We start from the raw sequence: 127,333 nt of genomic DNA, 5'->3' as shown, positions 1-127,333 counted from the left end.
TAAGTCAACCCAGACTTCCCTCTCCCCAGCAATGTCTTCCAGCTCCTCCTAAAGACAAAATACATAGCTGGCTGTGGAGGCAGTCTTAGCTGGGCAGCCTCCAGCCAGAGCATCCCATGCTCCTTGTAGCGGTCGAGGTTGTGAGCAAAAGTCAGTAAAGAGGTTGGAGTTTAGGCCCACCAGACCCTGAAGTCCAAAACGAGACCATGGCAAGCTCTTAACTACCTTTCTACAGCTTTATAGTCCCAAATACAAGTTTCCCATTAAGTTAATACAAATTATATTATGTTAATGTTAAATGACTAAAGTTTGTTAAAAATAACCTATAATTGAATCACCTTTTGCCAAGCAACGGTAGCCTCTATGAGGCTCTCAATATTTTCCACAGCTGTGGTATTATGGGGTAACGGGGCGGCTCAGTCTGTAGGGACTTGGGTTGGGAATTAGAGGGTCGCCGGTTCAAGTCCCGGCACAGACCAAGTCTGGAAATTGGTCTGGTTGCTAGAGAGGTGCCAGTCCACTTCCTGAGCACTGCCGAGGTGCCCTTGAGCAAGGCACTGAACCCCAAGAAACTGCTCTGGAGTGCTTGCTGTGGGCAGCCCCCTCACTCTGAGACCTCTCCATTAGTGCATGTCCATAGGATCCTGTGCATATGTGTGTATTTCAGCCTGTGTTTGTGTAGCATGTTAATTAAACAGAGTGTAAAACTGAATTTCCCCTCACAGGATTAATAAAGGTTCCTGATGTTGTGCAAGCTCGGGGATTGTACTGTTTGAAAGGGCATGGCTTAATTATAGGAGGCGGGGCTTGCTTCCAAGTCACCAGGAGCCAAAAGGAGGAGAAAACTGAATTAACTCTGATGAATGTCTCCTATCCTCCAGATGCTGAACCTGAATTTATGACTCAACATTGGACGTAATAATGACAAATGGAAAGGGCATAATTATTGTAGGAGGGGACTTTAACCTGATCCTTGATCCAAATAGGGATTTGACATCTGATACTCATAGAGCACAAAAAACAGCCACAATTCTGAGGAGAGCATGTGTAGAAATAGGACTAAAAGATGTGTGGAGAACATTACACCGTACAACTAAAGATTACACTTATTATTCAGGTAGACATCACACTTACAGTAGATTAGATTATTTCTTCATGTTTAAAAAATATATTTCACGTGTTAGTCAGTGTGATATTGGTGCGATAACCCTATCGGACCATGCAACTGTTACCTTAAAGGTTCGACTAAATTCTAAAAAGGGGAAATATTTATGAAAAATGAACAACTCTCTGCTGCAGGACCCTAAATTTTGTGAGAAAATGACGGATTGTATCAGTAATTACTTTGAACTAAATGATACGGGTGAAGTAAATGAAATTACTCTTTGGGAAGGAGCAAGAGGTCAAATAATAGCATATGTATCTGCAAAAAAAAAAAAAAAAAGAACAAAGAACAAAGCAAAAAGGAGCTTGAATTGAAAATAAAACTTCTTGAGAAAAAACATAAATTTGAGGTTACCGATGCCACAACTACAGAGTTAAAAAACGAACATGCAGAACTAGATAAACTGAGAATGGAAGAAATGGAGAAATCACTCCTATTCACAAAACAGAAATACTATGATGTTGGACCAAACTCAGCGAAAGTTCTGGCATATAAACTGAAGAAGTACATGAATAAATCACACATCTATCAATAAAGTATATCTATCTATCTATCTATCTATCTATCTATCTATATTACAAAATTAAAGGGTGACGAATAAAATATTATAACTGACAAAGAGGAAATAGCTGAGACATTTACTAAATTTTACGAGGACCTGTACGATGAACCAGGAAAAATAGAGACAGCCACAATGGACAGCTACTTCAGAAAACTCAAGCTGAGACAAGTCTCCTCTCAGATAAATGCATCCCTTATCAGGGCAATAACAATAGATGAAATAACTAGACAAATAAAACACCAGGGGATGATGGATACACAAACGAGTTTTACCAAGAATTCAGAGTGTTATTGGCACCAATCCTCCTTCGGGTGTATAATTATGCATTGGACGTAGGTATCTGGGCACCAACCTGGAACTCATCAGTAATTGTTGTGATTCCCAAAGAAGGCAAAGACCAAGTGTTCATCTTATAGGCCAATATCTCTGCTAAATACAGACCAAAAAATACTGTCATCAATAATAGCTGAGAGACTCAAAGATATAATGCCAACCATAATAGATCAGGACCAATGTGGCTTTGTCTCCAGCAGACACTTGGCTGGTAATATTAGGGGTACTTTAAATATAATTGACCATTCTTATAAAGGGAAAACCGATTTACTCTTGCTAACAATTGATGCAGAAAAAGCATTTGATAGAGTCTTTTGGCCGTATATATTTAATGCAGCAAAGGCTTTTGGTTTTCACCCTAAATTTATCCAGTGGTTACAAATAATGAACAAGAATCCTGTATCACGAGTAAAGGTCAATGGCACACAATCAAGATCTCTGAAAATACATAAAGGAACCAGACAGGGAGACCCATTGTCATCGGAAATGAGGAACATAAACTGGCAATGTTTGCTGATGACATCATCATGTATTTAACATCACCTGAAACCTCACTGCCAGCTTTAAAGGAAACAATAAAGGAATATAGTAACATTTCTGGATATAAAATAAATGAAGCCAAATGTGAATCAATAACTATTGGCAATGAGTTAGATAGATAGATAGATAGATAGATAGATAGATAGATAGATAGATACTTTATTGATCCCGAGGGAAATTCAAAGGGAAATTCAAAGCAGTTATCACAGACTGCTAAGAATAACTTTAACTTAAAATGGAATCAGACTAAAATAAAGGACGTAGGAATATTTATCCATAAGGATTTAGAAAAAATGTATGAATTCAACTATCAACCTTTAGAAGAAAAAATAAAAAAAGACCTAAATTGATGGAAAGCTATAACAGACTCCATCTTCGGTAGAATAGACACGATTAAAATGATGGTCCTTCCCCAGTTTCTCTTCCTGTTTCAGACCTCCCCCATTCCAATCCCCATAGCATCATTTAAGCGATGGAATGGATTATTAACACATTTTATTTGGAACAATAAAAGGAAAAGAATAAGGTTCAATAAATTAACAAAAGCCAAAGAATTTGGAGGCCTTGCCTTTCCTAATTTCCAGAATTACTTTAATTCAACACAAATAAATACAGTATTGACATGGTCAAGTGTAAGAGGTGCAAAATGGTTATTGATAGAACAACACTCAATACCAATATCTATTAAAACCTTGCCATATATAGACAAAAACGATTTTTCACATATTAGAGGGTTAAATAGATGGGTAGATAACATGTTCAACAGATGGAAAAACACATGTAAAACTCAAAAGGTAGATAAAGACCTGCTTGCTTTCAGAGATATGGCATGGGATCCTACATTTGAACCAAACAGAACTGATAACATCCTGCAACTATGGGCTTCAAAAGGACTGAAAACTTTTTCACAAATGCTAGCTAACAATACTATAATCCTATTTGAGACCTTAGTCTCAGAGTACAATTTAGCACAAAGTGGATTCTTTAAATATTTACAGATAAGAAACTATCTTTTAAAATGGCTAAAAAATGTAACTATTTCTGAGAGGCACCCGCTTATATGTTTCTTGTATGAAAATCACGATAAAGTAATAAAAAACTCACTGTCAAAAATATACAAAAGACTTGAGACTAACAGGTGTGACAAAAATAGCATTCAGCAAAGATGGTCCTCTGAGATAGGAGTTGAATTGAGTGAGGAAGAATGGAACCAAGTATGCAGAGAAATTCATAAAACGAGAAACTCTAAATATTGGAAAGAATTTGCCTGGAAATTGTATTCAAGATTTTTCATTACTCCAGACATGCATTAAAAAATGTACACATCGTGAAATCTGACTGCTGGAGAAGTGGTGAGACAAAGGCAAACAATGCACATGTTTTCTTCTTCTGCTCAGTTTTAAAATCATTTTGGCATTCTATCATCAAGACCATTGTCGCCATATTTGATATTAAAACCCAGCTTAACCCTGTGTATGTTATTTTAGGGAAGTCACCCCCAGAACTAACACAGGAACCAGACCGGTACCGTTACAGAATACTCAGAACAGCAGCTATGAAACAAATAACTCAGTGTTGGTTAAAGCCTATCTGCCCATCAGTGCAAAAATGGAAACTATGCAAGAAATGTCAGAAATTGAGAGAATAACTTATAGGGTTAGGAATAAAGAGATATAGTACAGAATACACTGGTCCAAGTGGGCCAAATGGGAGGCTATTATTTAATTCATTCATTCATTTATGAATAACCATTAATGTAAAATATACTGAATGAAGTGGATAAATTAATAAACAACAATTAAAAAACATGATATAGACAGATCTTGGTTATGTGCAAACACACATACAATCTTAGATGTAAATATCTGCAGGAGATGACGCACACTTGTTTTTTTTGTTGTTTATTTATCTATTCATTTTTTCTTTAGTTAGTCCTTTTCTACTTCTTTTTTTTAAACTTCTTTTTTTTTTTTTAATTTTTTGTACAGTATGCTTGGCCTGACTATGTGCTTGTGAGGAGGAGGCACGGGACTCGCACTGGATGCTGCCTCTGTTGTATTTTGGGTTTGCATGCTGTGTGTATGTTTCTGTGTGTTGTTTCCTTTTCACCACAGGGTGTTAAAAATATAAAAAAAGATGTTGCAGATATGTGTGGGTGCAGTGATTGGAAACGTTAATGTATTGCAATAAAAGTATTTTAAAAAAGAAAGTGGGTAGTAATAGAATCAAAGTGGTCCGAAACATGCTCCTAAACCCTTTCTGGAAGAGGATTTGGGAGGGTTCAGGGTATGACAGGTACAGCAACCCACCTTGTAAGAAGGCAATAAGAAAGTTCAAAGTCTGGTCATGATCACTTTTCCTCATTTTAATTCAGAACATGCAAAACGAACAAACATTTCCCCTGTTAAAAACCTTTTTTCCTTTCACCTGACAGTGACACGCCTGCCACATTGCCAAGTGCTTGGCAAGGTGCCCACTGCCCCTTGGTGTTTACAGAGATAAACAAATACAAAACCAAATGCAAAATAACAAATAACAAGAGAAAGAAAAAAGCTCCCACAAAGCGTGTATTTACTTTTGTCATAAAACACACTCTAGAAAATAAATGGTAAATATTTCTTTATTTGATAATGATGACATTGTATCAGAAATAATAAAGAGAAGACTATAACTGAGTCTCTTAAAACTTAAGATAATGTTAAGCAAAACGTATATAAATCCCATTAAATCTATTTCAGCAACAATACTACATCAGTATATTAAAAGAGAAACTGCAGCAGAAGCTTTAAGTGGGGTTAAGTTATTTACAAGTTCATCTTTTTTATTTATTCTTTTACAGATAAAGAAAAAAGATGGGTTATGCAGTAAATCTACCTGCAATGCAATCCTTCTCATATCATCAATATATGCAATTAATTACGTAGCCTGTAATGAATTAGATAAAAAAAGATTATGGATTGACAGCACTTATTCTTGGTTGTACAGTGAAATTAATAAACTGAGTTCAAATCTCATCCTGCTGCAATTGAGACTTTTGATTAGGTAGATCTGTTTCTTTAAATGCATAAAAAATGAGATATCAAAATGATGAAAGCAGAAGATTAATTTATCTGGTGAGTCGATGTTATTCTCGAAGTTATTGTTGCTGAGTGGAGTCTGACAGAAGCAGAAGGTTCTCCAATATCATCATAGTACACAGAGCCTTCATCTTCATCATCAAGCACCTGTGAAAATACAAAAACATTTGAGTTTAAATGGAGGTAAGAAAATCCCTGTTTCCACCAAGCGGCCAGGTTTGGTGCGGCTTGGTACCGTAAACCATGATCTTGCTCGCATTTACACAGCTAACCCTACACATAAAGACAGGGTTGGTAAGTTTTGAAAACTAGCATGATATTGAAAGTAGCATTCCCTCAGTGTGCTGTCTGCACCCACCCCCTCCCCTCTGTGCTCCCTCAAAAGCCACGCCCCCTCACTTACATGCACAAGCGCCAATGGTCCAGAAGCGGACCTTACTTACTTACTTAATTACTGCTCTTGCACAGGAAGTAATGATTCTTTCCACCAATCATCGGACTGCAGTGTATCTAGCTTCAACCATTTGGGTTGGATCGGTACGTTTGGCACCCCAAGAGAAGGGTACCAAAAAAGTAGGACGATACAGATCAGTTATTTTGGTACTATTCCCAACTTTTGACAGTGGAAACGCCAATAAATGTGTGGCGTGCCAAACTGAACCGGCCGCTTGGTGGAAACGGGGCTAAATGTTACTTTTTTATTTGAACACATCAGTTCACATCAGGTTTCATTTCTAGCTCACAGTGTTGTCATAAGGTGGTCTCCGGGTCCCTGAAAATAAACAACAAAGAAACATTTCAGCTCTAAGTGTTCAGTTGGTTGTTATCAGTCTAAATAAAAGTTGATCTTGGAGTTTGGTCTGAGTTTTTCTCACCTCGAGTTCTGAAGAGAAGAACAGTGATCACAGTCATCAGGATGAGTTCAGCCACATGCAGAACCAACATCATGAAGTCCAGAGCAGAAGAAACTGTACAATCTGATGAACAACAGGTACATAAGGTCTGTAAATTATCTGTAAAATAAAATGTTTTGGCCATGCTGGTGAGGTCGACCACTTGAGTCTTATTCAGTAGATATGAGTGTACTCTAATAATCAATGTGTTTGGCTCTTGAAAATAGCATGATTTTGGTTTAAATTTAATTAAGTAGCAGTTTTTGGTTAATGAGATTGTACTAATTGTACAGAATCTGCAGTACAATACAAAATAGTGTCATCTGCATAGAAATGGGCGTGACAACCGTTCAAAGAAGAAGCAATGTCATTAATATAAACAGTGAAAAGCATGGGACCCAAGACTAAACCTTGTGGCACACCGCTATCAATGAACAAAAAATTCAGATTCAGCGTGAACTGACAACATACTGACGAATAAGTAATCCTAAACCAGGTACAACAATAGATGATCAACAGAAAAAGGTAAGTGTGTTTCCTGTCCCACCTCATGTGAAATCAATTCTTAAATACGCATGAAACGGAAATGGGTTGGGTTTGAGGCGTAGTCTATGTTCCTGAACCAAGTTTCAAAGACTATATTCAATTGCCTCTCTCGCTTTTAATCCTAAACCAAGCTGCTGCTATGCGGACTATAGTCTCTGTACCTTGGGCGCACAACATAACCACTAGGCTATCAGCTCCCCTGCCAGCCTTTGTTTTAGTATGCATTTTTGTGTTGGAGAATGAGCATTCCTGTAAAAGTATCTAAAAGTTGTTTTTTTCTACATTCATTTATTAAAGAGGCATTTGAGTAAAACCAGACATATACAAATGTTGACTCACCAACTGGATGTTCTGTTGGAGATGTTCCTTCTGGTACGCTTTCTGCAGGGTCTAAAAACAGATGAACACAACTCAACAAAATGTGTCAGCACAACACCCTTTGTCGTCATGTGATCATTAAAACTTCATCTCCTTGAAATGAATACATGTTGACTGGTTTGTTAAGTTGCACGATGGAGATATTGTGGAAGAGGGACAACAAGACTCAAATGATCTTCATCACCCATTCATTGGAACATTTCATAAAGGTACAAGACATTTAGGCCTAGTCTACAGGTTAGCAGGGTATATTTTTAAACAGAGGTGAAAAGAAAATGTGTCCACATGAAGTCGTTATGTTACAGCTGTCATGAGCACGCTCAGTCAACAACGTGTCCTTGACAAGCAAAAATGTTCTATCCCATCTGCGATGACACCTACGCTTTCAAAAATACCCGCCTACATGTGGACTAGGCCTTAGACCTGAAAACATCTTGATATATAACTGCTCACCTTTAACAAAGACACGAATTACAGCCGGAGTTGTTTGTATTTCTGTCGTCGTGAGCTGTTCACAGTAAAACCAACCAGCACCCTTCACTATGATCGGCTTTATAACCAGAGAACAATCCTCTGTAAGACTCAGTCTGCCTGATTTCACTACATCCAGCTGGATATAACGTTCCCATGATGGATGACGATAGTTCCAGGCAGTATTGTGACAGTTATTCTGGTCGCATTTCATGTTTATACAAGGCAGACGGACTTCATCTCCTTCTCTGACACCAAGGTGGAAGACGTTCACTTCAGCTTCTGCTGTCGAGAAAAAGAAGAAAATTAAACCGAAATGTTGATCGTAAATGTGAAGTTAACTTTGTGTCATAGGTTTCAAAAACTTTACTAAACTTATTGTTTTATTTTTTTTTTTAAAAGAGATTGAACAAAAACTTTCAAAAGCTTTAAAAGTCAGTAGTCATTTCTTTGCCATGCAGCTTCTTTTTCTGTTGATTTAATATCAGCATTCTTACCTGTAAACTGAAGCAGCCATATGAGAAATAAAGACATTTGTTTCCTTTTGAGGTCTACCATTGTGTTTCTCCGTGCTCTCTCTTGCTCTCACGCTCCAAACTGTCATCTCTACACCTCCTTTTATAGAGAGACGCTGCGTCCACTTCCTGTGGTTACTATGATGTCCCTTTATTGAGGGCATATTGCTTTCACATGAGAAAATAAAATCTGCTTTGTTTTATCTGAATTATCAAGATCCCGGGTTCCTCACAGTCCCAACAAAAGCTCACAGTTATAACACTTTAAGTGGCAAACATTCAGAGTTTATCAGTTAATATTTTGGTTTGGGCTTTGACACCTGGGGAGATACTCGTGTCTTTATGATACATAGATGGCATTATTGTATTATTACTGGCTGTCAACTTTGCACATGCTGCTCCGATCCGTCAAACTCAGCGTAACAATCCCAATGCATTGTGCTACTGCCTCTCCATAGGAAATAAATAGAAAGCGTTGAGACACTACCCGTCATCGGATCCAGTGGAGCCGTGAGGTAAGGAGTGCAACTGAGACGTCGATGTTGTGCAGAGAAATGCAAACAGCTCGTAATTCGTACTTCTCTGATAATAATGTTGTTAATTCACATGAATGCAATACAGAAATCTGAAGTTTTGAGATTTAACTTCTGATAATTGTTTATTTTTATATTTCATAGTGAAAACAGTGTACACAGCTTTTATCAGACTTTTACAATGTTTAACAGTTGCCCTAAACAGATGATCAGTGAGATGAGATGCATCCACCTCAGAGATCACAGCAGACCCACAAAGAGCCTGCAAATCTTGTCCCTGATTACGGAGCAAATTCATGTTTTAATCTCATGGAGTGACATGGAAACTGAAGTATGTTTGAAAGTTCATGTCACCAACCCGATGGTGCATTTTTCACCGTGATGTTTGCAACATCCTGGGAAGAACAAAAAACAAAACTTGGAAGTTAAAACAGTGAGAATTGTGATCCAGGTTGAAGTTTGCAAACCTGCGACATGGTGTCTTTAGAGGTCGTTTATTAAGACTACAGAGAGGATCTTTGACAGTAAACATGAACAAACGTGCGAATAGGCAAACGCCTTGACCACCACAATTTTGAGGTCTGTTGATTTTCAGTTCTGCTTTTTCTGAGAACTGAACAGGAAGTATTTCACTCAAAGTGCGGTTTAAACAGCAGAGCTCTGTCGAAAACCAAAGTTAACCGCTTGAAGTTTTTAGGTCAGTGAGCTCATTGCAAACAAACATTTGAATGTTGCTTAGCACCCGGACAGAACAACCACCAACAACGTACCATTTCATTAATGCACCCTCTAAATAACATGAACATACATGACAATGATTTGAGACTTTAGACCTGTTTTTGTTAGTCTTTAGGGCAGTTGCTTTCTGCGACCTTAAAGGTCACATATTAAGCAAAATCCACTTCACCATGTTTCTCTAACTCTAACATGTGTCTCTAGTCTGTCTACAGACCCCTCAATTATGAGAAAAGTCCATCCTCTCCATCTTTTTCCTGCTCCACTTTTCAGAAAATGTGTGCTCAAACAGGCCGTTTGGAGATTTTCCCTTCATGACATCACAAAGGGCAGTAACCCCTCCCCCAGGTGGGTGACACTCCCACAGCTAGGTGTTTGTTCTGCCCTCTGAGTCTGCCTTCTCACCGTAAACAATAGGACATGGAGCGAGAAAGCCCTTCCAGAGAGGGGGCGTGGTCAGACACAGCTCATTTACATATTTAAAGGTACAGACACAGAAACAGCCTGTTCTGAGCAGGGCTGAAATAGAGGGGTTTATAGACATGATCAAATACAGGATCAGAGTGGATTTAGAACAAGAAACTTCACACACATGTTTTGGGGAGCTCTGAGACTTACTTAAACTGATTGATGAGGAGGAGAATATGTGACCTTTAAGGTAATGCCTGACAAAAGACCAACAAGCCCATGGGCGCTAACAGGGGTGCAAGTTCATCTGAACACAAGGTTGTTGCTGGGACTGCAAACGGCAACTGCAAATGAAACTTGCCCTGCACCCAGAGACACTTTGCAATTGTTTAAATTATGACCCAGAACGTTTTTACAAAAGGCACAAAAGGCACAAAAGCACAATGCAGCTGTTTAAAATCTTTGACCACTGATATTAAACATCACAAGTCAATGGTGTAGCTGATGATCTGCTCTGGTCAAACTCCCGCAGAAGGTCTGACGTTTTCATAGTTCTCTGTATCAACATCATGATCGTCATCCACCTGTGAGAAAACTGCACAACACAATGAATCGAGAAGTTGAAAAACAGTGGGACAGACGATGACTCAACACGCAGAAAACGCAGGTTGTTCAAAATCAGTTGTTCTGTGAATGATCTCACCTTTAGTTCTTGTCCATACGTTGACCGTCACAACAGTTATCATGAGGGCTGACAAACCCACCGACACAACGATCAGCCTCCACCGGGCTGAAAAGAGAACGAAGACATGAATACTTGGGTCCAGATTTCTTGTGCTTAGTATAGTATTATACATTTTACATACAGTTAAGGACAGTGTGCATTTTCTATGTTTTCCTTGAGAGATCCGGGGTAGGGATGTATGTGGGGTTGCCACAGGGTAGGGGGAAGGTTTGGAAGTTTGATTGATCCTGATGTTTGCACATATGCACTTTTATACATGTATGTGCTCTAGGGGGGTGGTTGGAGGTAAAGGGGAAAACAGTTGTAATATATGATGTAATTTCTTTGTAAATTTCTAAATAAAAAATTGATCACAAAAAAGAACAGGGCAAAGCATGTCAATATTGCTTCTCTCTCACCGGCCAATCAAAATGAAGAGGGGGTGGGACTTACAACATCAGCTTTATCAGTAACAATGGCGGGGGAGACACTAGTCTGACTCGTCTTTTTGAGGTTACAATTTCAGGTGTAGAGCTTTCTGCTGATGCCAGGACATCACTCCTTTAAATTGTTTTCATGTTTACTTGTAAATTTAAGCAAATATAGATTACGAGCAGAGACAAGCCCCATCACCTGCCTGGTCCTTATACAAGCAGAGACACCCACCACCAGCCCCATTCCCTAGCTGGGCCTCACAACCACCTCCACTTCCCTCTCATCAATATTACCCTTTTCCCTCATACCATCAGTACACTAAGCCACCATTCACCAGTGGAGACACTTGAAGACCAGACCAGGAGCGTGTAGCAAGAGGGGAGCTACCAAAACAGCAGCAATGCAAAGAAGGACTACCACTGTGAGTGTAAACTATGTGGTCGGTCGAAAAAGAAAAAGCACTGGTCATACCCACCTGAAGAGAAAGTGGTACTGTCCAGCATCTGGACAGAACATCACAGAATGGAAAGAAGCTCTCCAAAATAAATAAGTTATATATATTGTTACAGTGTGCAGTTTGAGTTGTTTTGAAAATTTGATACATAGATTGTTGCACATTTTTAAGTGCTGTATTTCTGTACTTTGAAAAAGCACAATAATTTACTGTGGACAAATCTCAGTGTGTGCTTTGTTTGTTTGTTTTCAGTATGTTTGTCAAGCCCACCAAAGATCTTTTTATAAGATGCATGAAGAAAGGTGTAAATTAATTTTTTTAATTTAAAAGACTATTTTGTGTTGATAATTGTTTTATTGCCATAAAAGTAGATAGGACGTCTCATCTTTTCTCTTCTCCTTGTTGTCTTTTTCTAGATACAACATGAGACTCAGAAATGTTTTGATGTCAGAAAGATTTGTAGTGAATTGTCCTGATTTTGTTATATTGTCTACATAATATGTCCTGTTTTGCTCTTTGTTTAATCTCTTAAGGTGAGGTTTTGAGATAAGCCCTCATGGGTTTCTACCTCACTTGCACATGTGTTTTATTTTCCTGTTAGACTCTTCTTTCAAAAAGAAGAAAATATACCAGCGTGTACCTGAGTACTCGTTTAAGTAATGTGAGTACTCAGGTATTTAGATGACTGTAAATGCCTAACACTAGGCATTACCTGCTGTAAAGGTGTTTTCCGTAGTTCTTTTAAATCCAGCTGTTGGTGTTGTTGTTGAATTATTTGGTGTCGTTCTCACTTCATCACCTGAAACAAGACGAACGCAATTCATTCAGTGTCAAATCTATCAACTTCAAATGATTACAAAAAATACATTTTAATTATTTACAACATTTTGAGGTTACTTTAAGCAGCTCATATGTCGACCGTATATAAATATGGACAGTGTTTCTCCGTGCCCCTTCCCTTTTACCAAAGTGAAGCCAAAATCATCCCGCTATGGACGCTGACATAAAACAAGTGTGACGTCATTTTGAACCAAGACAAGCGCAGAAGGGAGCTGGCTGTAAAACGAAACAAACACTCACATTTACAGAAAGTTCAATGGCTGTCTTTTTAGTTTTCATTACGTTTTCTCTTCTAATCTGATAATCCAGTTTCTGATCTTTTTAGCATCGAGTACATTATTTAATATAAACTTCTTAAAATAGTGAACAATCGGACATACATACTATCACAACAGAATCTGATCTAAAGACAAATGTACTTGACGTGTGTTTTAACTTATAGTTTGACCCATGTCCCATCTGTTAACATGGAGGAGGCGGGGCTTATGGCCCTTTACTTCAGCCAGTCAGTAAGCCGGGAGCCATTGGAGGTTTAAATAAATCCTTTTTTGTTTTCTGCAATTGGGTTTCAGGACTTTAGTTTATTCAGCGTGACGGCCTTGGCTTCACTGCTAGGCGACAGTTGTTCTGTCCATCTTCATAAACAGACTACTACTCCTTCATTGAGAGCATTATTACTTTTTCTATAACCTGCTGGTTCCACTCCACCACCCTCCAGAAGAGAAACCGCCTGCAGAGCACGGTCACAGTCTGCTCTGAGCTCATTGGACTACCTGTAAGGACTTTGACATCGATCTATGAGCAACAGACAATCAGGCTAGCAGGTCAGATTATGCAGGACCCCTCACACGCTCTCTTCCCAGCGTTTGAGTGGCTCCCCTCAGGACGCCGACTTCGCTGTCCCTGCTGCAGGACACAGAGGAGAAGAGCAACCTTTGTTCCCAGGGCTGTCCAGCTCTTCAGCTCCTACCCCCCCCCCCCCCCCAACAGACACCAACACCTCTCACCCAATGCAGACTCTCAGCTGTGAACTTCCTTTATATTGACATGCACCTTACATGCACTACATCACTTTATTCTATCCATTTTATATCAGTATTCATCCAGTTCTGGTTACTTCATTCCTGTTGTATCTTATCCATCATTGCACTACAGTCACTTTATTTATCTCATTTTTACCTTTACAGTTATATTGTATATATTAGTTCTGTTGTTCCATTATTCACCATGCACCTTAATAACTTATCATTTAGTATTTAGCCTACTTGCACATAGCTCTGTATATATATATTTATTTCTCGTTTACGGCACATAGTTCTGTTTACATCTGATAGTCCGATCACTGTCCACTCATATCTACTCTTTTATATTTTGTATTTTTAAGTTCAGTTTAAGCTTTAAGTTGTATTTACATTGACACTTTATATTTAGGTTAAAATGTTTTGTTTACTTGCACTGTTGTTAATTTACTGCTCTGTATGCCTTTGAATTGCCCCCCGGGGACAAATAAAGTTTTTTTGAATTGAATTGAGACTATGAGCTGCTGAACATTTTCTTACCTGAGGGCTGAAGTCTGAAGGGAAACAGCTGCACTTTGTAACCGTCAGTCACTTCACAATGCAGCGACTCATATCTTGATTTGTACATGTAATGATTAGTCTCTAGTGTGACAAGAGCAGAGCAGGGTAACTGGAAGAGTGTCATAACTTCCATGTATTTGTTCACAGCGATACCCTGATACAGCCAGTTCACTTTGGGCCAACATTGTTCAGACGTCAACACAGAGCAGTGTAATGACGCAGAATCCGTTTTCCTCTCAGTCACTGCCGAGGAAAGAGACAACATTACAGTTTAACTTCTTTTAAAATTATATTTGTTTGTTTCTACCTTTAAAAAATGTCAATACTCACTGGTAACAACAGACAGAGAAACCAGAGCACCCGGAGGTTGTCTGACTTCTGATACCAAACGGTGACAGACGTAATGACCGACATCCTCCCATGTGACCTCCTTTATGAGCAGAGAACAGTCCCCTGTAATGCTCAGTCTGTCCGATTCAGCGTTTTCACCACGCGTGATTGTCAAACCGTTGAAGTCCCATGAAGTTCTGTCACATTCCTGCTGACCGTCGATCGCGTTGTCACAAGGCAGAGCGACCTCGCCTCCATCTCTGACGGTGACGAAGACGGTTTGATTGCCACCCGCTGCAAGGAAATGAAGTTTGGATTCAAGGATAACAAATAGCATGTCCATAGATCTCAATGAGGCAGCTCATGCTCAGCTCAACCCGTACAAAGGCATCAGTTTAAAATGGACTGATTAGAGCGCTTCATAATATTTAACGCTCGCCTAAAGAGCTCAACAGTGACTGCCCACTTTTTCACTTTTCCCTTGACATTTGACAAAATCCTTATTTTAAGAGATTTACGCGTGGAACCATGGCAACCGAACCCGATACTCGTGATTATAGTTCATTTAATTCGGCACCGAAACGGCATCCAGAAACGGAGAAAAAGGCAAAGGTACAAGACTGTGTACATCATTTTCATACCCTTCCCACAATCCATTGCTAAAGATATTTTTCTTTTTAAAAGTAACTTTCAAAATGTTTGTACTGTTAATGAAAGTGTTGTTTGTGTTAATTTGTATTTACCTCCTTGCCCATTTATGCTGACGTGCTTATCTTAAAACTGTGACCTCCAAAAGTTGACAAAAAGTTGTTTAAAACATACTCTGTGATTTTATAAATGTGACGTGTGAAATCTGACCTGCCAGCTGAAGCAGCGCTGGAAGAAATACAGAAAATGGAATCCATTTCGGCTCAGTCATCGTAACTCGTTCCTCTCTTCTTCTGTTCTCACGCTCGGCACTGTCTGAGTCTAACTTCTTGAAGCTGCTGTTTTTGAAAAGAGAGATGCTGCTGCGTCTGCTTCCTGTGGTTAGTGTGCCATCACCTCCTCAAACGCACGACCTCATTCCATAACTCAGGGCGGCGATGTAGTTTGAATGTCATAAAGACACGAACGCTGTCAAAACTCTATTTTCATTTCCTCTCCACAGAGACCTGAAACTGCTGATCAACAATGGTGTTAAATAGTCGGCCTGGCCTGTGGCCATGATTTGTGTTTGTGATTGTTTTTCACTCCTGAGAAGAAGAAGAAGAAGGATATATATGTCCATAGAAGTATATATATGTCTATAGAAGAAGAAAAAGAAGTATATATATGTCCATAGAAGAAGAAGTATATGTCCATAGAAGAAGTATATATATGTCCATAGAAGAAGTATATGTCCATAGAAGAAGTATATATATATGTTCATAGAAGAAGAAGAATATATATGTCCATAGAAGAAGTATATATATGTCCATAGAAGAAGAAGAAGAAGAGAGGAAGTTTTATAAAAGTTGGATTGGATAAAAGTTAACATTTCTTGCACCTTGGTGTCTTGTTGTGGTTTTTACCAGATATTCAAAGGAATGTTTGACAGATACACGTGAACAGACACGTGAACAGACATGAACAGACACATGAACAGACACGTGAACAGACATGAACAGACACGTGAACAGACATGAACAGACACATGAACAGACACGTGAACAGACATGAACAGACACGTGAACACAGACGTGAACAGACATCAACAGACATGAACAGACACGTGAACAGACATGAACAGACATGAACAGACACGTGAACAGACATGAACAGACACGTGAACAGACATGAACAGACACATGAACAGACACGTGAACAGACACGTGAACAGACACATGAACAGACACGTGAACAGACGTGAACAGACATGAACAGACATGAACAGACACGTGAACAGACATGAACAGACACGTGAACAGACATGAACAGACACGTGAACAGACACGTGAACAGACGTGAACAGACACGTGAACAGACACGTGAACAGACAGGTGAACAGACACGTGAACAGACGTGAACAGACACGTGAGCAGACACGTCAACAGACGTGAACAGACACGTGAACAGACACGTGAACAGATGTGAACAGACGTGAACAGACACGTGAACAGACATGAACAGACACATGAACAGACACGTGAACAGACACGTGAACAGACACATGAACAGATGTGAACAGACGTGAACAGACACGTGAACAGACATGAACAGACACGTGAACACACACGTGAACAGACGTGAACAGACACGTGAACAGACGTGAACAGACACGTGAACAGACACGTGAACAGACAGGTGAACAGACACGTGAACAGACACGTGAACAGACGTGAACAGACACGTGAACACACGTGAACAGACACGTGAACAGATGTGAACAGACACGTGAACAGACACGTGAACAGACACGTGAACAGATACGTGAACAGACACGTGAACAGACACGTGAACAGACGTGAACAGATACGTGAACAGACACGTGAACAGACACGTGAACAGACGTGAACAGACACGTGAACAGACACGTGAACAGACATGAACAGACACGTGAACAGACACGTGAACAGACAAGAACAGACACGTGAACAGACAGGTGAACAGACACGTGAACAGACACGTGAACAGACGTGAACAGACACGTGAACAGACACGTGAACAGACGTGAACAGACACGTGAACAGACACGTGAACAGACACGTGAACAGACGTGAACAGACACGTGAACAGACATGAACAGACAGGTGAACAGACACGTGAACAGACGTGAACAGACACGTGAACAGACGTGAACAGACACGTGAACAGACATGAACAGACACATGAACAGACATGAACAGACACGTGAACAGACATGAACAGACATGAACAGACACGTGAACAGACATGAACAGACACATGAACAGACATGAACAGACACGTGAACAGACACGTGAACAGACATGAACAGACAGGTGAACAGACAGGTGAACAGACAGGTGAACAGACACGTGAACAGACGTGAACAGACACGTGAACAGACGTGAACAGACACGTGAACAGACACGTGAACAGACACGTGAACAGACACGTGAACAGACATGAACAGACACGTGAACAGACAGGTGAACAGACACGTGAACAGACGTGTGAACAGACACGTGAACAGACGTGAACAGACACGTGAGCAGACACGTCAACAGACGTGAACAGACACGTGAACAGACACGTGAACAGACACGTGAACAGACACGTGAACAGATGTGAACAGACGTGAACAGACACGTGAACAGACATGAACAGACACGTGAACAGACACGTGAACAGACGTGAACAGACACGTGAACAGACGTGAACAGACACGTGAACAGACATGAACAGACACGTGAACAGACATGAACAGACACGTGAACAGACACGTGAACAGACATGAACAGACACGTGAACAGACATGAACAGACATGAACAGACACGTGAACAGACATGAACAGACACGTGAACAGACATGAACAGACACGTGAACAGACACGTGAACAGACGTGAACAGACACGTGAACAGACACGTGAACAGACGTGAACAGACACGTGAACAGACAGGTGAACAGACACGTGAACAGACGTGAACAGACACGTGAGCAGACACGTGAACAGACACGTGAACAGATGTGAACAGACGTGAACAGACACGTGAACAGACATGAACAGACACGTGAACAGACACGTGAACAGACACGTGAACAGACACGTGAACACACGTGAACAGACACGTGAACAGACACGTGAACAGACACGTGAACAGACACGTGAACAGACGTGAACAGACACGTGAACAGACACGTGAACAGACATGAACAGACATGAACAGACACGTGAACAGACATGAACAGACACGTGAACAGACATGAACAGACACGTGAACAGACACGTGAACAGACGTGAACAGACACGTGAACAGACACGTGAACAGACAGGTGAACAGACAGGTGAACAGACACGTGAACAGACACGTGAACAGACACGTGAACACACGTGAACAGACACGTGAACAGACATGTGAACAGACACGTGAACAGACATGAACAGACACGTGAACAGATACGTGAACAGACACGTGAACAGACACGTGAACAGACGTGAACAGACACGTGAACAGACACGTGAACACACGTGAACAGACACGTGAACAGACACGTGAACAGACATGAACAGACACGTGAACAGACACGTGAACAGACAAGAACAGACACGTGAACAGACACGTGAACAGACACGTGAACAGACACGTGAACAGACAGGTGAACAGACGTGAACAGACACGTGAACAGACACGTGAACAGACGTGAACAGACACGTGAACAGACACGTGAACAGACATGAACAGACAGGTGAACAGACACGTGAACAGACGTGAACAGACACGTGAACAGACGTGAACAGACACGAACAGACACATGAACAGACATGAACAGACACGTGAACAGACATGAACAGACATGAACAGACACGTGAACAGACATGAACAGACACGTGAACAGACATGAACAGACACATGAACAGACATGAACAGACACGTGAACAGACATGAACAGACATGAACAGACACGTGAACAGACATGAACAGACACATGAACAGACATGAACAGACACGTGAACAGACATGAACAGACACGTGAACAGACACGTGAACAGACGTGAGCAGACACGTGAACAGACACGTGAACAGACAGGTGAACAGACAGGTGAACAGACACGTGAACAGACACGTGAACAGACACGTGAACACACGTGAACAGACACGTGAACAGACATGTGAACAGACACGTGAACAGACATGAACAGAGACGTGAACAGACATGAACAGACGTGAACAGACATGAACAGACACGTGAACAGACATGAACAGACATGAACAGACACGTCAACAGACATATGAACAGACATATGAACAGACACGTGAACAGACATGAACAGACACGTGAACAGACATATGAACAGTCAGACTTCTTGCCACCACAATTGGTCTGAGATCTGTTTGTTTTTTTTCCATGTAGGCCTCTTCTGAGAACTGCAGGGGAGGCTGAAACCTTTTGAAGTTTTTAAGTCACTGAAACCTCGCTGAGCGTCCCGACTGAACTGTCCGGACAAACAGCATCAAACATTCAGACTACCTTACTGCAGGTGTGCTGATGTTGTTTTCAAAGATACGGGTGTAATTTAAAATACACATTCTGTTCTTTACTGTTAAACTAGACTGTGTCCAGAGAACGCAGGTCGCTAACTTTGTAAACATCGCTTGAGTCAATGTAAGTCGATGTAATGTAAGTGTACTCGTTTGACCCCTAACATGAAGAAACAAGTGAAGAGTGAAACTCCCTGCTGACCAGAAGTGGTCTGAAACATGTTGGTTATTGTGTGTGTGTGTGTGTGCTTTTTCTGAGAACTGAAGAGGAAAGTATTGAGGTGAGAATGTCGGTACACACAGATATCAAAGGAACCACTCAAAGTTTTTTAGGTCAGTGCGACCAGCTGCAAAAAAAACACTGAAACATCACAAACCACCCTCACTGAACTGTGGTTTATCTACCAGGACCAAGAACAAGCAGGTCTGCCTCTGTTGTTTTCAAAGGTTATAGTTGGACTCAAAGAGAAACGACACCGAGTAGACTACAGATGTTCTTCACAGTTAATATCAGTTTTGACTAAAGTGACATTAAAATTCAGAGTGGTCGACGAGTCTGAAGGTAAGAAAACACTCATTAAACAGAATTTCTTTGAACACACTTTATCGAAGTCAATGAGAAGTATATCTTTTTCAATCATAGTCCTTGTGACTTCTTTATTGGCTCGTACCTCAAGTTTTTACTGAACTCGGTAAATCAGAAAACTTAAGGGTCAGAGTTCTTCCCTCTCTTCAACAGTTTAGGAATTTGATTTCTAGCCACTTTGTTTCAAATGGAACTGCTTTTAATGGATCACAGTGGTTTTTGTAACCGATTCAGATTTTTGTTCAGAATCGGTGTTTGTTGTTTTTTGCTAGTTTTATTGTTCCGGCATTGGAAATGAGGAAAACCTCAGTGTCCTCAAATAAAGGTTTCAATAGAAATGAATCTGTGTTCTCTTTTCAGCCTGAGGTGAATCACTGTGTCTGCAATGTCTAATTGGTTTTGCCGAGTCTTGAGTGTGTCTAATGTTAGCAGAGCTAGCATGGCCAGCTGTTGGTCCTCCTTGCAGGTCCTCACACAGCCTACATACAGGACAACTTTGTCTGCATGTTTTAGATCAAAACGGTGCCAAACCGTCCTGCTCCTGCCACTGTGCTGGTTTACAGCTGAAGTTGGAGAACAAGCTAATGGCTCTGCTCTCACCGTGCGAGTGTGTGCAGTCGTACAATCAACATTTCAAACATGACAGGAAATCATCTGAGCAGTTGGGAGCAGCTGATCCAGCCTTGACCGGCCCTAGTGCCTAACTTTTAAATCAGTGTAGGGACTGAACAATCTGGATCAGAATCGATCTGAGTTCGCTGAGTGTGTCCGCGTCTCGACTGGAGCTACAGCTCTGACATCTGCACCGTTACAGCTGCGACTCAACATTTAACCAGCAGCTTATCATCAGAAATGATTCACCCACTGGTAGTTTTGATGCCACCTACAGCGAGAGTGATGACGTTTAATTTTCTAATTGCACTTTCACAACAAAATAAGGACTATTTTAAGAAGATATACTTTATGTAAGTTAATTAAATGAGTATTCTTTTTTTAAACAGAAAGAGGAAACTAACATCAAGCTGCTGCAGCTTCAAAGTTAACAAATTAAATCAGGATTTAATAATCTGGCCAAAGCGTCAAGAAAAAAGTTAAATTCAGCTTTATAGTTTAAATCCAGCAAACAGGAAAAAGACTGCTCTGACTGCTCCTCCTGTTGTTGAACTGAGTCGTCTGATAGAGACAGAAGTGTTGGTCAGTCCTGAACAGGTGATCTGACGTTCTCATAGTTCACTTTTTCCTCTTCATCAGCATCATCCACCTGTGAATACACATCACAGTGAAACTTCCCAAAACCACTTTTACCGATTGTTAAGATGTCCACTGTCCCACATTTAGCAAGGCAACATAAAAAGTCTTTGCTCTTACTTAGCAAATGTATGTTTGTGTATAGATATCGAAACATTTATAACACTCAACAAGACTCAGGCACTGAAATGCACCGTGAGCAGTATCTTCAGGTAAACGTCTCAAACATTGGTCACCATGCCTTCATCCGTCTGAGCTTTTTTACCTGAAAAATGAAGGAAGGAATCGACTTAAACTCCCACAGACTAAATGCATGTTTAAGGTAACTTCTTGTTCATGTTCTCACCTTTGATTCTGGTCCATACGTGCACCAAAAAATCAGTGATTATGAGAGCTGACAAACTCACAGACCAGAACATCCTCCACCAGGCTGCACAAACAGTTAAATATTTCAGCTGTAGATTTCTGTTGTTAAATACACATAGACATGCATCACAGGGGTACTGATTGATAAGTGGCTGATAAGGGCAAACAATCGACAAAGGCCAAGATGATTTACATTCGGAAAAACGTGCAGCAAATTTAGAAACAATTGCAAACTCGAAAACACATGCAAAAATACCAAAAACATTTGCAACTAAGGAAACGTTCTGCAAATGAAAAAAAGAGAAGAAACGACTGCATTAACCAAGCGGAAACCTCCATTGTAAAGAAATGAAGCCAATGCAGAAGTATTTAAAGACTGCAGTTCCTCGAGTGTCCACTAGAGTCTGGCTGCAGAAGCCCTGGAGGTCTGAAACACACCCAATCCACAGAAAATACAGACTGCTCAACATCCACATTGTAGTGAATTTCCGGAACCATGAAGCCGCTGAGAGGCTAATATCTAGTCTGACGCCAATACAGTGAGCCAGAAGCAATAGGTGAACCAGCTCACCCTCTCTCTTCCACCGAGAACAAAAGGTGAACAGGTGAAATCTAAACAACATCTCCTCAGAGAGCGGGAGAGAGAGAGAGGGAGGGAGAGAGAGTGAGAGACAGAGAGAGACAGAGAGAGAGAGGGAGAGAGAGAGAGAGAGAGCGAGACTGAGAGAGACAGAGAGAGACAGAGAGAGAGAGAGAGAGAGAGGGAGAGAGAGACAGAGCGAGAGAGAGAAACGAGAGAGAGAGATTTTGATTTTTGCAAAACACTTTATTTACATAATTTTAGTTTTCACAGTTCAACTGTTCAACAAAGTGCTAATGCATTACAATCCGAGTATGTTTAAAAAAAAATAATTTATCTGATAAAAACTTGTGCAAAAACTAATTCTTCATTAACAACTGAACAAATTATGTCATTAAAACACCAGCGCTGTTTAAAAGCGTCCAAGTCTCCAATGTGTTTATAAAATCTAAAATCTAGCCAGTCTTGCTCTAATGTTTACCAGCCTCACTGCCTTGGCCTCCTGCCCCTCTCTGTTCTCCACTCTGTCTTTTTCTGCTAATGTAAATGGCCATTTTTGCCTCACCTGAAAGGTAGTTAAGGAGCTGCCACTTATCTTTTTGTTCTTTTTTGTAGGCAGCTCCCATAATAAAACCCCTCTCAGTAAAAACCAATGTTAAAAGAGAGAAGAAGATTGTGAGCCTCTTGCACTCTATAAAAACATTCAGTCTCTAGAAGGCAACAAAAAGGACAGGTGTTAAGAACAGCAGGGTTAAGAACAGAAATAAAAGCATTGGAGGCAATAGCACCATGTAAAATCCTCCACTGGAGGTCGGCAGTCCGTTTTTTGAGGGGAGGTTTATATAAAATCCTCCACTGTGGGCCGGCTCCATTTGCTCCCAGCCTGTTTGACCACACAGTGGGGGGGCGGTTGCACAGTCCGGCCTTGTGGATCGCCTTCACACAGTTCATGTACCAGGTTTTTTTGTCAGCTTTGTTTATTGTCAGCTTTTCTGGGTGTGCTATAGCCAGCAGGGGGCCGGTGAGCTCCCCCAGGCCCGGGCTCAGGAAGACTTCAGGGAAGGGGTCTGCAGGGTCCGGTCTGGCCTTTCTTTTACCATAGTCCATGAGGAGGCTCCTCTCTTTCCCAGAAAGCTTCTGGCGCCATAGCTCTAGGAGCCTCCCCGCCACCCGGACAGAGTGCAGGCCCAGAAGAGAGCCCAGGGCCCGGGCATCACGCAGCGCCGGCCCCACTGCATCCACCAGCTGCTGCAGGCACAGGGTCTTGGTTTTGAGCAGCGCCACCGTCAGGCCGGGGGTGACGCTGCTGCTGATGTCCAGCTTGGCCCTGTGAATCAATGGCTCTCTCAACAACCAGTACAGAGAGTCAGACTTTGGGCACCTTTTACAGTTAAAAAGGGCCCAAGACTTAAAAACACCCTGATAAAACGGAGGCAGCCCACTTAATTTTAAAAGTTTAGAATCAATTAAAAACAGAGCCGCATCCAGCCCCAGGAAATCTGCACGTCTGAGAATGCAGCTGGCCACATCTCTCCACACTAGATCAGCCGGACCTGTCAGATATTTTTGTAAGAACTGTAGTCTGAAGGTGGCTGTCCGGCTGGCCAGGTGGACGAGGCCCTGTCCCCCCTCCTCCCTGGTTAAAAACAGCACCCCTTGTGGCACCCAGTGTAGACCGTCCCAAAAAAAATCTACCATTTTCTTTTGTAGCTGGGCTAGCAAGCCTGAAGGGGGGTCTACACAGGTTAAACGGTGCCACAGTTGGGATGCTACAAGGTTGTTTAAAACCAATACTCTACCTTTAAAAGACATTTGAGGGAGCAGCCATTTCCACTTGGAAAGTTTCCCCTCAATTTTTTCTGTGACAGTCTCCCAGTTCTTCTGGACTATGTGTTCTTTCCCGAGGAAGACCCCCAGGTACCTAAAGCCATCTGTTCTCCAGGCCAAGCTCTGGGGAAGAACTGGGAGACCGTCACGCCACTCACCGACAGCGAGGGCTTCACTTTTTATCCAATTCACCCTCGCTGCCGATGTTACGCTAAAACATTTTATAATGTTGGTTAAAATATCTGCATCCCTCTGGTCTTTAATAAAAACAACAATGTCGTCGGCATAAGCACTTAAGACAATGTTGCTATTAAAACCAGGTAAAACCAAGCCCTGTAAGTGGTAGCGTATGTTGTTAAGGAGGGGTTCCAGGGAGAGTGTGTAAAGCATGCCGGACAGAGCACAGCCCTGCCTGACGCCTCTACACACCCTGAAAGGAGCACACAGACCGCCGTTAAACTTCAGCACACTCTCAACCCCACTGTACAACACTTTGATCTTGGCTATGAACCCAGCGCTGAACCCAAACTTCTCCATAACTTTCCAGAGGAAGTTGTGTTCAACGCGGTCAAATGCCTTTTCCTGGTCTAGAGAAATCAGACCAGTGTTACAGCCCGATGAGCTGGAGACGTCCAAAACATCACGAATGAGGTGGACATTGTCCACCATGGACCTGCCGGGCACACAGTAGGTCTGGTCCCGGTGGATGACCTGCTCCATAGCCTTCCCCAGCCTGGAGGCAAAGAGTTTGGACAGAAGCTTGTAATCCACACACAGCAAAGACACAGGGCGCCAGTTTTTGATGTCCTGCAGGTTACCTTTTTTCGGGAGCAAGGTGATTACGGCTCTCCTGCAGGACATGGGCATTGAGCCAGAGGCCAGACTTTCATTAAAAACATCTAAAAGATCTTTTGCAAAGATGTCCCAGAAGGCTTTGTAAAATTCCACACTCAGGCCGTCTATGCCGGGAGCCCGCCGCCCTTGCATGCCCTGCAGAGCGGCCTTCAGTTCCTGCATCTGTAACGGCCCGTTGAGCTGTGAGTTTGTCTCCTCAGAGACCTGAGGCAGTCCATGACAGAACTCCTCCATCAGAGCTTCCTCCTCCTCATACTCACTTGAATAGAGTGCTGAGTAAAAACTCACAGCTCGCCTTCTTATCTGGCATGGCTCTGTTAATGTTTGCCCTGTGTCTGCTAAAAGTGAGTGGATTACCCTCCTCTGCCCACTCCTCTTCTCCAGGCCGAAGAAGAAACTAGAGGAAGCATCCATCTCCGTGATGGCTTGAAACCGGGACCTGACCAGTGCACCCTGTACTTTAACATCCAACAGGTCGGCTAAAGCTAGCTTTTTGACTTTGAGGATTTCAATATATCCTCGATTTGCTGTGGACTCGCTCAATCTTTCTAGTTCCACTATATCAGTGTCCAGGTCTTTCATAGATCTGGTGATGTCTCTGGTGACATTAGAGGGTGTGCTGTTGACATAAAAGTTTAATCTCAGTCTTACCATGGTCCCACCACTGCCTAAGACTGTTAAACTCACCCTTCCTCTGTCTAAAAACATCCCAGAAATAAATAAGAACCTCTTTAAAATGTTTATCAAATGTTAAGACTGAATTAAAATGCCAATAAGCACTTTTAGGTAAAATGTTTTGAATAAAAACATTACACAAAAGTAAAGAATGGTCAGTAAAACCAGCAGGAACAATACTGCACATTTTAAAAATATTAAAATGATGCTTAAAACAATAAATACGGTCGAGTCTAGCTGAGGAGATCCTACTCTCTCTGAGGTGGGACCATGTGTACTGTCGGCAGTCTGCATGCATCCTTCTCCACACGTCCACCAGGCCATGAGAATAGACCAGCTGCCTCAGAACATGTTGGGAAACTGGATGCGGCTCTGCATGGTTGCGATCTAAAGATGCATTTTCTGTACAGTTAAAATCCCCACCCAAGAATAAAAAATCCTCCGAGGCACAGCCATTTAAAACACGGTTAACTTTTTGTAAAAACAGCTTCCTCTCTGCACCGATTGTTGGAGCATACACATTGATAAAAACTGCAGTAAAAAGGTCGAACCGTGCTTTAATTAAAAGCAACCTCCCCTCGATAAAATGCTCGACCTCCAGTGAAACCGGAGTGAAAGACTTGGAGAGGAGAAAGCCAACTCCTCCACTAAGAGAAGTGTTGTGACTTAAAATGACTTCCCCCTCCCACTCTCTCCTCCAGTCTGCCTCATTGGTGCTATCACTATGTGTCTCCTGGAAATAAAAAACATCAATATGTTTCATTTTGGCCGTTTCATATATAGCTGCTCTTTTTTTTGACTCTCTGGCTCCATTTATATTCAAACTTCCCACTCTAAAATTATCCATAAGTGAGAAATTAAGAACAAAAATAAAAATCAATAAATTAATTAAAACACACATTGGAGCTCTTCCCGTCATCATTGTTCAGTTGTTTTCTAACTTTACACACAAGTTTTTTTAATCTAAAAACCTCCTTGTTAGTGATGCCAGACTCCTCCTTTTGGCTCATGTGGAGTCTGGCCGAGGTATAAAACAAACTTAAAACTGGGAAATGCTCTTCAATTTTAACACCTTTAGCATTTTTTGTTTTTGCTAAAAACGACTTAATCATTTCTGCAGAGTAAAGTTTTTTCTGTTGACTGTTACTTATTTTAAATCCAGATATATCACTGCTATCAGAGACACAGTCATCACTTTCACTTTCCTCTGTCTGTCCCTGTCCCCCTACTGTCTGTCTGTCCTCCTCCTCCTCCACTTTGCTATTCTTTGCCTCATACTTTGTGCCTCTAGTTTTCCTTCTGCGTTTAGAAGCAGATTTGACCCTCACTGCCTCCTCTTCCTCCTCCTCCATCTCAGCCTCTTCCACCTGTTCCCCCCATGTAAGTTTACTGTTCCCCCCACCTGCCTCCTCTGCCTGTGTTTCATCTTCCTCCTCTGACACACCCTCCTGCACTTCACTGACCCCACTTGCTTTATTTATCTGCACTTCACTCACGCTTTTTCCAGCTGTTTCTTCCCCCTTTTCTTCACCCACCTCACTTTCCACCACATCACCCAAAACCTCTCCTTCACTTCCCTGATTGTTTTCACCCACACCGTGCACATCATTCATACTCACCACCCCGTGCTCCAGGTCAGACACAGCAGCGGCGAGGCGCGGCGCGCTCCGCGGTGCCGCTATCGGCCGCTCAGATGCCGCGGTCCGGGCCGCAGCGGATGAAATCTCCGCCGCGGCCTCAGGCCGCGGGCCAGGGGCCTCCCGCCGCTCCGCTGCAACCGGCGGAGCAGCGGAAAGCCCCGCCACAGGGCCGAGCGTCACCCCACGGCCAGGCGGAGCCGGATCCCCTTGTCTCGGACAGGCCTTCACGGTGTGTCCCTCCTCACCACAACCAAAACATTTCATAGCCGATGAGGTGGCAAATATCACGTAGTCATAATCATCTACTTTAACATGGAAGCGGAGGTTGAGGTCCGCATCCCGATTGTTAAGTATCATAAACAGTTGTCTACGGTGAGACACCACGTGTTTCAGCAGCTGAGCTCTACATCCAGACAGAATCTTTTTTATGGGGGACACCACCTTCCCATGTCTGGAGAGCTCTCTGCTAAGAAACTCGTCGGTTATGAACGGAGGGACATTGGACAGGATGACTCTGGTGGAAGGCTGTGTCAGTGGAGTCACCTGTACAAACATTTGGTTCACCGTGATGCCTGTCTCAACGACTCGGTTCACCTTCTCCACCTGATCCAGGAAGATGACCACGGCGCTGTTCATCCGAGCGGCCGACCTCACGCTGCTGTGCCCGACCTTCTCCCCCACCGCAAGCCCAATCTCCTCCACGCTGCACGGAAAGCTGCCATTAATTTTAATGCCATGCTTTCGCGTGAGGTGGCCGAAGGTGACTCCATTTACCATGACGTCTGAAGACGCCGACCGGAGAGACACCGGCAGGAGAGAAACAGAAAAACACAAACACAAACACACACTAACTATTAACTTAAAGTGAACCTACAACCAATAAACTACATTAAATTAAATCAAATTACCAAAGAAAAAAACCATCAAACACACTCACTCAGCGTCTCACTCCGCACCACTCACTCCCAGCATGAGAGAGGGAGAGACAGAGAGAGAGAGAGAGAGAGAGAGAGCGAGAGACAGAGAGAGAGAGAGAGAGCGAGAGACAGAGAGAGAGAGAGCGAGAGAACATTTTGAGGTTCCCACGGATTCTTACAAGTGACTAAATCGAGGTTCTGGCTGTGCCTGTTGCTCTTGGTTTTTTAAGGTCAAATATTACGCAATATGTTTACCTATATGTTTCCCAAGCCTGTCCACAACCCCCCCCATTATGAAATAAAGTCCATCCTCTCCGTCTTCTGCCTGCTCCACTTTTCACAAAATGTGTGCTCAAACAGTCTGTTTGGAGATTTTTTCCCTTCATGACATCACAAAGGGCACTAGCCCCTCCCCCAGGTGGGTGACACTCCCACAGCTAGGTGTTTTCTCACCTGTGTGCTCTCATTGGCTGGAGGAAGCACACCAGCTTGCCGCCCACAAATGTTCCATGACACTGTCACCACCACTAATGTATGGAGCCCCATTAGTGATGATTGGCCACCTTACTTTAGCATAAGTTGTTGTTTTTGTTTTTTTTAAGGTTTTTTTTATTTTGGCGCTCAACAGGAAGTGAAAGAATCTTTATTTCAATATATTTTCACTAATAATTCCTCACAAAAAGGTCCACTGTATGTCAGCTCCTGGAGAATCTCTGTGCCAAGAATCTCCAGAGAGCTGCAGAGCTTCACTTAACATTCCCCGTGAAGAGCAGAGCTGTCAGACAGAGTAACCATAACAACCGCGCACACTAAACAAACAGAGCTGAAGGGCGACACTGGTGACTGCAGGGGAGGAGACATTGCTAGGATTTAAGATTCATCACTTTTCCAAAATACTCAACCCTGCTGTGACACATAACTCCAGACGGAAATACAGTCTGCGTGTGTAAATGTAACTTCCTCATAGTTGTGGGTCTATTCAATTTAAGGAAGTCCATTAAAGGTGATGTCAACTCTCCATCACTGCGTTCATGTAGATTTGTCAATAATACAAATATTTTAAAGAGAAAAACACATATTCCTCTTTAAAAAAACAAATGTAAAAATTGTCTTCATCTTTTAGAGTTTTTTAGTTTGAGACTTTAATATTGTTTAAATTTCACATAAGGACCCCCCCCCCCCCCCCCAAACGCCACTGAAAGGCTAAAAGTCATACTTAAACCAGTTCCCTTGAAATATGTCCAAAATTGATGCGTTTTTGCAAATCTGGCAGCCCGCTCTGGAGTATCTTGGGCCTGTTGTCTCTAATACAAAACATCTCCTGAGTGTGAATTATAGTTAATGACCTTTCTGTAAAGTGGACCATTTCCTGTTACTGGCTGTGTAATGTGTTAATCTGAGCTGTTGTTTTTTTGTTTGTACTGGTCTGGTCATGTTACTGTGGCTTATATGTGTGAGTTTTATTGTTTTATAATATACTGTAAGAAAATTCAGTAAACATTATGTAAAAAAACAATATTTAACAAAACCAATTTGCATATTAAGTCATTAAAAAAAACATAAAACAAGAGAGCTGATCAAAATATTGTAGCAATACAACCCTCTAAATTGCAGCTAGGAAATACTTACTTTGCAATAAAAATATTGCAAAGTGATAATAAGCCAACATTATAAAGTAAAACTGGATAAATATCACAGATATAAGTGGATGACGTCACCGTGTGGGCGGGGTTATGTAAAGTAGGGAGAAGGAGCGGAGAGAGAGAGAGAGAGAGAGAGGGCGTGAGCCGTCAGTCTCTCCCATCATCACCACCATCCTCTGAGGTGTGTCTGCACCGCTGGAGCCGCAGTCACACACACACACACACACACACACACTCTTTCTCCCTCTCACACACATTCACGGACACACACACACTCAGTCTGAGAGCCCGTGGACCGACTGAAACGACCCCCGTTCTCTTTGTTCGGCCCGAAAAATGGCGTCAAAATGTCCAAAATGCGACAAGACGGTGTATTTCGGTAAGTGGCTGTTCTCTGAGTGTGTGACTGCTGTGTTTTTCATTTATGCCATTTTTTTTTTCTCCATTCTTCACGTTTGTTTTTTCCACCGTGAATTTTAAAACATGTGTGGGCCATAATTCTCAGAGGGGATTTGAGGATAAACGGGATTAGATTTTTAACACACAGTGCAGACACAAAGGTCATATGATCTGAGATGACGTGTCGGCTGCCCATTCATAAAACACGGGGGTTATTTTTGTAGAAACAAATTATAAACATCCTTAATTGTGTTTTTAATTGAACTGCATCCTAAAACTCCTCCAGCAGCATTTCAAATATTGTACAGAGAGGCTCATCTGGTGACTCATAACTCTTATTTAAATCACTGTCTGATTACAAGAAGGCTGGATAACATTCATATGGGGATAATATTAGTTTACTGAAGCCCTCCACAGCCACATGTTGAAAAGTAGTTCTTTAATTTGACACTGTTACACAAAGTCTGCTTTACATCTTTTAACTGTTTCAGATCTCAAGTTGGAAAATACTTTGCTGAAATCATTTAGAAGTGGTGCAATAAAGAGACGCCTACTGTGTGACACTTTGCAACATTAAGTATGCAGAATAAAACAGTGAAACATTTTGCAATAAAGCAGTCCTGCTCTTTATTTTACCTCGTCAGTATGCATAACATCCGACTCAATTGTGGTCGTTGATTTAAAGCTGTCGCACGGTTTAAAATGTGTTGATCCACTCATATTGTCATGAAAAAGCTTATCACCGTCATCAGCCTTAAAAAAGACAAACAAGGCAGTCAGTAAAAAAAACAGATTGACTGTAATGGGAATGTTAGTGTGATGTCAGAATCAGGGGCGTGTCAAGACCATTCTGACTGCGGTGGCCAAACTCATGCACTGATGTGTGTGTGTGTGTGTGTGTGTGTGGGGAGAGCAACATCAGCAACATTTAAATTGTCTAAGCTTAATTCTGTACGACTCAAACAGACGATGTTTGTCCAGAGCAAGAGGCAACCTCTGGTGTTGACAAATGCAAAATCCTGCAGTTCCTCAAGTGTCCACTAGAGGCTGGCTGCAGAAGCACAGGAAGCCACATACACACCCATTAAAAAAAAACCTGTTTTTACAGCAGAGATTAACATGTTTACAGAAATAGATCTGATTAGCTCATGTCTCGATCGGCACACACTGTACGGGGGGGTGATTTTTTTTTATTTATATCTCATCCGTTTTGATTTGATGAAGGATAAGAGTTATTCACAGTAAGGCGCATAGCTGACCTGATTGACAGGTGGGCGCGGTGTAACGGTTTGTCAGGAGGTTTAAAACAAGCCTCAGCTCCAGCTCTCAGCCTGTCGTGAGGTTGTCTTAAAGTTAGACTGAGCAGATGCTGTTGTCGATGCTAATATGCTAACTTTAATTAATTTTTTCTCTTCCTTTTGGTCACTTCCTGTCAGCACCTGTGTGTCCTGATCGGACTGAAAGCTGTTTGTTTGCACTTCCTGACGTTGTTTCCTCCTCTCTAGATCCTTCCTTTTGCTGCACTTACGCTCTGATGTTCATCGCTTTGGATCAAAACGTCTTGTAAATGAATTGCGTGTCATCTCAATCGGCCGCATTCTTCTGCACACAACAGAAAACAATAATCACCATTAGCTGTTAATTTGACAGCTCAGACGCTTAACAATCACGACATGGCAGTGTGGATCATAATGAGCTCGTTTCTTGTGCATATTTTCCATTAATCTTGTGAAATTTGTGCAACATTTGGATAGAAAACTGGCTTTTGTTGTCACTGCATGCAGTGAAAAAAACAGTATCTCCGGGGTGCCAGTGGTCTGTTAGTTTGCGCCCCGTGTGCAGAGGCTGCGGGGTCCTTTGGGGTCCGGCCTGTGGCTTCTTTCCTGCATGTTGTTCCCCACTCTCTCGCTCTCTCTCTCTCTCTCCAAGATTCCTGTCTCTATCCACTGAGCCCCAAAAAGAAACCTCTTAAAGGAACAGTAAATCATCTGATCTAACCCGAAAATATTAAGACAATATTATCCAAGAAAATGTCAGAAAAGAGTCGTTATGCAGATTTCCCACCAGAGACAAAACATCCTGATGTAATAACCCTCACACTGTAATTAGGCTGAGTGCTCTGAAACTCCCTCGGCTATGTTAATTATTTCCAACTCTTATTTGATCCCAAATGAATGTTTCAGTCTTCCCAGTCTCAAACTGGTAACCACTCTGTTTAAGCACACAGCTCATACTGGGCTATAAATGGTTCTCTTATCTCTGGAGAAGATAACAGGCAGAGACATTAAGAGTTTGAAGCCGTCTTATCTGACAGCCAATGACAAAGCCCCGTCCTATCACATTCACTCGTTTGCATCCGCTTCCTGTCTCCATGACAAAGTAAGGAGTTGCTCACCTTTCCGCCTCTTTTCATTCCACAGCTTCACCACATGGCACGGTGAATTATTGATTGATTGCACATGCATCACGGGGGATCGATTTTTCTTCTTTTTGTTCTCTCCCCTTCATCTCTCTCTGGGGAAAACCCCGCCCTGCAGGTTCAACCGAACATGCTCGTTTTCTCTTTAATGCTCGAGACGCTGCAGAAAATAAACTTGTTTCCTGTAGCAGTGTGAGAGCGTGGTTTAGTGTCATTTTGCATTTTAAGCTCAGAAGTCTATTTTGGGGGATTTTGAGCTACAAAAAATGTCGGTATCAATTGAGGTGTTTTTTTCACTAGCGACACAAGATTATCGTCAGCATTTCACACAAAGTGTCAAAAAGAAACAGGAAGCAACCTGAATTCCTCTTTCTGATCTTAGAATTAAACACTCAAATATGTCTGAATAGATTCCTATATGTCTTTCAGAAGACATCAGTAGACCTCTGTTCATTCAGTCTGTGTCCTGACAGAGTACCAAGGTGCCTTTCTGTCACATATCAGAGTGACAGGCTGTCAGCTGAGCGCCATGTTGCTTAATAAGGGCGTCACTTTATCTGCTGGGGTATTCTGGGAGGAGGACAAACAGATAACTGACTGATGGTGGACGTATTATCTCTCCCTCTGTCCATCTCGCTCTGCTGCAGACGTCAGACTCCAACAGCTGAGCAGCTTCAGCGAAGGCGTCTGTCGACACTGAGATAGAATAAACGTGCAGTAATAATAATAACTTTATTTCTATAGCACCTTTTAAAAACACAGGTTTACAAAGTGCTTTGACAAACAGCAAAAACAAGAACAAACTAAACCAAACACAGAAGAACAGAAACAAAAACAAGAACAAACTAAACCAAACACAGAAGAACATAAACAACAGCAAGAACATAACAAATGTAAAATACTAAAAATAATTAAATACAATTCAACAGAAAAGAACGATACCCAACAGACATATAGAACCCGACCATCACAAGAACCATCACAAGAACCATCATAAGAACCATCACAAGAACCATTATAAGAACCATCATAAGAACCATCACAAGAACCATTATAAGAACCATCACAAGAACCATCACAAGAACCATTATAAGAACCATCACAAGAACCATCACAAGAACCATTATAAGAACCATCATAAGAACCATCACAAGAACCATCACAAGAACCATTATAAGAACCATCACAAGAACCATTACAAGAACCATCACAAGAACCATCACAAGAACCATCACAAGAACCATTATAAGAACCATCACAAGAACCATTATAAGAACCATCACAAGAACCATCACAAGAACCATTATAAGAACCATCATAAGAACCATCATAAGAACCATCACAAGAACCATCACAAGAACCATTATAAGAACCATCATAAGAACCATCACAAGAACCATTATAAGAACCATCACAAGAACCATCATAAGAACCATTATAAGAACCATCATAAGAACCCAGGCAACACAAGAACCATCATAAGAACCATCCTAAGAACCATCATAAGAACCATCATAAGAACCATCACAAGAACCATTACAAGAACCATCATAAGAACCATTATAAGAACCATCATAAGAACCATCATAAGAACCATCACAAGAACCATCACAAGAACCATTATAAGAACCATCATAAGAACCATCACAAGAACCATCACAAGAACCATCACAAGAACCATTATAAGAACCATCATAAGAACCATCATAAGAACCATCACAAGAACCATTATAAGAACCATCACAAGAACCATTATAAGAACCATTATAAGAACCATCATAAGAACCCAGGCAACACAAGAACCATCATAAGAACCATCCTAAGAACCATCATAAGAACCATCATAAGAACCATCACAAGAACCATTACAAGAACCATCATAAGAACCATCACAAGAACCATTATAAGAACCATCACAAGAACCATCACAAGAACCATTATAAGAACCATCATAAGAACCCAGGCAACACAAGAACCATCATAAGAACCATCCTAAGAACCATCACAAGAACCATTACAAGAACCATCATAAGAACCATCACAAGAACCATCACAAGAACCATCATAAGAACCCAGGCAACACAAGAACCATCATAAGAACCATCACAAGAACCATCATAAGAACCATCATAAGAACCATCACAAGAACCATCACAAGAACCATCATAAGAACCCAGGCAACACAAGAACCATCATAAGAACCATTACAAGAACCATCATAAGAACCCAGGAAACACAAGAACCATCATAAGAACCATTACAAGAACCATCACAAGAACCATCATAAGAACCCAGGCAACACAAGAACCATCATAAGAACCATTACAAGAACCATCACAAGAACCATCACAAGAACCATCATAAGAACCCAGGCAACACAAGAACCATCATAAGAACCATTACAAGAACCATCATAAGAACCATCACAAGAACCATCATAAGAACCCAGGCAACACAAGAACCATCATAAGAACCATTACAAGAACCATCATAAGAACCATCACAAGAACCATCACAAGAACCATCATAAGAACCCAGGCAACACAAGAACCATCATAAGAACCATTACAAGAACCATCACAAGAACCATCACAAGAACCATCATAAGAACCCAGGCAACACAAGAACCATCATAAGAACCATTACAAGAACCATCATAAGAACCATCACAAGAACCATCATAAGAACCCAGGCAACACAAGAACCATCATAAGAACCATCACAAGAACCATCATAAGAACCATCATAAGAACCATCACAAGAACCATCATAAGAACCATCATAAGAACCATCATAAGAACCCAGGCAACACAAGAACCATCATAAGAACCATCATAAGAACCATCATAAGAACCCAACAACACGAGCTGAGACCAAGAGGACCAAAGATTTAAAAAGATGTAAGAAACTAAAAGAGCTAAAAGCAAATAAAAAGAGAACAGCAATAAGAAGGTAAGAGCAGGAAAAGAAATAGAAACAAGTGAAGAAATTATCAAAAACAAAACAATAATATTAATAAAAAATAAAAAGTATATATAAATATAAAACATAAATAAACAAAGTAAATAAGATTAAAAAAAATACCAAGTTAAAACACAAGAGGCGTTAAGATAAGAGCATAAATAAAAGGACAGTAAGAAGTAAAAGAAGATATAAATCGTATAACCAGTAAGAAAAGAGTAGTTAAAAATGTTGAGGCCTTTAGTTTTATTTTGAGGTTTTTTTTTCTGAAGAGAGGTTAAGTACAGTGCAGGGAATCTTATTTTTGTTATATAATTTGTATATATTCTCTTCTCTTCCTAAAATTCCTGCATTATTATCATTGATGAATAAATGTTGAATTATGTCAAAGGTAGCTGAAAGAAAGAAGAGGCCTATGTGATAAGATTTGATTGTGTTCAGATCACTTCTGGGTTTTGTGTGCACTCAGGGCAGTAAGTGAAATACATAGAGATGTAACGATTCTCTCAGGATTTATTTTTACAAAGTGAGACTGAAGACAACTGATGAGTGAGAAAGATTCCTTTAGGGGCTGCAGACCCGCTTGTCAGTGTGGTTTGGCCTTTTAGGGCGCGGTCACACTGACCATTCCTACCGTGCTGTACTCAAGTACGATTGGCCCCCCGCTGCGCCATTCCCACGCTGGCCGGCACGGCCCACAGTCACACTGGCAAGGACTAACCGTGTCTAAAAGCACGATTACCTCTTGTGCACGCTAATCATGTTTAATGTTTTTTTTCTCTCAACAAGTGGAGGTGATTAGAGCTTCTTGCTGCATCATGTTGGTTGTGCTATTTGTGTAGTTTTCTGTCTTCTTGTAATATCCGCACACAGTTTTTGTCTCGTCTGTTATCTTCCCACCTCTTTTATTTTCTGTCTCGGGAAAGCCAAAATGTTTTCACACCTCAGATTTAAAAGACGGTGGTGCCCCATCCTCGATTTCTAAATCTTGCTCTACAGCTGCTGACACTCACCAGATTACTGAGATTCATTTTTCAGTGAATCTTGACAACTTTGAATCGATTTATCACGATTTTACAATTAATCTTTACATCCCTATCAGGCAGTATTTGTAGAAATACTCATTTGTATGTGTAAGTGTCCTAACCACAGACGCGGCGCTGTTTTCCTCTCTGTCGCTCGTGTAGACGGACGAGGAGCGAGGAAGGATGAGGCTCTTACACGACACAGACACTTGCTTTTCTCAAAAACATTTCTATCAGCTCACCGTGATCGGTTTATAGACGAGCCTCTGAGTGCTGTGGTTTGAGTCGCACCACACTTCAGTTAAAGTCCACCTTCAATAGAAAAGCACTAGATGATATACTGTCAGCAGTTTAAAGAGCAGAGAATGAAATATTTAGCAGATGCAGGGTGGGCACCAAGCGTCTGATCATGAACGATGTGATGTGATGTATAACGCTGATGTTCTGTTAGGACACGGTGTAAGAGTTGAAATATTGAATTGTACCACAAAGAACAAAGCTGATGAGTGAACTTTATGCTCAGATTTTATTTAAAGGCTTTATAAGTGATTTTTTGATCCAGCAGATGTCGCCCTTGAGCACCAGCATGAAACCAAAACAACTCGCGCTGCATTGTTGTGTTAGCATGCTAATGCTAGCGATCTTTATTATGCTGGTATCTTTACACTGCATGTAAATTTACCTGAAATGAGCGTGATCTAGAAACACAGTTAAGCAGTGAGTACAGAATGTTATTCTTCTTTTATACTCGAGGGGAGGAGTCAGCCGGCTAGGGTTGCCACCTTCCAAGTAGAAAAATAAAGGAAACCCCTCAGCGGGGTGCAACTCAGCAGGGGCCTGACCACCACTGGCCCGACGGTGGGGCACCAGTTGTGGTGAATCAGGATTTAAAACGTGGTTTTACTGAAGTAATAAGAGTCATACTTAAAGTTTTAAGTGCTTTATTAACAATAGTAATTTACAAAAACTCAAAACTTCAGTGTAAAGACAGATACAGTCATGTATGCACAATGAAATGCAGCTAACAGGACTTCAGCAGATGATTACTACTAGCTAGGCCTATTTAATTTACAACTTAACTTAAACTTCAAATAAAGTTATTAACTTAACATTAATTCATTAACAGTATTATTGAAGTGCTTTTGACACTGCTGTAACATAGAGGGGAGGAGGACAGATTTTTAATTAAATAAACTGTAAGAATTTAATAGTATTTTTATTCATTTCTTCTGTCCTTCTGTCTGTTGTTTTTGTTGTTTTCTAATGATGAATGATACTATTAATATGGGTTTGAACTATTTTCTTATTGTATTAATTAAGTGCCTACTGTCAATATATTGATGTTGTATTGATGATATCTCACCCAGGACAAACTGTGAATACAGATTTAGCTGAAATAAATGTCATCTTTTTGTTTTATGTAGGCCTACTGAAAATGTTCACACTATCCAAACTATACTGGAATAACCGATCTATAAACATGGGAGAAAATATATGAAGTAGGCCTACAATAGTTTCCTTTACATCATATTCATTTTCACTGACACTGTCAAGCCAGACATTACTTTCTACTCACGTCTGTATTTCTGCATCCGTTTACGTTTCTATGGTGCACGGTGCGGGAATCAGAGACACCTGCAGACATGTTTCCTTCTGACTCCTATGACTTTCTCTCACCCAATCACTGACGAGCTCTCATTGCTCATGCCAAAAAAGAACCAAACAAACCAGCGGACGCTCTGAATGATGCTGAGTTCGAGGCATCTTGACTGCGTCCCGTACTGATTCAAAACGGGACGCAATATCAAAGTGTAAAATACAAGACGATTCTGTATTTTAGGGGACGGGTGGCAACCCTACAGCCGGCAGTCCCGACGATGTAAACAAAGTGAAGATAGGACTCTGAAAACTCTGAAAACATCACAGACAGTGGGACTCAGGTGTTACACCCATTGTAGACAGTCATGACTCACAGAGTTATTTTCAGAGGATATACTTGATTTCTAGAAGGGGTAAACTTCCCTCTAAAATACCATAAAGACAGGCATGAATCTCTGTATGCTCACACCATGCAGGTGGATATACAGCCCTCACTCCTCTCTCTTCTTCTCCTGCAGCGGAGAAGGTGTCCTCTTTAGGGAAAGACTGGCACAAGTTCTGTCTGAAGTGCGAGCGCTGCAGCAAGACGCTGAATCCAGGAGGCCACGCTGAGGTAAGAGAAAAAGTTACAGAAGGAGGAACTACTTGAAGTTTATCTTACATTTTAAAGCTCCTGTGAGGAACTTTTAGGTTGTTTCTATTTTTTGGCGCCCCCCTGTGGACAAAGCAGGACGATCGCTCTCTTTGCTGATCTTGTCCCGTACATGTGTAAGTAGTAGCAGTAGCTCATCCACTTCATTTTAAACGTCTTATGTGCAACTCACAATGAATTCTTCACTTAAAGGGCGGGGTCGTCACATTCAAATTCTTTATTTACCCACTAGGGGGACATATGTTTTGAGGCTGGAGCGCACAGAAGACAAGAAACACAAGGACTACGTCCTGGTGAAACAATAAACCGAGGCATGAGAATTCATTTCAGTCTGTTTCATTAACCAGCTAAAAACTCCTCACAGCAGCTTTAAAATAAAACTTTTAACCCTTTATGAATGACGATAATTCAACTTTTTTATAATTAACAGCGTTTGTTTGATGTAATAATCATGAAACATCATGGGAATGTCTTTTTTTATTGTATTAATCGTACTTTAAACGCTTTTTTTTTTACATGATCATAATGGACAGGAAGGGTGAATAATGGTTTGTTATTGTTCAGTGAAACCTCGACAGTGATACCGCTTTGTGTTTCCTCTAATAAAGGGAACTATGCCTCAAGAGGAAGTACTTGTGGTTTCTTTGTGGTTCAGTGTGAGCAGTCATATCGCTGACTTTCTAACCGAAGAGGAAGTGCTCAGAACAGTCAGACCGCAGAGAAACCTACTTCCTGTTGAGGTAGAGGTAGAATATTCTGAATTGTGAAATGATAAATGGACTCGAGCTTGTTTATTTCTTTTCTAGTCTTCTGACTACTCAAAGTGCTTTTTACACCGCTGGTCACACCTACACATTCACACACTGATGGTAGAGGCTGATATGTAAAGAGACTATCAGTATCAGCAAGTCCCATTCATAATAATAATCAGAATCAGAAATACTTTATTAATCCCTGAGGGAAATTCCTGTGTATTCATGTGTAATTCGTGTGTGTGTGTGTGTGTGTGTGTGTATATATATATATACACACACACACACACACACTAGACTTTTGTAGGGCTTTTCTAAATACTCAAATAATAACAACAAAACAAAACAAAACTAAGAAGTCATGTAAAAGTAGGAGGATGAGAGTTGTAGGTTGATGCTGAAGAGGTTTTCAGGGATTCATTTCCTGGAGGAAGTGAGTGAGGGGGGGTCTCTTATGGTTTTTGGGAGGGAGTTCCAGAGGGTGGGAGCGGTCAATGGAGAAGGCCCTGTCACCTCCCCAGGACTGATGGTTTGTCCTGCAGGGTGGAGGGACAGGAGGTTTGTGTGAGCAGACCTGAGATTGTGGGTGGGAGTGTGCCCACCCTCATGTGTACATATGGGTAAAGCAACATGGGGTTAAGAGTCTTGCTCAAGGACACATGAGATGTGGCTGCAGGAGCTGGGGATTGACCCCCGACCTTGTGGTTGAGAGACGACGACTCTACCGTCTGAGCCACTGAGTCGGGGTCACAGCTGTGTTATTGTATCATTTTGAAGCCCATGACCGGATACAATACAATATGAAACGATAAGACTCGAGATGAGACTGAGACGAGAGATATTCAGCAATCAGAGCCCAAATTGTTGATCGTTGTTGATGTATAAATTAAAGAGATCTTTATGGTCAACCCTCAGCAGTGTAAGAGGAAAGAACAAATGTATAAATATTTATCTGAAAACCATCTGTAAGAAAAACTCTACTTAACATCATATAAAAACACTTTAGTCAGCTTTCATACCATCAACTCTTTAGCTAATAAATAAATGACAGTCCAGATTACAGACTAAGTTAGTTGTGAAGAAAGCCGGTCTAAACTGAAAGTCTGAGAGACTCTGATGCAGTATAACTAGTGTCAACACGTTTGGACTCAACAGAGTCTTGGTTTCTATACTGCATCAGAGTCTCTCGGACTTTCAGTTTAGACGGCCATTTCTTCACAACTAACTTTGTCTGTAATCAGGACAGTCGTTTAAGTATTAGCTGGTTGACTTCTGTCCCCTGTTCTTGAAGAGCGTCTGATTCCTCTTTATTTGTTGACCCAGTGCAGCACTCGCTTCAACCATCAACTCTTTGTTTTATCACCTCAGCTGGGGTCAGCATCGGGACGTTACCTCCTAGTTTAAACACAGTAAGAGGCTGGAAAAGCCACAGAAGAAAAAAAAAAACCCGTCTCCCTCGGTGTAAACAATGAGATGATAAGTTATTAAGCTGCTACAGTGCCTGGTACTGAACTCAACGTGACCACAAGGATCACAAAAAGACTTTAAAGTCCTCGTGAACCTCTGGCCCTAATGAGCCGTGCTGAGTTCACTTTCTGTGGGACAAAGGAAAGCACACTCGAGCGGTGATGCATTCACTTACTGAGGAAGTGCAGTACATCTGAGTGACAGCTCAGAGGCTAAAATGAGATGATTGTTCTTAACGCTCCTCTGGTGGATGTAATGAATCAAGACATTTTATTTAGCAGACATGTTTATAGAGGGGAGGATGTCGCTTCGCTTTTGATCTGAACACATAGATAAGTTGCTTATGAAACTTATAATGCAGCACAGGGAACAGTCAATCATGACTGGAGGTTTTTTTTATTATTTTAAAGATTTATTTTTGGGGCTTTTTGGGCCTTTAATGGAGAGATAGTGGATAGAGCTGGAAATCAGAGAGAGAGAGAGAGTAGCAGTGGCGATTCTAGGGGTCTGTTGCTAATATTCCGGGCCCCTCTCACTGGCGCTCAGCAGAGCAATGAGAATGAGCGCTGTCAGATGGGGCCCCCTTAGGGAGGCTTTGCTACTGTCCTTGCAAAATTTGCACATTTTGGGTTGCTGCTTTGGTCCAAAGTTTTTCAGCCCAAGCAGTTGCCTGCCTTGGCTGTTGACAAGCAGCGCCCCTGTAGAGTAGGGCTTGACATGCGGGAAAGGAGCCACAGGTCGGATTTGAACCCAGGCCGCCCGCCGCCCGACTACAGCCTCCATAAATGGGGCGCGCGCACTAACCAATGGCGCCCGGCTGGTGGTTTTTAACCACTCACTGCTGGCTACACAAGAATGCCCATTGTTCCCAGAGGCACATATCTTTGCCTGTCTCCAGCCAATCGGTGCATGACACAGAGCTGTCACTTTAGAGAGAACCCACAGTGCTGCAGATTTAACCCTTTAAAATGTGTTGTTCATTAGAGATACCATCCAGCAACATGGAACAAGGAAAATAAGACAGAGCAGATTGTCTTAACAGCGTCTCTGAATAAGTCCTGGTTTGTAGTTTTTTTAAGGCATAATAAGAACCCGGATCGACTTTCTACTTTAAATGTGTTGAACTAAACCTGTCTACCCTCACTAAGTGACGCTTCTGTTTACTTCTCCTCGTTTATTCTGCAGCATGACGGGAAGCCTTTCTGCCACAAGCCCTGCTACGCCGCCCTCTTTGGACCAAAAGGTGCTCTTTCCTCTTCTATAAAAGATAGACTTTCTTTTACCAGCTCTGTTTTTGTTATTCTCTAGTTTGTGCATGATGCAACGTTTGGCTCTGATTTAGGCGTGAACATCGGCGGAGCTGGCTCCTACGTGTACGACAATCCTGCCAACGAAGCCCCTGCTGCCGTTTCAATGGAAACCAACGCCAAACCACAGGAGGAGAGAAAAGCCCCCGCACGGGGACCTGTGAAGGGTGAGGGATATGTGGAGAGAAAAAGAGAGATTCTGTGAGAAAAACATCCTGTCTGGTGGGATGTGGAGGTTTGAGGTTGAGTTCAGCGAATGGTTGTTGAACAGACGATAACGATAGGGAAGATATGGGAAAAAAAAAAAACACAAAGAAGACGATAAAGACGAGGAAAAACATCAGACCCTTAAAGAAAACGAAGAAGAAGAAAATAGCTTTGAGTTAGTTAAGAGAAAGATGTTAAAATCAAAGTACAAAACTGCAACATTTGTGTGCTTAAAGGTGTAATATGTCGAATTTTTACACTAAAATGTATTTTATGCAGTTTACATATTTATATATTTATTGTTGAGTACTTACATTACCTCAAATATTTCCAAAAGTTACCAAAGCCAGAAAAAGAATCTTTATTTTTATAGTCGTAACGGGACGTGTCTTTGGAGGCGGCTGCCATGACAGATACGACATATTCATGGTTGCCATGGAAACGACGGATGTTAGGCCAAAGACCGCTACATAAGTGAGCAGTAACTGCGACTGAAAGTTGCCGCACTGTCGCTGTATGTGCTGCTGTGATAAAAACGTCATTTAAATTATACTTGGAAACATCGTCTGTAAACATATTCTCTTCCTCAGGTCGGTTTAACCCGGTCGTCATGACTACGGTCAACTCTGAGTTCATTTTCATAGGGGGAGGGGGGGAGGAGTAGCAGAGAGAATCACTCACATGAGTCCTCGCCAGCCTCGACATCATCTTTCCTAATTGTTATGATTGAGAGCCCCCTGGTGGCAGGATGTTCATACTGCGTGTTTAAGGATTAAATCAGGGAGATCGAAATGGAAAAAGGGTGAAAAGAAGAGAAGAAAAACAAGATGCACACTAAATTTCTAAAAGTTGTCTCAAATCACTTACTAGCATGTTGCCACCAACTTTTTTAATTTCACAATTTTCATATGAACTCATATACTCTAGCAAATTACTCTACAATAAAACGTTTATATTTTACAATCATGACAGAAAATAAAACAAACGTTGACAATAAAAGTTCAAATTTCACAACAACTACAACACACAAATAAAATCTTACAAATCAATGAATATGAATAAATACAAAGTAAAAGAAGGTAAAACAGAGGGATACAAATAGAGAGACTTCTTTTATTGTGCAGAAATGTGAAAACACAAGTGCAAGTGCTGGACAATAAAGAATGTTTGTGAAATAATCAGACATACCCAAAGCAGTTATATGAAGAAGCAAATTACAAAAGACAAAACAACAACAACAACAAAGAAACAGCCCTAACTCTGGCTCTAAAATTACTCTGAATAAAAAGCCAGACTAAAAATCTAAATACCTGATTTGATATAAAGTTGAATAAACCCACAGAAGTGAATACTTTAAAAGCCATGGTGGAGTAGTGCAAGTGAGCTATTTGTGAATGCAGGAGTTAACACCTTACAAGCTTTATTGAGGAACCTTATGTACAGATTTATCGGTCGCTTGAATGACTCAAAGAATGTAATTATAATGCTGCTGTCGAACCCAAGTCATAGTGCAGTACGCTACCAGTCGTACCTTTGGAGACGTTGGAATAAGAGCCTTTTATAAGAGGCGGGAATGCTTTTATTCTAATGTATATGTGTGTTGTCTATTTTTTGTATTGTATGTCTTTTAAAATGGACCTTGAGTCTAATAATAAAAGTTGAAGATGATGATGATGATGATGATGATGATGATGATGATGATGACTTAATCTACTCAAATGTTGTTTTTTTCAGCTGCGAGCTTCTCGTCTTTCTCCGGAGGACCAAACATCTGCCCTCGCTGCAACAAGACGGTTTATTTCGGTACGTAAATTGCTGTCTTCATATCTGAGTGTGTGTATATACCATACGACTGTTGGAATGTGTGTTTCGAGGTGACTGGTTGTCACGGTAACTATCTCCACGGTTTGGTTTTGTCATGCAGCTGAGAAGGTGTCGTCTCTGGGGAAGAACTGGCACCGGCCCTGTCTGCGCTGCGAGCGCTGCAGTAAGACTCTGGCTCCTGGCAGCCACGCAGAGGTGACGGGTCGGGGGGGGGGGGGGACACGACCACGATTCAGACACACAGTGTTTCACTTTTCTTTTCTTTTTTTTTACAATATTAAATAACGAGATCTGATGTTTGTGTTGCAGCATGATGGACAGCCGTACTGCCACAAACCGTGCTACGCTGTTCTGTTTGGACCTAAAGGTAAGAGGAAGGAAATCAGACTTTCAGCGACCCTTTCCTTTCTTCCTTCTATCTTGCAGCTCAGGGGACAAAACGGGCCGGTGCTGCACGGATACAACAGGTTTTTGAAGTAACAGGAGCCATTTAGAATTACGTCATTTAGCGGCCCAGTTCCTTGCGGACTGTACTCGAGTACGCATGGATCTTGCCTGAGAACACCTCTTCAAGGAGCTCAAAAAAACTGCAGTTCCTCTGGTGTCCACTTGAGGCTTCAAAAGCAGAGAATCTCAATCAAGTCCCATATTTAAATGTTTATTTTGGCAGCAGTAATAAACATGTTTACAGATCTCAAGAGCTCATTTTTTAATACGTTTAAAACAGTACGGGAGTGAATTTTGTATGACACATTTATTTTGATCGTATTAAGGCTAAGATATTTGCATAATTAGGGGTGTGGCTTAGCGTACTGAATGTCTGTTCGGAGGCTAACGGCCTGCTTCAGCTCCACCTCTTTGCCCTTTCATAGATTGATCAAAAGTTAGGTGCAGATACAGGAGCATCTTCAATAAGGTGACCGCCATCGTTTGGCTTCAGAAATCCACGGGTGACGTCACTGACACTACGTCCATGTTTTATACAGTCTATTGCACCGTATAAAGGAAGGAGCTGAAGGTGCTTTTCACAGAGAATGCAAACATCTGCACGGTTGTGTATGAATTAGTTGAATGGAGGAATGTTGTTCAGTCCAGTGTTGTGCTCTCCTCCAGGTGTAAACACTGGAGGTGTCGGCAGCTACATCTACGACGATCCTGAAGCCGAGGCGCAGCAGTGAACTCAGACGAAGCTCCGCCTCCGGGACCCTCGATGTCTCTCTGATTTGCCTTCCTCAGTCGCTCGATATGTACTGCACTCACAGGGATGGAAACCTAGATGTTCTGTTGTATTTGTATATTGTTTATATATCTATTTTTTGTACCAAAACAAACCTTAAACATGTCCTCTCGAGTGAGCTTTGGATTTGCCTTTAGGTACTTTTGGTTCTCTTTGCCAAATAATGATCAGCGTATTACGTAGTGAATTAACACGCCTGAGATTTTTTCACTTGTTATTAAAACTTTTTCAGACTTTTGTGCACTTAAAAAGATGTACTGTGTGTAAACCAAACGTCCCACCAGTTAACCGTCAGTGTTATTTAAACAGGTTTATCCTGCTTGTTAACGGGGGGAGGCGGTGTAGACGTAGATAATGTATACCTGTACCGCACACAAACGTGCATTTTACTGAATGTTTGACGCTGATTTTTAGTCTGTTGTGAATAAAAACTGCACATCAGATTTTCTAACGTAAAAACTTTGTGTTCATTGTCTCCGGGAAATAATAAGTTACAGCTTAGTTTAGCTTTCTTTTTCCTTTATTTTATCTGATGAAGATAAGATAATCCTTTATTTATCCCACAACGGGGAAATTTACACTGTTACAGCAGAAAAGAGCAAAGACTGCAAACAAAAAGTGAACACAGTACAATTTAAATTTAAACTTTTTTCATTTTTTTTACAAACGATAAAAATAAAAAGTAAATAAAATAAATAACTTTGACAACGGGTTGGAATTGCCAAAGGCCACATCTTCAAAAGTCTGAACAATCAAAGCGGGAAAACAATTCAGTGAAGAAGCTGGAAGCATTTAATATTTGCTATTATTCAATTAAAACTGAAAAAAACCAAAACGTTTTCTATTAAAGACAACGCTGTAGAAACTGCAAAGTATTTTAAAACAATATGTTTTCCATTTCTTAAATTAAAAGTGTTATGGTCTCTGATGTTCGTCGCTTTGGATAAAAAGTGTCTGCTAAATGAATTGTAGAATTGTAGGTCATAATGAAGACTGTTGAAGTGAGCAGACGCATTAAACTCAGTAATGCTGAGCCAGATTTGACCTTACAGGTGACTCAAAAATCCTGCATGCCATCCCCCGCTCTCTCTCTCTCTCTTTCCCAAATTTCTCACACTATCCACTGTCCTTTATCTCAAAAAAAGCATAAAAATCACCCTCACAAAAAACCTTAAAAAAATAAAACAAACGTGTGCTTTGAAGCTTCTTATGTATGAAGTCAGATTTTCGGCAAACAGAGTATTTATTATTAATTTTATTATTTTTTTCTGTCAAATTGTATGTTTTATATCTGCAGTATATCTGAAGCAAAGATGGTTCAGTCCAGTTTCCAATGACGTGACCTTTAAAATTATATATATATATATATATATATATATATATATATATATATATATATATATATATATATATATATATATATACTGATATATACTATAAAGTTACAACCTTGTTTAAAAGAATTATCATAAAATCTGCTGCTACTGCAAACTAAGTTGAACACATATTACCCTGCATCACAGCGTTAGTCCATTAAGCATCCATTATTTTGTGGCTTTATTCACTGTATAATACTTCCTGTAACAAAGATTAACAACTCAAGCCATCACAACACAAGTTCTCACCCTGACATCTACACTGGATGTTTCCACCGAGAGAGAACCGAGAGTTTTATTTGAGAAAACGAAACTGGAATAAAGGTCAAGAGTTCAGTAAACAAACATTAGTTGGAGGCTGCACAGTTGTATTTTTTTCATGTTACTGTTGTGCTCAATATTTACAGTCTATGGTTGTTCCCCATCTGAGAAATGTGCAAACCAATAAGAAGGTAAAACGTCACAAACAGGACGACCTCGTGACCACGACCTCTTATAGGAAATACGGTCCCCGGAAGAGGAAATGTGTCAAGTTAACCAAATAATACAGGAAAAGGGGAGAGTTTTTCTACAAAATAAAATTAAACAACAACAATGATAACAACACATCGACATGCTGAGGAATGATGAAATGGTTAAAAAGCTCATAAACAAGTAAAAAAAAATATAATTTAATTCTAAGCATCCATTTAATTGTATACATGTATCTTTTTACCCAACTACATGTATTCAAGCTCTATAGTTACTTTGCAATCTCAAAGAAAATATTCAAACTTACCAGCTTATCTAATATGAGGCATTTCATCAGAGAACAAAATTCAACACTAACATAGTTAACTATGAAGGCATTAGTTATAATGATCTAACATTATGATAATCATCTTAAAGTTTATGTTTTTAAATTACATTTTTCAAAACATCGAAGAGCTCAAACTTACTCCTCAGTGTTCCCACCACATTCGTCTTATTTTGGCTTTAAGCAACATGGAGGGAGTCTCAACTCAAATTACAAGCATTTACAAGGACATGAAAATACTTCTTATGTTGAGTCAAGAATTTTAGTCCAGGTATAGAGTTGAAAAGGCTTTAAAAACAGAATTTAAACACAGTAAAGATTGAGGTATGTACAGTTGTTACTATGGCCGTGGAAAGCAAACAGACGACGGTCTGGAAGGTGTTCTTGGTTCCTCCTGTCTCATCCTTATCCTTTAAAACTTTCAGAGAGCTCCAACACGAAGAGCCAAATCGTGTTCACCGTCTCAGGTGAGTTCCTCAAAACGGAAAAAAACATCATTCAGTTTTCTGCCTCTTGTAAAAATTTCTCTCAGTGCTTGTAAAAGTGTTTTGTATCTTGTAAAAGTGTTTTCTAAAGTATTCATTTGTTTAGTCCTTAGTAAAAGTGTTTTGATTTTGTAATTTTGTTTTAACAAAATGTAAAAATGTTTGACAAAATGTTTGGGCTCAACCTGATACTCAGCTCCTGTGGAAACCTTTTTTTTTTTTTTTTGAATTAAATTGTGCACAGATGTATGTATCTGTCAAACTAAACCGTCTTATTCTGAAATACAATGACCGGAAGTGGCGTATTTTAATCTAGCTAGCTTCATACGAACTACACTTCTGCTTTTACAAGCTCGCCGCCATCTCGGTAAAGAAAAGAGACTGCAGTCGCTATTTTGGCAACAGGAACAACCTAAACAAAACAAAAAACAATCTCTCGAGTCACTTGAACGACTACTAAACGTTTTATTTGATACGTTATTTGTGATATTTCAAACTGTGTTTCATCCTCTCACGACGACGACGAAGAAGAAGAAGAAGAAGCTACATTAGCTAACTGTTAGCTTGTGACGTTGTTCGCTGAAGCGGGGATTTCACAGACTGTTTATGTTCTGTTCAGTCCGGACTCTGTTTATGTTCTGTTCAGTCCGGAGACATGTTGGACGGAACCTCAGCTCACGTCGATGACTCCAGCATCGGCGACGTGGAGAACAACAACCCGGTGTCGGTGGTTTCCGGCGGTGGCGATGGGCTGAACTCGGGGAACAAAACGAGGCCGGTGAAGAAAGGAGGCAGGAAGCCGCTGCAGCGTCACCAGAAGCCCCCGAGGAACAACAACAACAACAACACCCTCCTGTCCGACCACAACAACAACAACAACATCACCTCTCTGACCGCCTCAGCTGCTCAGCCCGGTACCGAGGTCCCTCCCGGTGCTCAGCCGGTACGGAGCCTCCATCACCTCAAACAGGGAAAGAAAGAGGTGACTGTCTGCTTCTTGTTGTTGTTGTTGTTGTTGTTGTTGTTGTTGTTGTTGTTGTTGTTGTTGTTTTTAACGCTGCAGCAATTTAACATAATAAAATAGAATTACTTTATTGATCCCAAACTGGGAAATTGAGGGTTAGGCAGGTTGTCAAAACACACAATATGAGTAAAAAACAAAATATTAGCAAATTTAAACACAATATAATATTAAATACAAAGTAAATAAGTACTACAAATATAAAAAATATGAATGTGAATATATACAACCAGGATTTAACTTCTTAATTTTAGTCTTAAATATGGAAGATTAAATATAAAATATTAAATGTAAATGTGCAAAAACAGAGTCGTAACAGCAATAAGAAGGTAAAAGAAATAGAAACAAGTGGTTAAAGGATAAAAAAAAAACAACTATAATATTAATACAAATAAAAATTAAATATTAATATAAAAAAATAAATTAAAACTACTCCAAAGTAATGTATTTGATCTTTGTACTGGCTTCACATGTAAACAGGAAGCAGCAATAACTGTAATGTTTTTGAAAGCCCATAGATCGTCCTTGATCTGTGACCTGTCTCTGCACAGTCAGGCCGATACCGGATCCATCAGTATCGAATCAAATATTGATATTAGTTTGTATAGGTCCAAATCTCTATCAAAAAGTACCATGATGGTTCTGGTTTCTGTTTTTCTGTTTTTTAGACCAATATTGGTAAACAAGTGTAATATTTGGCTGCGTTAAGTCGTCAGTATGACAGTAAATTGAAAACTCTTGGAGGGATAACACATAGTAGTCCGTCAAATTCACTCAATGTCCGCCATGTTACAGACCATAGAAATTGTCTATCAACAGAAAACTGAAGTTAGTACCTTTATAACCCTCTTTACTGTATTGTCCACATATTTTCAAGCTTTGAGGCCATTAACGATTCAAGACGGTGATGAAGTCTTTAAAAACAAACTATTTAAACTCATATCTGAATGAAAGCGGTTTTAAATATGTTTTCTATGCGGTGGTTAGAAGTGTGACGCAGTTAAGTTACCAAGCCTTGTCGTGTGAAAACGAAAGTAAACTTGTCGTCTTCCTCTTTCTGCTGGGAGGTTGACGGGGTTGGTTGCCGCAGGTTGCATACTTAGGAAGTGGTTGTAAAACAAGGAAGAGAAAGGTTCATAACAATCTTTAGAGGTTTTATATTGTAGAAGACCACAAAGAAATAATGTAAATCTGTAGTGTGTGATAACATCCTTAAATATTAAGAAATAAAACGGTGAATTGGGTCTTTAAAAGTGCACTATGCAGTTTAAGGGTACAACAAAAGTACAGATGAGGCGCAGCAAATTCAGCAAAATGTATGTGGCTGGGTGGCAAATAACAGGGGCCACCCGGCCTCAAAAACAGACATAATCTTGATTTTCATAAACCCGATTCATTGATAAAATTGATATATTTTACATTTTTTTCTGGGATAATAAATTATGGAAGCAGATTAATCTAAAGACTGGTGTATGTGCGGATACACAAACACCCAATTTAGCCTATAACGCGTCTTTATGCTCAACATAATAAGGTTGATTCCAGAGATAATAACATTGGTCTTATAACTGACTTGATAACATTTGCTTTCTGTTTCTTAGCTGCTGAAATCCAAAGGGGGCAGATCGGAGCGAGGGGCCATGCAGCAAGGTGGCCAACCCACCCGCAACCTGCCCAGGCACGATCAGATCACCCAGAACGCGATCGCACGGGGACACAAGCCCAAGCAGGCCCAAAGCCCCGGTGCTCCTCACTCCGCAAAGAAGAAAGACAACACCACTCCGAATAAACCCTCATCTCTCCACCCGCCTCCGCTCAGAGAGCAGAAAAAACCCCTGCACGCCTCCAACAACGTGAAGATTGTGAACGAAGCGCCTGCCGAGGATGTGCCCGAATCCCTCAAAGACGGGGAGAAAGTCTACGCTGGAGCTAAGTTCAGTGAGCCGCCATCGCCGAGTGTCTTACCCAAACCGCCCAGCCACTGGGTCGGAGAAGACGAGCCTCAACAGAGCAACCAAAGCCGGGAGCAAATGACTGTTCACTTGAAGTCGCTGCTCAAGGTGCAGGATCAATCATGACCGACACCTGGAAATTTAAATAACGCCTGATGCAAACGATTGGAAAATATGCATCCAGGTAAATTGAGATTGGCTTTTAACACACTGCAATATAATGTTGAGTAAGTTTTTATAGACAGTAATACAATTTCCCATCATTCAACATGACTGTCTGCATTGCTGAACATTACGGAGACGTCGTGTTTGCGCTGGAGTTCTGACTGCAAGAGGAATATGTCTGCCTTCATGTTGGCAGCCGGGGCTGAGAGAGAATATGAAAGAGCAAACAATGTGTTTTTTTTTCTACAAGATGTGAATAAGAGAGAAAGTGTTGGGGGGGGTTGAGGTCATCTCCAGCAGCAGCAACAACACGATCCCAGTCTCACGTTTACAGTTTGTACAGAGAAGAGGTCACTTTCTTCTCGAGCGCTTTTGAAATGGCAGCCTTCTGTTGACGGACTTTTTTTCAAGAAAAAGCTAGTTTAAAATGTACATAATATATTGTAAGCACATATGTGTGTATATTTTTCCTTGTTGTTTTAACTGAGATTCTAGTTTTGTTACTGATGTTTTCCAAGAAAAGAAAAAAACAGCCACAAAAGATTTAAAAAAAAAAAAAAAGTCCCCTGCAAACTGAGGCACTTTGTTAGCACTCTTTCAGCGGACGGAAGGAAAAGAAAGACTTTTTGATTTGCACTGAAAACTTGAAACAGGGAAAGGGCGGGAAACGCTCGTTTTGATGTTCCAAAAGCTCGACCAGCCACTTGGTTGAATTCACCAGCCAGCCTCGAGCAAAAAGGAGAGGACTTTCTAGATCATGGCTGGGTCACCTTTCAAAAAGAGGCTCAGAGAGCGGACAAATCAAAAGGTTATTTTTCCTTCCCTGGTAGCGGGTCCAGCCGGTGGAGATCCTCGTGTGGAGTCATGGACTGTGAGGCGGACGAAGCCTCTGTGAACCGAAGAGAAGACGACAATGTGAAAAGTCTCGCCAACCAGCTGCTGCAGGAAGCCGACGACCTGTATCCAGACCCAAGCCTTTTGATTTTTGAACTTTATTGCACTGACTTAGAATACGTTCACATTGAGCAGCATCTTCTTTCTTTTGTTTTTTTGCCTTCTGTCCACACTTTGTTTTTCATTCTTTTCCAGGTTAATGTCCAGAATTTTAGATTTCCTACATGATCCGAGTTCAACGAATAGTAACAATCAATACCTCTTTGATACAGACAGTTAGTTCCTCTTGTTTTTACCAGCGTGCACACAGTTCTGCTACAGACAAATCACTGCACACATGCCAGGGCATTTCTAATAACATTGACAATAAGTAAAGGCATTATGTACGATTTCAAAAAACCAGTTTGTCCACTTGTACAAAAAACATTCCTGCATCTTAATCATCGCTGGTGACCCACCAGTTGCTGTGAACCTATCAGAAACAACGCTGCTTCCTCTTGTTGGCTTGGTACCTTTGGGTCCAGACTCTGGTTAGGGAGCGTTCTGTCTCCCTAACCAGAACCTAAACCTTTGTTGAATGTTTCAAAACAAAGGACATTGCGTCCTTTTTAGACGCAAGGTGTGGTTAGAGTAATGATGCTCGTCATTGTTTGAGAGTGTTTGGCAGAACATTGAAAAAGACACTCCTCCGTCATATTTACCTGCAGTGCAGACGATCAGCAGCATCTTGGATTTGATGCGCTGCCATTTTTAATAGAAGATGATGTTTGACTTTTTTTATTTTTTTTGAAGATATTTTTGGGGTCCATTTTTGCCTTTATTGGATATGACAGCCGAAGAGTGAAAGGAAATATGTGGAGAGAGAGTAGGGGGATGACATGCAGCAAAGGGCCGAGGTCGGACTTAAACCCCCGGCCGCTGCGAACGAGGACCATGGCCTCTGTACACGGCCTCTGGGCGTGCGGCATAACCACTAGGCTACCGGCGCCCCATGTTTAAACAGTTTTAACAATGGCCAGAAAAAAAGTCAGACATCCACTCTTCTGCTTTTCCATCCTGGTTCTGTTCACGTTGACATGATTGGATTTTTAGATCAGGCTTTTGTTTTTGTTCTTTTGGTGCTGACAGCGGTGCTCGTGAAAACATCAATATTCAACAAATACTCAAAGAATGAATCTGAGTTTAATACGGGTGATCTAAATCTAAACTGTATGTCTGTTTAGTTATTACACACAGATTGTAGGAGTTTTCTATCGGCCTTTTTTTCCAGCAGTTTTTGACTCATTACCTCTTCTTGTTTACAGTCAGCTCTTCATGTGTGGAAACAAACACTCTGCACGGCTCGGTTAATAATTAGAGTATATTTGGCTTCATGTCAACACGTTAGTCATGATTACAATCTCTTTCATTAGATTTGAAAACACTCCTTTGTCACAATAAGGACCAAAACTGAATTAATATTAATAATATTAATTAATGCACAGTACTTTATCAAGACTTGGGAAGCATAATCTGTGCATACTTGACTTAGGGAGCTGCTACATTTGTTTCTGTTGTTTCCGTCATCACAAACCGCAGCAGTGACTGTCGTGTTTCCAAAAGTACAGCTGTTTAGTTGTTGTCTTTCCTCTTCTGCAAACACGAAGGCAAGGTTGGAGAACGGAAAATAAGCGCGGGATTGGCAGATGGTCTTGCATCTGGTTATGATGATTGAAATCAAATATCTTCTGATAGTCATGATTGAACAGTCAGTTACTCACAGTGATTATTTGTGGCAGTACTCATGATCTCTGCACACCTGCATACGTCAGGTGCTTCAGAGGGACGAGGGTAAAACTTAAAGACAATGAGAGAGAGGCTCCCGCACTCTGTCTCCTATGGTGGCCAGGAAGTGCAAACCAAAGTAACAAGATGTGAAACACTTTTAGAAAAGTTGATACACATTTACAAGTGCAAGAATCTTGGCAGAAAGGGAATTTGCCAAATGCCAGAAGTGACCGAGTGAGCCGTCAATTAGTTTGTTTTGGACGTAGAGACTGAGGGAAATGTCTTATACAGAGTATATGTTGACCCAATGATGTTTTTTCCATTTTGGGGGACACACATGAGACGGTTAACACAGTCTTTCCTGTCAAAACAAATTAATTGACGGCACACTCGGGTCACTGGAATCTGCAAAAGTCTGCCGATTGTAAATTTGTGTCTGCGCTCGTACACGTGTGTTGCATCTTGTAAATGTGTCTCAAGCTTTGCAAAAGTTCTCACACTTTGTAAATTTAGTCTGCACTTCCCAGCCACCGTAATCTCGCTTTATGCTGATACAGTTTATCAGAGCATACAACGTTTCAGTCTAACTGATATACTGAATGTACCTGAGTTGTGCGGGAGACTTTCTCATTGTCTTTAAATTCTCATAATCCAAAAACAATGACTCGATCAGCACTTAGCTGCAGCAGCCAGGACACGATGAATAATAATAATCTTGTATTATCGAGCAATAGAAACGGAAACAAAACGAGGACAGAGAAAAACATTTCATGACACTCCTCTGAAGATGTTTGATGTGAGGCCCGTTTAGTTTTTACTAAATGGATAAGTGGAGAAAGTACAAGAGATTTAGAGGTTTGATATTGGATGCAGATCTAAAAAAAAAAAAACCGTTGTGTGGACGCATTTTGTTTTTAAAATGGATTTTAAAAGTTGTACGGCTTCATGTGAACGTAATCTTTCTGTGTCTGTATTTTTGCATTATGTTTAAAGGGGACTTATTTCAGCACATGACTTCACATGCATCTTTCTTTACCTTTTCTATTGTCCAGGATGCTTTGAATCACGGCATTAACGTATTCCAAGAGTACAGTGTGTGTTGAATGTGGCACCGGTGATCTTGTGATTACAGAATGTACCATGTATGTGTTTTTTTGTTTTGTTTTTTACGTTGAATGGTTTCTGGGATGCAGGCAGCTGCTGGATCTCGTATCTTGACCTCTGTGACGTCACGTTAATGGAAACTTGTATTACTGTACCAAGAGCGGCCCATGTTATTGCAGTGTTTTAAAAGGATTAAGTCAAGTTATGGTGAGGCTGTGATGAGCTCACACCCATGATACAATTTGGTTTAAAAAAAAGAAGATTATTTTATGAAGCGTTTCATATCTAAGTTAAAAATGACATTAAAATATTGGCTACCCTTATTCTAGCTTGTGTCTGTGTTCATTTCAATAATGTCAATTTTACTCCTGTTGTAGTAAACATCAAACTAGGAGAATATTGTTTAGTTTTTTCCCAAAGCCCTTTAAATACGTATTTTGCGGTTTAGATAAAATATGCCATAATGGCTGCAACATAATCCTTGGGTGAAATGTGCATGACTGTAGTGCGTTCACTAAAAGTTCTTGACTTTGACCGGATCAGATGTTTTCCTTAAAGCCCTAACAGCATCGTTTGCACTGTTTTTTGTTTTGTTTTTTAAACCAGAGGAAGCTGCTAACTTGCTCTCCCTCCATCTCCATCATAATTTAGACTTGAGAAGAAAAAAAAAAAAGGACAGCACAAGAGCTCTGGAGAAACTAAGCCTCTAGTGGACACTTGATGAACTGCAGGGTTTTGCACTTCAGCACCAGCTTTTACTGGAGGTTGCCACTTGTTAAAATCAGAATCAGAATCGGGGTTTATTGCCAAGTACATTTACTCATAGGCTACAAGGAATTTGACTTGGTGTATTGAGCAACAACAGGCAGACTTTGTTAGACCTCGACAGAGACCTCATCTTACGATATATTTCCCAAGACTGTCTGCTTTTGACTTTGGTTTCTTTGCCTTTTGTTTACAACACAACATCCATACAGCACATTTCCTCAAATCTAGGCTCACACAACTAACTTTTTACAGATTATTCTTATCTACCTGTTCGTTAGTTTTGATATTTTTTCTTGTTAATAAATTGCTTTATTTATAAGTGTAGGCTACCCAGCCCAGATGAGAGTTAGTCACCTGTTCTTCTCACAGTTTAAAGAGCCCATATTCTGCCTTTTTTGGGGTTCGTATATTTAATCTATGTTCCTACTTTTGTACGTTCACAATAGCTAAAGTCTGAAAAAAGTGTCTGTTTTCATGAACTGCTCCTCCTTGCTCCCTCTACGCTCTGAGTCCGTCAGCTACACTCTGCTGAGCCCACACTGTTAGACCCCACGTGGGCCAAGTCTGCTCTGATTGGTCTGCCGATCCACTCTGTCGTTATTGATCAGTTGCTCAGCACGCGTCTCGGAAATTTCAACATGAGCTGCAGGGCTTGCACAACGAGCCAAGGGGCTTAGATCAGTGATCTCACACTGACAATGATGTCGCACTGACACATTTTTATCGAGGGGGGGCGTTACATGCAGCTAATGCTACAGCTAACAGGAGGACGTAGGAGAAGCTGCGTTTCTGCGGACTTTGAATTTTTGCACATAGATGTGCCTAAACATGCACAGGACACTTGGAAAACACACTAAAGAGCAGATAAAACCAGAACCACCTTTAAGAGCAAGACTGGGAAAATACTGTTAAATATTAATAATCTAATGATTTATGTCTGTATGTAACCAATATGAAATTCAGGGCTGCTAAACCCAATAGACTACATTATTTTGAAGTGTAGTTTTTACAGTGTCACCAAAGTGTCAAAGGTCAAGTGTAAAAGAAGCTCCCTGTCATGATGTCTTCACTTTGACTTCATCTTGAAAACGAGGACACTAAAGTAGTCTTTAAAGTGTGATTATCTGCAGGTGTCATGCTAACATGTTCGCCTTATTGCGAGAATCTTAACCGTCGGTTTTCTGTCAAGTCATTTCATTGAGTTAAAACACTCTTTAGCCAGTTTTATTTGATCTCTGTGTGAGAAACAAATATCAACACGTGTAGTTTAAGATCATATCTTGTTATTATCGGGGTTATGAGAATATATCCTAAATTATTTGATAAACTTGTGTTTTATCAGTGTTTTATGATGCTAAAAAATATCGCTAATGCTAATGGATAATCACTAGCTAACACTTTTAACAGACTTATGAAGGCGTGGTAAAGTTTAAGTTTGTATTGTCCTTAATTTGTTAACTTTACAGCCACTCTGGTTAAGTGAGGATAACCAAAGGGAGCTTAATGGTTTTAGTTTAACTGCACTGCTATCCAACATAGTTTCGGTTATTGAAATGTAGGCCTACATAGTAGCCTATCCTAGTTTCATAAGCAGTAATAATTGAATTCATGTTCATGTAAAAACAGTTTATTCAGTGTTGAAGTTTTTATTTTTAAGATTTAATTTTGGGCTCTTTTTTTATGCCTTTATTGAAGAGCTAGTCAGTAGCCTACCTTTGTTTTGTTAGCTAATACCAGACGATTGCAACACACTACGTGATAGTTTCTGACCGAAAATAACATGAAAACAACCTCCACAGAGAGAACTTGCACGATACCATCGGTCTGATTGGTTTAATTACACAAAAAGACGACTGAGCTGCCAATAAATTCAACAGTTGCATCTTAAACTTCCCTTTCGATGCACATAGCAGCCTTATTGGATCTGAAATCGAGCTACTTTTTTTTTTTCTCTGAGATTCCGAGTCGTAATTACAACTTCAGGGGGCGTTCCAGTTGACACTTCCGACTGGGAACTGGGAATTCCCCACTTACGAGATCAACTGGAACGCAGCATAAGAACACAAACACATTATCACATGCGTCCGGGTGGTACGATTCAGAATACTAGAAACGGAACTCTTTTTTTGTTACTTTGAAATAGGACTCTTTTATTTAATTTTCTTTATTTAATGTTTTTATACACTCACTGAATTTTGTTTAAGTGTTGGAAAGCGTGAAATTTGTCTGTTGTTCAATTCAAACTCTCCATTTCACATGTTAGCGTGTCTATTAACGAGGAAGGAGACAGGCTTGCACACTTGCTCAAATGCCACAAAAAGTGCATATTATTCCCATTGTTTGAGTACCAGAGTGCAACCTGTGTTAACTTTAAGAGTTTAGTTTTTATTCGTTATTTGACGTGTAAAAGAGCTGATGTTATATCATGATTGACAGCTATGTTTACGCGTGTGCATCATACTATCGGAGTAGAGGAGGAACAGAAACATGACAAACACTGCCAGAAGAGTCATTGAACTTTTTTTGAACTGTGAGTTACTGCTTCAAACGGACACCATAATCTGTTCTGCTGTGGACTGTACCGCCCTGAAGGATCTTTGACGTGTCATCGGTAAGTTAAACGTGCCTTTTGGTAAGTGGAGTGGGCGGGACATCAAAAAACGCGGCCACAACAGACAATCTCTACGGCACAGACACGGGCTTCAAATTATGTTACCAGCACAATTTCAGGACCTGTCGCCGGGATACTTAAGCATCATTTCTCAACAACAGGACGAGGTGCAGGTGTATATTCATACACAGCCAGTGGTGAGTGCAATAAAGATGTTGCTGTTGAGCGTACGCGGAAGTCCTCAGGTGAGAAAACATGTGACAGACATTGTGATGAATACGCCTATCGTAATGTGAGCCATATGTCCGTCAACTGCAGTTTTGAAGACTAAAACTTTGCATGTTGGTCGCCGCCGTGTTGGACTTTTGGAGCCAGGAACAGCAGTATTTAGATCAATGCTGGAGATGAGCTAGGGTTTATTAAATGCCGTAGTTATCAAAGATATAGGGTCTTAGCCCCTTGCTACTTTAGTAGCTGGTAAATTAGCAAGCTATCATAATTTGCACGGATTGAGATTTTATTTGTGTTACCGATTTTCCCTAGTTTCTTAATTATTAGTTTAACGACGCTAAGAGATCGAACGAAAGTAGCAAGTCATAAAGTGGTCTTTTGTTTTCACTGTATGGTGAATGCAGACATGAAGGACATTTTTCCTGGGGGCTATACTGTCATGAGACTATAGCTAGTGGTATGAATATAACTGTTCTGACATAAGAACTACATCATTTTACTCTATCCAAGATCTTTTTGTGAAGTTTTAGCGCCCAATCCTTACCAATCACATGTTAGGGCTTTCTTCTTCTCCAATTTTGCACTGTTGTGGTTTTTGTGTTGTCAGTAGTTACTATGTAGTAATTTTAAGATGTCTGACAGTTATTTAGCTAGGGATGTTAAGATTCACTGTACTGAGGGCTGTACTTTAAATTTTAACCCAAAATCTCTGGGGCTACAGAGTTTGATAGGAATGTAGCACGATATTTAAAACGTTAAGAAAAAAAGTGTTTGGGTCAAGAAGGGGCTGGGGACACTTTGCAACGAGAGCTGGAGGTACAACTTGAATGTCTGTCAACAAGCACGCAAGCTAACGCTAACCTCAAGGGCTGAAACGTAAACTGCAATGATAGGCTAGAAATATACTATAAAACTATGTAGTCCAAGACATTGCAAACTGTAAGCGAAAATATGATTCAAGATTAACTTTATTGTCTCACAAAGTGAGAAATTTGTCTTGGGCTCTTTGCTTGTTCTGCAGCCATGAAGAAAACCACAATCTGCAGCTTTCACATCAAACATAAAACGATGCCCAGAAAGAAATGAAGTATATAAATAACATCAGGTTCTTAAAATACCAGCGTGACCACACAAAGACTAATTATATTCCATTGCCTGTCTGTCATTCTGCATGATGTCTGCCTCAGAGATCATGACACCATTTCAGAACTCTTCACACCTTTAACTTCCTCAGTCAACATCTAGATCTAATCAACGTTCAAGAAGGGGATTTTTCAGTGGCAATTCTCAAGTCTGGTGTCCTTGGCAAAAATCAACTCGGGGGCCCTCCAACCAGCGTTCATCACCATTCCATTATGTCTGCTAGTGTCCCAAAGTTTTCTCCTCTTCCTCTTTTTTTCCCTCTGTTTCTTTTTTCTCTCCTATAGATGGAGAATTCCTCTTCCTTTTTCTTAGGTGACTTAGTCTTGACTAACTTTGGTTTCACAGCAATAGTGCATGCAACGCTTAGCAGGGCAACAAGAGTGAGTGGTGTCAGATCGGGCCACTTAAGGGAGGTTTCCTACTGTCGTTGCACAGTATGTACATTTTGGTTCCACTGCTTTAGCTTTAAGTTTGTGAGCCCTCAGGGGCCCCCTACTGGTCTGGGACCCCAAGCAGTTGCCTGCAGCGCCTCTGCTTACAGTGTAAAATTCATTCAGTCATTCGTGTTAAATATTATCCTCCAGTGAAAGTTGGTTTGAAACTGGTTTTCAGGTTATTCATTGAGAGCTTGTTCTTTTTGTAATCAAATCCTTACACTTTTTGGTTAAAAATTCTGGTCTCTACTTTTTAATTCCTGGTTTATTATTAATTGTAATACCCTTCGTCCCCTAGCAATCCGGGGAATGTAACAATGAGCCTTAACCCTCTAATATTGCAGATTTACTTTTTCAGTCCGCTGTCTGTAACTGTGGAGAGAAAACTTAAAGGAAAAATTGTAAAAGTGAACATTTTTACAGCGTTTCTGTATTTTTGTACAGAAATTCGCTGACATGAAAATCTATTAACAGACTCAAAGCCAAATAGAAGAAGTGACGTTAAACTAACCACAAAAAGTAGATTCAGCATCTCTTAAAAACCGCCCACAACTTTATGAGCTCGTACAGATGTGAGCGTGAGAACAGAAGAGGACAGACTGAGAATCACGATGGACGAGTTCAAACGGATTCAAATTTCTTTCATCTTTGTGACGGCTCTTCAGCTGACAGGTAAGAAAACTATCACATACAAAATGCAAAAAAATAAAGAATATCTTCATCAGTACAGTTTAAAATACTATATAACTTGGGGTATGTAACTTATTGATGGGTCGTAAGTGTCAGGAGGAGGAATTTTAATGACTTAATACATGAATTCATTTGCAGCAAGTTGTCCGTTATTTGGTTACATAAAAGACTTAGATCTTCTCGCTGTACTTATGCTAATAATATACTTTTATTTTAGCAATTTGGTGTGAGAACTTCAGATAAGAGGAGGAATGTTAAAGCAGATGTTTGCTGACAAAACAAGGAAAAAGTGATGCATGTGTTTTTTTAAGAAGTCACTATGAGGAAGTGACTCTTCACAAATTAGAGGAAGTATAAAACGTTTCTCTTAAAGTCGCAGAAGATGAGGGACAATGGTAGAATTCAAAATGTATATATAAAAAAAAAATGTTTCCTTCAATTTACAGGAAAGGATACATAAAGCGTATACATAAAAGCAGATGTATTGATTTCATTTATGATTTTAATAATGAGAGATGCACCGATCAACAGTTCTGATCCGATTTGGATATACATGTACCAATAACGATATTGTTTTTTGGAACACAATTAATCGTGTTGTTGTTTGTATTCTGTGTAAGGCTGCACAAAGCTGTACCAAACCCAGCACTGCATTGTGCTGGCTTCTCACAAAAACAGGAAGCAGCAACAACTTTTAAGGTTTTCACATTACACATTTTAAACTGAAGTGTACTTTTTTTATCATTAAGAAGGAGCTGTTCCATCTGGTTTGAACATCTTGATGGGGACGATTTTGTGGGCACTTAAAGTACAGTCTGAATGTCCTCAAAGCATGTTTAAAATGCCTAACAATCTGTCTTGATCTGTGACGAGGATCGGCACCGTCAGACCCATGTCCAATATGTTTATTACGTCAATATCGGACCTGATGTTGATATTGGATCACTGATTGCAATGGCATTACTTTTGTTTAACCAAGACAAGTGTATTTGTTTTCTTACGGGGCAAATGGTGTGCTTTGTGAACTCTTAAACAGAGCAAATCTCTTCCCCACATTAACCTCAAAATGTCCCCATAATGACATTGAAAGTCAGATTTGTATTTCTCTTAATATTTGAATCTTCTCTCTTATCTCTGCAGCAGTAACTGGACTGTCTCCCCTCCAAGACTATGTCATAGTTGGAGATGATGTCACATTGCCTTGTGGAAACGTGATAGAAGATCAGAGTGACTGTGACAGTACTACATGGACCTGGACCAGTAGATCAACAAAAGCAGCAGTAGAGCTGATTAAACTCGGGCAGATTGCTGAAAACACTGGATTTAAATCAGACAGACTGAGTGTGGGAGTGAACTGTGCTCTGGTTATAAAGAAGGTCACAGAGGAGGATGCTGGTTATTTTCTATGTCAACAGTACAAATCAGACAGAAAAGCGGCTCCAGATGCTCCGGTGTATCTGTCTGTTATTTCCAGTGAGTATTTACATTCAAAAGTATTCAGCTTAAACTGTCTTTTTAAAAACAATCAATTGAGACATGACTAAATTAACCATTACTCTGTTGAAGTTTGGATTAAATTGTGTTGTTATTTCTCACAATATCTCCATCCTCACCAGTGACTGAGCAGAGGAACGGAGATGAGGTGACATTAATCTGCTCTGTGTCGACGTCTAAAGAACACAGAGTGAAGTGGCTGTTTCAGGGTAAAAATGTGAAAGAACATCAGAATGCGAGGACATCAGACTCTCCCTGCAATGCCTCTGTGACCTTTCCGATTCATCATTACATGTACAAATCAAGATATAAGTCACTGGAGTGCAAAGTGAGTGTCGGTCACAGAGGGTATCTGTTTTCCTTCAGACTTCAGGCGTCAGCTGAGAATCTAGGTGTGAATACGATGACTTTTTAAAATGTTTTTTTAAGATTAACCTCTTACAGATATTCTTTAAAGTTATAGTTAGACGCCGATATCTCAACAGTAACTTTTTACTGAACATTTTTTTAATCGTCAGTTTCAGGTGTGTACGCAGGGACAAATCAAACAGAACCAACTACAACTGTACTAAAAGCGACTGACGCTGTAAGAGCAGGTAATGACATAAAAATGTTTTGAAGCATTATTGATTTCAGTTTCTGTCTTCATCTACACTTTCTCTACTGATGGACACTCTGTGTATCTGTTTTATGTTCTTTGTCTGGGTTGAGTTGCTTCATGTATAAATGCGTAAAGACTGTTTAAAATCAGTCTATTGATTTCTGATATTCAGAGAGACCGAAACGTTTAAAGCAAACAAACCTTTTTAGAGGAAGAAATATGAAAAACATAATCAGTCCTTTGGTTTCTTAAAACAACACTGATTAAGGATTTGTTATTCAAAGTTCATACAGTGCAAAGGACTTATCTTTAAAATGTGTCGTGGAATAAAATACAAGTGATGCATGGTTTCCTTATATTTTATTTTGTGCTTCAAAGACAGATTAATTTAATATTTTAATGCACAACCGATTTATTTTTCTCCTCAATAAAAATGTAATTTGTCTTCGTTCTCTTTGCAGCCCAATGGAGGTTGATCGTTGTGTCTGTGGGTTTGTCAGCTCTCATACTAACTGTTGTGATGGTCAACGTATGGACAAAAACTCAAGGTGAGAACATTCACAGATTAAATTTAAAAATTTAAAAGAAGTTTTTATGAACACACATATTCTCTGTTGAAGCTAAAGGGGAATCCGGCTCTTGTTTTTCAGGTCAACAAACACGTATGGATGAAAACATGGTGAGTTCTTCTAATCAGTGTTAGTGACTTCAGGCCCCGTGTCCACCTGCTTGAAGCATTTGTGCGCTGAGAGGAAAAGCGCTGCACGTCCGTCCTGTCTCTATGACAACAGTCTGTTGTCTGTATGACCGACACGGCTCCGTTGCTTTTTACTGTGTGTTTAATAGTTGAGATCGTTTATTTCTCGATCAGACACGGAGCAAAGAGGATGTGAGTACAAGACACGATCAGTATCTGGCAAAACTACGGGGAATATCATACATTTGGAAAAGAGTGCCGGTCACTTCAACTGCCTTTCTGAAAAGTTGAAAGATTTTCAACTTGAGCGCTTAGAGAGAAAAAAAACGCTGGGCACTGCACTTTTTCTCCAAGCGACCGCTGCAAACGCTCTCTACTCATTGAAGACAATTGAAAAATGATGGTGGCGCTCAGAAAGAAACCCTAGGTGGACACTGGTCCTTATAATGTAGTTACTTCTCAGCTGACTTTAGGATGCAGATAAAAAGGCCTTTACAGTAGTCGAGTCCTTGTGAGAATAGGTTTTGGAATTGTAAAATAATCTTTTTCAGAGTGTTGGGTTGACTGTGTCGTGTTGTTTGTCGCAGGTGAATGGAAGCCATGAAGATGATGATGCTGTGAACTATGAAAACATCAGATCTCCTGCAGAGGAATGACACAATCTTCTGTCTCTGTCAGACTACACAGATCAACAACTCAAGTTCTTGTAGCCTCTGCTCTACATGGAGGAAAACCTCCCTCCATCTGTGAACTTCTCTATTGGATTGAAAATCTCAGTTTTTCATTAGAACAAGAATTTGTCTTTATACAAAGATTCAATGTAAATGACCAGAAAATGCAAAGAAGTGTAAAAATACAGGCTTCTCTCTGAAGATGAGGATGCAAATGACCGCCCTGTCAGACCTAAAATTAATGTAAATACATGTCACATATCTGATACAAGCTCTGTGACAGCACATATAATCAATACAATATTAGTGCTTTGTAAAAAAACACATTAAATCTGTTTTTTTATTTACTTTAAAGGAAGAAAAAAACTTGTGCAAATACTCATCTTAACCCAGAATTCTTGAATCTTCAACTTCCTCACTCCTGGTTTTTGTGTCCTTCATTTATCATGGACCTCAACAAAGTATTTACTTTTGATTTTAAGTGCCCTAACATGAGACTCTTTTTACAAAAGCACATATGTAAACCATCTCGCTTCTTGCATAGAAAAGACTTTACATGTTCAACATTTTGACCACATTCGATGCAGGGCATCCTTTGGGTAAAATAGCAAAGACATTTACAGAATCAGTCACTATAGACATGCAATTGTATACAACATGAGTGATGTGTTTAAGGTTGTTCTCCCCACAAACCACAACAGGAAACACCAATCGTCTCAATTCACCAAGGTCCAAGTACCATGCAGTGAGGTATCAGGTCTTACCCTGCATCCCCATGGCTGTGTAATGCCCTCCCCGACCACCTGAGGGCAGTATCGCCTATTGAAACTTTTAAACAGGACTTAAAACCTTCCTCATTCCAAGTGCCTTCTTTCAATTTAGTGCCTCTTACCTGTTATGCTCTTGTTTTTACTCTGTAGCACTTGAGGTTGGTTTAAAATGTGAATTACAAATACGATGTGTCATTGTTAATGTACAGATTGTGCTCAAAATGTGCAGAAGTATTCATGTTGAATTAGAAGGATTGTGTCCATATTTGATTCAACATTTTTGACATGTGTTTAGATGAAACTGATCTCATGATGTCATTTTGCTCTTGATTGTTTTGTAAGTTGTGTCTTGTTGTAAGTTAACCATGACCCCACATTTGTGCTGTGCATGACCCCTTTCAAATGAACTAATAAACTACATTTTTAAGTCAACGTTTTGTAAATGATACATCAAGAAATGAAGAGCTTCTAGTATTGAATAAATGAAATCCAACTTCACAGTTCATCAGGATTATATCCAGTTCACCACACATGCAGGATTTCAGGAAGTATTTGAAAAAGTGGAATACTTACAGTAATTCATAGAAAACTTTGTTTCGGTCTCGTTTCGTCCGCTCTGGTTTGTTACCGCTTCGTTCACCCTCGGCCATGAACTACCATAGGAGCACAACTGGACAGCTGGAGTCCCGAGACAAAGGAATTCCTGTAGTAATTTTACAGATTCACTAGCGACAGCGTGAGATAATACAATATGTGTGGTATAAAACCATTAAAAACACTTAAACAAACACACATGCAGTCATTGTTTTGAATCATTAAAACATAGTATTTTATTCTGAAAATAAATGGATGTTTTAATGTTGTCTGACTTCCCATCCCGCTCGATCTTTTCTGTGGTAAATTGATGCGCCGTGCTCCGGCATCCGGCAAAAATAGAATCCTTGCATGTTACGCCGCTACACAAACCCACAGCTAAATGCTATCCTAGCGCCTGACTCTAAGGCCAGTGAGCCCGTAACTTAATGCCTCTCCTTTGTTGAGTAAACGTGAATGTGTATCCTGCCTTACCTAAATGTGTGTGCACCTGTCCTGTCTGTTTGAGGGGTGCGTGCAGGTGACTCACCGCCAAGATCCTCGTACGTGACACAAAAACAAACGTTACTTCAGATTCAGTCTCTCAGGTGTCTTGCGTCCTCGCGTCTCCCACGTGGCGTCTCTTCCACTCAAAACCTCCGCAGGTGCTGCTAATGAAGGTTACAGAGACGGAGTCACCACACCCCCCTCAGGTGTGTCATCAGTACTGACCCTGCTTCTCCTCCTACTAACCTCGCCTACCGCTAAAGACCCTGAAGTCAATCCTCCTAACGCATTATCTTAACATTGCATATCTTCTACGGAAGGCTCCGCACTGCCAGAGCTGAGACGCAGCGCAGCGGAGCTAATGGAAGCACACACATTGAATAAAGTGAAAACCAACGTCGCTGCTGTAACGGAGTGGACACAAACAAACACGCTTCTGGTGGAATTTAGGCTTTACATGAGGTGTAAACCAGGTTTTGTTGTTGTTGTATGTGCAGACAGTCCTGGTCTGCACGTACATGTCCTCACAAAAGCTGATATAAGATATATATATAAGATATAAGATGCCACAGTGTCAGTGAGATCACTGAGGTTTGTTGATGCAGCCTCAAAAACAGTCCAATCAGTGCAGTCAGAGCAGGCCTGTAACACCAGCTTTGACTCCTCTGTCCATCTGTGCTGGTTAATCAATTCAGTAAATCACATTCCACCACAACATGATGCAGTGTTAAAAGTTCTGGTCATTCATGGATTTCTGTTTGATCGCGTTGATCCTGGCACTAAAGTCCTCTTGGTCTTATGTCCATGTCTTAGGTGTTGAATGTCTGTCCCTGTGACCTTGGTGTGTTTCTGATGTTTATCTGGGCATAATTAGTGAAACCTTCAGAGCTCTGATGCTGTCGACTTGTACTCACATTCTCAGAAAAACACTTCCTCTAAATCTTCAGAGAAACTGACTTCAGCGATAAAATGAGGAACCAACAGATCTTACACCAATCAAGTCTCATCCTGTCGTAGTTTTTCCCATCGTGGACATCAAGAGTTGAATTCTCTTGGGTGAGGAGTTTGACTTTTCAGCTGTCTGCTCATACATGCTGCCAAACATGACTATGAGTCCTGTTTACTAAGAAACTCGTTGAAACTCACAATCATAACACCCTTAACTTCCTCAGTCAACATCTTCCTGTTCAAGAAGGGGAAAGGTCTCACAGTGTGAACTTCAGACTGTTTATGAGCCTTAAAACACTCTAATATTGCAGATTAACAATATCAGGTCGCCGTCTGTAACTGTGGAGAGAAAACTCATCGGAAAAATTGTAAAAGTGAACATTTTTACAGCGTTTCTGTCTTTTTGGACAGAAATCCACTGACATAGAACGGACACAGAGCCACTTTGAGGAAGTGACATCACACTAACCACAAGAAGTAGCTGCTTCAGCAACGCTAAAAAAAACCTTCAACTTTATGAACTCGTACAGTTGTGAGCGTGAGAACAGAAGAGGACAGACTGAGAATCACGATGGACGAGTTCAAATGGATTCAAATTTCTTTCATCCTTGTGACGGTGCTTCAGCTGACAGGTAAGAAAACTATCACATACAAATATAAAATGTAAAAGAAATCTTCATCAGTATAATGTAAAATACTATATAACTTGGGCTATGTAACTTATTGACGGGTCACAAGTGTCAGGAGGAGGGGTCAAAGGAATTTGAATGACTTAATAGATGAATTCATTTGCAGCAAGTTGTCCGTTATTTGGTGACATCAAATATTTATTTCTTCTCTTTTTGTCATCACTGCTGTATGGGTTGTAGTTTTTATTGTTGTCATTTTAACATCTATACCTTTCTTACTTCATAACACATCATTTGAAAGTAATTAAAGTAAAAGAAGAGTAAGTGAGACATTATCATCTTGACTGAGACACTTCTGAGAATCTCTAGAAAAACTAAAACTATACAGTATATATATTTTATCTACTGGTGTCAGCTCCAGCTACTTGGTGTCAGTGTGAACTTCCTATCAAATGTTAGAGCGGACATTTTCTGCCAGAAAAAGAAAAAAGTGACGTATGTGTTTAGGAAGTCATTGAGGAAGTGACTCTTTCCAAATTAGAGGAAGTAGATAAACATGTCTGTGTAAGAAAGTTAAAGACGCAGAAGATGAGGGAATTCAAATTAATTCAAAATGTTTTGATTTCTGATAATGATGCTTCAATTTACAGTTAAGGACATATAAAACATGAACAGTTTTAACAGAGGAAGATGTATTTAAAGACTCTAAGTCTATTTGTTTTCTAACAGGGTGTGCTTCATGAACTCTTAAACAGAGTAAACTTCTTCCCCACATTAACCTCAAAATGTCTCCATAATGACATTGAAAGTCAGATTTGTATTTCTCTTAATCTTTGAATCTTCTCTCTTATCTCAGCAGCAGTAACTGGACTGTCTCCCCTCTACTACTATGTCAGAGTTGAAGATGAAGTCACATTGGCTTGTAGAAACGTGATAGAAGATCAGAGTGACTGTGACAGTACTGCATGGACTTGGACCAGTAGATCAGCAAAAGCAGCAGTAGAGCTGATTACACTCGGGCAGATTGCTGAAAACACTGGATTTAAATCAGACAGACTGAGTGTGGCAGTGAACTGTACTCTGGTTATAAAGAAGGTCACAAAGGAGGATGCTGGTTATTTTGTCTGTCAACAGTACAAATCAGACAGAAAAGCAGCTCCAGATGCTCCGGTGTATCTGTCTGTTATTTCCAGTGAGTATTTATTTTGAAAGTGTTCAGCTCTCTTTTTAAAACAATCAATTGAAACATGACCAATGTCAACATTACTCTGTTAAAAGTTTGGATTAAATTGTGTTGTTATTTCTCACAATATCTCCATCCTCACCAGTGACTGAGCAGATGAACAGAGATGAGGTGACATTAATCTGCTCTGTGTCGACGTTTGACGGGTGTAGACAAACAGTGAAGTGGCTGTTTCAGAATAAAGATGTGAAAGAACATAATCAAGGTGTGAGGACATCAGACTCTCCCTGCACTGCCTCTGTGACTGTTCTGACTTATCATGAAATCTACAAATCAAGATATAAGTCACTGGAGTGTAAAGTGAGTGTTGGTGATAGAGGGCAGCTGTTTCCCTTCAAACTTCAGCCCTCAGATGAGAATCCAGGTAAGATCTGTATTATAATAATTTCAGATAACTCTTATTGTAATTATTGAGCAATAAATGCTACAATTTGCTAAAACTAAAACTAATATAAAATGTTTATTCTATAAAGATTAGAACTTTTAATCTTCAAACATAATTTATATGTAAACGTTTATTAAGGTGTGTATATCTCTTCAGGTGAGGTCACTACAGCAACAATCAAATCAACAACACCAAATGAAAAGAGCAAAACAGAAACCGACACAACAGAAACTGGAGTAAATGATTCTTCAAAACTAAACGGTAATGGCTCAACTTCTTATGTTTGTCTTTGCTCTTTAAAACCAATTTAGGAAAAGGAACTTTACACAGTTTATTTTCCAATCTGTTCATCATTGCTTCCTTTGTGTGGATGATTTTGACATAACGATGGAGAAAAGAAGTTAAAAAAATGGCGCCGCTTGCTCCATTACTGGGCTAGATATCCCAGGATGCTTTGAGCAGCTAGTCAGACGGTTGTAATACATAATAAATGGAAGCAAATTTTGATTGACATCTGCAGCCAAAGTACTTAACTGTGTCTTCTCAGTTACATATATTCTTGAAAGTTATAGTTAGACGCCGATATCTCAACAGTAACTTTTTACTGAACATTTTTTTAATGGTTAGTTAAAAGAAGCAACTACAACTGTACTAAAAGCGACTGACGCTGTAAGAGCAGGTAATGACATAAAAATGTTTTGAAGCATTATTGGTTTCAGTCTCTGTCTTCATCTACACTTTCTCTACTGATGGACGGGGCCCTGGCCAAATTGGGGCCCTAAGCAGAATTTTATTTTGAGGCCCCCCCCATTACAAAATGACTGTCTCACGAAATGCCATTTAGGTTTACAACCTTTATTAGTAGGAACAAATCAAATGAACAGCCTCTATTAACAATGGAACAAGCCTTTTACAGATGCACACGTCTGTCTGCATTTTCTGGATGCAAAGTCATCAATGAGGTCGTCACATGAAAGCTGCTGTGCCACTAGCTGATGCTTATGATAGCCAGGCCACTCAAGCGTTCTTGCGCCATTGATGAGCGGAGGTATGTTTTGATGAGTGACGGGTGACGTGCTGGGTGAGGCTGCTTCAGTAGACATGGTGCTTGATGGCCCTGGTGACGTGCTGGTTGGGGCTGCTTCAGTAGACATGGTGCTTGATGGCCCTGGTGACGTGCTGGTTGGGGCTGCTTCAGTAGACATGGTGCTTGATGGCCCTGGTGACGTGCTGGTTGGGGCTGCTTCAGTAGACATGGTGCTTGATGGCTCCGTGTCACCCTTAGGAACAAACTTCAGCATTGACCCTGTTATGACAAGAAATCCATCATACAAGCAGATTATTAAGATTTGTTTTGGTCTTAATGGTAAATTACACAATGAAATGAATGTAAATACTAGCCTCACAAAGATTAAAATGCAATTAATGCAAATACGACTACAACTAATAATAATATTCATTATGATTTGATTTGATGATATTTCTATATTTAAATATTTTTATATACTTATTTTTATACTTCAGTTCTATATTCCTACACTGCTGTTTGCTGCTGCAACGCTTTAACTGTCTCCATTGTGGGTCAAATAAAAGATTATCTTAATTTATCTTATTTTATCTAATCTTATATGACTGTTATGAATTAAATTCACCAAGAGATGGCGACATTTTACCTCCATGAAAATAGCCCAAAACTTCTATTGATAGCATAGATTGATAGGCTATAAACCTGAGCCAACAGACGACCACCAACTGGTCAGTTAACCACTCCTTCTTCAACAGAGGTGAATTAATGCAGTTAACAAGACATTCAATAAATGATAATCAGGGCCGCTGGAACATTTAATCTCCAGTCCACATGTAGACAGAATGATCCTCTCTTCTGTCTCATGATTAGCAGAATAGCAGCTGGGGTGTTTATGCCTCAAAGTTTTTATTTTTTATTTCAACAACATACCTTCAAGTGAAGCACGAGCCTCCTCTGGTTTTGACTTTTTCTTTCTTTTGCTTGCTCCCGATTCATATTGTTGTTTGGAGGCCATCTCTCCACCTGCATCCAACTGCCTGTCTGACCGCTGATTGGTCAGATGCTGCGTGCGGTGTCAGATTACTCGTCTGTTTTTTTTTCTCTCCTGCCTCGGGCTGACTTGGTGCTCTACGCGCCTCACAGCAGCGATGCGCATCCTTTGCGCATTTGCAGAGAAAGCGTCCCCTTGCGCAAAATGGGGCCCCCCATGGATCGTGGGGCCCCCCATGGATCGTGGGGCCCTAAGCACAGCGCGTGTTCTGCGTGTAGGGAGGGGCGGCGCTGTGTGTATCTGTTTTATGTTCTTTGTCTGGGTTGAGTTGCTTCATGTATAAATGCGTAAAGACTGTTTAAAATCAGTCTATTGATTTCTGATATTCAGAGAGACCGAAACGTTTAAAGCAAACAAACCTTTTTAGAGGAAGAAATATGAAAAACATAATCAGTCCTTTGGTTTCTTAAAACAACACTGATTAAGGATTTGTTATTCAAAGTTCATACAGTGCAAAGGACTTATCTTTAAAATGTGTCGTGGAATAAAATACAAGTGATGCATGGTTTCCTTATATTTTATTTTGTGCTTCAAAGACAGATTAATTTAATATTTTAATGCACAACCGATTTATTTTTCTCCTTAATAAAAATGTAATTTGTCTTCGTTCTCTTTGCAGCCCAATGGAGGTTGATCGTTGTGTCTGTGGGTTTGTCAGCTCTCATACTAACTGTTGTGATGGTCAACGTATGGACAAAAACTCAAGGTGAGAACATTCACAGATTAAATTTACGAACAAGAAGTTTTTATGAACACACATATTCTCTGTTGAAGCTAAAGGGGAATCCGGCTCTTGTTTTTCAGGTCAACAAACACGTATGGATGAAAACATGGTGAGTTCTTCTAATCAGTGTTAGTGACTTCAGGCCCCGTGTCCACCTGCTTGAAGCATTTGTGCGCTGAGAGGAAAAGCGTTGCACGTCCGTCCTGTCTCTATGACAACAGTCTGTTGCCTGTATGACCGACACGGCTCCGTTGCTTTTTACTGTGTGTTTAATAGTTGAGATTGTTTATTTCTCGATCAGACACGGAGCAAAGAGGATGTGAGTACAAGACACGATCAGTATCTGGCAAAACTACGGGGAATATCATACATTTGGAAAAGAGTGCCGGTCACTTCAACTGCCTTTCTGAAAAGTTGAAAGATTTTCAACTTGAGCGCTTAGAGAGAAAAAAACGCTGGGCACTGCACTTTTTCTCCAAGCGACCGCTGCAAACGCTCTCTACTCATTGAAGACAATTGAAAAATGATGGTGGCGCTCAGAAAGAAACCCTAGGTGGACACTGGTCCTTATAATGTAGTTACTTCTCAGCTGACTTTAGGATGCAGATAAAAAGGCCTTTACAGTAGTCGAGTCCTTGTGAGAATAGGTTTTGGAATTGTAAAATGATCTTTTTCAGAGTGTTGGGTTGACTGTGTCGTGTTGTTTGTCGCAGGTGAATGGAAGCCATGAAGATGATGATGCTGTGAACTATGAAAACATCAGATCTCCTGCAGAGGAATGACACAATCTTCTGTCTCTGTCAGACTACACAGATCAACAACTCAAGTTCTTGTAGCCTCTGCTCTACATGGAGGAAAACCTCCCTCCATCTGTGAACTTCTCTGTTGGATTGAAAATCTCAGTTTTTCATTAGAACAAGAATTTGTCTTTATACAAAGATTCAATGTAAATGACCAGAAAATGCAAAGAAATGTAAAAATACAGGCTTCTCTCTGAAGATGAGGATGCAAATGACCGCCCTGTCAGACCTAAAATTAATGTAAATACATGTCACATATCTGATACAAGCTCTGTGACAGCACATATAATCAATACAATATTAGTGCTTTGTAAAAAACACATTAAATCTGTTTTTTTATTTACTTTAAAGGAAGAAAAAAACTTGTAAATACTCATCTTAACCCAAAATTCTTGAATCTTCAACTTCCTCACTCCTGGTTTTTGTGTCCTTCATTTATCATGGACCTCAACAAAGTATTTACTTTTGATTTTAAGTGCCCTAACATGAGACTCTTTTTACAAAAGCACATATGTAAACCATCTCGCTTCTTGCATAGAAAAGACTTTACATGTTCAACATTTTAACCACATTCGATGCAGTGCATCCTTTGGGTAAAATAGCAAAGACATTTACAGAATCAGTCACTATAGATATGCAATTGTATACAACATGAGTGATGTGTTTAAGGTTGTTCTCCCCACAAACCACAACAGGAAACACCAATCGTCTCAATTCACCAAGGTCCAAGTACCATGCAGTGAGGTATCAGGTCTTACCCTGCATCCCCATGGCTGTGTAATGCACTCCCCGACCACCTGAGGGCAGTATCGCCTATTGAAACTTTGAAACAGGACTTAAAACCTTCCTCATTCCAAGTGCCTTCTTTCAATTTAGTGCCTCTTACCTGTTATGCTCTTGTTTTTACTCTGTAGCACTTGAGTTTGTTTTAAAATGTGAATTACAAATACGATGTGTCATTGTTAATGTACAGATTGTGCTCAAAATGTGCAGAAGTATTCATGTTGAATTAGAAGGATTGTGTCCATATTTGATTCAACATTTTTGACATGTGTTTAGATGAAACTGATCTCATGATGTCATTTTGCTCTTGATTGTTTTGTAAGTTGTGTCTTGTTGTAAGTTAACCATGACCCCACATTTGTGCTGTGCATGACCCCTTTCAAATGAACTAATAAACTACATTTTTAAGTCAACGTTTTGTAAATGATACATCAAGAAATGAAGAGCTTCTAGTATTGAATAAATGAAATCCAACTTCACAGTTCATCAGGATTATATCCAGTTCACCACACATGCAGGATTTCAGGAAGTATTTGAAAAAGTGGAATACTTACAGTAATTCATAGAAAACTTTGTTTCGGTCTCGTTTCGTCTGCTCTGGTTTGTTACCGCTTCGTTCACCCTCGGCCATGAACTACCATAGGAGCACAACTGGACAGCTGGAGTCCCGAGACAAAGGAATTCCTGTAGTAATTTTACAGATTCACTAGCGACAGCGTGAGATAATACAATATGTGTGGTATAAAACCATTAAAAACACTTAAACAAACACACATGCAGTCATTGTTTTGAATCATTAAAACATACTATTTTATTCTGAAAATAAATGGATGTTTTAATGTTGTCTGACTTCCCATCCCGCTCGATCTTTTCTGTGGTAAATTGATGCGCCGGCATCCGGCAAAAATAGAATCCTTGCATGTTACGCCGCTACACAAACCCACAGCTAAATGCTATCCTAGCGCCTGACTCTAAGGCCAGTGAGCCCGTAACTTAATGCCTCTCCTTTGTTGAGTAAACGTGAATGTGTATCCTGCCTTACCTGAATGTGTGTGCACCTGTCCTGTCTGTTTGAGGAGTGCGTGCAGGTGACTCACCGCCAAGATCCTCGTACGTGACACAAAAACAAACGTTACTTCAGATTCAGTCTCTCAGGTGTCTTGCGTCCTCGCGTCTCCCTCGTGGCGTCTCTTCCACTCAAAACCTCCGCAGGTGCTGCTAATGAAGGTTACAGAGACGGAGTCACCACACCACCCTCAGGTGTGTCATCAGTACTGACCCTGCTTCTCCTCCTACTAACCTCGCCTACCGCTAAAGACCCTGAAGTCAATCCTCCTAACGCATTATCATAACATTGCATATCTCCTACGGAAGGCTCCGCACTGCCAGAGCTGAGACGCAGCGCAGCGGAGCTAATGGAAGCACACACATTGAATAAAGTGAAAACCAGCGTCGCTGCTGTAACGGAGTGGACACAAACAAACACGCTTCTGGTGGAATTTAGGCTTTACATGAGGTGTAAACCAGGTTTTGTTGTTGTTGTATGTGCAGACAGTCCTGGTCTGCACGTACATGTCCTCACAAAAGCTGATATAAGATATATATATATAAGATATAAGATGCCATAGTGTCAGTGAGATCACTGAGGTTTGTTGATGCAGCCTCAAAAACAGTCCAATCAGTGCAGTCAGAGCAGGCCTGTAACACCAGCTTTGACTCCTCTGTCCATCTGTGCTGGTTAATCAATTCAGTAAATCACATTCCACCACAACATGATGCAGTGTTAAAAGTTCTGGTCATTCATGGATTTCTGTTTGATCGCGTTGATCCTGGCACTAAAGTCCTCTTGGTCTTATGTCCATGTCTTAGGTGTTGAATGTCTGTCCCTGTGACCTTGGTGTGTTTCTGATGTTTATCTGGGCATAATTAGTGAAACCTTCAGAGCTCTGATGCTGTCGACTTGTACTCACATTCTCAGAAAAACACTTCCTCTAAATCTTCAGAGAAACTGACTTCAGCGATAAAATGAGGAACCAACAGATCTTACACCAATCAAGTCTCATCCTGTCGTAGTTTTTCCCATCGTGGACATCAAGAGTTGAATTCTCTTGGGTGAGGAGTTTGACTTTTCAGCTGTCTGCTCATACATGCTGCCAAACATGACTATGAGTCCTGTTTACTAAGAAACTCGTTGAAACTCACAATCATAACACCCTTAACTTCCTCAGTCAACATCTTCCTGTTCAAAAAGGGGAAAGGTCTCACAGTGTGAACTTCAGACTGTTTATGAGCCTTAAAACACTCTAATATTGCAGATTAACAATATCAGGTCGCCGTCTGTAACTGTGGAGAGAAAACTCATCGGAAAAATTGTAAAAGTGAACATTTTTACAGCGTTTCTGTCTTTTTGGACAGAAATCCACTGACATAGAACGGACACAGAGCCACTTTGAGGAAGTGACATCACACTAACCACAAGAAAAAAAACCTTCAACTTTATGAACTCGTACAGTTGTGAGCGTGAGAACAGAAGAGGACAGACTGAGAATCACGATGGACGAGTTCAAATGGATTCAAATTTCTTTCATCCTTGTGACGGTGCTTCAGCTGACAGGTAAGAAAACTATCACATACAAATATAAAATGTAAAAGAAATCTTCATCAGTATAATGTAAAATACTATATAACTTGGGCTATGTAACTTATTGACGGGTCACAAGTGTCAGGAGGAGGGGTCAAAGGAATTTGAATGACTTAATAGATGAATTCATTTGCAGCAAGTTGTCCGTTATTTGGTTACATCAAATATTTATTTCTTCTCTTTTTGTCATCACTGCTGTATGGGTTGTAGTTTTTATTGTTGTCATTTTAACATCTATACCTTTCTTACTTCATAACACATCATTTGAAAGTAATTAAAGTAAAAGAAGAGTAAGTGAGACATTATCATCTTGACTGAGACACTTCTGAGAATCTCTAGAAAAACTAAAACTATACAGTATATATATTTTATCTACTGGTGTCAGCTCCAGCTACTTGGTGTCAGTGTGAACTTCCTATCAAATGTTAGAGCGGACATTTTCTGCCAGAAAAAGAAAAAAGTGACGTATGTGTTTAAGAAGTCATTGAGGAAGTGACTCTTTCCAAATTAGAGGAAGTAGATAAACATGTCTGTGTAAGAAAGTTAAAGACGCAGAAGATGAGGGAATTCAAATTAATTCAAAATGTTTTGATTTCTGATAATGATGCTTCAATTTACAGTTAAGGACATATAAAACATGAACAGTTTTAACAGAGGAAGATGTATTTAAAGACTCTAAGTCTATTTGTTTTCTAACAGGGTGTGCTTCATGAACTCTTAAACAGAGTAAACTTCTTCCCCACATTAACCTCAAAATGTCTCCATAATGACATTGAAAGTCAGATTTGTATTTCTCTTAATCTTTGAATCTTCTCTCTTATCTCAGCAGCAGTAACTGGACTGTCTCCCCTCTACTACTATGTCAGAGTTGAAGATGAAGTCACATTGGCTTGTGGAAACGTGATAGAAGATCAGAGTGACTGTGACAGTACTGCATGGACCTGGACCAGTAGATCAACAAAAGCAGCAGTAGAGCTGATTACACTCGGGCAGATTGCTGATAACACTGGATTTAAATCAGACAGACTGAGTGTGGCAGTGAACTGTGCTCTGGTTATAAAGAAGGTCACAGAGGAGGATGCTGGTTATTTTGTCTGTCAACAGTACAAATCAGACAGAAAAGCAGCTCCAGATGCTCCGGTGTATCTGTCTGTTATTTCCAGTGAGTATTTATTTTGAAAGTGTTCAGCTCTCTTTTTAAAACAATCAATTGAAACACGACCAATGTCAACATTACTCTGTTAAAAGTTTGGATTAAATTGTGTTATTTCTCACAATATCTCCATCCTCACCAGTGACTGAGCAGAAGAACAGAGATGAGGTGACATTAATCTGCTCTGTGTCGACGTTTGACGGGTGTAGACAAACAGTGAAGTGGCTGTTTCAGAATAAAGATGTTGAAGAACATCGTCATAGTGTGAGGACATCAGACTCTCCCTGCACTGCCTCTGTGACTGTTCCGACTTATCTTGAAATCTACAAATCAAGATATAAGTCACTGGAGTGTAAAGTGAGTGTTGGTGATAGAGGGCAGCTGTTTCCCTTCAAACTTCAGCCCTCAGATAAGAATCCAGGTAAGATCTGTATTATAATAATTTCAGATAACTCTTATTGTAATTATTGAGCAATAAATGCTACAATTTGCTAAAACTAAAACTAATATAAAATGTTTATTCTATAAAGATTAGAACTTTTAATCTTCAAACATAATTTATATGTAAACGTTTATTAAGGTGTGTATATCTCTTCAGGTGAGGTCACTACAGCAACAATCAAATCAACAACACCAAATGAAAAGAGCAAAACAGAAACCGACACAACAGAAACTGGAGTAAATGATTCTTCAAAACTAAACGGTAATGGCTCAACTTCTTATGTTTGTCTTTGCTCTTTAAAACCAATTTAGGAAAAGGAACTTTACACAGTTTATTTTCCAATCTGTTCATCATTGCTTCCTTTGTGTGGATGATTTTGACATAACGATGGAGAAAAGAAGTTAAAAAAATGGCGCCGCTTGCTCCATTACTGGGCTAGATATCCCAGGATGCTTTGAGCAGCGAGTCAGACGGTTGTAATACATAATAAATGGAGGCAAATTTTGATTGACATCTGCAGCCAAAGTACTTAACTGTGTCTTCTCAGTTACATATATTCTTGAAAGTTATAGTTAGACGCCGATATCTCAACAGTAACTTTTTACTGAACATTTTTTTAATGGTTAGTTAAAAGAAGCAACTACAACTGTACTAAAAGCGACTGACGCTGTAAGAGCAGGTAATGACATAAAAATGTTTTGAAGCATTATTGGTTTCAGTCTCTGTCTTCATCTACACTTTCTCTACTGATGGACGGGGCCCTGGCCAAATTGGGGCCCTAAGCAGAATTTTATTTTGAGGCCCCCCCCATTACAAAATGACTGTCTCACAAAATGCCATTTAGGTTTACAACCTTTATTAGTAGGAACAAATCAAATGAACAGCCTCTATTAACAATGGAACAAGCCTTTTACAGATGCACACGTCTGTCTGCATTTTCTGGATGCAAAGTCATCAATGAGGTCGTCACATGAAAGCTGCTGTGCCACTAGCTGATGCTTATGATAGCCAGGCCACTCAAGCGTTCTTGCGCCATTGATGAGCGGAGGTATGTTTTGATGAGTGACGGGTGACGTGCTGGGTGAGGCTGCTTCAGTAGACATGGTGCTTGATGGCCCTGGTGACGTGCTGGTTGGGGCTGCTTCAGTAGACATGGTGCTTGATGGCCCTGGTGACGTGCTGGTTGGGGCTGCTTCAGTAGACATGGTGCTTGATGGCCCTGGTGACGTGCTGGTTGGGGCTGCTTCAGTAGACATGGTGCTTGATGGCTCCGTGTCACCCTTAGGAACAAACTTCAGCATTGACCTTGTTATGACAAGAAATCCATCATACAAGCAGATTATTAAGATTTGTTTTGGTCTTAATGGTAAATTACACAATGAAATGAATGTAAATACTAACCTCACAAAGATTAAAATGCAATTAATGCAAATACGACTACAACTAATAATAATATTCATTATGATTTGATTTGATGATATTTCTATATTTAAATATTTTTATATACTTGTTTTTAGACTTCAGTTCTATATTCCTACACTGCTGTTTGCTGCTGCAACGCTTTAACTGTCTCCATTGTGGGTCAAATAAAAGATTATCTTAATTTATCTTATTTTATCTAATCTTATATGACTGTTATGAATTAAATTCACCAAGAGATGGCGACATTTTACCTCCATGAAAATAGCCCCAAACTTCTATTGATAGCATAGATTGATAGGCTATAAACCTGAGCCAACATACGACCACCAACTGGTCAGTTAACCACTCCTTCTTCAACAGAGGTGAATTAATGCAGTTAACAAGACATTCAATAAATGATAATCAGGGCCGCTGGAACATTTAATCTCCAGTCCACATGTAGACAGAATGATCCTCTCTTCTGTCTCATGATTAGCAGAATAGCAGCTGGGGTGTTTATGCCTCAAAGTTTTTATTTTTTATTTCAACAACATACCTTCAAGTGAAGCACGAGCCTCCTCTGGTTTTGACTTTTTCTTTCTTTTGCTTGCTCCCGATTCATATTGTTGTTTGGAGGCCATCTCTCCACCTGCATCCAACTGCCTGTCTGACCGCTGATTGGTCAGATGCTGCGTGCGGTGTCAGATTACTCGTCTGTTTTTTTTTCTCTCCTGCCTCGGGCTGACTTGGTGCTCTACGCGCGCCTCACAGCAGCGATGCGCATCCTTTGCGCATTTGCAGAGAAAGCGTCCCCTTGCGCAAAATGGGGCCCCCCATGGATCGTGGGGCCCCCCATGGATCGTGGGGCCCTAAGCACAGCGCGTGTTCTGCGTGTAGGGAGGGGCGGCGCTGTGTGTATCTGTTTTATGTTCTTTGTCTGGGTTGAGTTGCTTCATGTATAAATGCGTAAAGACTGTTTAAAATCAGTCTATTGATTTCTGATATTCAGAGAGACCGAAACGTTTAAAGCAAACAAACCTTTTTAGAGGAAGAAATATGAAAAACATAATCAGTCCTTTGGTTTCTTAAAACAACACTGATTAAGGATTTGTTATTCAAAGTTCATACAGTGCAAAGGACTTATCTTTAAAATGTGTCGTGGAATAAAATACAAGTGATGCATGGTTTCCTTATATTTTATTTTGTGCTTCAAAGACAGATTAATTTAATATTTTAATGCACAACCGATTTATTTTTCTCCTTAATAAAAATGTAATTTGTCTTCGTTCTCTTTGCAGCCCAATGGAGGTTGATCGTTGTGTCTGTGGGTTTGTCAGCGCTCATACTAACTGTTGTGATGGTCAACGTATGGACAAAAACTCAAGGTGAGAACATTCACAGATTAAATTTACGAACAAGAAGTTTTTATGAACACACATATTCTCTGTTGAAGCTAAAGGGGAATCCGGCTCTTGTTTTTCAGGTCAACAAACACGTATGGATGAAAACATGGTGAGTTCTTCTCATCAGTGTTAGTGACTTCAGGCCCCGTGTCCACCTGCTTGAAGCATTTGTGCGCTGAGAGGAAAAGCGCTGCACGTCCGTCCTGTCTCTATGACAACAGTCTGTTGTCTGTATGACCGACACGGCTCCGTTGCTTTTTACTGTGTGTTTAATAGTTGAGATCGTTTATTTCTCGATCAGACACGGAGCAAAGAGGATGTGAGTACAAGACACGATCAGTATCTGGCAAAACTACGGGGAATATCATACATTTGGAAAAGAGTGCCGGCCACTTCAACTGCCTTTCTGAAAAGTTGAAAGATTTTCAACTTGAGCGCTTAGAGAGAAAAAAAACGCTGGGCACTGCACTTTTTCTCCAAGCGACCGCTGCAAACGCTCTCTACTCATTGAAGACAATTGAAAAATGATGGTGGCGCTCAGAAAGAAACCCTATGTGGACACTGGTCCTTATAATGTAGTTACTTCTCAGCTGACTTTAGGATGCAGATAAAAAGGCCTTTACAGTAGTCGAGTCCTTGTGAGAATAGGTTTTGGAATTGTAAAATGATCTTTTTCAGAGTGTTGGGTTGACTGTGTCGTGTTGTTTGTCGCAGGTGAATGGAAGCCATGAAGATGATGATGCTGTGAACTATGAAAACATCAGCTCTCCTGCAGAGGAATGACACAATCTTCTGTCTCTGTCAGACTACACAGATCAACAACTCAAGTTCTTGTAGCCTCTGCTCTACATGGAGGAAAACCTCCCTCCATCTGTGAACTTCTCTGTTGGATTGAAAATCTCAGTTTTTCATTAGAACAAGAATTTGTCTTTATACAAAGATTCAATGACCAGAAAATGCAAAGAAATGTAAAAATACAGGCTTCTCTCTGAAGATGAGGATGCAAATGACCGCCCTGTCAGACCTAAAATTAATGTAAATACATGTCACATATCTGATACAAGCTCTGTGACAGCACATATAATCAATACAATATTAGTGCTTTGTAAAAAAACACATTAAATCTGTTTTTTTATTTACTTTAAAGGAAGAAAAAAACTTGTAAATACTCATCTTAACCCAGAATTATTGAATCTTCAACTTCCTCACTCCTGGTTTTTGTGTCCTTCATTTATCATGGACCTCAACAAAGTATTTACTTTTGATTTTAAGTGCCCTAACATGAGACTCTTTTTACAAAAGCACATATGTAAACCATCTCGCTTCTTGCATAGAAAAGACTTTACATGTTCAACATTTTAACCACATTCGATGCAGTGCATCCTTTGGGTAAAATAGCAAAGACATTTACAGAATCAGTCACTATAGACATGCAATTGTATACAACATGAGTGATGTATTTAAGGCTGTTCTCCCCACAAACCACAACAGGAAACACCAATCGTCTCAATTCACCAAGGTCCAAGTACCATGCAGTGAGGTATCAGGTCTTACCCTGCATCCCCATGGCTGTGTAATGCACTCCCCGACCACCTGAGGGCAGTATCGCCTATTGAAACTTTTAAACAGGACTTAAAACCTTCCTCATTCCAAGTGCCTTCTTTCAATTTAGTGCCTCTTACCTGTTATGCTCTTGTTTTTACTCTGTAGCACTTGAGTTTGTTTTAAAATGTGAATTACAAATACGATGTGTCATTGTTAATGTACAGATTGTGCTCAAAATGTGCAGAAGTATTCATGTTGAATTAGAAGGATCGTGTCCATATTTGATTCAACATTGTTCACGTGTTTAGATGAAACTGATCTCATGATGTCATTTTGCTCTTGATTGTTTTGTAAGTTGTGTCTTGTTGTAAGTTAACCATGACCCCACATTTGTGCTGTGCATGACCCCTTTCAAATGAACTAATAAACTACATTTTTAAGTCAACGTTTTGTAAATGATACATCAAGAAATGAAGAGCTTCTAGTATTGAATAAATGAAATCCAACTTCACAGTTCATCAGGATTATATCCAGTTCACCACACATGCAGGATTTCAGGAAGTATTTGAAAAAGTGGAATACTTACAGTAATTCATAGAAAACTTTGTTTCGGTCTCGTTTCGTCCGCTCTGGTTTGTTACCGCTTCGTTCACCCTCGGCCATGAACTACCATAGGAGCACAACTGGACAGCTGGAGTCCCGAGACAAAGGAATTCCTGTAGTAATTTTACAGATTCACTAGCGACAGCGTGAGATAATACAATATGTGTGGTATAAAACCATTAAAAACACTTAAACAAACACACATGCAGTCATTGTTTTGAATCATTAAAACATAGTATTTTATTCTGAAAATAAATGGATGTTTTAATGTTGTCTGACTTCCCATCCCGCTCGATCTTTTCTGTGGTAAATTGATGCGCCGTGCTCCGGCATCCGGCAAAAATAGAATCCTTGCATGTTACGCCGCTACACAAACCCACAGCTAAATGCTATCCTAGCGCCTGACTCTAAGGCCAGTGAGCCCGTAACTTAATGCCTCTCCTTTGTTGAGTAAACGTGAATGTGTATCCTGCCTTACCTGAATGTGTGTGCACCTGTCCTGTCTGTTTGAGGGGTGCGTGCAGGTGACTCACCGCCAAGATCCTCGTACGTGACACAAAAACAAACGTTACTTCAGATTCAGTCTCTCAGGTGTCTTGCGTCCTCGCGTCTCCCTCGTGGCGTCTCTTCCACTCAAAACCTCCGCAGGTGCTGCTAATGAAGGTTACAGAGACGGAGTCACCACACCCCCCTCAGGTGTGTCATCAGTACTGACCCTGCTTCTCCTCCTACTAACCTCGCCTACCGCTAAAGACCCTGAAGTCAATCCTCCTAACGCATTATCATCACATTGCATATCTCCTACGGAAGGCTCCGCACTGCCAGAGCTGAGACGCAGCGCAGCGGAGCTAATGGAAGCACACACATTGAATAAAGTGAAAACCAGCGTCGCTGCTGTAACGGAGTGGACACAAACAAACACGCTTCTGGTGGAATTTAGGCTTTACATGAGGTGTAAACCAGGTTTTGTTGTTGTTGTATGTGCAGACAGTCCTGGTCTGCACGTACATGTCCTCACATGTGATATAAGATATATATATAAGATATAAGATGCCACAGTGTCAGTGAGATCACTGAGGTTTGTTGATGCAGCCTCAAAAACAGTCCAATCAGTGCAGTCAGAGCAGGCCTGTAACACCAGCTTTGACTCCTCTGTCCATCTGTGCTGGTTAATCAATTCAGTAAATCACATTCCACCACAACATGATGCAGTGTTAAAAGTTCTGGTCATTCATGGATTTCTGTTTGATCGCGTTGATCCTGGCACTAAAGTGAAGTTCAGAAAGTACGCTGAGCTTTTTGTTGTGACCCCAAACTTTACTGGAGTTGATTGCGCACCTCTTGGTCTTGTGTCCATGTCTTAGGTGTTGAATGTCTGTCCCTGTGACCTTGGTGTGTTTCTGATGTTTATCTGGGCATAATTAGTGAAACCTTCAGAGCTCTGATGCTGTCGACTTGTACTCACATTCTCAGAAAAACACTTCCTCTAAATCTTCAGAGAAACTGACTTCAGCGATAAAATGAGGAACCAACAGATCTTACACCAATCAAGTCTCATCCTGTCGTAGTTTTGCCCATCGTGGACATCAAGAGTTGAATTCTCTTGGGTGAGGAGTTTGACTTTTCAGCTGTCTGCTCATACATGCTGCCAAACATGACTATGAGTCCTGTTTACTAAGAAACTCGTTGAAACTCACAATCATAACACCCTTAACTTCCTCAGTCAACATCTTCCTGTTCAAAAAGGGGAAAGGTCTCACAGTGTGAACTTCAGACTGTTTATGAGCCTTAAAACACTCTAATATTGCAGATTAACAATATCAGGTCGCCGTCTGTAACTGTGGAGAGAAAACTCATCGGAAAAATTGTAAAAATGAACATTTTTACAGCGTTTCTGTCTTTTTGGACAGAAATCCACTGACATAGAACGGACACAGAGCCACTTTGAGGAAGTGACATCACACTAACCACAAGAAAAAAAACCTTCAACTTTATGAACTCGTACAGTTGTGAGCGTGAGAACAGAAGAGGACAGACTGAGAATCACGATGGACGAGTTCAAATGGATTCAAATTTCTTTCATCCTTGTGACGGTGCTTCAGCTGACAGGTAAGAAAACTATCACATACAAATATAAAATGTAAAAGAAATCTTCATCAGTATAATGTAAAATACTATATAACTTGGGCTATGTAACTTATTGACGGGTCACAAGTGTCAGGAGGAGGGGTCAAAGGAATTTGAATGACTTAATAGATGAATTCATTTGCAGCAAGTTGTCCGTTATTTGGTTACATCAAATATTTATTTCTTCTCTTTTTGTCATCACTGCTGTATGGGTTGTAATTTTTATTGTTGTCATTTTAACATCTATACCTTTCTTACTTCATAACACATCATTTGAAAGTAATTAAAGTAAAAGAAGAGTAAGTGAGACATTATCATCTTGACTGAGACACTTCTGAGAAGCTCTAGAAAAACTAAAACTATACAGTATATATATTTTATCTACTGGTGTCAGTTCCAGCTACTTGGTGTCAGTGTGAACTTCCTATCAAATGTTAGAGCGGACATTTTCTGCCAGAAAAAGAAAAAAGTGACGTATGTGTTTAAGAAGTCATTGAGGAAGTGACTCTTTCCAAATTAGAGGAAGTAAATAAACATGTCTCTTTAAGAAAGTTAAAGACGCAGAAGATGAGGGAATTCAAATTAATTCAAAATGTTTTGATTTCTGATAATGATGCTTCAATTTACAGTTAAGGATATATAAAACATGAACAGTTTTAACAGAAGAAGATGTATTTAAAGACTCTAAGTCTATTTGTTTTCTAACAGGGTGTGCTTCATGAACTCTTAAACAGAGTAAACTTCTTCCCCACATTAACCTCAAAATGTCTCCATAATGACATTGAAAGTCAGATTTGTATTTCTCTTAATATTTGAATCTTTTCTCTTATCTCAGCAGCAGTAACCGGACTGCCTCCCATCTACAATGTCATAGTTGGAGATGATGTCACATTGGCTTGTGGAAACATGATAGAAGATCAGCGTGACTGTGACAGTACTACATGGACCTGGACCAGTACATCAACAAAAGCAGCAGTAGAGCTGATTACACTCGGGCAGATTGCTGAAAACACTGGATTTAAATCAGACAGACTGAGTGTGGGAGTGAACTGTGCTCTGGTTATAAAGAAGGTCACAGAGGAGGATGCTGGTTATTTTCTATGTCAACAGTACAAATCAGACAGAAAAGCAGCTCCAGATGCTCCGGTGTATCTGTCGGTTATTTCCAGTGAGTATTTACATTGAAAGTGTTCAGCTCTCTTTTTAAAACAATCATTTGAAACACGACCAATGTCAACATTACTCTGTTAAAAGTTTGGATTAAATTGTGTTATTTCTCACAATATCTCCATCCTCACCAGTGACTGAGCAGAAGAACAGAGATGAGGTGACATTAATCTGCTCTGTGTCGACGTTTGACGGGTGTAGACAAACAGTGAAGTGGCTGTTTCAGAATAAAGATGTTGAAGAACATCGTCAAGGTGTGAGGACATCAGACTCTCCCTGCACTGCCTCTTTGACCTTTCCGAGTTATCTTGAATTCTACAAATCAAGATATAATTCACTGGAGTGTAAAGTGAGTGTTGGTGATAGAGGGCAACTGTTTCCCTTCAAACTTCAGCCCTCAGATAAGAATCCAGGTAAGATCTGTATTATAATAATTTCAGATAACTCTTATTGTAATTATTGAGCAATAAATGCTACAATTTGCTAAGACTAAAACTAATATAAAATGTTTATTCTATAAAGATTAGAACTTTTAATCTTCAAACATAATTTATATGTAAACGTTTATTAAGGTGTGTATATCTCTTCAGGTGAGGTCACTACAGCAACAATCAAATCAACAACACCAAATGAAAAGAGCAAAACAGAAACCGACACAACAGAAACTGGAGTAAATGATTCTTCAAAACTAAACGGTAATGGCTCAACTTCTTATGTTTGTCTTTGCTCTTTAAAACCAATTTAGGAAAAGGAACTTTACACAGAGTTTATTTTCCAATCTGTTCATCATTGCTTCCTTTGTGTGGATGATTTTGACTTAACGATGGAGAAAAGAAGTTAAAAAAATGGCGCCGCTTGCTCCATTACTGGGCTAGATATCCCAGGATGCTTTGAGCTGCGAGTCAGACGGTTGTAATACATAATAAATGGAGGCAAATTTTGATTGACATCTGCAGCCAAAGTACTTAACTGTGTCTTCTCAGTCCTTCCAGTTTGGCAGTGGGTGTTGATCACCGTGGCTGTGTTGGTTGTAATTGCGCTTGTTATAATTGTCGTGAAGATCATCAGAAGGAAGCGAACTGCAGGTGAGAGCACAGATGAAACTCTGAACAACAGGAATGTTTGAGAAAACTGTTTTTTGGAGAAATAGTTGACCCTCTTGTTGTGTTTTTCAGGGAACAAGTCGCTGAGGGATGACGATGCTGTGAGTTCTAAAATGACATCTTATATATTTTGATTCTATGGCTAAGACATGAGCAGATACATTCAATTAACTTACATGCAATCTATCTAACTTTTGATGTAAGTTGAACTGATTGCATCTCTGGGCTGAAGTTGTACATTTGGAAATGTTTTGCTTTCCCGTCAAACTGCCTTCTCCTGAAACCTGCAAAGATATAGCGCTATATATGTTGGTTATGTTGGGCCTATCGACAACATGTGAATTAACTCCTTTACAGCCAGACTGACCTCAAACTCTGCAGGGACTCAGTCTGCTGCCAAAACCCATCAGAACACATTTAGATCACAGACTCATCCTCATTGCTCCTCGTGTTTGTTCATTGAAGTAATGCAGCAATCAACAGCCTGAGCATCTTTTGTTCTTTACTTCTTTTTGGCAAAAGTTTATTACAAGCTTTACACCATGCTTTATTTCCTTTTTCATACTTTTATTTATTTAAGATTTAAGAAGATACATCTTGGGGAGAGTGTGTCCACCAAAAGTACTGAGAATTATCAGGTGGAAAATCCATGGCATGGTCATTTATTGAACAACTCTACAAAACCGCACTTTCAGCGCCTTATTTTCTTAACCTGCCTTGTGCTGCGTGACTAAATCCTTCTGAAGAGCGGGAGAAAAAGTTACTCTTTTCCATTTCATATCCTATGTCAATCGAACCCTGTGCTGTATACAGGAGGTTGGAGAAGTAAGCAGCTGCTAATAAGTGTATTTTTAGAAGCAGATATCAAAATGTCAACATATATGTAGAGTAGAAGATCTGAACCTTCACCTGAAAGTCGGCGTTTCCTGTTGCTGATAGTGTGTGCCGTCTTCAGAGGGGGAGAGAGGTTAGAAAGGGAAGTTAGATTATCTTTGATGAAAGCAGAAGCGTAGAGCATCGGGTTTTCAAACCAGAAGTCTAAACAAACAAAAAACACCAAAAACTACTCAACAAACCTGCAGTTAAAAAAAAACATATTTCAGCTGTTTATTATGATGAAGAGATGAAGTCAGAGTTGATCCAAAAGTTACTGAGCTGTCATCTCTCTATGCGTCTTTGTGTAGACTGCTCCTGAAGATGGTGTTACCTACTCCTCCATCAAGATCAACGAGAAGAAAAAAGGTCAAGCCCAGGTATGCTGTCTGTAACTTAGTTATGTTGTGTGTTGTCCTGTGTTTTGTATCAATCAGTCTTTATTTGTATAGCATCAATTCATAACAAATGTAACCTCGAGACATTTTACAGAGAGATCAGGTCTATATCGTACTATTTATTATATTTTATTATTATATCGGAATTTGCAAAGATCCATTATTAAAATCAGGGTCGGTAATTTTCGGGAAACTAGCATGATTTTGAAAGTAGCATTCCCTCAGTGCTGCGTCTGCACCCCCTCCCCTCTGTGCTCCCTCATAAGACACGCCCCCTCACTGACATGCACGAGCGCTGTTGCTCCAGAAGCGGACCTCAGCTCATGCTTTGAGTGTGGACTAGAGCACACAAGAGGTAGAGAGCGAGCAGGGAGACAGGGAGGCGTCTGATTGGTTCATCAGATTGGTACCTCGTGGCAGACATTGGTCAAAGTTTTTTACAGGCTTAAAGCTGCTACAGATGACGGATTTTCTTTGTTCCTTTTTCAGAGCACATGAGTTATTAATTTCTGTCAGGACTTAAAGACAACTTCAACCAAAATCTTAAAAAGTGGATCTGGAGGAAATGACCAACCCTGACTTTAAACCATCATGAGCACAAAGCAACATTTAGCAAAGTAACAATAGCAAGAAAATGTTCCTTTAAGAGGCAGAAACCTCGAGCAGAACCAGACTCATGATGAAGACTGTGTTGTGTTTTAGATGAAGAGGAAGATCCAGGAAGAAGGGTAGAGACAAACAGAGCCACAAAAACAGCAATGAATAAGACAGATGAATATCTACAACGTCAGTAATGATGATGAAACACTGAGTGTTTTGATTGTAGTTTATCTTATATGATGTTTTTTTACTGGCAGGTCCAGAGGAAAAAAGATGCTGATGAAGGTGCTGAAGTGACCTACTCCACTTTGAAAGCTTCCTCAGCTGATTCCAGCATTTAACTAGTTGTTAGCACTGTACGTTAGCAGCAGATCCTTTGACTCCTGTAAGTCGTGAGATGTGGCCTCCATGAATTGGACTTTGTGGTCCAGCACGTCTCGAGGATGCTCGGATGGATTGTAATCTGGGGAATTTGGAGGCCAAGTCAACCCCTTGAACTCGTTTTGGTCCCCTGACAACCTTCTTACATTTCTCCGGGGTCCAGTTCTGATGCTCAAATGCCCATTGTAAGTATTTTTGCCGGTGGACGATGTCTGAATGTCAAGGGCAACATGTTCCCTCGCTGCCTAATATATATCCCACCCATTGACATGTACCAATGTCATTCACTTCACCTGTCAGTGATTGTAAAGTTATGGCTGACTGATGTAAATAAGCGACAGCAAGTGTAAATAAATGTATTATAATATGGTGCATTTTATTTTCTAAACAGGCTTTATTGACTAATATCTTGTGTTTTCGTTATCATACTTCTTTGTTTTTGGTTTCAGATGACATTTGTTGGTGTTTATAATATATTTTTTTAACATATATTTCTTGACTCAATGACCTTTTTTTAAATCCTGTTAACAAAGTATTTAAAGAAAGCTGATAGCAGAAGTGATGTGACATGATTTCAATGCACAGCTGAAAGAATGTATATGATGAAAGACTTCCTTTTAGAGAAGTTCCAGAGAAGGAGCTTATGCAACGAAGGATGACCTTCTTTGAAGAGGTGACAGCTTTCTCATCAAGCAACATGTATAGTGTGACTTTTAGAGTTTGCAAATAAAAGAAGAGACAGTGTGAAATTCAGATGGATAAAAAAAAAACATGCCTTCATAATATTTGTCTTGATCGATCTCTGGGAGTTTTGGATGAAATGGATCGTAAAATAAAAATATGCAAAACTGAGTTATGGTCACTTGAATGTATTATGTCGCTTTAGTGCCACCTGTTGGTGAACTGCCATACAAGTTTACAGTCAAAACAAACTGTAAAGAGATGGGTTGTGTACCAATCCATGTAGATTATGCAGTGGAATAAGAAGTGTTCAAATTGTGTTTTTTAAGTAAAATAAACAGAACCACTCAGTAAAAATGCCTCGTAACAAGTTTTGTTTTTCTATAAAGAATTTAGGCACATAAACATGAAATGATGCACTGATGTGTTAGAATTGTGTTTTATCACTTTAATAAAAAAAAAAAAAAAGATGGCCACACTTGTATATAGATATCAACACAAATAGGCTGATTATGACGTCATGTGTGGTCAAACATTCAAAACACTCCAAGGTCATGCACATCTTTAACAATCACGTTTCAAATACAACACCAGGAGAAATACTTACAAAAGAAAACAATACGTGGGAAGCAATTATTATACTCAGTTAATACAAAAAAAACATGTTATAAAACATCAAAGATGAATCCCCCCCAAACCACGGAGCATTAATAAAGAGGATACAATTAAAATCACCTGTTTTGTTTATAATTTAAGATGTTCATAATGTTTATATGTTTATTTCATTATATATAATACCATCCTATTGTTTCTGAAATGTCGATATAAAACAAAGCATAAAACTCCGAAGAAGAAAATTAAACCAGAGCTTTACTTTGAAGGGCAGTTTCTCGAACCGGAAGTGCCTGTCTATTGACCCAGAATGACTTGATCCGTCGGGGGGAGATGTTGGAAGGTTTGTTTGCTCTGGAGCTGAATTTCGACTTCACATTGGATAAACAACGACGGGTTTTCTTCTTGCGCTGCCCGTTGCTCGACCTCAGGAGTGAATGAGAGCTGCTCGGTGAGTTTTTAAAAAGCTGAGTTAACGGAGACACGAAGCTGAACGGGAATGTTTAGCGAACGTTAGCTTAGCCAGCGTTAGCTCCGGTGTCAAATGTCGCGATACCAACAGCTGTGAACGACAACGATCTCGTTCTACCTTTCATATACCTGCTGTCGAAGTGTCTTTAACCTGCCGCTCGTACTGTGTTGCTTACACATGAACACATTAACACATTTTGAGTCGATGTTTGGTGCTGCAGCTGGAGAGCCTCACGTCACCTCACGTCACGTCACGTCACGGTTTGTTTACGTCTCCTCCCTCAGATGTGACTTCCCTCTGACCGCCGCCGTCGACCATGAGTAACAGCCACCCTCTGCGTCCCCTGGCCTCCGTGTCGGAGATAGACCACATCCACCTGCTGTCGGAGCAGCTGGGCGCCCTGGTGCTCGGAGAGGAGTACAGTGACGTCACCTTCGTCGTGGAGGGGAAACGCTTCCCCGCACACCGGGTCATCCTGGCTGCTCGCTGTCACTACTTCAGGTACGCGGGGTCCGGGTGGACTTGGGGCTTGTGTGGCGCTTCTGGTGGCAGAGGTTGGTGTCATTCATACGCCGCCGCCGCCGCCGACGAAGAAGAAGAAGCAGCGGGAGCAAATTCAGGGGTTTCTGCAGGATTTGGGAATCGAACCCTCGACTTTTTCGGCTGTATTTTCGTGTTTCAATGTCACCTGACTAACAAAGAAATCAAGTCGGTTAAATATCAAGCGCTTGTGATATTTGTTAACGTCCTTTTAGATGTTTTCTTAGTGTGTGTGTGAAGAAAAATGTTGTTGTCAGAAGTGGGATTCGAACCCCACGCCTCCAGGGGAGACTAAGTAGGGCTTTTACACCGCCTGTCACACCTTCACATTCACACCCTGGTGGCGGTGGTCGCTGTGTAGTGAGACCATCAGAAGTAACTAATCTCATTCATACACCTCTGATGAAGCACAGGGAGCAATCCTACACTTCAGTTAGCAGACTCTTTTATCCAAAGCGACGTACATCAGAGAGTAAGAACAACACAAGCAAGGATCTAGAAAAAAGGGAACAATGTGAGTAAGAGCAAACGATCAGCTTTGAGTCTGATTGGACACACAGGTGCTGACAGGAAGTGACCAGAGGCAAAGCACACCCAGCAATTCAGGGTTAAGTGGACATGTTGCTGCAGGGAGCTGGGGATCGAACCCTCGACTTTCCGGCTGAGAAACGACGACTCTACCAACTGAGCCACAGCCGCCCCTAAATGTCTAAACACATGGTCCCTGTCACTTGAGTTACCTCTCTCAGTCCTCTCGGTTAACCTCTGACCTCTGGAAGCGTGACACCAGGGTTGTCAGGCTTCCACAACATGGATACGATACTAATTTAAAACCAAGACAGAGTCAAGTCATATTTATTTATAAAGCACATTTAAAAACAGCTACAGCTGACCAAAGTGCTGTACAATACATTAAAAAAGAAGAAACAACTTCAGATCACAACGTCCACAAGAGAAATATAAATATAAATATATATATATGTATGTGTGTATATATATATATATATATATATATATATATATAAAGCAACAAAGGAACCTGAAAGAAGGGCTAGGGCTGCACAATCATAGCCAATGAGATCACTGTTTTTAAAGGTCCCATATTCTGCTTTTCCTGGTTTAATATGCTCTTTAGTGTGTTTTCCAAATGTCCTGTGCATGTTTAATTCAAAGTCCGCGGAAACGCTGCTTCTCCTACGTCCTCCTGTTAGCTGTAGCATTAGCCGCATGTAACGCTCGGTTCTAGCCCCCCTCGAAAAGAAATTGTAAGTGTGACGTCTTGTCAGTGTGAGATCACTGATCTAAGCCCATTGGCTCGTTGTGGCCCAGCAGCTCATGTTGCACGCCCGTTAACTTCTGTAGCACGCCCACGATATGCCGTAGCCTGCAGTAGCACAGTACCGCAGTGGGGACTCTGAACGTGGGCACTTCAGAGCCTTAGAGAGAGAGTCAGAAGCGAGCCGGGCAGTACATGAAAACAGACACTTTTTTATTGTGAATGTACAAAAGTAGGAACATAGATTAAATATACGAACCCCAAAAAGGGCAGAATATGGGCTCTTTAAACATGATTGGAAAAAGAGAAAGTTCCGCACACTGTTCAGCTCCTAATGAGCAATAATTGTATTTAATAAAATGTACTGAAAGCCCTGCAACTTTTAAAGGATGTTTTTACTTGACACTGCTACTTTTCTAAATGTTGCCAAGTGCTTTCCTCACGGTGGATTAATGTTGGGTTTAGGGCTGTCACGTTGACGGACTTCCCCATGTGGGGATTCAGGGTGGCTCGAGTATTAGTGCACGGATTTGCAGACAGCTTTCTAATTTTTTTTCCTTCCATTCAAAACAACACGACTTCCCTTGCGACTCGATTATCACAACAGGTGAGCATCGTGTGGGGAGGCTTGTTTTTAGGATGCAGCAAAACCAAGAGAGTAAAATCACATCGGAGAGAGAGACAGAACTAAAGCTGTCGTAATGTACTCTGTAGCCAAATCTTACTGTTCAGGTTTTTAAAAACCCAACTGTCTCACGCTTTCTTTGTATTCAAAAAGCTTAAGATGAGGTGATTCTGGTGATAACTGCTGCTGCAGTAACGATGCTTTGCTTCAGCACCATGCACTATCGGTTGTCAACAGCTCTGCCATTGCGTGAATGTTTGTGTCTGTCACAAACTGGTTCTCCTTTTTCATTTGGCCCGAAAGCAGAAATGTTGACAAAGTTGCATCCGGTTTATGCACCAGTACGGTTTCCAGCTAATCATGACAACACACCACTAAGGTGACTTCATGTGCGGTCTGTGACGGCTGCCTCCTTGCTCCACGTTTGGTTTGTTAATATCCCTGTAATTCTTTTTTTTTGTGCTTACCGCACAGCCCCTGTCTGTAACTGATATAACAAAGAGTAGAGTCTAGCGCTGCTTCTTTTAGAGAGTGTCTTGAGATAACAAGATTAGTGACTGACTTTTTATGTAGAGCCTGAGAAATATGATTTCAGATCTGTCTTATTTACACAGTCTCTGGACATTTCTGCTGTTGTCACAATTGTTTTTCTTTGGCAGCTTACTGTCCAAAGTTTAACCTTTTTGTGATCAGACAAATTCCCGTGGAGAACGTTTTGTCAAATGTCACAGCCACTGAAAAAAATCCCACATCGTCCTCTGGCTCTTCAGGGCTCTGCTGTACGGTGGGATGAAGGAGTCCCAGCCCCAGGCCGAGGTGTCTCTCGAGGAGACGCGTGCCGAAGCCTTCTCGATGCTGCTCCACTACCTGTACACGGGCCGGGCCAGCCTCAGCTCCGCCCGGGAAGAGGTGCTGCTGGACTTCCTGGGACTGGCTCACCGCTACGGCCTCCAGCCGCTGGAGGACTCCACCTCCGAGTTCCTCCGCACGATTCTTCACACCAACAACGTCTGCCTGGTTTTCGACGTGGCCAGCCTTTATTCTCTGAGCGCGCTCAGTGCAGCCTGCTGCGCCTACATGGACAGACATGCACCAGAAGTGTTGAACTCTGATGGCTTCCTCTTGCTGTCGAAGGTAAGAGGTTGAAGAAGGAGAACATGTTGTGTGAGGAGTTCTCATCAGGACTGCATCTGCTGCATTACTCAGGGCAGCTTTAATCTGTCCTAAGATCTCATGTTTACCTGCATGTAACCTAAAGTTTATGTACAGTGATCTCTAGATGGATGTTACTGATTTCTAAAACAAATCATCAGACCAACAATACACAGAAGTTTATCCTGGGTCACATTTTTAATCTGAGTTTGATTATTTGTTGCATCAGAATTCATTTAAATGCAGGGTTCAGCAGCAAGATTAAGTCAAACACTAAATTTTATTTTGAAATTCTGATTTTCCTTCATTTTAAACCAGCTTTTAAGTTTTGAAAATAAATCTCTGATTATGCAAACCAGCCTACATGCTTTGTATTTTGCCGACTTGCATCACTGTGTTTATAGACTGCACTGCTGACTGTGGTCAGACGGGACTCCTTCGCTGCCACTGAGAAGGAGATCTTCCAGGCCTTGAGTCGTTGGTGCCGGCAGCACGTGGATGGAGTCGACACGCAGGAAGTGATGGCGGCGGTGCGGCTTCCGCTCATGACTCTGACAGAAATGCTGAACGTGGTGCGACCGTCCGGCCTGCTGAGCCCCGACGACCTGCTGGACGCCATCAAGACCCGATCTGAGAGCCGCAACATGGACCTGAACTACCGGGGCATGCTCAGTGAGTGCTCTAACGTTTCTGTTTCTGATTACATGTATCTGTTACTCCTTCAATGTTTTCATTTTAACACATTTCTTCTTGTGGTGTTTCAGTCCCCGAGGAGAACATCGCGACAATGAAGTACGGAGCTCAGGTGGTAAAAGGAGAGCTGAAGTCGGCGCTGCTGGACGGAGACACCCAGAACTACGACCTGGACCACGGCTTCTCCAGACATCCCATCGAGGAGGACGGCCGAGCGGGGATCCAGGTCAAACTGGGCCAGTCGTCCATCATCAACCACGTCCGCCTGCTGCTGTGGGACAGAGACAGTCGGTGAGAAGACGCTTATATCATCCTGCACAAACAATTCTAGTTTTTACATTTGTATTGGTTCCTACTTGTGCCTGACCAGTATGCTAATTTATTAAAAACCATTATTTATTTTAGAGGGGAGAGAAACACTGATAACTGAGAATTCAGCCAATGTAGGAATTTTTGAGTAGGAATGTAAAAAGACCTTGTGCTTTCAGATTGTTTAACAATATCACAAGGGACTGGTTTTGTCAGAATGTTATCATAAACTCTGTACAGACTTAATGTGATAGTGATAAACCTTTCTGTGCGTTTGTACTTATTAAAATGTCCTTTTTTCATTATTTCAGGTCCTACTCGTACTACATCGAGGTGTCTATGGATGAGCTGGACTGGGTGCGAGTTGTGGACCATTCAAAGTATCTGTGCCGCTCCTGGCAGAATCTGTACTTCACACCACGAGTTTGCAAGTAAGTTAAACAGAACTGGTCCCAACAGAAGAACCTAGCTGGTGTGGAAAACTTGAAAAAAAAGTAACACCTGTACTCACTTGTAGTTGTGCATCTTTTGGTGTTCTGTCAGCTTGTCAGGATGGAGAGGATGTTGGCACGATGTCGGTTGTTTAAAATGTTTTTTTGTTTTTGACTGTCAAAATTCAATTGCTTCACTGCAGAGGAAGAGTAAAGGGTGCAGTGACCTGTGTAAAAGTAACAAGGAAACAATGGTGACATAATGCGGCGTTGGTATGCGTTCTTCTTTTCCCTCTATATTTTTTTAGTTTTTGAAACAAACAACTTTAATCTGCTCATCTTATCCACGCACGCGCACAAACACAAGGAGTGCACCTCGCGTTTTGAAAAGTTCCACTCAATATTCTGTTATTTATCAGAGTTCAGCATCAGCAGCAAGCAGCTTAACATTAACATTATTAAAACAAAGACATGAGAAGCTTCAGTTTTGATTGGAGAAAGGCACTTTGGTGCATTTACAAGAGAGATGTACGGACAGTTGACCTTCTCTCTCTCTCTCTCTCTCTCTCTCTCTCTCTCTCTGATGTGATTCAGATTTGGGGGTTTTGCTGCGTCTTATCTCTCTGCAGGAGTCGAGAGATTTTTTTTTTTTAATCTGGAGTTTTGATATGTTGCGAGGGCTCGGGCACAGTTTAACATTTGGTGCGCTCAGTGAGGTCCTCGTGCTCGTCTGCACTCTCTCTCCCCTGCTCTCTCTGTGTGCTTGAAACACTGCAGTTATCTGAGGACAATTTACAGTACCAGTTATTCCAAAAAGGAATTTACCACTCAACTTTTACAGCTTAGGGTAACGGCCTCTCCCTGTACATTTCAGCTTCATAAAGGCTCTGACCCTCAAATCAATCTTCCCCTGGTTCTTTAAATGTCGGCTCGCAGCTGATTGATTGTCCTGATCATTTTGTGTCTCAGGTATGTTCGCATCGTGGGAACACACAACACGGTCAACAAGGTCTTCCACCTCGTGGCTTTTGAGTGCATGTTCACCCACCACTCGTTTACGCTGGAGAACGGACTTCTAGGTAAGACACAGAAAAGAAACAAAAATGATCTTATCTGAAATGTTTCTTTTTAATCCTCTGATCTTATTGGTTGATATCATTCAGTTACAACACTTTCCTTTTATTTAACGAGTGCACATCGTGTCGACTCTGCTCTATAATCCTATATCTACGCTCTGCAGTGCCCAGTGAGAACGTGGCGACCATCGCGGCGTGTGCCAGCGTCATCGAGGGCGTGAGTCGCAGCAGGAACGCCTTGCTCAACGGCGACACGCGCAACTACGACTGGGACTCGGGCTACACGTGTCACCAGCTGGGCTCGGGGGCGATCGTCATCCAGCTGGCTCAGCCCTACTCCATCAGTTCTCTGAGGTACGTCCAGAACACAAATGACAAATCTCAACAACTTCAGGAGTTTTTTTGTTTTGATTTTTCCGAGTAGATTTAGCAACAGCTTAGTGCTGATGTGGCAGTTTTATCTACCGCGTTTAATAAGAGTATTTTATTCATTTTGATCGACCAGCTGGAGTTGGAAATGATACCAACAAAGATGACAACTGCACAAATTGTCACAGGAGTATTTCTAAGCCTTTTTTTTAAACACGGTAAATCAAAATTCAAACTAATTTCCCAGAAATGTGAAATGTGATTTAAGAATTTATAAATACTGTGAAATCCAGAGTATAATAAGATGCGGTCTGATTTCTTAGTACGGTAGTTTAGCTCTCAGCCTGCAGTGAAAGTTGTGAAGTACAGACCCCTCGTCTCTCAAGTCTTGCTGCCCCCTCTACTGGTCACTCCTTGACCTTCATTGAAGAGTCTTATAATACTATTTACTGTCAGTATAAATGCACCATTATGACCTCATGACGGAGAAAAGATGGTAAAACGTGGCGCTACCAGCCTCGTTAGCGTTGCTATGTTTCACAGCACTATTTACAATACTTAATGAATGGGAGTGAATTTTAATCTGCCTCATGTCGCGTGCTGTGTGTGATGGTGAGGGCTGCACTCTGACACACCGGTATAGGACGCAGCCAACTCTCTAGATGATACAAAAGGTGTCAAACGTTGGTCTTAATGAGCGGATTCTATAGTTGTTAAAGTGGTCTGTTTGTTATAGCTGTGGTTCTTTAGGCTTAAGCTCTTTTCACTTTGTTTGAAACCTTGTTGGCAGGAAGTAAAATCCTGCTCTGAAGACATCTTTGTGAGAAACTGGTTTAACCGTGTCGATTATCTCTCCGCTTCCTGCCCGCTCAGGCTCTTGCTGTGGGACTGCGACGAGCGCTCCTACAGCTATTACATCGAAACCTCCACCAACCAGCAGCAGTGGACGAAGGTGGTCGACCGCACCAGGGTGGCGTGCAGGTAAGGCTCCTTTTTTTTTCAAGATTCAAAGATTCAACATGAACTTTATTTTTCCAACTGTGTGAGAAATCATCTCGGGCCTCTTCAAAAAGAAAACATTCGACATCTTTCATATTAAACATAAAACAATGAATAACGTCTAAAAAAAAAATAACTTCAGGTTCTTAAAGTTCCAGTGCATGAGTAACCATAGTCCAGTGCATGAGTAACCATAGTCCAGTGCATGAGTAACCATAGTCCAGTGCATGTCATGGGGTTTGATCCCCAGCTCCTGCAGCAACTTGTCCTCTATGTCGATGTTTGCTCAGAGGACGCCAGAATAACTCTGACGCTTTAAGACAACAGAAAAACACCAAATGTAGAAAAATGAGGAAGAAAGCCACAACTGTTATGAAAAAAAGAGTTTCGATGAGAAAAGTTCCATGATGTGTTTAACGTCTTTTTCTCCTCAGATCGTGGCAGACGTTGAAGTTTGATAAGCAGCCCGCGTCTTTCATCCGTATCGTTGGGACTCACAACACAGCTAACGAGGTGAGGTATCTGTTCAGTGCTTTGTCAAGGTGAAGTGCTGTGCATTTCCTATTTATACTACTTAGTGCCCTTGCAGGTGCTTAATAGGTGATGTAAATGAAGCCTGTGAGGGGTGAGGGGGCTTAGGCTCTAGGGGGGAAGCCGTATTCAGACTGACGTTTAAAGTTGCAATATTTCCGTCCCTGTGACGTTTGGCCTTCAATATGAATGTTGCAGAAGCCTTGTAGTGACCAATTTTAACAAACCCGATATTGTTTGGAAAAGTCACTTGAGGGATGAATGTGGAAGCTTTCAGACTTACCTCGAAGAAATGACCACAGTCCATTGATGATGGGATTTGGATATTTCAATCCATTTATTTTAAACACTTCTTATCAAATAAAGGAAAATATGACGAACCACTGTCTATAAATAAAACAAACAAATCCACGTTGGATGCGTTTAACTCCGACAGGCTGACACGGTCAAAAAACTATATGCCTCCAAACACACCTGACTCCAATTACCTGGAACCTTGGCTTTATGCACAGCATAAGTCAAGACTCCTCCTGGTGTTCAGTGTCGGAATTATACTCAAATACAAATTCATAGTGTTCTGTTAGGTTTCTTGCAAGGATCAAATAAAGCGTAATAGGACGAGGTGATCCCCCCCCGTACAGTCTTCCTAGGTAGTAAAGCCTTAAAGAACCTTAAAGAACTGCTCACCCCACAAACCCACACAAGACGCCTCAGATCTACCGCCACAAACTGCCTCCAAACCCCCCAGGACTAAGCTTTGCTCTATGGGGGGGACAGAGCTTTCTCCTCTGCTGGCCCACGCCTATGGAACTCTCTTCCTCGCAAATCTGAGGGCCCCACAGACAGTGGACTCCTTCAAAAGGGGCCTGAAAACTCTCCTCTTTAAAAGAGCCTTCCCCTAAAACCCTTTTCCCTTAAATCACTGCTTTTAGATCTTGTTTTACTTTTGACTGTTGCTGCTGTTTTTATGGTTTTATTTAAATTGTAGCTCTTTGAGATGTATGTTGAAATGTAAGGTGCTTTATAAATAAAACGTATTATTATTATTTAGTAAGAGGGACAGGCTTAAACTAGCAGAGGAGAGCAGCTCTGTGTGTGTGTGTGTGCATGTTCAACTCTGTGTGTATGTGAAGCACTGTGCAACGCTGCAGAATCGATATGAAATGTCTTAAAGTGTAAAGACGGTGCTCTGTTGATGAACTGCACTATAAAAAAGAGCCAGTGTTTGACTCTTCTCTCTCTCTCCAGGTGTTCCACTGCGTTCACTTCGAGTGTCCGGCCCAGCTGGAAACGGAGGTCAACGAAGGCAGCCCGGGCCTGGACTCCTCCGACGCCGGGTCCACCACCCAGCAGCCACGACCCCAACGACCTTCACGCACACACAGCCTGCTGCCCTCCCAGCCCTCGTCGTCCTCCTCGTCGTCCTCACAGTCCCATCATTAAGAGGCTTCTCCCCCCCCCCGCCGCTCCCTCTTATTGGAAGGTGATGAGAGGAAGGGAGACCTCAGAATGCCATTTTCTTTGCACAGCCTTCATCATCCAGAATGCACTGCTGCAACGCTGCTAAAGGCGTCTCATTGTCATAACTCATGGTCCGTCTGTCAGAAGTGCAACATTAGAGACTGGGTGTATCTGTAGCAGCATTTAGGGCTCCAGTCTTCCCAGTTTTGAGACAGAAAGTTAGCTATTACATCCACTGGCTTGTACTCTTTTGTGAAGGTACTTTTTAGCTACTCAGACGCCGAGGTTTTCTCCTTAAACGTGAAATCTTTACTCGTCCAAAGATGAGGCTCACACTGAACTGTGGTTTTACTGTACCACCAAATCGCAGTAAGAACAGGGCGGGGAGGGGGGAGGGGGGGTTGCTACCTGAATTTTACAAGTTAACATTTCCAAAGGAGGTGGATTTTATCCTGAATCGAGCTATTTTTTTAAAGAAACTGTCTAAAAGAAAACCGACTCTACTCACTTTTCGTACCATCGAGCTAACAGGGTAGCGGTCGAGTATTTTTCAAAGTTTGGAAATTGAATCGTTCAACTGTTGCCAAAGCTGTGGAGCTAATGCATTTCTGTGGCGTTTGTATGCAACTTGCACTTAATCCTGTTATGCATTTGCATATTAAGTAAAAGCCGTCGGGGGAAACTCGCTGACGGGCTCTCGCACCAGAAAAAAAAAAAACCAAAATAACCGGTCGTCTTTTTCACAGCTGAAATTCATACCTCAAGAAAAAGCTACTTTCAAAACTAAACTCTCAATGAGTGAATTAGGTGTCTTAATTTAGCTTTTTGAAAGCGCTGGCATAGCCTAGCAGAGGAGTGATTTGGGAATTGAATTAGGTTGTGGAGAGAGAAGAAGAAAAAAAATGAAGGCTGAGGGGGCTCGGACCAAATTATGTCTGCACTCTGGGCTGCAGGGAAGTAAGTTTATATACAGTTTATACAACATGAGCAGCTGCTATTGGCACTTTAACTCGAGTACTCAGAAATAAAGGTTGCAGCTTGGGTCTCCTTGCCTGATGTTCAGTACTGAAGTGCTGGATTTGGTAACTTTTCTGTTTTGTTTGTGAAGTGAACTGCAACACCTCGCTCTTTTTTTTTTGTTTCTGCTGTGTTTTTTTTTTTTGTTTGGTTTTTTTGGAGGTTTGTTTTTAAATTAAGCTATCAGTGCTGTGGTTCCTGTGTGTTTCCTTTGTGTGTCCTGATGTTGCACTTTTGAGTTGTCTTGAAAATCTCCTTTATTTCAATCCTTTTGATTTCATGTTAGGGAACCCTGAAATACCCCGTCACCCTACAACGAGCCGCCCGACGACTCTGTAAGCCTTCTTTTGACGTACCCATCTACATTTGATGACATTAGATTAGCTGGATAGTTTGATAAAGTCTTCCTTAATAACTAAGCAGAGAATTGACATAGGGCTTTAGTCAGGTTACGCCGTGATGTAGAGAACGCACTCCCCCCCCCCCATGTCCCTTTATAAATGTGTAAAGTTTGACTTAATATATATATTAGTTTGGATCATCGATGTGTGATTGCATTTCACTGCCTCTTGTTCAATACATTGCCTGTCAAAAATGTGATGATGGAAAACGACCGACATTGTTGATTAATGTTCATTGCTGTGAGGGGTCACACCCGTTCTGCTTGCCTGAATCGCTGCTGTTGAAACACAGCGGAGGTCTTTGATACAAGCAATACAGTGATGTGTGTCTTCTCTTTTGTCTGGAGAGCTTCTGTTACAGACCAAACAGTGATCAGTCAACATCCATCAGGAGACTGACACTGATGCCCTCAGAGGATTTTTAGACATTGTTCATGCCTTCAGGATTTATTATAAAATATTTAAAAAATCTGATTTTAAAGTTTTGATAGAGTTCAGTCTTGTTTCTTCTCATAAGGACAAAGTAAAAAAACTCAGAAGCAGCGAGGTGACAGCAGGCTAAACTCTGTACATGATGCGTGCACTAACCGCTTGGCTACCTTTTTAAAGGAGCACTATGTAGATTTGGTGGTGAAATTTGAAAGTAACAATTCTGTGCTATATTTTCCCTGAACTAAACTTTACTCAAAGGATAAAATGTGTCCCTGGACACTGTTTGGAGCTAAAAAGCTACCAGGAGGGTCACAGTTTCACTGCTGCAGGCCCCCCACCATGACTTCTCACATATCATTTTATCTTCAAATATTGTTCCATGGACCGAATTTTCCTCTGAGGACAGTTTGTGTATCGAGTTTTATAGAGTTATGGACTTCTCCAACTTTCACATTTCTCTTCCAAATCTCCAGAGTGAACCTTTAGAATGATCAGCGTTGTATGGCTTTAATCTCTGGTTTGTTCACTGATCAAAGGCTGAGTCATAACCCAACATGTAAGAGAAAACCATTTGATTAATATGCATCATTTCTGTACATTTGATCGACTGCACATTTCTTTAACAGCGCTGAATCCTCCAATCGAACAAGAACATAAAAAAATGTCTTTAAGAATCACCTGCATTATTACTGTATAACATCTTGAAACCCGGCCTAACAATGCAGTCAGAACTAGTTTTAAATCATCCATTGTTTCACTCAACCTTGTGCTGCTAAGGCACACGCCTTTTAAACATTGTGTACATGAATCTTTTTTTGTACGCTGACAGGGAGTCAGAAGACGTGCCATCTTAAATGTGTTTCTTGTAATAACTTTTAAAAAAGGCTCTAACCTTTAGCATCTTTCAGATCAGTCTTTGGAGTTTCACAATAAATAACTACTCGTTTGCTCATTATTCACATGTAGGAAAGGTCAGCGGGTCAATAGATGCATCAGTCAGGAGCTGGTGGAGACCAAACCTGAGCGAAAAAAAGAGTCTTTACTGCTCCATCTGCTTTATGTGGGAAGAGGCAACAATTAACAAACCAGCTTTGTATACTGACAGTATGTCTGGGTTGTGTGACTCAATAAATCCATCAATACCAGTTAAGTATAACTAGAACTACAACAAATTAAAACACAATACAAAGAACATTTTGGGGAAATAAATGGGATTATAAAATGACCACTTTATCCTGTGGCCTCAAAGAATGATCCGGCTTCTATTAAGTTGAACCAGAGATGCTGATAAGTTCATTTTGTAATGTAGATATATGATGAATACTTGTCAATGCATATCACAGAGAGTCCCAAAGTGGTGCCCGTGGTTACCTGGAGGAGGACTTCCAGGTAAACGTAAGGCTGAAAAATCAATCTGCACCAGAAGTGAGGAGAAAATACGACGAGTCATATCTGGCTCTCAGCTTCACCTCGTCCCCGACTTCAGAAGAAAAAACAAGCCCACACTAGCTGCTGAAATGAGCGAGGGACTGGAAGTATAAAGCCTAAAAGATTTTCATTGATTTTGTTATTTTCAGGTAGTTTACTCATCTTCAGAGAATCTAGAAAAACAAATCTGTGAGAGTAGAATAGAAAGTCTTCATTGTCATATAAGTGTGCTACACAAATAGAAACCATTTACCTTAAAGTGCTCGATCATACAGGCGTCCATCAGCAACAAACAACCTGCATTCAGGTAAGAGAAGAGGGACAATAGCTGGACACAAGTAAAGAAAAGAAAATGTACATTGCACAGTCAGAAATGTAAATATTGCAAAGGTAAGAAGTGTGTTTTCTGCTCTGGACAAAAATGATTTCTACAGGCGGAAGTGAAAAATGTATGTATGCTCAGGTAGAAAGTCTATACACAGGTATAACTCATTTAAAGCAATGATTTGTTACATCTTAAAAACTGAAGTCTCATGTTACAGTTTAATAATCTGTTACAGACACTTCTTAGTTTGCTCAGTTTGTTGTCACATTGAAGATGCTGTTCTGTATTTACAGACAATATTTTGGATGAAGTCTAAACATATAGGACTGTGGTAGAAAAGAGCGTGACAGACTGACAGTGTGATTAGTGTATATGGATGTATGTTTATGTGTGTATGTATGGTGAAGGGTTTTGATCTTCCAAAGGGGGGCCAGGTGGAGGAAGTTTGGGCACCACTGACATAAGACATCCTCGCAGCCTACAAACTGGTATGTATTTAAATATCAGTTCAACACTGATGATAGCCTACTAATAATAGTTTGATGATTTTTGGATTTTTAATTTCTTTTGACATCATTACAGTCTTTATCATCAGGTAACATGGATTACAGTAAAGCCACAGATCAGTTCTAGTCATCCCTTAAATCGTTCTCATATCAAATAAACACAGAAACTTAAAATGTGTATTTTTGTAATTTAATATGGAGAAGCGTGCAGAGGCACTGCTTATCAACAGGCAACCGCTTGGGGCCCCAGGCCAGTAGGGGGGCCCGAGGGGCTGGTTTAAACTTTAAACCACAGCAGTGGCTCAAAATGTGCAAGTTTTGCAATGACAGGAGCAAACCTCCCTAAGCGGGCCCCATCTGACAGCTCTCATATAACAGTTGACTGAATGATTCTTGTCTAGCCCTGAATATGGGGGTGGGATGTTTGCTTCATTATTTTGTTGGTGCAGCATTATTTGTAACATTATGGGGATGAAGGGTATTTGGAGGGCCCCCCTGTGGATCTCTACCTTGGGGGCCCAAACAGACTCCAGAGTCGCCTCTGATCACAGTCTTTGTCATCAGGTAACACGGATTACAGTAAAGCCACTGATAGTCTGCAGCCTTTGTTCTCATGTGAAGTTAACACAGAGACTTAAAATGTGTACTTTTCTCATTAAATATAAATCCAGTCGGATATATAAGCGTGTTTAAATGTTAGTTTTGACACTGTTTTGCCTTCATTTCTTTGAGCAATATTGACATTTCTGGTTAGATGGACGCGTTTCCGGCCCACAACAACGACGTGTGAATGGGGGTGGTGGGAAACACTTGAGAGGGGAAGTTGTTCACGGTGTTCTTCATTCTCCGGTTTCTTCTCCTCTTCTATGTTTATCAACATCTTTTAAAGGTGTTTAACTCAAAATCTAAGCAGAGGCTTTGTGTTTACACGCTTTTTGGTGTCGAGTGATCCATCGCGACACCCCCCTCTTTTTGCCCAGTCGATGGTATAGTCCTAACGTCCAGCTGATTGCTTTGAGTACCGTTCAATTCTTCCAGTTCAAACTGAGCCGTTTTCTTTCACTTATCGGGAAGATTTTCTGTTTTTTAGCCGAAAAAGGGATCGAGCTCGTCTCCGGGTTTTCCACCGATTTGTGGACTTTAAACCGAAGACAAACGAGGAGGATATATATATATATTTTTTAACTTGAAACTTGAATGTTGGATCGTTTTTTGCTCGCTGAACGACCAGGCCCCGGACTCATCCCCAGCCTCGCGTTGCTGCCACCTCGGGGTTTTTGTTGGTCGTCATGGGAGACACCAGCGAGCGAAGCAAAGCTCCGAGTCTACCTCCGCGGTGCCCCTGTGGATTCTGGGGGTAAGATATAACACGAATTTAGCCTAATTTCTCAAAGCTACTTGGTTAAAGTGACGGGCTCAGATGTTGTGGAGGGGTTGAAGTAGTCCAAACCTATTGTTGTTGTTCTGTTGTAACAGGCCGAGGGTGGGGGGTTGGGAACCTTACAAATACTCCTCCTAGCTCCAAACCTACCCTGTTTAATCTCTACTTTTACATCTTTTAAACCAGTTTGAATCATATGGAAGCCGAGCTGTGACATTACACCGTGTTATATCGTGTTTTTGAAGTCGTTTTGTCAGCCAGGAGGAGGTGACGTACCCGAGATAGAAGATGATTTATTGCCAGCAGGTTCCTTTTAAACCTGCCCCCCCCCCCCTGTTCTCCTGAATCACCTCGAAGGAAATAAAACAATAAAACTTAAAACATTTCCACTTGGCTTTAATCATCACACGGAGTGGTTTGAATAAAAGCAGCCTTTAGAGTTTGTATTACACCCTTTTTCACAGTCAAGTGGTGGATGTGTGTTGCATACCGGATGTGATTCACTCATGTCTTCAGTGTTGCCCCATAGGGTTATTTTATTTTTATTCATTTATTAAAAACGATTTACACCCACATAAACACTACTAAACATAGGCAGACTTGCTTTATACATTTTTAAAAATTAATACAAAATGAAGAAGTGTGATAGGAAGTAGAGGTTTAACCCTTTTTAAGCTGTTAAAGAGAAATGAGTGTAACTTAGTTAGACAATGATTTAGCAGAAACATATCTGGATGTACTTTATTTCTTCTAAGTTTATTAAGAACAAGAGGAGCAGCTCATGTAAAAACGTCCTGATATTGTAAGGTACAGTTTTTAAATGTAAGCAGACACCAGAAGTGACAAAGTAGTTTTTACTGTATAGCTTCATATATAAATATATACAAGGATACATGCAGAAACTCACTGTAACAAACTATTAATATGTCTTTTAAAACAATATGAAACTAACAAAACAGTCAACCTAACCATTGGGTGAAAATAGTTAAAATGTAAATAGTTAACACCTAAATGAATGGACTTCTGAAAATGTGCAATGGCCACCGTTCTGACTCATCATACAGTTTCAGTAATGAATCAGTACACACTCTAAAGATAAGGTACTGTGTCATTCAAAGGCACAGAAATGATGAACATGAAGACCAGGACTCAAGCTGTGAATCTTAAATAATGTGAAAACAGTAAATTGGTCGGTAAAGAATCTGCAAATATTGGAAAGAGTGAGATCATTAATTATGTCTTCTTGGATCTGGGGGGGGTAAAGTAACTTATTTTAATCCTTAGTAAACTGTATTTTAAAGACAAAAATAAACGTACAGTAAAATGGATAAAACAATCATTATGACCATAACAGAAAAATAATGTGAAAATTTGCAAGACACAAGAAATAGAGACAATCAGAGGGCAGAAAGCAGAAGAATCATGTGAACTCAAGTCATCGGTTTTCATTCTTAACGGCTTAAATCAAAACTAGAACACCTTTTTTTATCATGCAGCGCTGACATGTAACTCCAGAGAAAAAAGAAGCTAACACTAAAACAATATTCTGTTTATAATGTATGCAGTTCTGTTTGTTTTGGCTGTTTTATAGTGAAAACACTCAGAAGTCTTGTGTGTTTTGTAATGAGATGAAATGCCAGTGTGACCACATTCAGTAAAGTTAGGGGGTTTTGTTTTTGACAAAAGTTTCATTGAAAGATTCAGAAACCCAAACAACAGCTTGGTGCTGATCTATTTAAAAAACAACTCAAACGTGACTGATTCTTCTGGTGGCCTTCGAAGCAGCAGAAAAAAAACCTACTGAGATAAGATTACCCTTATCGTCCCTCTGGCCTGCGTGGACTCCCCGTAAACTTCTGTCATACTCGGATAACAGAAACATCCTTCATGTCAGGGAGGAACCGACAAATACTGTGTAAAAACACGTCAGCAACACGGTAGATCCCCTTTTTCATGCATCATCATTCCAACAAAACGCTGTACGTCTGGACATTGGGTTTGAGAAACAGTCCCTTATCGTCCCACTCCCCCCCCCCACCTCCCACCTCCAGTTAGCAAACTGGGACCGGTAAACCCACCTGTCATTGTCAGGTGACAGAAATGGCAGTGTTGTGCGTTTACAGCCCCTTCCTGCCTCGGCTCAGAATAACACCTGGCTGAGGGGGGGGGGGGGGGGGGGGGGGGGTTGCAGACCGTTCTGTCCCACACAGGCTGTGCACACATGTCACTGGAACTCAAGGCCTCTTATGGAGATCTTGAATGAGGTTATTGTAGCTTTTTTGAAGGAGGGAATTTAGCGTTGTTGAAAGATCTTTGAGGCACAGAGCACTCTTCTTTACCCTGACAGCAGTCAATAATGACATCGTTTTAAAGGTAAAAACAATGACTGATACAGAGTGCCAAAGACTACACCATGTGACTGTATTGACTAGTTTTACTTCTTTGGGTTAGTCGGTTTTTATCAGTGAAATCTCTAGACTATTATTGTGTCATGTACACCTTCAAAGGGAACTGAAACTCTCCACAGAAAACCAGTTTGAGAAATCTTGCGGTAGTTTAGCTTTAGCAACGTAGCTGACTAATACTTAGAAAAAGATAACATATAAATATATATAAAGTAGGAACTAGACAGGGCGCTGGCAGCCTAGTTCACGTTCAATTCCGACCTGTGGCTCCTTTCCCCTTTCTCTCTCTCCCCGATTTCTGACTTTACCCTCTGTCTCTCAAAAGCCCCAAAATAAACCTTTTAAAACAAGGAGGAACTACAGCTTCAGTAATTAATCTATCAACCTGTTGAAAAGAAAATGAAATCGCCAAATTCAGAATTGCTGATCAGATGTCATTTTAAAAAACCAAAGATGTTTTTTGTTCTCTGGTCTCGTCTTGAAGACAACAAGTCTTCAACAAATCTCCATCATGAAGTTATCCCAACATTCTGTCGACTATTTTATTGTGGATTAAATAACATCAAACTATTTCCTACATTTCACACAAATTGCAAATTAACAGCAATTCCACTCAGCAGAGTTAAGCCTGATTTATACTTCTGCGTTGAATTTACGCCATAGTATCCTACGACGACCTCAACACCACATACTCGGTGTGTCTGCTCAGCTCTATAATACTCTGTCTACAGAGTTGGCAGTACGTTTGTGTACAGGAAACAGAGACGACTGAAATGGATTATGTAGGAGATGATAAATATTGAGCAGAAGTTGATTATAATGCAATGACGAGAGGAGACATCAGAGGAGATGGGACGTACAGCCGCTGAATCAATTGAAGACGGGGGGGGGGATTTCTGTTTCTGCGTTGGCGGTACAGGGATATGAAAACCTAGTGGCGTATGCTGCAGTGTAGATTGGACGCAGAGGTGTAACCCAGGCTTTAGATGATGAGGTGCTCTTCAGCGGTAACAGAACACCAATAGCTGATGTCCTACTAGAAAAAAAGCCTGCTCCCAACTGAGTCTGGCCTACATACAAGGTCATCAAACTGGTGTTAGGGTCAATTTTCCTGGAAGTTGAACTCAAAATCAATCAATGTATGGCTCCTGGAGAAGATTGTGAAATCAACCCAGCTGTCAACACCTCGGGGTGATGTTATGAACTCATGAACCCTGACGAGATAGTATTTCGTTTCCCATACTGGAAGAGCAAAAAATATGCTGCTTGTGCCAAACCAGTGTGAAAAACCAGAAAGGACTCGGCCGTCAAGAAGTCGTTGGTAACACAAGGGGAAAAAGATCTTCTCTTTTTGTTTAAACGCCACAACTCTGGTCTAAAACTATCTCTGAGGCTGAACTGTGTTCAGTATTTGTTGAAGTAACTAACTTAAATTTCGTTCAGGTGCTTCTCACAGTTGTGAAAGTCGGTTGACAAAACGGTTAAAAGATCTTTTTCCAAATCTGTTGATCAGCTGTATTATTCCAGTAAAGAGTTGAAAACATGACAGATCGGGGTCACCACCACCAAAGTCTAATCAGTTAAAGCTTCGCCCCAAGGCCGGCCTTCTACCAAAAATTCATCATGATCCACTTAAAGATAATCTCAGACATCTTGGGACACACACACACACACACACACACACACACACACACACACACACACACACACACACACACACACACACACAGTCTTTGTCCTGCTGCGTTAGTCACATGGTGTGAAAACCCCACGGTGTTCCAGCTTTTTTGACACCATTGACAGGGCCCACAGCTGACAGGACATTGTGGTGGTGTGCACATTAAAGAGGAGTCCAGAAGGGGAGGGGAAAGAAAGGGACATATCTATAGGTAAAGGTAACGCCAAGAAAACAGGGAGGCAGGCGAGTACAATCCAAAACGCTCAGCTTTTCTGATGCCGGCTTTTCTGGATGCTTCAACTTGCTAACCAGCCGTTGGGATTCTGTCCAACGATACAGAGCACTGATATGAAGACAAATATTCTCATAAAGCGGGCTGTCTGCGTCATTCTTTTTGTGCTGTGGGAGACCCCCACGCCTCCCCCTGCCAATCCAACAGGGATAGTCTCCTGCTGTGAGGTGAACAACCAGATCAGGAGGATTCCAGGGGCAGACCTCCTGAAATTCTCCAGAAATGTTCAGGAGTGCGTGTAAAAACGCTTTCTGACAATTTTTCAACCACCTCTCACCTCTTTCGGCAGCAGGCAGCATTTTCTTTCGGAGTAAAGCTTAGCCAAACCTCAAAGGTACGGTGGCCGTGTGAGGACAAAATCATACTACTGTATTTGTGTTTAATCCCAGAGTGGCCTTTGTCGCGCTCCGCTCCACTTTGTCAGCCTCTGTTGAACTGTGATCTTAATTCCTGAGTGATGTGATGATGGTCTCACGTTGACCGATTCATGCTTATCTATTTCAAAACATGTGATTTGTTTTCACCTGTTGTACCCAACTTAAGCCGGACCTGCAGAAGGACCCACAGTAATCGACCCCAAACATGTAACGGGCAGACTGTGGTTGTTTGTTAAAAAGATAAAAAAATGTCCTTTCACTTGATTGACACTAAAAGCGATGACAACATAACATCATTTAAAGAAAATGAATCAATAACAGCGGTTATTATTGGGTAATAAATTCATTACACCCATATGCCCCTCCTGTCTGTGATTCTTCAGCCGTTTGCTTCCCCCCGCACTCTTGATTTCCTGTCACCCAGCCTCGGATTTATTAACACAGACGTCCAGATTGCCAGTTTGACAAACATTTAAAAAAAAAAAAGGCAGCATGGATGAAACGTAAGGAGCGATTACAAAAGACGGTTATGGTTGACACTCAGTCATGATATAATTGTCATTTGAGATATTAGATAAGGGGTCAGGTCCGTGTTACATGGGCAGCAGTACCATATTACAGAATGGCATTTCACTTCCACTTGTATGTTCAGCCTCTCACCATTAAACTGACAGGAACACCATCTTTTAGGAAGGACATGTTTTATTATCCAGAATAAATCATTCACTGGAGTATCTTTAAGATGATGTGCTTCATTTCTGTGCGGTTTATTGTTTTGTTTCTATTTAATCATCTCCGTTTTTTACATGTTTCCTGTCTATTTGTTGTCTGAAAATGTCCTTGACAGTTGAGGAAAAATGTTTTTTTACTAAAATAGAAGCGAAGCTGAAATGTGTGACGAGGCCACTGACGTTTTATTTTCTTACCTCTCTTATCAGGTCCAGTAAAACTATGAATCTCTGCTCCAAATGTTTTGCTGGTAAGTCCTTTCACACTACATATATTTTAACAACATTATTTAAGTTCATTATTCTCTCTTGGGTGAACGCTGCATAACATCACACAAAAAATGGACCAACAGGGTTAAAAAAAAAAAAAAGAAGAGGAACAAAGTGGGTCAACGGAAACTGCTAAAGTTCACTTTAAACCTCTGATTGGGTTTCAAACTAGTTCATAAAGCAGTTTACACTATCAGCAGGTTTATCTTTTAACAGCTTGTTTCTTGTCCCTCTGATAAAAGTGCTTCACTACTCACTTCTAGAGCCTGACCGATTTATCCACCAGCCGACAACACCGGCCGATATTAGGACATCCAGTCACTATCAGTATCAGCTAATTTAATCGCAGATATACTCCGATTTTATTAGATTTATTCATCAGTATCGTTGTATTATTATTACTAGCAGTTCTCCATTTGGCTGTCACCAGCAGAGGGCGCTATATAACAAGCATCATCACTCTGCAGAGTGTCAAACGGTGACGCACGTTCATTAGTTACTTTCCAGTCGAGTTACCATCTTGTCTTTGTTACAGATCTCTTCCACGTGTTTGAGAACTGTGATTATGAGTTTAACACAATAAATGTTTATATCTATGTATCCAGAGAGACCGAAGATAGATCAAAGAAAGATATCGGCCCGTTTATCGGTAGCAGATTTAAAAAAAAATCCCTATATCGGGAACAAAATCCCACATTGGTCGGGCCTACTCACTACTCCCAGTCGTACCACTGTACAAACTTTGTTTATAATTCATTAACCAGCTTGGTAACACTTTCCAATGAGGCTCTGGTTTGCCTGTGATGTGTTCATGATATCTTTAAGTTTTGCACAAGCCGTACAGCACTTGGATTAAGCTTTAAATATTGTGCATATTTCAATGTTTATTGTATCCGTTTAAAGTCTCTTGGCAGGAAGAGTTGCTGCTGCTTGCTGCTTTTTTTTGGTCCCTTTTCTATAAACACCAAGAGGGATTCCTTACATGTGTAAACCTGCTTGAAAGAAAAACACAATCTGATTCTGTAAGTCAGCGGTTTGACTGAGTGAGAAGCAGCTTCTTTCCTGGACTATGCATGTTGTATGAAGACTATTTCATGTAATCATGATTAAGACAACCTTTTTTTATTTAGAACATCTTTGTAAAGTGGTTGTAGTTCAGAGATGAAGAGTCACAGAGTTCATGCAAAAATGTCACCAGGATGGGAGAAAACAACCGGCCCAATCTCTGCTCTCGTGCTCGCTGGCAGGTGAACAGCTGCCGTTTGGCGTCTTTTTGTTTCTGTTCTGTAATGTTGCACATCTTCAAGAAGCAGCGGAGGAATTTGAGGCCTGTATGTCAAAAAGAGGAAACACAGAAGGAACAGGTCGCTGCTGCTCATAATTGCATGTTTGTGCTTCCTTTAACACTTGTAGGGGCTTGAAAACATTTTTTTTCCCATTGGAAACCGTTCTGCTTCAGTTTGCTTCTTGGCGCTTCTTTTTTTGGCGTGCGGCGCTGATCCCACTCGGACACAGCCAGCAGCAACCTTGAGCGAAGGTGTGCCAGCTGATCTCAGTTAGGAACGCTAACAATGCTGAGAAGTCATTTAAGAAAAATGGAAAAAAAAACTCAACGGCTAAGAGTCAGAATCCAGAATTCAGAGTCCCCGCCCCCTTTTTAATACAGAAGTGGTTCTGAACACTAATGCACAAAATGATCAGCTTAAACCTGCCATTTATAAAAAAACATTTTTAAATGAAGTACTGCTACATACTGCTGTGTACTTGCTTTATATTCTTATTTAATTAGATAAGAGGAGGCAGTAGCTCAGTCTGGGACTTGGGTTGGGAACCAAAAGATGTGCCACTTCCCAAGTACTGCTGAGGTGCCATTGAGCAAGGCACCGAACCCCCAACAGCTCCAGTGCTCTCCCTGTGTAGCAGCCCCACTCTGACATCTCTCCTTTAATACATGTCCACAGATCCTCAGATTAATGTAACACACTTGACACCCTGACCCTCGTAGACCTTAACCATGTTGGAAATTGACCATTATTCTGCTTCCTGTGCGACCACTTCATATTTAACATGAATTTAAAATAAGCGGTGTAAATCAGAAACCTCTTTAAAAGTAAAATGTTTCCTCATTGTGTCGACGAGAAAAAAATGCCCAATTAGAGTTTGAAAATGTCACGGTATGCCTGGAGTTTTCTCAATGACTCCTCGGGTCTGGTTTAGATGGATGGGCATGAGGGTGCACTGCAGCCCCTCAGTCGGTGTCCATGGCAACCATCGAGCATGGCAGACAGCGAGGACCTCAGGGCCCCCGGCTTTGAGTCTGGCATCACAGACCGGGCTCAGAATAGACTCAATACACATGAGCGCAGAGGCAGAAGTGGGTTAGTCCACATGTGGAGGAGAGAAACCAAAATGTAGGCTGACCCGCCTCACCCTCCCTGGAGGAGAGAGAGAGAGAGAGAGAGAGAGAGAGAGAGAGAGAAAAGACAATATCCTCGTGGATCGATCGAGTCTGAGATGGTCAGAGTACAGACAGGTCTGAGGAGCGGCTCAGTCCTCCAAGGTGACCGTCCAGGACAGGAAAATAATGTTTCAGTTTGCAAAGTTTACTTCTTGTCCATCGGGGGCTCGGCTGTTTTTCAGACTTTTACATTTGGTGGATATAGTTCTTGGTTGTCTTCTGAAACATTGAAAGGTATTTTATTGGAATAATCTTTACCTGAGGCATGACAGAAGACAGCTGACAGGAAATGAAGAGAGAGAGAGAGAGAGAGAGAGAGATAGGACTGCGACTGACAGTTACTCATATTATCGGTTACCTGCTCATCATAACTCACCAGGCACCAAGTGGGTGTCTTCATTTCTTTTTATTCTATAACAGCCCAGCAAATATGACACCATCCTCAAAGAGTCATGTAGTATTTCCACTGCATCACTCTGAGTCACTCTCCTTTGGTTTCCCCTTTTCTTTTTGAATAAGTTGTGAAACATACCGGATCATGTTTTTGTGGAATAACCTTGGTCAGAGGTTTCAAGCGAACTTAAATATGGAGTTCACTGCAAAAAACGGATCGGTCATTGAATTATGAGATGTGAAACCCCACACACAACACCGCCCGCCAGCTGTAGAGGAAGAAGGGTTTTAGCAGATGCAAAGTGATGACCTAATTATAACCCGTACTCGGTTTGCACAGTGCATCTTTTAGTTAAAGAGAAACGGTGACATTAATGAGTATGCTAGTGCAGAAGTGGCTTGAAAATTACTTTAGCAAACAAAGAACAGCAGACTCTTAAGAGTGTTTTTTTTAGTACAGGTAAATGTTGAATAGCGATGTGTGGGTCACAGCGTAGCCACAAGACCATCATTTACTAAATGAACACCTAAAAGACACAGCAAAATGTAATAAATCAATCCAGAAGTAGACTCATTTCGATAGAATCACACTAATCTTTGCAGGTCGCCCCCTGCTGCCCGTTAGAAACAGTGCAGGTTTAAGGCTCTCCAACACTGGTCCTTCTTTTTCAGAACTTGAGGCTACATGCACATCTTTTATACCATCTGTTTTCTGCACGCAGAGACAAAACCTGTTATTAAAGACTTGGTGTCAGATGTCTGGAGGTTTTTGGGCTGTGCAGCTGCATTTCTGTACACATGCATGACTGGAGATTTTGCTCTTGAGTTTCTTTCTCGTCTCTCTCTCTCTCACTCTGCATGCGTTTTTGCTGTCCTATTTTTACATCTTTGTCCGCTTGCTTCCTTTGCTGTTCTTCACCACAGACATCCAGAAGAAGCAGCCAGGAGAGGACTGCACCTCCAAGCCCATCCAAAGCACCGGGAGTAGTAGCCAATCGCCCGTTTTCAGTAGCGAGACGAGCAGTAGCAGTAGCCAATCCCCTTTGTCGTCGTCGCCGCCCTCCAGCTCCGAGCAGCCGTCAGCGGAAGAGTCCTCGCCCACATTTCCCAGCATGAGGGAAGGTAAGATGGGACCACACGCTCTCATGCCTCAACAGTGCTCATTTAAAGCGCTGATGACGTTCTGATCAAGTCGGGACGAGAAACCTTCAAACTACTCACACTGAGAAAAACGTAACTATTAAGAGGTTTTCTGCAGAACTTTTTTATGTATTGATCAACATTTTCTCTCAAGACTTGGAACACCAGTGTGTTGTTTTAGATATCAGCTGTCATCGGTTTGTACTGGCACAAACGTCACTGTGCAGCCTTCTCAGTCCCACAATAATCACAATAAAGATAAAGGGATCAGCTCTCGGGGTTTCACTTTCTGATGGACAGAGATGACGCTAATGTCCCAGTACAACATGGCACATGGTGCAGGGACAACTGGAGTGAACATGTAGAGTGCAAGATACACAACAGACAGGCTGCTTTATTTAAACTGCAACACAGGCAATGTGGTGCTCCATTCAGGCAAAGAAAGCATTAGATCAGGGATGGGCAACTTTGGTCACAGCAAGAGCCACATTCATTTAATTCTCACTGCCAGAGGGCCAAATTGTAGGATACAAAAATGATTACAATTTATTCTGTCTCAAATTAAACTCAACGTATACCAGTGATCAAATATTATTATGGACATATTTCTGGTTTTCATGATTTCATGGCAGATTTTGTCATGTTTCTTATTAATTGATATGTAAAACTTTAACTGAGGGCCACGTTGCGGGTTGTTAGGGCCGCCAGTTGCCCACCCCTGCATTAGATAGACACATCGAGTGAAAAAATAAAAAATACAACACTAGACTGATTACAAATTCAATCAAATAAAAACCATGAGATGACAAAAACATCAAAGTTTGACCTACTGGTCCTACGGAGAGAATACAAGTTTAGAGTGAGGGCACACTCACACTGGACAATCTGTACCGTGCCTAAGCACACGTCACCCTTAAAGTCCAGTTTGTTTGACTAGTGTGAGTGCTCTGGTACACTCACACTCTGGTCCCTGGCACATTTGGAAAAGGTGTGCTTGGGCACGGTCCAGTTCATGCACAAGCACATGAACACAACGTGTACAGCCTTCATTACCGATAAACCCCAGAGTGTTCTATCTCACTGAAATGACTCAAAATAAGCCACAAAGTCAGTAAAGTATCCGTCATGTTCTCTGAGTTGTTGCACGGTGAGTTGATGCTGACCCAACCGCGTGTCCCCCTTTTCTCTTTTTTTTCAACCCGTCCGTCTTGTAAACTGAGCACGCTTCATGATCATGTAAAGCCATGCATGTGTTGTATTACAACCTTGTGTACAAGAGGTAACCGTGCTCAGGCCCGGTTAGTCCTGGAGCAGTGTGAGTGCAGTGCAGGCCAGAAACAGAAACAGGAAACAGCATATTTTAAGGTTTCAGGTTTCATTGATATCCTCTGAAATATGTTGTCAATTGTTTCTCATGAATGTTTTCATTTGTTTGCTGCAAAGTAGCTCAACACAGCTTCCTCTGATGCTTCTGAGTTAAGACAATTACGGCAAGTAAAACCTAGGCTTACATATATCTATAGTTCTTTTCAATGTCTCTACACAGTGTTTACCATTCAAATCTTTGTTGATCACGACTATCTTTTTAAACTCAATAACACTTAGTCGATTTCTGTTTTAGTCAGGCAAAAATACAAATGCATTATTGGGAAAAACAATTATTTTATTTCCTGGTTAGGGTCATTTTACTATGAATGTTGTTGAAGTCTTTATGTTGATTATTTTATAGTGAAAGAAAAGATTAAAGGAAGAATGTGCGACTTTTTACACATAAATATGAAAATCAGAAATCAAGAATATCCTAATAATAATAAATGTGTCTCTGAGTCATGACTGTCTACAATGAGGGAGAAGCTCGAGTCCCGCTGGCTGTGTTGTTGTCAGAGCCGTGTTTACATGGACGGGACGGCCGGCTCCTCCCCTTGTGTATAAAAGCTGTTTTAGTCAAGAACTAGACAGAAGAAGCATCAAATGGTTACATTGGTTTTAATTGCACACGGTCCCTTACAAATAAAGTTTAAAACTTAAAAAAACGCTGATTATTTAAATGTCATGTAAGTGCTTTTAGATCACTCTCATTCTGTGTCAATTTACAATGCAATGTAAAGCTACGAGCTAGCTGAAGAGCACTAACATTAGCATGCTAACACAACAATGCAGATCACAGGCTTGAGCAGCGTGAGCCAAGGGCGGTTTTGTTGGCCGGTTGCGTTAAACTCCTTCATGTGAATGTGAGGGGAGAGGGGTTGGAGGTGTGTCTGTGGAGGAGAGCGGAGGCTTCAGTATGGAGGAGGCGTGGCCAAACAGCTGTTTGTTGTGGTTTCATGCTGGTGCTCAAGGGCGACTACCACCGCTAAATCAAAGAGTTACACATTCTTCCTTTAAATGTCTTTATATTTGCTGCTAAATATCATTTTTGGTAAGTAATAATTGTCATCTTTAGTTAAGGGGTAACAAAGAGTGTTTTGCCTGAGTGTTTTTCCTGGTTAGTAGAACTACAAATACCATCTCTGAAATATAAAAATATTCCTCTGGAGAGTAAGATGTTTTAGGATCCTTGATATGTGCAGCAGGTCTAACACAGGAGTTTAGTTAGTCTGCTCACAACTTCCCACAGGGTCACATTTTCTGTGTTGTATTGAAGCTTATAACAGATTCACTTCATGTGTCTCTTCTTGTATAATAGTTTATTTCTCCCAGCATCGATTCCTTATGTGAAGAGATCGTTTCTCAGCCCGTCTCACACGTCTCTTTATTCCCGTCTGCAGGCGTGTCGTCCACAGAAACAGCCCAAGGCACCCTCTGCACACCCACAAAACGTCCACGAGAATCAGGTACAGTCGGCCTCTTCTTCTCCTGCCTGTAGCTCTTTCCTGACCTGCCCTACTTTCTTCAACGCTAACTCTTCAAAAAAAAAAAAAAAAAAACCTGCCGTGTGATTTCAGCGTCGGGCTCGGAGAGCGAGGCCACGCCGGAGAAACGGCCGCGGACGGACGAGCAGCAGCAGCAGCAGGAGGAGGAGGAGGAGGGGAGCAGCGAGGAGGCCCGCGGGACGCCCAAGCAGAAGAACCGCCGGCGCTGCTATCGCTGCCAAACCAAACTAGAGCTGGTGCAGCAGGAGCTGGGCTCGTGTCGCTGCGGTCAGTACCAACACATGAGTGTGGCTCTGCAGTCACATGTTGACCTCCACCTTCACACACACTGAGTTTAATTTAACCTCGCTACGTTCCCCCCACTGTGCTTTAAATATGTCGTGCAACAGATTCAGCTGCTGAGGTTTTATTTTTATTTTGACCTAAAAAACTTAAAGCTACATAAACCCCGCCCACAAATCTGTTTCAGTTCATTCTGACTGTTAGATCTTTTTTTCTTTTTTTTAAAGGCACAGGTTAGAGATTAAAGGTAATGTATTTGCCTCTGATTCACACTGAACAGGTCAAATAATTTGCGGCATTTTCAGTGGATTTGTCATGGCCCCAAAATATTTGAAATCTTGGCCTAGATATAAATATTCTAGATCTGTCATTAAGATAATTTGAAAGAAGAAACCTTGTGTGTTTTTGTGCACACTGAGCTGAATTCTTGCAGGTGAATTTATGAAATTATGTTTTTTTTCTTCATTTATTTCCCAACTTGACCTTGAAAACAGTTTTTCTTCCCTGTTTGATGATGTAAAAACATCGATTGTGATATTTCCTCTCTTCGAGGGAGCGTTTATCGGGGGTCACTTCCTTCACCTCACCCGCTCTGCTTTCTGTTTCCCCCCTCTCAGGCTACGTGTTCTGCATGCTCCACCGTCTCCCCGAGCAGCACGACTGTCTGTTCGACCATCTGGGCCGCGGGCGCGAGGAGGCCGTCCTCAAGATGGTGAAGCTGGACCGCAAGGTGGGCCGCTCGTGCCAACGCATCGGGGAGGAGTGCTCCTGATTTGCCACGCCCGCGTTTTATGACCCGCCATCCGGTTAGAGATGAGGCGCTTACAAAGAGGAGGAGGAACGAGGAGGAGGAGGAGGAGGAGGAGGAATGACATGTGGGGTTGATGGGAGGGAGGGGGAAGGGGGGAAGAAGAGGAGCAGAAGGAGGAGGAGGAGTTAGGGAGGGAGGGAGGACGGTTTTTGACATCCTGCATCTGACCCGACAATTTTTTGGATCTGAGCTCGACGCCGCCCTGTCGATGTCCTGATTTCCTGCGAGGAGCTTCTGTTTTGGACTTTGAACTCGGCTGCTCGGTGCCAACAGGGAGGCCTGGCCGAGGTTTTCTGCGGAGCCACGTTCAGAATCGCATGTTCACACACAGCCTTAACCCAAACCCCCCCCTCTGTCAGTCTTCAGAGGACGGACACCAATGCTGAGACGGATCCAGTTTTAAGTCGTGCATTATGCGAGCTCCGCCATTTCTCGCCATCCTCTTTGCTCACTCCTTTTTTTTTTTTTCTCAAACTAGGAAATCACAGAGGACGAACTGTCGTAGCATTCAGTTGGATTGTCATTCAATATATATATATATATTATTTTTTTCATTTCTTGGTCACGGGTTGAGGGGTCCAGCTCTTTCCCATGACCACTCCTCAGGTCGTCATCAAGGGGTTGGAGTATCAAACCTGTAGCCCCGCCTTCCTCTTCTTCTTCTTCTTCTTCTTTTCTTCCACTAACGTTTGGGTCCACGTGCAGCATCACTTCCTGTGTTTGGCTCGTGCATGGAAGCAGCAGACGGTGTATTTGTGCAGGTTTGAGTGTGCTAATGTGAGGCAGTCCGAGGACGCTGTCATGGTTTGAGTTCCATTTTTTATTTTTATTTTTTCCCCTTCCTGTGTGGCCGTCATGGTGATTAGCTCCGTTTCTACTGCGTAACCACGGCGCCGTGGAGGACAATACAGCCAATCCCTGCCTCCGCTCACACGGAAAGAGTCAGATATATGAACATCACACTAACGGACAACTTGGATACATCGGCTGTGTAGCAGATCCTCTTCTCCCTCTCTCCCCCCCTCCCCCAGTTTGAGTAGTACTGTTGTTTTACAAAAAAAAGAAAAAAAGAAGAAGGGGAATACGTCTGAATTTTTGTATTCAAATGAAGAGTTGTTCGCCAAAACGCCACGAGCTCATCACAGTTAAGAGTGCTAAACTGGACACGTTTATTACCTAATACCCTTTAACCTCTTCTATAATTTATTTCTTATTTTTTCCTTTTTGGTTAGGATTGGGTGTCGTTGCATTTTCTGTTTGGGACATAATTCTTATAATGTTGCTATAATAATGCTTTTTTTTTTTTTTTTTTTTTTAAATTGATTGCCCCCCCTCCCTCTCCCTCTCCCTCCCCTGAGGTGTTGTTCCTGTTCTTGAGCGTTCACCAAATCATAGAGGTGCAGTCTGAATCAGTGATGTCACAACATTAGGGTGACATAACACAGAATTGTTTTTTTTTTACAAATAACCCAAAGATAAAAGAGAAATCTGATAGAAGGTGGAACGTGTGCGAGATGATTCAGAGTCGTCATCCAGGATTTCATCTCTTCTGTTCAGTAGTGACCTCGATCAGCTCGGGCTGGGCAGTAACCCTTCAAATGATGACATCACCTTATTTCATATTTTAATATCAATCACTTTTTATCACCACACATGATGTAATAGTTCTAAAACACCTTTAATCGTTTTTCATTGACACTATTTAAGGATTCTTTCTTTTACGATATAAAGCAGTTCAGGTATTTAAAAGAACACACTGATGGGGGGGCTGCACGCTGAGCTGCCACTAAGTCCTGATGTCATCACCTTTTTTTTTCCCCCGACAACTTTATTAAGAGATAAAACAGGCGTGCACTTTGATCATTTCTTTCTTTCCCCTTGTTTGTGCTCACCTACCCGCCCCCCGAGCTTGTTTCTAGAGGTTCCACTTCCTGCTTTTCTTTTTTTAAGACTAGGGCTCTGTGTTTATCATCAAGGTTTTTAACAGCCGCTGTACAAGCTTTATTAGTTTCCTCCTCTTAAAAAAAACAACACTGGAATTAAAATGAGGAAGACGCAGCGCCATGCTTAACATCAGTGTTTTTTTTCACTCGGCCTTAAGCAGACACACGATGTCTTTAATGAGGGGGCTGCTAACCGAGCTGCTCGACACCCACACAACAGACCAGTTCTGTCAAATCATTTCTTCTTTTAAGATGGTAACAGGAGTTTACTGCCACTGTCATGCACCCTGTTTCCACTCTGTTTTCATTTTGTTGAAGATGCAGGAAGCAGATGTGTTCAAAAAAAATGAAACAGGAAAAACAAACGCAGAGAAACTTGGTTATTTTTTTCCTGCGGTGCTGTGAAGTAAACTTCTTTATAGATTTGTTTCCCAGCCCTGTGATGAAGATTTTTCAGCTTTACGTTATTGAGGGTGAACATCTTGTGACATCACTGATTCAAACTGTCGACGCTCTCCTGTGTTTAAGCGACGCCTCGGATGGATTTGGCTGCAGATCCAACATGTGAACGTTTAAATTGAGTGGTTTCCTCCTCTTTTTTTCCCCTCGTGTGTTTTAAGTTCTGTCATTGTTTGACTTCAATCAGCCCTAAACAGTCTACCTGCTTGGACTTTGTGCTGTGCATATTGTTCAGTTTCACACTTCTCTTCCTTCTGCTCCTAAAGGGACATTCTGCCCAAATCAACTTCTTTGTTTGTGACTTTGCAGACGCTGACTTTTTTTTTTTTTCTTCTTACTCAGATTTTTTCATTTTGTCTGTTTGGCATTTGGCGCTCGTTTGAGGTGCATTAAAAAAAGTTGGTTCATACAGGTACGGATCTCAATAGAAGTACTTTTGCAGTATCACAGGGAGTGCAATCCAACGATGTTAAAAGTGTGTATTTAATTTTTCCAGTTTGGAGAGCTAAGAAACGAGCAGCAGTGGATTTCCTCGAAACGCAGGAAAATCAAAAAGCATGACTTTTTTGTTTCTTATTTTTCGCAAACGAACTTCAGAAAAGTTGATTGAGGTGGAGAACCCTCGTTACCAAACACCACTTAACTATGCTAATCCTCATGCACAGTCCCCCCCAACCCCTCCCTCCTCCCTCCTCCCTCCCCCCCTCCTCACCTGTCTCGTCCTTTCCTGTGAAAAAGCAGCGACGGGGGGAGGACAACGTCGTGGCTGGTTCTTCTTTTGATATTTTGAAGAAAAAAAACCCTTGTTGTTTTTTTTTTTGAGTGCTAATGAGAAACGGAAGAAATGGAATATCTTTCTGTACCTTTTAGAGAATCAAATTATTTAACCTTATATCAGTTTGAGTTACTTACACCCTAGCATAGAGTGGCATATTTAGTTAAGTGTATAAAAAAAAAAGCAAGAACATAATTCTGTCCTATTTTCTCCTTTAATTTTATCGTGTTCCATTTTCTGCTGAGGAAAATAAACTGGATTAGAGGATGTGGTGTGTGTGTGTGTGTTTCTTCTTCCTGAGTCAACGTGTGTTCAACAGGGTTTTCAATAAAAATGCCAAAATAATACCCATCGTTATTATTTTAAAGATATGTTTGCCTTTTATTGGACGGGACAGGTGAAGAGAGAAAGGTAACGTCGGGGTGAGAGAGTGTGGGAAACAGGCAGCAAAGGGCGGATGCTGGATTTGGGGCACGCAGCAGCCCACCCCGTTAATATTTTACAGATTTTGCTTGTTCTTTCTTTGACCTTTTTTGGCCTTAATGTCTTTATTCTAGAGAGAGGACAGGCATAGAGTCAGAAACAGGAGAGAGAGAGAGTGGGAACGACATGCCACAAAGGAGCCGCATGTCGGATTTGAACCTGGGACCTAAGCCTCAGTACATGGGGCACGAGCACTGACCACTACCGGTGCCCTCACTTTGTCAAAGTTGATCCCAGTTTGATGTTGAAACTTAAATTTAAATTTAACTGACCACGTGGAGTATGTGTTGTGGATTTTTCTGTTGGTAATGAAAGAGCTCAAGTCAAAGTCTTTTGTCTTTGTGTATTTTATTGCATATAATAAAGAGTTCTTTTGCAAAAGGAGTAATCAGCTGCAAAAGTAACGTCAGTCACAAGTGCATCAAAGATTCCCGGGGCAGTCCCGGTTGCAGAGCATATTTATACTTTCACAGGGTGGAGGTATATTACATATACATGAGTAATACATCGTCATTGGTTTCAGCTTGCCTTGTGATTTTTCTAACACCAACAGAAAGTCCTTTGTCAGGAGGGCACTGATTTAGGATCATGCTGTACTCAGATCCTGAGGAGTGTTCCTGTTGGAGATACAGACCGAGGCCATACAGAGAAACAGTTTCTCATTTCTAAATGACGCACGAACATCCTAATCTTTGAAGTTCAAATGAGGACGACAGACAGATAGTATTTTTCCACTCCATATTGTCTGACCTTTTTTCCCTCCAGATGCAGAAATTAGAGATTTACAAGTTTAACGAACAATTACGCTGAACGTGGAACGATAAGTCACAATAAACATGAGGTGAAATGATCATTTGAGTTACTCAGAATTTAATGTCAAGTTTCTTTTATTTCTTTGGCAAATTTCAGGAACAAGGGAATTCAAAGTGCTTCACACAAGACATCAAAAGCATCAAGACAAAGAGAAAACAAACATTTAATAATCACAGAGAAGATTAAATATGAAGATGTTAAAGTAGAGAGATCCAAAAGAAAAACAGAAATATGACATTATGGGGGAAAGTGATGTTAACTGCTCTGTGGACTTTTAAAAGTTAAAACGTTCTGAAGTGTCTGACTTCATGTCGCAGCAGCTGAAGCAGAAAGACTCTGAAACTTATGGGTCGTGATATTGATTTACTTTTTTAATATCATAATAATTAATAAGTACCCACTGCCACGCCCACAGTAAGAATGCAAAGGGGTTCTGATTCCCCTTCCTCTAGTTCATTAAGTTCCCTCTCGGCTGGTTTTGATTTATGAGGCTCATTTAAAACTTTTTTTAATAAATATGAAAAATATAAATAATGATTCAAATCTTTTTTTTAAACATGTATATGATCTTCTCTCCTGACACACTTAGTTCATTTTCTTTATCCAGCTTTGATTTGTATTTTGTGTTGATTGAGGCACCTGCAGAAAACCCGACCTCTCATGTTGGATGTGACGTCATAGAGGCGTGTCGTCCTTACCTCATCGTACAGTTGAAGCCGAGGGCGAGATATGACTCTTCATGTTTGTCTCTTTGTTTAAGGAGTTTCCTCCTGGCAGAGTAAAACGGTGTGCAGTCAGATTTTTTTTTTCGCCTTGCCCCGCCCGCCCACCCACGTCATAACCTTGACCCCACTTTGACTTAGTGGACCCCCTGTAGTGAGTCTATGAAATAAAGAGGATTGCCTTTGAAGTTACTTTTCCCATTTGAATCTAGGACCAAAAAAAGAGGAAACAAGCATCTTCCTAAGTATTATCTTCACTGTTTGAATACCAGATCAGTTTATGAGGACCTCGTGATACAGTCAAAGGAGGAGTTTTAGCTCAGAAGGAGAAGTTAAGGGTTAGAGTGATGAATACAGTTTATATCAGTCAGGTTAATATTTATTTTGAAGTCAAATATCCTTCATTATGTGTTTTTTCTAACACGTTTTGAACATTTGTTTTTGAGTTGTAATTTTAGTCCACTCTGATACTGTTCATTAAAAAAGAACAGGGTAAGTACTCTTTTTGAACACTAGATGGCGGACTAAGACTGTAATGATGTGATTTCCTTTTCTGGTTTGTGTCTCTTTTAAGAGGGATCACTTAGATATGTTTTTTTATTAATAATAACTTAGAAGGCACCATGTTTATCTGATCATTTAATCAAACAAATGTTGAAAACAGATGATTGTTAAAGTTTTTTTTTGTAAATGATTCTGAAGACAGATGATTATTGTCCTCTCCTCCTCCTGACCTCTGACACACACTCCTCCTCTGTCACTGTTTTTCTGATTTTTGTGTTTTAGTCAGAAAATCATAATTCTGGTTTTGTTGTGAAATCTGATTTTTTTTAATCTTGATTCATAATTTTGACCAAGACAAAGACTAAAACAAGTTTTAGCTTACTCTCTTTGAAAACAACAGTTCAGAATACATGTGTGTCATAAATAATAATAATAATAACAATAACTTTATTTATTTAGTGCTTTTGAAAAACAAGGTTTTACAAAGTGCTTTGACATGTGCAGAAGAAAACACAAGAACACGTGAGCACCCAAATCACAACAGAACATCAAGACAACAAGACAACACACAGAAGAGACACTCGACCACTAACAACAAAACCAAGACAGGAAAATAACCCAAAGAAAAACCTGAGCAACACCAGGAACCAAGATATCAGAACTCAAGCAACAATAACTCACAATAACTCAGGCAACTTTGAGACCAGGAGGACCGAGGATGTAAGAAGATAGAGGAGTGATTAAAAGAGAAACAAGAAGAGATCAAAACAATAAAAGATGCATCCTAAATGAACTGCTCAGTCTCCAAAATATCATTAAAAATAGATATATATTTCTTGACTTGTAGTCCATGTTGGATTATTCTTACCATCAGGTCCCTTCATTGAATCAGTTTGTCCCTGCAGCTCTGAAGCACTTAGTTAAGTTTCTTCTTCTTCTTCTTCTTCTACTTTTTTTACTTGAAGAGAGAGAGTGTTTATGAATCAACATTCAGACGGATTTAAATGTTCCCGAGTTAGACTAAAGGCTGATTTTTACCTTTGCCAGATGTTCCTTGGCATCATAGAATTAAATATATAATCCATTAACAGACCTTAATGAGTAAAGAAAAACAAAACAAATACAGATATATACAAAAAAAAA

General features: G+C 40.8%; 9 protein-coding genes across 14 annotated transcripts; 8 read left to right on the top strand and 1 right to left on the bottom strand.

Moving 5' to 3' along the window:
- Positions 1-4,950: 4,950 nt before the first annotated feature.
- Positions 4,951-8,549, bottom strand: LOC110005378 (uncharacterized). 2 transcript variants are annotated; one of them, XM_029275382.2, is made up of 6 exons: positions 8,463-8,549; positions 7,948-8,250; positions 7,456-7,506; positions 6,553-6,654; positions 6,421-6,449; positions 4,951-5,824 (listed from the first exon to the last, which is right to left on the bottom strand). In XM_029275382.2, exons 1-6 carry the CDS (start codon positions 8,521-8,523, stop codon positions 5,702-5,704), a joined length of 669 nt encoding a protein of 222 aa, XP_029131215.2. In that variant the 5' UTR covers positions 8,524-8,549; the 3' UTR covers positions 4,951-5,701. The 2 variants fall into 2 exon arrangements, with proteins under 2 accessions (XP_029131215.2, XP_065819927.1); XM_065963855.1 differs by having other exon boundaries at positions 7,948-8,247; positions 8,463-8,541.
- Positions 8,550-30,168: 21,619 nt separating this feature from the next.
- crip2l (cysteine-rich protein 2-like) lies at positions 30,169-46,349 on the top strand. The gene is made up of 8 exons (XM_020654853.3): positions 30,169-30,420; positions 38,963-39,057; positions 42,501-42,558; positions 42,658-42,789; positions 44,564-44,632; positions 44,754-44,848; positions 44,963-45,020; positions 45,767-46,349. The coding sequence occupies exons 1-8, from the start codon at positions 30,378-30,380 to the stop codon at positions 45,829-45,831; spliced, it is 615 nt and encodes a 204-aa protein (XP_020510509.1). The 5' UTR covers positions 30,169-30,377; the 3' UTR covers positions 45,832-46,349.
- Positions 46,350-48,873: 2,524 nt separating this feature from the next.
- On the top strand, positions 48,874-55,773 carry pnrc1 (proline-rich nuclear receptor coactivator 1). Its single transcript, XM_020654856.3, has 2 exons — positions 48,874-49,529; positions 51,170-55,773. Exons 1-2 carry the CDS (start codon positions 49,203-49,205, stop codon positions 51,644-51,646), a joined length of 804 nt encoding a protein of 267 aa, XP_020510512.2. The 5' UTR covers positions 48,874-49,202; the 3' UTR covers positions 51,647-55,773.
- Positions 55,774-61,193: 5,420 nt separating this feature from the next.
- Positions 61,194-65,992, top strand: LOC136182799 (uncharacterized). Its single transcript, XM_065964230.1, has 7 exons — positions 61,194-61,309; positions 62,468-62,800; positions 62,944-63,213; positions 63,340-63,417; positions 63,884-63,970; positions 64,073-64,101; positions 64,707-65,992. Exons 1-7 carry the CDS (start codon positions 61,249-61,251, stop codon positions 64,773-64,775), a joined length of 927 nt encoding a protein of 308 aa, XP_065820302.1. The 5' UTR covers positions 61,194-61,248; the 3' UTR covers positions 64,776-65,992.
- A 1,906-nt stretch (positions 65,993-67,898) lies between these two features.
- On the top strand, positions 67,899-74,643 carry LOC136182765 (uncharacterized). 2 transcript variants are annotated; one of them, XM_065964077.1, is made up of 7 exons: positions 67,899-68,220; positions 69,077-69,409; positions 69,546-69,824; positions 70,002-70,106; positions 72,543-72,629; positions 72,728-72,756; positions 73,361-74,643. In XM_065964077.1, the coding sequence occupies exons 1-7, from the start codon at positions 68,160-68,162 to the stop codon at positions 73,427-73,429; spliced, it is 963 nt and encodes a 320-aa protein (XP_065820149.1). In that variant the 5' UTR covers positions 67,899-68,159; the 3' UTR covers positions 73,430-74,643. The 2 variants fall into 2 exon arrangements, with proteins under 2 accessions (XP_065820149.1, XP_065820148.1); XM_065964076.1 differs by having other exon boundaries at positions 67,900-68,220; positions 69,074-69,409.
- A 2,067-nt stretch (positions 74,644-76,710) lies between these two features.
- On the top strand, positions 76,711-83,326 carry LOC136182764 (uncharacterized). Of its 3 annotated transcripts, none has more exons than XM_065964073.1 (7): positions 76,711-76,844; positions 77,701-78,033; positions 78,167-78,445; positions 78,623-78,727; positions 81,166-81,252; positions 81,351-81,379; positions 81,985-83,326. In XM_065964073.1, the coding sequence occupies exons 1-7, from the start codon at positions 76,784-76,786 to the stop codon at positions 82,051-82,053; spliced, it is 963 nt and encodes a 320-aa protein (XP_065820145.1). In that variant the 5' UTR covers positions 76,711-76,783; the 3' UTR covers positions 82,054-83,326. The 3 variants fall into 3 exon arrangements, with proteins under 3 accessions (XP_065820145.1, XP_065820144.1, XP_065820146.1); XM_065964072.1 differs by having other exon boundaries at positions 76,717-76,844; positions 77,698-78,033; XM_065964074.1 differs by lacking the exon at positions 78,167-78,445 and having other exon boundaries at positions 76,717-76,844; positions 77,698-78,033.
- Positions 83,327-85,433: 2,107 nt separating this feature from the next.
- LOC109999724 (uncharacterized) lies at positions 85,434-91,105 on the top strand. Its single transcript, XM_029281388.2, has 8 exons — positions 85,434-85,527; positions 86,381-86,713; positions 86,847-87,125; positions 87,303-87,407; positions 87,696-87,797; positions 87,888-87,916; positions 89,000-89,068; positions 89,944-91,105. The coding sequence occupies exons 1-8, from the start codon at positions 85,467-85,469 to the stop codon at positions 90,025-90,027; spliced, it is 1,062 nt and encodes a 353-aa protein (XP_029137221.2). The 5' UTR covers positions 85,434-85,466; the 3' UTR covers positions 90,028-91,105.
- A 549-nt stretch (positions 91,106-91,654) lies between these two features.
- btbd9 (BTB (POZ) domain containing 9) lies at positions 91,655-103,197 on the top strand. Its single transcript, XM_020654857.3, has 11 exons — positions 91,655-91,811; positions 92,117-92,333; positions 95,044-95,407; positions 95,830-96,097; positions 96,190-96,409; positions 96,739-96,858; positions 97,828-97,937; positions 98,099-98,288; positions 99,177-99,284; positions 99,737-99,815; positions 101,082-103,197. The coding sequence occupies exons 2-11, from the start codon at positions 92,149-92,151 to the stop codon at positions 101,274-101,276; spliced, it is 1,839 nt and encodes a 612-aa protein (XP_020510513.1). The 5' UTR covers positions 91,655-91,811; positions 92,117-92,148; the 3' UTR covers positions 101,277-103,197.
- Positions 103,198-106,411: 3,214 nt separating this feature from the next.
- On the top strand, positions 106,412-123,935 carry LOC109999726 (AN1-type zinc finger protein 3). 2 transcript variants are annotated; one of them, XM_020654855.3, is made up of 6 exons: positions 106,416-106,760; positions 112,475-112,515; positions 116,310-116,507; positions 119,294-119,359; positions 119,471-119,665; positions 120,298-123,935. In XM_020654855.3, the coding sequence occupies exons 1-6, from the start codon at positions 106,693-106,695 to the stop codon at positions 120,450-120,452; spliced, it is 723 nt and encodes a 240-aa protein (XP_020510511.2). In that variant the 5' UTR covers positions 106,416-106,692; the 3' UTR covers positions 120,453-123,935. The 2 variants fall into 2 exon arrangements, with proteins under 2 accessions (XP_065820143.1, XP_020510511.2); XM_065964071.1 differs by lacking the exon at positions 112,475-112,515 and having other exon boundaries at positions 106,412-106,760.
- The last annotated feature ends 3,398 nt before the right edge of the window (positions 123,936-127,333 follow it).

Source organism: Labrus bergylta, chromosome 15, assembly GCF_963930695.1.
Source record: "Labrus bergylta chromosome 15, fLabBer1.1, whole genome shotgun sequence".
Classification (NCBI taxonomy): Eukaryota; Metazoa; Chordata; class Actinopteri; order Labriformes; family Labridae; genus Labrus; species Labrus bergylta.
The sequence above is the reverse complement of the archived record's forward strand: the minus strand, read 5'-3'. Positions and strand labels throughout refer to the sequence as shown.

What these genes read in the sequence shown, in the direction of transcription:
- LOC136182765 (XM_065964076.1), top strand. Translation starts at nt 68,160, where the DNA reads ATGGACGAGTTCAAATGGATTCAAATTTCTTTCATCCTTGTGACGGTG. An exon ending in GACGGTGCTTCAGCTGACAG is followed by an intron (nt 68,221 to 69,073) that starts GTAAGAAAACTA and finishes CTCTTATCTCAG; the next exon opens with CAGCAGTAACTGGACTGTCT. An exon ending in CACGTATGGATGAAAACATG is followed by an intron (nt 72,757 to 73,360) that starts GTGAGTTCTTCT and finishes TGTTTGTCGCAG; the next exon opens with GTGAATGGAAGCCATGAAGA.
- LOC109999726 (XM_065964071.1), top strand. Translation starts at nt 106,601, where the DNA reads ATGTTGGATCGTTTTTTGCTCGCTGAACGACCAGGCCCCGGACTCATC. An exon ending in ATTTCCCAGCATGAGGGAAG is followed by an intron (nt 116,508 to 119,293) that starts GTAAGATGGGAC and finishes TCCCGTCTGCAG; the next exon opens with GCGTGTCGTCCACAGAAACA. An exon ending in AAAACGTCCACGAGAATCAG is followed by an intron (nt 119,360 to 119,470) that starts GTACAGTCGGCC and finishes GTGTGATTTCAG; the next exon opens with CGTCGGGCTCGGAGAGCGAG.
- crip2l (XM_020654853.3), top strand. Translation starts at nt 30,378, where the DNA reads ATGGCGTCAAAATGTCCAAAATGCGACAAGACGGTGTATTTCG. An exon ending in CGCCCTCTTTGGACCAAAAG is followed by an intron (nt 42,559 to 42,657) that starts GTGCTCTTTCCT and finishes GCTCTGATTTAG; the next exon opens with GCGTGAACATCGGCGGAGCT. An exon ending in TGTTCTGTTTGGACCTAAAG is followed by an intron (nt 45,021 to 45,766) that starts GTAAGAGGAAGG and finishes GCTCTCCTCCAG; the next exon opens with GTGTAAACACTGGAGGTGTC.
- LOC136182764 (XM_065964072.1), top strand. Translation starts at nt 76,784, where the DNA reads ATGGACGAGTTCAAATGGATTCAAATTTCTTTCATCCTTGTGACGGTG. An exon ending in TGATTCTTCAAAACTAAACG is followed by an intron (nt 78,728 to 81,165) that starts GTAATGGCTCAA and finishes TTCTCTTTGCAG; the next exon opens with CCCAATGGAGGTTGATCGTT. An exon ending in CACGTATGGATGAAAACATG is followed by an intron (nt 81,380 to 81,984) that starts GTGAGTTCTTCT and finishes TGTTTGTCGCAG; the next exon opens with GTGAATGGAAGCCATGAAGA.
- btbd9 (XM_020654857.3), top strand. Translation starts at nt 92,149, where the DNA reads ATGAGTAACAGCCACCCTCTGCGTCCCCTGGCCTCCGTGTCGGAGATA. An exon ending in GCTGGAGAACGGACTTCTAG is followed by an intron (nt 97,938 to 98,098) that starts GTAAGACACAGA and finishes TACGCTCTGCAG; the next exon opens with TGCCCAGTGAGAACGTGGCG. An exon ending in CTCACAACACAGCTAACGAG is followed by an intron (nt 99,816 to 101,081) that starts GTGAGGTATCTG and finishes CTCTCTCTCCAG; the next exon opens with GTGTTCCACTGCGTTCACTT.
- pnrc1 (XM_020654856.3), top strand. Translation starts at nt 49,203, where the DNA reads ATGTTGGACGGAACCTCAGCTCACGTCGATGACTCCAGCATCGGCGAC. An exon ending in TCAAACAGGGAAAGAAAGAG is followed by an intron (nt 49,530 to 51,169) that starts GTGACTGTCTGC and finishes TCTGTTTCTTAG; the next exon opens with CTGCTGAAATCCAAAGGGGG.
- LOC136182799 (XM_065964230.1), top strand. Translation starts at nt 61,249, where the DNA reads ATGGACGAGTTCAAACGGATTCAAATTTCTTTCATCTTTGTGACGGCT. An exon ending in GACGGCTCTTCAGCTGACAG is followed by an intron (nt 61,310 to 62,467) that starts GTAAGAAAACTA and finishes TTATCTCTGCAG; the next exon opens with CAGTAACTGGACTGTCTCCC. An exon ending in CACGTATGGATGAAAACATG is followed by an intron (nt 64,102 to 64,706) that starts GTGAGTTCTTCT and finishes TGTTTGTCGCAG; the next exon opens with GTGAATGGAAGCCATGAAGA.
- LOC109999724 (XM_029281388.2), top strand. Translation starts at nt 85,467, where the DNA reads ATGGACGAGTTCAAATGGATTCAAATTTCTTTCATCCTTGTGACGGTG. An exon ending in GACGGTGCTTCAGCTGACAG is followed by an intron (nt 85,528 to 86,380) that starts GTAAGAAAACTA and finishes CTCTTATCTCAG; the next exon opens with CAGCAGTAACCGGACTGCCT. An exon ending in CGCTGAGGGATGACGATGCT is followed by an intron (nt 87,917 to 88,999) that starts GTGAGTTCTAAA and finishes GTCTTTGTGTAG; the next exon opens with ACTGCTCCTGAAGATGGTGT.
- LOC110005378 (XM_029275382.2), bottom strand. Translation starts at nt 8,523, where the DNA reads ATGGTAGACCTCAAAAGGAAACAAATGTCTTTATTTCTCATATGGCTG. An exon ending in TCCAACAGAACATCCAGTTG is followed by an intron (nt 6,655 to 7,455) that starts GTGAGTCAACAT and finishes GTTGTTCATCAG; the next exon opens with ATTGTACAGTTTCTTCTGCT. An exon ending in TCTTCTCTTCAGAACTCGAG is followed by an intron (nt 6,450 to 6,552) that starts GTGAGAAAAACT and finishes GTTTATTTTCAG; the next exon opens with GGACCCGGAGACCACCTTAT.